General features: G+C 45.3%; 4 protein-coding genes across 47 annotated transcripts in view; all 4 read right to left on the bottom strand.

Annotated features, from left to right (window-relative positions):
- Positions 1–24,421: 24,421 nt before the first annotated feature.
- Positions 24,422–75,889, bottom strand: LOC106846673 (zinc finger protein 211-like). Of its 40 annotated transcripts, none has more exons than XM_070498701.1 (7): positions 75,671–75,889; positions 75,239–75,315; positions 34,818–34,890; positions 32,527–33,791; positions 31,911–32,235; positions 28,752–28,878; positions 24,422–27,569 (listed from the first exon to the last, which is right to left on the bottom strand). In XM_070498701.1, the coding sequence occupies exons 5-7, from the start codon at positions 32,004–32,006 to the stop codon at positions 26,278–26,280; spliced, it is 1,515 nt and encodes a 504-aa protein (XP_070354802.1). In that variant the 5' UTR covers positions 32,007–32,235; positions 32,527–33,791; positions 34,818–34,890; positions 75,239–75,315; positions 75,671–75,889; the 3' UTR covers positions 24,422–26,277. The 40 variants fall into 40 exon arrangements, with proteins under 40 accessions (XP_070354802.1, XP_070354817.1, XP_070354830.1 ...); XM_070498716.1 differs by having other exon boundaries at positions 31,688–32,228; XM_070498729.1 differs by having other exon boundaries at positions 28,752–28,873; positions 31,688–32,228.
- A 2,977-nt stretch (positions 75,890–78,866) lies between these two features.
- On the bottom strand, positions 78,867–104,562 carry LOC106825590 (zinc finger protein 211-like). 4 transcript variants are annotated; one of them, XR_011498459.1, is made up of 5 exons: positions 104,291–104,561; positions 101,112–101,238; positions 97,867–97,980; positions 86,620–86,880; positions 78,867–79,236 (listed from the first exon to the last, which is right to left on the bottom strand). XR_011498459.1 is itself a non-coding variant. In XM_070498737.1 (4 exons), coding segments are annotated over exons 1-4 (276 nt in total). In that variant the 5' UTR covers positions 104,324–104,562; the 3' UTR covers positions 78,867–79,234. The 4 variants fall into 4 exon arrangements, 3 of the variants coding, with proteins under 3 accessions (XP_070354838.1, XP_070354837.1, XP_044615762.1); XM_070498737.1 differs by lacking the exon at positions 86,620–86,880 and having other exon boundaries at positions 104,291–104,562; XM_070498736.1 differs by lacking the exons at positions 78,867–79,236; positions 86,620–86,880 and adding an exon at positions 81,997–84,525 and having other exon boundaries at positions 104,291–104,562.
- On the bottom strand, positions 92,945–97,856 carry LOC123281216 (zinc finger protein 850-like). Its single transcript, XM_044759826.2, has one exon. It carries the CDS (start codon positions 97,718–97,720, stop codon positions 95,483–95,485), a length of 2,238 nt encoding a protein of 745 aa, XP_044615761.1. The 5' UTR covers positions 97,721–97,856; the 3' UTR covers positions 92,945–95,482.
- Positions 104,563–119,682: 15,120 nt separating the features above from the next.
- LOC106825601 (zinc finger protein 850-like) overlaps positions 119,683–127,790 on the bottom strand; it is a 15,096-nt gene continuing 6,988 nt past the window's right edge. For both annotated transcript variants that reach the window (XM_044759823.2, XM_044759825.2), the window contains exon 3: positions 119,683–122,445. In XM_044759823.2, coding sequence (XP_044615758.2) covers positions 120,323–122,445 — 2,123 coding nt within the window. In that variant the 3' untranslated portion in view covers positions 119,683–120,322. The remainder of the gene's footprint in view (positions 122,446–127,790) is intronic.

Below are 127,790 nucleotides of genomic sequence, written 5' to 3'. Positions count from 1 at the left end.
TTCCTACATCTAATTGCACAGGCCATCTAGTTATTATCTGTAAAGAGGACAGCCGATGTTTACCAAAGGGTGTGGATCTAAGATTGAGGAGCACTAGTGGAAGAGCTTTTGGCCATGAGAGATTAAAGACTTGTGAAAGCTTTGCCAATTGAGTTTGGATTGTGCCACTAGTTAAAATGTTGCATTATTGGCCAAACATCATAAATAGATTTAATTATTTGTCCAGTGAAATGAGTCCCCCAGTTACTGTGTAACTCAGTAGTACTTCCTCAAACAGGAATTAACCTTTCCAATAATTTACCTAAAGCCATCATTCTTCTGCAAGAAAAGTCCTCAACCCAATGTGAGAACATAGACAAATCATTACTAGATACATTTATCCTCGCAATGGTGGCATTTGAACAAAGCCCAACTGCCATACATCAAAGGGTTCCTTAGGAAGGGGAAAGTGGCCTTGTGACCCATGAAATGGTTTCCCTAGATTATATTTTGGGCATATAGCACAACGAGTATAGTCTTTATGATCCATGTGGGAGAAAGTTTCCAAAAGTATTGTTTTCTCCATAAAATCACCTTTTCAGGTGCCCAATGGGTTAACTGATACATATGCTAGAGCAGTGGCAATTGTGCTCCAATAGGCACTATGTTTTTTGTTTTTGTTTGTTTTATTGGGACTAAACCACATCTGCATGGTGGTGTCAAAAATTCCCCCTTTTTGTTGCCATATTTGTTTTTCTTCTTCCATGGCAATTTCTTGAGCCTACAGAAGGAAATCTTTTACTGGGTTATTGGAGTTAATAGAAAGTAGCAGGCATTCTCAAGGCTGGACAGCATATCCAGCTTGATAATGTCCTTGCTCATCCTTTAAGTAAGACCCATCTGTAAACAAAATTACATAATAGAATGCAGTTGTGGTTTTTTCCTCTTGTGGTGCTGGAAGCAAGGTAGTAGGATTAAGACAGTGACTGATACTTACCCTAGCAATATAACCTAAGAAGGTTTATCACCATTTACATGACAATGCTTCCCATGCAATTTAGCATACCAAACAATCCTAATTAGTTTAGTATCTCCCTCTCTATAGAAAGAGAGAACAAATTTCTTTTAAAAGTCCCAGGTGCCCTCTGAAAATTCTCAAAGAATAAAAATTTATTTTCATGTCAAAAGAAAGACTTCATTTAGAACTTGAATTTTGGGGGAAGCTTGTCAAAAATATCAAAAAGTTTTAAAACACTTGGTTAAACAAGATTAAGTGTTTGCTGATCTTGTGTCACTGTGAAACAATGGTTGCTGTGAAATAATACTTGATTATCCATTTAACCAAAGTGACAAAAGAAGATGTTAAAGGCAAACATACACACAACTATGTGCCAGGGGGCTTTGGGGAGAAAAAGGAAAAACAAAATCTTTAGGAAAAAAAAAGACAGACATACAGAGTTAAACATTAAAAAATAACCCTTAATTCTCTAAATAGAGAGATTTCAGCCTTTTAGAATATAGGAAATTATTTTGAAAAAACACAGAATTTCTGTCTTTAGGTAGATTTACTCAAAGATAAAGAAAAATCTTTTATAATCTCATCATCAAGAGCAGACTAAAAGTCCAGGAAAAGTATCCTTTTGAGAGAAAGAACCAAGTTTTAATTTATGTTACCAGCTTAGTTTTGATATTGAAACTTATTCACTTAAATTAAATCCATTTTAATCTTAGCCAAGTTGACCATGCATAAAACTCTTTCCTCAGGGTTCCTCTTCCACAAACCTTCTAACTTTCTTTTCACATTCAGAATTTATCTCATTCCTTCTTTCTTGGCTAGTACTTTAGGACAAATTTATCTTTCTTAACAAAACAAAAACATCTGTATTCTCTAAATCTTCTTTACTGAAAATATGCATCTTACTTTCCTTAATTTTTAGTAGCTTTAATCACATATATTAGAATTTTAACTTTTAGAAACCTCTCAAGTGAAAACTAATAAGCAAGTATGAACTGTCTTTTACATTAGCATCCTGTGGCTTGGCAAGTTTATAAATACTTTTCATAATTTCTAGCAAGATGCTATTTCATAATACAATTTTTAAATAAAATAAAGACACATTTGCTAGTAGACCCAAAGATCTTTTGGTTTCTCTGTAATAAGAAGCCAAAAATAGATGAATTTATATTTAGTAATTAATGTCTAATATTTTATCTAACTTAGAAATGATCTAGATATTCAATGAATTCTCTATCATTTCATTTAACTGAGCAAAACTTCAAAGTTTTAAGTTACCAAGAGATTGTGGAAGTTATTTTATTTATTTTATTTTTTAATTTTTTTGTTGAGGAAGATTGGCCCTGAGCTAACATCTGTGCCCATCTTCCTCTATTTTGTATGTGGGACACTGCTATAGCATGGCTTGATAGGTGGTATGTAGGTCTGTGCCTGGGATCCAAACCTGTGAACCCTGGGCCACCAAAGCAGAGCACATGAACTTAACCACTATGCCACCAGGCTGGCTCCGATGGCATGCATATTTAAAATAACTTCCCCACGGGGCCAGCCTAGTGGCCATATTTCACACAGGCATCTTACCACTGGATGTCCTGGCCAACAAGTAGCCCATCTTCACATTCATCATCAACTACCAGGCCATTACCTAAAAACTGTCCCCTTTAGGGTAAAGAACTCTAGGGATCTCTTGCCTCACAGACACTCCAAACATAAATCAAAGGCCTTGCCATTCCACCTACTCCAGCAGTAATGATCACATTGACAACAACCTCCAGAAGGCCTTTCCAAGGCCATTCCAAGCCCTTGTCAGGATCCTGCTTATGCCCTCAGGAGTTACACACGCCACTGACAATAACAAAGGCACACGTTCATCACAAGCATCACATGAGACCAACAATCTCCCTGAAAAAGGGAGTCCTTCAGTGCGAGTCACCAGCACTGTGTAGACAGAGTCCTCAGGGCCCAAACTTGGTCAGGTCCATACCTTAAGTAGTGAGAGGAGGGAACGAGGCCGCCCTGAATGCTCAGACTACTCATGATTCCCTCCAGGGAATGGAAGAGCACACAGGTCTACATCACTGGGCATGTTGGACACTGAGTGGACCTGCCAGATGGTAGAGGTGAAATGGCTTCTGTCACAGAAAGTGGCAGTGATATAAGTCTGCTAAGGGCCCTGAGGTCGGAAAGTACAACACAGCTCCTTAAAGGTTCCCACATACTTGGAACTTTTGAGGACTCTCTCTACTATGGATATTTGGATGTATGAGGTTTAACTGAGGTAGAAGGCTCCCTCAGAAAGCTTATCCTCCAGTGTTCCTTTTCTCTTTCTTCTCCTCCCCAAACCCCCCAGTACACACGTGTATAATCTAGTTGTAGATCTTACTGATTGTGTTATGTGGGACGCCGCCTCAACATAGCCTGATGGGCAGTGCCATGTCCTCCCCCAGGATCTGAATCAGCAAAACCCTCGCTGCCGAAGCGGAGCACACGAACTTAACCACTTGGCCACGGGGCCGGGGCCTTCTCCAGTGTTCTTACCCTGAACAAGGAAACAGCACATCAACTGCACAACTAGGACCTTCCTCCAGGGTGAACTCTTTGGTACTGAATAAGGTCACATTTGTGGCTAAAGGACTTCCCACATTCCCTACACTCACAAAGCCTTTCTCCAGTGTGAACTCGCTGATGTTTTACGACACTGGAGTTGCAGGTAAAGAACTTCCACGTTCGGTACATGCATATGGCCTTTCTCCAGTGTGAATTCGCCGTTGCTAAACTCGTCTGTATTTGCAAGCGAAGGCTTCTCTATAGCAGACACTCTGATGTCGAGTAAGAGTGTGCTTGTGGCTGGCAGCTTTCCCACATTCACCCCGCGTTCCACTGTGACAGGCCTCCCTGACTCAAGGCTGCTGTGTGGCTTCCCACCAAAGGGACTGGCCTGGTGCTGCAGAAGACCTGAGGTGGCCGGGATGTCCTCCCCAACTTCCCCAGAGGTCAAAGGCTTCCCCGACATGTGGATTCTGTAGTTCTTCACAAACGCAGTCCTCTCACATCCTGTTTCAAGGGGTGCTCTGCCCTGCCCTGCTTTTGGTGCTGGTAAAAGTTAGTACATGTTCCACCCAAGCAGAGTTTCCACCCAGGGTATGTTGCTCGGTGCTAAGCCAGTTGCAGAAGGTCTTTCAAGACTAGCACAGGCCTCTCACCCAGGTGAGTCTTCCCAGCCAATGGACCTGCCTTGGAAGTCCTGCCTTTTGACTCTGCTTCTACAGAAGAGCTGCTCAGAAGCTGTCTCCTCATGCTCCGTTCCATGCCGACAACCTGAAAGCAGAGAAAAGCTGAGGAAATGTAGGCTGACGGTGGTGGGAGCGGGAAGCCCCATCACAAAGTTGTGTCAGATACAAGGAATGAGTCCACTGGATTGTTCTGAGAACAAGGGAGCTGGGGGCAAGCTGAGGAAGGGATTGCTTGGCCATACCAAGCCTCTGAAGATCAGAGAATAGGGGACACCTCACCAGACAAAGGACACAAGGATGGTACAGCATAAGGAAGAGAGTCAGAGTCTCCAACAAAAACCTAAAGGAAGATCTTGGAAGAACAGCCCATGGTCCACTTAAGTACAGCAGTGACCATGATGAGGCTAGCAATTCCTGGCACAGGCAGGTGTCAGGAAATGTCAGCTACAGGCAGGAAGTAGAATCTGGGGCACACAGGTGCCATGGATATGGACATGGTCATCTGGGCAGGCAGAGGGCAAGCAAGGGGAGACCCGTTATTCTGACTACAAGACTCCTGACTCTTGGATCCTTCCACACACATGGTGAGGCAGCAGGTGACAGGGCTGCTGGGGGAATGCACTGCTCAGGCCAGTGCACAGCTCAGTGCTGGCATCCGCAGTGCAAGTGCTAGGAAGGTGGGGGAGTTAGCAGAGTCCACGATCCAGCTGTGGAAAGGACAGAGCTGCCTCTAGGGGAAAGAGGACAGACAGCATCTTAGGACACTGGCAGGGATATGAGGGCCTTACACAGGGATGCTGTAAGCGCCAAGTTCTCCAGCACGGCATCACAGCACAGGAGCCTCCGAGCCTCATCAAGGAGCCCTCATTTCCCCTGGAGAAGATGGCCATGTTCTCAGAGGTCACACAGCCCTGCCATGATGGAGACAGATCACTGCATGATCAGCCCTTTACTAGGACTCCACGTTCATCCCTCCACACAGCCATCCCCTGCTCACTCTCCTACACATCTATACAGCAGACACCAGGCCCTGGGCCCAGTGGTCCCTGCTCTCTCCTCATGGTTCCATTGATCACTGTGTCAGCACACAGCAACAACAGGCACAGGGGCAGAGGGGGCAGATATGTGATATATAAGCTGAAGGCCTGGCAAGGAGGGCCACCTTCCTTTCAGGCAATTCCCCTGGGTTGATCCAGATTGTGTTTACAAGACACACCCAAATAACGGCTTAACCATCACCCCTCTGTCCTCAATGCCAGGACCCTGAGGATATCAGTTCTCACTCCCTCTCCACATACACATCACTCTCTCTCCCACACCTCCCTCACACAGCTGCATCGACAAAGCCACTTCCACCTCCCTGCCTCACACTGAGGCTTCTCCCTGGGCTCCTCACATGTTACTCAGCACAAGACATTCGAGAATCTGTAGCAAATTCAAACATGATCCAGTACTACCCAGACACCTGATGCTCCCACTCACCAAAGGCAGCTCTGAATCCTGCTGTGCAGGTCTCCTGCCTGCCTGGCTTCCTTGCTTCAGCCGCAGCTGCCCAGAACCACCACGGCTGCCTTCCACTTGTGCTGCACTCATGTCCCTCACCAGTCGCAGCCTTCCCCTCTCCTCCTAACCTTCATTCAAAGCCCAGCCTCAACAGCCCTCCACCTCAGGCCCACTGACTCTCCCCGATGACCAACTGTGCCTCTGAGCTAATCCGCCAGGCTGAATGCAACACCCCAGACACACTAAGGCCTCGACAAAATCCTGGAGAGCCCAGAGAGTGGTGACTAAACAGGAGTCCTGACCTCACTGTCATCTGGCCTCAGTGACCCGTGCCTCCACATCTGATCATCTGCACTCATCCTTCAGAAGCCTGCCAAATCACCCTCTCTCCCACTGTTCCCATGGTCACATCTCCTAATCTGTCTTGTGACACCACTCACCCAGAAGCCCAAGCAAGAGATCCAGTTCTCAGCCCCTACACTCCCCTTCCAGGGCTACTATTAGCATGACCAGGTTTCCCTTGATAAATGTGACCCAAGGCTCCACCCTAGTCCACAAACTGTCCTGCAGCTTTTGGAGAGGTCTCCATCCTGAACCCCTCCCCAGATTTCCAGACCTGTGTGTCCAGCTGCCCACTTCAGCCTCCACTAATTGTTCCCTGAAACACCTCAGACTCTTAACATGGCCAAAATCAAAACTCCTGGTATCCCCAGTGAAAATTACTCCTATTATCAACTGCCACATCTCAGTTGATGGCCCTTCCATTCTTCAGCTTCTAAACCCAAAAACCTTGCAGTCATCCCTGACTACCTTTCTCCCCTCATGCGCAAAATCAGAAAACCCAAGCTGATCTACTAAAAAAGAACAGATCCAGCCTCCAACCATTTCCAGCAGCTCAATGGCCACGGCATGGTCCACGCCATCAGCACTCACCGGGACTCCTGCAGCAGCCTCCTCCCTGTATTCCCGTCTCCTCCCTCATACACACACAGGCCTCTTGCTTTCCAGCTGCAGCACAGGGAGCTGGAGGAGAGCTGGGTCTGATCACCACCCTCCTCTGCTCCAAATCGCTCATTGCTTCATCACCTCCAGAATAGACACCTGACTCTCAGGGAGCCATTCCAGACCTGCCTCTTTGCTCTCACTTCCCTCAGGAATGAAGAGACATGCGCTTCCCTGAGCACTTCCAGCTTAGCCCCACCTCCAACCTTCGCACTTACTGGTACCTAGGTTTGGTGCAACCTTCCTCACCTCATTCTATTGATTGCCCACAACAGGAACCATTCCATGTAAACTGCGGCCTGCACTTACCACCCTGGGCTTGGGGTCTGCTCTGGGTCCCCATGCCTAAATGCTGGAAAATGGCCGGGAAAACTTCCAGGACACCACAGTCCCAGAAACCACATGGGTGAGGTCAGAACTTGAAAGGTTCGGGAACACCCTCCACTCACCTGCGCAGGGTCCGTAAGAGCTTCTGTAGTCATGTGACTCTGTGGGATGAGGGAGTTCTTGAGAGGCTGCAACCGTGGTCGGCCGCATCCTGCAGCCACTGCCCAGTCCTGGCGCCAGGCGACCTCGGAACGACTGCGTCCTTGGTCCTCAGCGCTCACTCTCATCCGCTGTGGGGCCTCCTCAAGGACTCAGCCACCTCCCACCTGTTCTCCTCTGAGCGCCATTTGAGAAACCACATCCCTGACTCAGCTCCATCGTCTCCCTCTACTGTTCACAATCCTCCATGACCCACAGCACCTTGAGAAGAAAAGTACAACCCTCCGCTGCCAGTCAGACGTGAGGCCCAACTCTCCGACCCCTGCAGACACAGCCCTCTCGGCTCCGGGGCTCTCGGACCGCCGCCCCTCCCCTGCCGGTCCAGGCGGGACCCCTCCTCACACCGTCCCCTCCGCCGGGCCCCGCTGCCCCTCAGCCCGGAACCCTCGCCCGCAGCCGAGCCCCCGCTGGCAGCCACAGGCCCCATTAATGCCGGGACCGCAAGCCAAAGAGTCGAAAGAAAGATTTCTTGGACTCTGAAGGTCTGGTAGTAGTGCTCCTTTATTTAGAGAACAGTATGGAATAGCATGGGGACAGGACCCATGGGCAGTAAAGAGCTGCTGCCCCAAGTTGAGGGTTAGAGCTAAATTTATAAGGCACGGGTACGTGACTTATTTTTACTGGAAAAAGAAAAGATGATGTAAAAAGTCATTAAATGATTTCAATGCAGATGGGTCTGGTTATTGTGCGGTCGTATAACTTTACATACAAATCTGGTCATATAGATCGGCATGTAGGTGAGGATGCCCTGGGCTTCTCTCCCTGGGGCAGCCCTAATTCATACCATAAAAATCCACCGGGTCATATAGATCATGTAGGCCAGATCACCTTGGGCTTCTCTACCTGGGGCAGCCTTAATCCACATCACCACGAGCGCCTCCCCGGGGCCTGGGCTGCAGGCCCGGGAGCAGCGCCCGCCCGAGGGCTGGAGCTCGGGCTGCGCTGTGGGCGGGGCGGGCCGGAGCCGAGCGCTCACCTGAGCCGGCTCCCTCCGCGCGGCCGCCGCCATCGGCCTCGGGGGCGGAGCGGGGCCGGGAGCGGCGAGAGACGAGGCGCCGGGCGGGGGGCCTCGGGAGGCGTCGCCGAGCCTCAGAACCGCCCTGCTCCCCGGCGACGGCGCCTCCGCCCGCGCCTGCTCGTCCGTCCCCTCAACCTCTACCGGCGCTTCCCAGCTTGCGCACTAACAGGCCTGAGAAGAGCCAAAACGACCGTCCTAGATGACGCCGGAAGTCCCGCCCCGACTGCAGGTGTTCGTGCAGAAATGACTGTTTTCTTAGCCTTCATTGGTCAGTGAGGCGGATTTCTTCGCGGTGATTTTTGGGTAATGTAGTTCCCGCAGATCCACAGTCCACGGAGAATGGCGTCCAATGTAACCGTGGGAAGAAAAGGATCAGCTGTCCTGCTATGTGCCCTGGGAAATGGCGTCCCAGATCCTAGGGCAGAGAAGGGACTTCGTTTCTTTCTTACTTTTTTTTTCGGGGGGGGGGGAAGACTAGCACTGAGCTAACTGCTACCAATCCTCCTCTTTTTGCTGAGGATGACTGGCCCTGAGCTAAGATCCATGCCCGTCTTCCTCTACTTTATATGTGGGACGCCTGCCACATCATGGCTTGCCAAGCGGTGCCATGTCCGCACTCGGCATCCGAGCCAGGGAACCTGGGCCGCCAAAGCAGAAGGTGCGCACTTAACTGCTGGGCCACCAGGCTGGTGAGGACTTCGTTTCTTAAAGGGCCCCTATTCAGATTTCTGGGGAGTAGCGTCAGTAACTGATCACCCAGGTGTTTGTAGACATTATTTCGGAGTCCTTGTAGCTCAGTATGGTCCCAGAAGCCTAAAATATTATCTCAGATGCTCGCAAAGGGTACAGATCCAAATGTACCTATCATTCCACAGTCATTTAGATACAAAGTGGGTCCGTGGAAGCAGAAATAAGTGAACATTGTCATCTTACAATTCGAATACTTAAACCCAGAAGCTTTAGAGACAGTTTTGTAGGTCTGTGTATGTTTGGCCAGGGACAAAGGAAAAATACTCCAGATGGGACCATGACAAGCCATCCTTTCAACATCTTCACCTGACATCTGCTCTTCATTTCATCACAATCTTAAATCAGCCACCAGATGGCTCCAAAAACTGCTCTTGCCATGACTTCCATGGTGAACATCTAATGTCCACTTTCTATTTACCATCTTACTGGACATTCTAGCAGCTGTAGGGGAGAAAAACTTCTCCTCTATGCTCTTAGGATCTCTGGCTGGGTCTAAGATTGAAACTGACGTAAGACAGATTAACAGGAGAGGAGCATACACATTTTATTAAATGTTTCCATGTACATGGGGGTATTCTCAAGAGAAAGAAGACCTGAAGAACTGACCAGAGCAAAAAGCTTTTATACGTTTTAGACAAAGAATCAATAAATTTGTGAAGAATGGACAAGACAATGGAGTTTGGGTAGAGGTAGTCCGTGGTAAAGAAGTGCTGAGGAAGATAGGGGCTAGTTTCACGAGGTTTGTTGGTCTGGTTGCTCAGCCCCCAGTTGTCCCACCACCCTCACCTGTCTCTGCTGATTAAGAATGTCTTCCTTCTGGTACAGGGAGGGTACCTTTGACATGGAAGTTTTATCTCCTGCTCTCAGGAAGAAAAAGGAAGGTCAGAGCATCCTTCTTGCAACTGCTCTGTCTTAAGTGCCTTCATTTCAAAATAATCAATGTGCCAAAGAGGCACCTTCATCTGGTGACTTGTTCTGGTTTCCTTCAGAGCAGCCAGGTAAGTGGGCTGCTCATCTTTGTTCTTTGGGACACTCTCATCTCTGGCTCCTGACAACCAGAAGCTTCTCCTTTCATTCCTACCTTTCCCGATGCTCCTCCACAGCACAGTTTGCCAGCTCAGGCTCCTCTGCCTGGGTGGTAAAATTTTGAAGTGCATCTGTAGGTTGACCATGGGTCCTACAGCATCTATTATCACTACCTTTTTTTTTTTTTAAGTAACCACTTGGTGATCTTGTCCATTTCTAAGGCATTAATTATGAACTCTATGCTTATAAACCCCAGATTTCATCTCCATCCAGAATGAGCTCTACAAACTACCTAGTTAGTTGTCTGACTTGGATGCCTTGTAGAAACAACATATTAAAAAGTGTCCAATCCTAGGGGCCAGCACTGTGGCTGAGTGGTTAAGTTCTCAGGCTCCGCTGCAGGCGACCCAGGGTTTTGTTGGGCACAGACATGGTACCGCTCATCGAGCCACGCTGAGGCGGCATCCCACATGCCACAACTAGAAGGACCCACAACTAAGAATATACAACTATGTACCTGAGGGCCTTGGGGAGAAAAAGGAAAAAAATAAAATCTTAAAAAAAAAAAAAAAAGGCACCAACAAGCCCTTTTGGCCCAGCAAAACTTGTTTAACAGATATTTCCATTTCTATCTCCATGTAAATTGTCTTCCTCCCCTCTGAAATCCCAAGCCACTACCCCCAACATCCTCCTTTGCCTTTAACTGAAGATAATATTTAATCTGGCAGCTCAGCCATTTTGTTGAGGTGCTCAGAATTCCTGGGTTTCTCTCATGTATCTGATGAGGATTTTAGGCTGGTTAATTTTAAAACTGCAGATGAGAGGCAGGCTCCGAGGACTGGAATTTGCTTGCCCTTGAGAGACATTTGCATTTGTGAAGGAAGGGAGATGACCTTGTCTCTAGAAACTCTTAATGGGGAAGGCAATAACTTGGGTTGGTTGCTGTCTGGCAATCTCATGTAACTGATTTAGGGTGGTGGTTTATGACCTTTACTTAATCCGATTTGATTCTTGTTTAAAAGTCATGGGATCACCCAATGACCAGACCCCACCTGCACTGATACCATTTTAACTTTTTTACATGTTCTTTCCTTTGTCTTGTAAAGAGATGGCTCACAAACCTATGCCTTAAAATTAGCCTTACTCTCCACTCATGTTTGCAGCAGCAGCAGCAGAGGCAGCAGCAGCAGCTCTTCCTGTCCGTGGGTCCTGTCCCCACGCAGCAGCTCTGACTGCCCATGGGTCCTGTCCCCATGCCAGCAGCAGCTCTGACTGCCCATGGGTCCTGTCCCCACGCAGCAGCTCTGACTGCCCATGGGCCCTGTCCCCATGCTGTTCCACACTATTCTCTAAATAAAAGAGCACTACTGCCAGATCTTGAGAGTCCAAGAAATCTTTCTTTCGATTCCTCGGCTCACCGACCCTGCATCATATCCACATTATTAAACTTGTTTGATTTTCCTCCTGTTATCCCGTCTCGTGAATTTAATTCATATCCCAGCCAGAAGGATCTCCAGGGTAGAGGATTTGTCTTCTCCCTTGCAAAGGACATCCATGTTGTTTCCAGTTCGGGACTGTGATGAACAGAGTTGCTGAGAACATTGATGTCCAGGATTTTGTGTGAACATAAGTGTTGTGAGGCCCCAGGAGTAGTGTCCTCCAGACCACCCTCAGGTTTGATGCCTCACTTCCTAGAAGAACTCACAGGACCCCAAAAAGCTGACTTCCTGGAGGTCAAACTAATACCACATGGTCCAAGGTCCCCATTATAAATCACATTGTTAGCCCAACCTCCCTGAGGCTGCAGCCAAACAAGGACACTCTTATCAGGCAGGACATTCCACAGGCTTAGTGGTTTCCTCCCACGAGCCCGGTAAGGTCAGGCCTTTCTTGGGAATGTGCAGGTTCTGAACATCCCAAACCTGCTGAGTCAGCCCTTTGCTGCACAATCCGTTTTCCTTTATCTGGGATAGACTCCCAGGGGCTGAGTTTCTGGGTGGTATGGTACTTACAAGTTTTTTGTTGTTTGTGTTTGGAAACTGCCACACTGTTTTCCAGTGCATCTATACCATTTTATGTCACCACCAGGGAGGCGTGAGTGACCTGATTTCTCCACAACCTCACCAGCATTTTGATACTGTTCCTGTAATTTGTTGAGGGCATTCTGATAAATGTGTCCCCAGATCTCACTCTGATCTTAATTTGCATTCCCAGGGAACGGCTCATGTCTTTTCACATGCTTATTTAGCATCCATGCGTATCTCCTTCTCTAGGGTGAAATGCTTGCTCTGTGTCCTTTGTCTATTTTTTTCCTTGGATTTTTTTAAAGATACTACTGTTGCATTTCGAGGGTTCTTTACACCTTCTGGTCGGGTGTGTGGTTTGCATGTATTTTCTTCCCTCGGCCTCTGTCCTTGGTTGTGTCATCCTCTTCAGATGGTGTTTCACAGAGCCTTGGTTTTTAATTTTGCTGCTTCTAATGTTTCCATTTCTTTTTACGGATCACGCTTCTGGTGTGAAGTCTTTAAAATCTCTTTGCCTGGCCCTAGATCCCCAATTTTTCTCTTATCATTTTTCCCCTTATAGTGTGTTCTAGTTTTACATTGTACGTGGAAGTGTGTGATCCATTTCGAGTTCAAGTCTGTATGAGATGTGAGGTGTAGGGGTTTAGGTCAAGCGTGTTTGTTTGTGACAAGAGATTTTCACATATGGGATATGTGAGGTATATGGGTATATGGGGTAACTAACACATATGCGGTATGTGGGGTAATTATTCCAGTTCAAAACTGATTCAGCTTGAACTAGAAAGCCTCACTCATGGCCTATCAAACATACATTGTACATCTGCTTATCCATTAAAGTAAGGAATCTCTCTTGAGACAAAGAACGCATACTTCCCCTCCTATGCCCTATGAGTAACAACACCCTATTGGTAATGCCCTATTGTTAACCCGGATTAGTCCCTTCCTGGCATCCTGGTCATGTTGACCTGCTGATTTGCAACTGAATACCTCTTTGAAAAATGTATCCTGGGTGTGTTTAACGTATCTTCTTTGTTCTAAAAAGATATAAGACTGTACTGAGGGGGCCGGCCCAGTGGTGCAGTGGTTAAGCTCACATGTTCTGCTTCTCAGCAGCCCGGGGTTCCCCGGTTCAGATCCCGGGTGCGGACATGGCACTGCTTCGCAAGCCATGCTGTGGTAGGCGTCCCACATATAAAGTAGAGGAAGATGGGCACAGATGTTAGCTCAGGGCCAGGCTTCCTCAGCAAAAAGAGGAGGACTGGCAGTAGTTAGCTCAGGGCTAATCTTCCTAAAAAAAAAGTTTACTGAAACTCATGCTTCTCTAGAACAGCCTTCTAAGGCCTTCCCGGATTATAATCCTCACTTTGGCTCATAATAAACTCATCCCAATTTTGATTTATAGGTTGGTTTTGGATTATTTGCATCATTTGCTCGCTTGCCTGCAGATGTTGGGTTGCTCTGCTCCTATTTGATGGAGAGGCCATGTTCCTGCCTGTGAATTGTTTTTGTGTGTTGGCCAAAATTCAGTTGGGTTTGGACATATTTGTTTGGGTCTCTGTTCAGTTCCATTAATCAACATGTCTATCCATCTACCAACATCACACCGTCTCTATCAGCTCTCTAAATAAGCATTAAATTAGGGGAGATTTTTTATTCTTGGTTTTCGAAATTGCTGTAGCAATTCTAGCTCCTTTGCCTGTCCGTATATCTTTCTTAAGATAAGTTTGTGCTTAGTGTTTTGTTTTGTTTTGTTTTGTTTTTTACACCAAAGGAAGTTCTACACCTTGTGTTTATATTTCATTAAACAGTTCACCATCAGCATTTCAACATTTACCTGATTTCAAACACACACACATCATAGTGTTGCATCATACAGATGTACTGGAACTTTATTCAGTGAATGGCTTTTAATTCCCCCGTCCCCCCATTCAATACTGCTGAAATCGATACTACGCGTGCATTTACACCAATGTTCCCTACAGCCGTTTGTTGTCTTTGGGCTTTGTCAGGGTATGCGCAGAGACAGACTTTGTTTAAACGTTTATGTGGTCAAGTTTATCAGTTTTATCCATGGCTTTTAGGCTTTGTTTTTATGCTTTAGAAAGACTTCCTCTGCTCGAAACGATAGAGTCATTCGCCGGAGACGGGACGTGCAGGCTGGAGGGGCGGCGACAGCGCACACCCCAGGCGGGGATGTGAAGCTGTGGGACGGGTCGCCCAGCACGGAAGTGGGTGTCCGGCGCCCGCACGCGGCCGGCTCCGGAACTGCGGACCCGGCCATGTGGGGAGGCCCATGGAGAGCACGACGGGCTCGGCCTCGGGCACTTGTTCGGTCCGGTCGTCGGAGGGGCCTCTGCAGAATTGTTTCCAAGTCCCAATCCGGAGACATGGAAGGACCGGACCCCACGCGCGGGCGGCCGGGGAGCCAGTACTCGGCCCGCTCCAGCTCCTGCGTGTCCTCGGTCGTCTCTGCCGCCACGCTCCCGAGGTCGGCCAGATGGCCCCGGGACTCCGGGTCAGACGGAGATGAGGTAGTGCTGGGAGACAGTGGCCGAGCCGTGTTTCCAGGAGGCTGCTGTGATCCATAGATACACCTCGTCCCAAGGTGCGGTCATTTTTTTTTTTTTTTTGCCGGAAATTGGCATTTTTTGTCTCCGAGTAAACCCCCAACACATTTTTATTTATTTTGTGAGGGAGATTGCCAATCTTCCTCTATTTTGTATGTGGGACGCTGCCACAGCATGGCTCGGTGAGCGGTGTGTACGTTGGCGCCCAGGATCCGAACCTGTGAACCCTGAGCCACCAAAGCAGAGCCTGCGTACTTTACCACCATGCCGCCAGGCCAGCCTCCCCAACACGTTTTGTAAATGACTGTAGCTAAGCAAATTAGCGTCCTAGATGCGTGCAAAACTCTGGGCTTGACCACGGCCTGACAACCGACTCTTGCTCCTGCTGCTGGAACCGCCCGCCCAGGCCTGTGCGCCGGCTCGCAGGAGTCCGGGGCTACCACGGTGCCGGCCGGGTCTCCGCTCAGCGCCCGAAGGCGGTGAGTGTCCTCTACCTTGTGAGTCCCTGCTGCAGGCGCCAGGGTGCGGGCGCGGCAACCCCACCCCGCAGGCTCCTTGCCAAGCTTCCTCCTCTTGGGGTTGTCAGCTGTTCTTGTCCGAGAAAAGGCCTGGAGCTCTCTTGTTGCTGTTCTTGCGGACTTTCTCTCTCTCTCTCTCTCTTTTTTAAAGATTTTATTTGTCCTTTTTCTCCCAAAGCCCCACGGTACAAAGTTGTGTATTTTTAGTTGTGGGTCCTTCTAGTTGTGGCACGTGGGATGCCGCCTCACCATGGCCTGATGAGCGGTGCCATCTCCGCGCCCAGGACTTGAACCAGTGAAACCCTGGGCCGTCGAAGCTGAGCGCGAGAACTTAACCACTCGGCCACGGGGCTGGCCCCATCTTGGGGATTCTCTTAATACCAGGGTAGCAATTGCGCTCTCCTCAGCTCAGGTAAAGCCCACCAGGTGAGGAGCGGACGTTCTGGGCGCGTGGGACGCTCTTCTCGCCCTGCCCGCGGCCTGCGCCTCTCCCGCCGGAGCGATGCGTGGAAGGCAGAGGAGCGGGCCCGGCCCGACCTCGCTCTCCCGCCCTCGGCCTCCCGGCGGCGGTGGGGCGGGATCCCCTGACGCAGCGGACACTCGCTCGCCTCCTTGTCTTCAGCGGCTCTGCCCGCTGCGCTGCGCGCCCCCTTGGCCCTCTGCGGGCTCCCTGGAGCGCTCCACTTCGTCCCCCGGTGCCCGAGGATGGGCGGCGGCGGCGTTCCGTCCCCAGCGGCCGGTTCAGCCAGCGCTGGGTGTCTGACGAGCGAAGGTTAAGTTGGGGAGGAGGCACACGCGTCATTTGCAGGTGGGTCCCCCGTGCCACTGTGGGTCGGGGGCGCTGACCGGCGGGCGCGCGGTGTCCGTGGCCGGGCCTCACGCGATCCAAGGGGGCCAAACCAGTGCACGCCGCTGCAGTCTTTGAGAGCTACGATTTTGCAGATATTTTCATGGTTCATTGTCAAGAAAGGGAACCTACAAAGTAACACGAAAGCTCTGTAAACGGGACGAGCTGTGCGAGGTAAGCGGGCGAGCTGCGGGCGGCGCAGGCTCCCGGCGGACAGCGAGCGCTCAGGTCGCGGTGCTGACGCCCCCGCAGAGCCCAAGCCCGGCTCTCCGACTGCCTCTGCTGCCCGACAGGGACCCTTGCTGGGGACCACGCAGCCCCGGCGAGAAAGCCTTTTCTAGCGAACCGTGGGGTCCCGAACCTCCCAGCCGCCCCTTTCATGCGAGTTGGAGTCGTTGATACGAGGCCCACCGGGTGTGGGCAAAGCATCCCTCCTTTGCGCTAGGGTCGCCCGGCCGGCCCGTCGTTGGGGCGGATCGCCCCTCTTTGCCCACCGCCTCCCCGCTCCGCTGGGCCAGCGTCTGGTGCGGGGCGCGAGTGCGCGGTTCTCCCGTCGCGGAGAGGAAGGCAACAGGTCCTGCCCGCCACCGCCGCGAACACCTGTCTGCCCGCTTCTATTCCGAGCCTTTGCCGGCGGGGCGACTCACTCAGCAGCGTTCCCCAGGACGTGACTCGTGTGTGTGTGTGTGTGTGCGTGTGTATGTGTGTGTGTGTGGGGGGGCTGATGGATGGACGGATGGGCCCCACTGTGGGGGTCGCGCGGGGGCGGCTTCAGCGAGGTCCAAGGGCACCAAAGCTGGCTGGCGTTCCAGCCGCCACGGGCCCACCGTCGTGTTTGTGGCGCTGGGATTCTACGCTCGTTTCTCCGTGGCCTGTGGTGTTCTAAAGATTTTTCTGGAACCCCTCCGTGCACACAAGTCCCTCACCCTTTGTACATGTCACCGCTGATCAGTTCCCGCCCAAACAACCGGCCGTGCTGCCCCGCCTGGCAACGAAATCAGCCTCACCCAGCGGGTGTCGCGCCCCCTCCCCCCGTCGTCACCCCCACCCGTCCCCGTCCCCGCAAGCCAAGTGCTCTCCAGCGAGCAGCGCGGGACTTGCGTGTGTGTGCTGGAGAGAGTTCTGGGGGTCGGATGTGACTGCAGTGGCGGTGGGGCTGAGCCCACGGTGTGCAGGGGCCACCGAGGCCATTGGGCGTCCTGGGTGCCGCGGGACGGCCCTTGTGCTGGAGAAGATCCCTCACAGCGAGCCCCCGTGGGGGTCCTGGCGACTAACTTGCGTCAGAGGTTTCCCGAGCCCTCGTAGCAGCCCACCTCGCAGAGGCTCCCCCTTGCCTCCTAGTGTCCTCAGGTCGGGCTGCAGACCCGGGTCACGACTGTTGCTGTCGCTTCCTGGGCCTGCTACAGGGCCCTTGATGTCCACCGCCGCCCAAAGGCGACGTTGTTTTGGGGGGCGATTAACTGTCCCTCGCTGCAACCCGCTTTGATGCGTGCACCTGAGCGTGCGTTGGGTTTTGGCCAGCCGTAGTGACAACCGTAGCTGCGCCACCCCCCAGGGAGCCCGGCCGTGGCCAGGCCCTCATGTGCACGAGCCAGCTAGCCTCGACGAAAGTGCCTGATACCTCCTACTCGCTCACAGGGTACCTCTTTGCCGGGTGGGCCGCCGGGTGGGTTCCGTGCTTAGGAGACGTGCCCACTGGCCCGCTCTTTGGCTCACCAAACTCCATACCTGGTGTGATCCTGCTAGTGGCATGTACTTGTCACATGGAGGTACACACGCCTAAGTGCACTCGGCTGGTACCCAGAAAGTGCAAAACACTCATTAAATCAGTATGGTTCCTCTGGTTACTCGCTCCTCTGCTACTCGAGTTAACTGATAATTCTAGAACAAACGTGTGTGACAGGCGCTGACCACCTTCACGTGGGGTGGGGGGGGGGGGATACATGCATTTACCAAATCAAAGCCAACCCCCGTCAGCCTTCCTCAGCTGCAGCTTTGATGACTAGGTAACCTCAGGCTGATCAAATGTCCCTCCCCGTGGTGCTGATGACTCAGTCAAATATCTGTCTTATCGACTCTCGATGGCAGTTACCATGCCTACCATGTGACCAGGGGTGATGGGGAATCAGGGTTCAATTCCTGGGAGGGAGCCTGAAAAACAGCTACTACATCCAAGGATGGCAGTGAGTACGCAAATTACCCACTCCCCACTTAGAGAGATGGACAAAAACCACCTGATTTTCTAGGCCCCTGGAACGAGCCCACTTTAAGGAGGATCCTTTGGAGAGAAAGTCTGGTGCTGGCAGCTGCAGTAGCTCAAGCTCCAGTGGCATATATTAAATCGAGACTTCAGAAGTAGGTCAGCACTTCTCGCCCCTTGCCTCTCAGCACCCCCTTGATGCTCTTAGCCGAGTGACCAGCTGGAGCCTGAGCCTTACTCTGAAAATATTAGTGTTCAAAGCAGGCCCTAGCCTCCTGGATAGCGGACCAGCGTTATTAGTCGGTTTAGGGGACTGAGGCCATGGTTACGAGGGATGGCCAAGGACAATGTATTGGGCTTATGGAGGTGAAATTCTTGGACCAGCACAAGATGGACCCAGAGCAAAAGCATTTGCCAAGAATGTTCTCATTAATGAGAACCAAAGTCAGAGGTGGAAAGATCAGATGCGTGGTAGTTCCGACTACAAACGGCCTGGACACAGACAGCCTTGAGAGGTTGACAGCTCTTTCTTGATTCTGTGGGTGGTGTAGGGCTGTTCTTAGTTGGTGGAGCGACTGTCCCGTTAATTCCGATAAACAAGGAGACTCTAGCGTGCTAACTAGTTACGTGACCCCCCAAGCAGTCTGCGTCCCTCAACTTCTTAGAGGGAAAAGTCTTCAGCCACCCGGGATTGAGCAATAACAAGCCTGTGATGCCCTGAGAGGTCGGGGCTGCGTGCGCGTGCACCACGCGGACTGGTTCGGCGCGCGCCTACCCAACGCCAGCAGATGTGAGGACCCGCTGAACCCCACTCGTGATGGGGATCCCGGCATGCGGTTATTCCCCAGTTATTCCCCATAACCGAGGAATTCCCAGTAAGTGAGGGGCATAAGTCCCTGACCTTTGTCCACACCGCTGGTCGCTACCACCGAATAGATGGTTTACAGAGACCCTCAGGTCGTTCGCCACGGCCCTGGTGGAGCGCTGAGCAGACGGTAGAACTTCGGAGGAGGTGAAAATGCTAAGGACGTTTCCGCAGGTGGCCTGGCCGGGAAGGGTCATCAGGGAGAATGGCGGCGGCGCCCATAGACGGCCGTTCCCGGGCGCTCACCGGCGGCGCGGGCGGTCTGGAGGCGTGAACCTGCCGTGGCCTCGGTGGTCGGGCGAGGAGGGGGTGGTGCAACGGGGGCTCCGTGCCTTCCCCTGCCTGTCACCCGCCACCCCGTTGGTCCCCCGTCTCTCGTCCAGGCCGCTGCGTCCCCGCCGCCCCTGAAGTCTCCCAACCTCCCGAGAGGCGGGTGGAGGCCGGGAGACCGCACTCCGGGGCCGTCGGCGCTTCTGGAGATGTACTGCCCCGCAGCGGCCCCCACGGAGTCGCCAGGTCAGGTCCCGGGTGGCCCTGGAGCGCCGGCTCCCGCGGTGCTCCCGCTGCGCGCCCTGGAAGGTTCCCCGGTAGTCGGCCGACCACCCGAATCCCGCCCCCACCACCCGGAGTCTCTCCTCGCCCTCCCCGCGTCGGCCCGTCAGGCTCTTTCCTCCGCCCCGCGTCCCGCGCGCGTGCGCCCCGCTTCCCGCCGTGGCCCGCGAGCTCCGCCGCGGGGGGCCGGGCCCGCGTGTGTGGAGGAGGCCGGGGGAGCTCGGACTCGACGGCCACCCGGCTGCGGGTGGCGTCGGATGGTGGCCGGTCTAGGCGGCGGCGGCGGTTCACCACGGGGGCCGTGTCATGGCCGGTGGTGCCGAGGTTTGCCGGCCGCGGACCGGGCTGGCGTCGAGGCTGCAGCCATGCCGCTCTCCTTGCCTGCCGCCGTGTCCAGTTACCTAGCGCGTCCCAGCGCAGGGATTTAAAGACCCTCGGGGGTCGCCCGTCTGTCTGGAGCAGGGGCGGTTGGGCCCGTGGGGAGTCGCGAGGCCTAGCCCTTCTCACCGGGCCCCCTGGCACCCCAGGCCGAGGCGCTGCACAATGGTCACCGCGGCCTAGGGAGGGGGCCACCTGGAGGTGCCAGACGTCCCGTCGTCAAACGTTCCTGGTTTGGTCTCTTCTTTTTCTGGCTGGCCCGAGCCCCCCCCCCCCCACCCCGCCCCGCCCGGGGACGTGCTGGAAGGGGACTCCCCCTCCGCAGGGACTCACCAATGAGACGCAAACGACTCCGCGGCGGATCCCTTGGCTCCGGAGGCGAGGAAGACGCAGTAGCTCCCGGCATTTGTGAGCTGCAGGACACACGCGGGGCACGCACCCTGAACGCACCTGCGGCCCGGGTTCCTTCTGAGCGTCGCCCCGGGGTGTGCCGCCTCCACGGGCGGCGCAGGGCCCCTCCTGCCGCCCGGCCCCTCCTGCCGCCCGCCCGCCGCGCGCCCCGCCAGCGGCCGTCCGGGAGGGTGGCTGGGTGCGGGGCCCTCCGTCCCCCAAAGTGCAGACCCCGTGCCTCTCCGCGTGCGGAGCCGCTCATCCACCCCGACGCCCGCTCCCATGGGAAGGTGGGGCGGCGCCGAGGTCGCGGCCCCCACGAGCGCCCTGGAGCCGCACACGGGCTGGGGCGCGTTCGGACTTCATCGCAGGCGGCGGCACCTGTGGCGGCGCGGGCTGGTCGGGGGGCGACCGCAGGCCCCACTGCACGCGCCTCTGCCCTCTCCTTGCACGCCCGCTGCCTGTGTGGCGCGGTGGAGGCTCCTCTTCACCCCACAGGACCCCCGCCTGCGCACAGGCTCCCGCGCCCGTCCGTCCCATGGTTCTCTCCTTTTTTTCTCACCTCCTGCCCCGGGTCGGGGGGAACCTTCGGTGAGGCCAAGACCGGCGTTGACACGGCCTCGCGCGCCGGGGTCCTCCCTGGCCCGAGTCTCTTCTTCCCCCTCCCGCCTTGTGGGCCCTCCCTGCTCGTGGACAGCAACCGCCGGTCCCCCGTCTTTTGAGACGCGACCCTCAGATCAGACGTGGGGACCTGAGGAATTTAGGCAAGAGTCAGCAGGGGAAGGGAGACTAACGAGAGCTCCCTCAGTAACGCGAGCGAACAAGGATAAGCCCCGCAGCATGCTGGCCACGGAGACCCGCTCCCCACGCGCTGTGGGTCGTCCTTCTGACGGAGCACAGCGCGGGCGGCCCCAGCAGGCAGTCGAGTTGTTGGGGAATGCAGCCCAAAGCGGGTGGTCAAAGTCAATCTAAGGTTAAATGGTGACTGGGAGTCACCAAGCACCTGAGGGAGAGTTGAAGTTTGAAAGTTTGTACAACGGTCCAAAGGGAGTGAATCCTGAAGAGGTGAACAGGTGAGGTCTGCGCTGTCTCCCCAGTGGATTCAACATGGCGTCGGGTCTGGGGCTCGGGCTCCTTCCTGACCCCAGCATTCCCCACGCCGCCTCCACACGGCCTCCCTCCTCCCTCCTCCCTGGAGTGGGGCTCTGTCAGGGGTGGGGGTGTTACAGCCTCCAGGCAGCAAGGCCCCGCCCCCCCCCCCAGACCTGCATTTCAGTCGTGGTCCTCTAGCTGGGCTCCATATCCTGTGCTTCCCTTTGACTGAAGGCACGAGGGCCCTGGCAAAACACATGACAAGTCATGCCCGTCTCTTCTTTGGCCTCTGAAATGGCTCCCAACTTTAAAGGCAAATGGAAAATCCTTGCAGCGGATTAGGGAGCCTTCCCTGACGCTGCCCCAGGGATAGCTGACGGTTGCTCACTTGCACTGACCGTGCGGCTTTCCCTGAAGCACTGAAAGTATATTTTGGCTTCAGAACACGTCACAGTGGCGTTTCCTCCACTTGGAACATCTTCCCCCAAATGCCCCCAAATCTCATGCCCTCGACCTTCATCAAATCAGGACTCTCGTGTCCTCTTACCAATGAGGCTTGTTCTTCCCAGCCTATGTAATGCTGCAGCCCATCCCAACCCCTGCAGTGCTGGGTACTCTGAGCCAGCCTTTTCCCTTTCGTCTTATATATCTTTTAATTTTTTCTTTCTTCTCCCCGTAAGGCCCCCAGCTATATTTTAGTTGTGGGTCCTTCTGGTTGTACTATGTGGGATGCCATCTCAGTGTGGCCTGATGAGTGGTGCCAGGTCCGTGCCCAGGATTCGAACCAACGAACCCCTGGGCCGCCAAAACACAGCGCGGGAACCTAACCACTCCGCCATGGGGCCCGACAGCTCCCTTTCATCTTTTCATTGACTGCCTCCCTCGACTTCTGAGATAGAGAGGGCTCTTTGTATTTTCATACATCTCACCACTTAGAATGTGTGGTACATAGCAGGGATGTTAATAGGTGTATTCAAAAGCAACAAATGTTCTACTGAAGACTCTTGGTTCATTTTCCCCCCTTGTGGCCAATTTCATGGTGGCTTTCTCTTATGCTTCCTTCCAAGCTTCCACTGTGAAAATACAAGTTTTGAAGATGGAACCCTCAGGGCTGACACAAATTCCAGACCCATGCGTGTGTCCAGATTAGTTCTTCCACTTCCGGATCTCACTACCTGAGGATGTTCCAACTGACACCAAGTGTTTTTTCAGTGATCATTGACATGTTTTCCCCTAGGTAATTCTGCCTAATCCTTATGGCTAACTTACAGTAATTAGTTTCTCCCAGGTCAATAGTAACTCCCTGGGCAGAACACATCATTGCCCTTACAGGGGAAATCACAAGACGATCTCATAGCTCCCCAAGTCTTTGTCTCAGGAGTAAGATGTCGCTTTCCATATGTGCGCTGTGACCACAACAGCCATTGTTTTGGCAGTAAGTCACATTTGGTAAGTAGAACTTCCTCTTAGATTCTTAGAGAAATAATATAAGCAGGAGGTATATTTCCCGAAGGTTCCTCAGAAGTCAAGGGCTGTCTGAATAGTGGTTCTCTGCCTTCTCTGCTACAGTCCAGTGTGGAATCCCGAGTACATAGGCTGAAGTTAAGTCTACACAACCCTGCTTGTAGGAGGGATGAGAGACTGCATGGCTCTCTTCACTGAGTGTAAACTTGGGTCCAGTGGCAACTGTTGGTAAAAATGAGGTGCTTTTGCTCTCATGGCGGCATGGTGTGTTTGTGTGTCTATAGTTTTCTGTGATCAGTGGAAGACTGTCTATCAATCTCCTTTTCTACTCATTCTTGGCAGATGTACTTTGTTGCCTCAGTAATTTTTCTGGCATATTTCTGGGATGAAGATAGACTATAAACAGAAGTCTAAGTCTTATCTGAAGTCTCTAAAAGAGAGCCAAAGGGGTTAGAACTGTAATAAACAGGACCCCCAGATGTAACTTCACTAAGCTGTACTTTGTTAAAAATTCAACTTTCCCAAGCTTTACTGCCAATTACAACTTCACTAATTTAAACAAATGAAATATTGTGACAGTTAGGAGTGTTCTAATTTTGATTAGTCCTAATTTGAATTTTCTGGGAGACCTTTCAGGTGCCTCAATTAAAAGCGGTAGTGGAAGTAGAAAACTTTCCATGTCCATACTTAGGTATTGTAAATGTAGAATTCTACTCTAAAGAAATCTGCTTTAGAGTATCCCAATCTGAGAACACTTACTGAATTCATTGTGTATTAACAATCGAATGAGTAGATGAATTTTACAAATTAAAGTGTGAGCCTGCATTATGCATGAGCCTACATTATGCATTTGGTGTTGCAATTTTTTAAGATTTTATTTTTCACTTTTTCTTCTTCTCCCCAAAGTCCCCCCAGTATATAGTTGTATATTTTAGTTGTGGGTCCTTCTAGTTGTGGCATGTGGGACACTGCCTCAGCATGGCCTGATGAGCGGTGCCAGGTCTGTGCCCAAGATCCGAACTGGTGAAACCCTGGGCTGCCAAAGCAGAGCACATGAACCCAACCACTCAGTCACAAGGCCAGCCCCTTAAAGTCTCATTCATAGTTTTGTATCGGAGAATTCATATTTAGGAGTATTTTTCTCGTGAGATGCTTTTTCTTCCCCTTATTTTCCAGCAAGGAAAAATAGCAGGAGCTTCCTCTTCTCCATATTTTTAAGTGTTTTCCATTAGTGTCTTATTTTTCACATACTCTGATGCATGTTATATATAATCCATATACTCCCTAAATTTTAAGTTCCTCTTTCTCCATACATGAAATTCCTAAACATACTATAAATTTAACCACTTTTCTAAATAAAATAATCCACTGATATGGGGGAAGGGAGATGAAACAAGAATAGCCATACAATGACGGAACATGGAAGAAAGGTTCATAGGCCTTCAGCACACATTCCTTTCCACTTGTGCAGACATATGAAACTTTATTATAGCCCCAAACTGGAAACAAGCCATTGTCTGTTAACAGAGAAATGGGTAAACAAAACATGTTACATCCATACAGGAAAATAGTACCCAGCAATAACAAATTATTCACATAAGCGACATTTATGAATTTCAAAATAATTATGCAGGAGGGAAATCAAAACTTAAGAAAGCATTTTATGATTCCAATCATATAAAATTCTATAAAATACAAATTTTCCGTGAAAGAACGTAAATCAACAGTTGCCATGAAGGCAGAGGGAGAGATTAAAAAAGGGCCCAGGTAACTCTGAGAGGTGCAGATATGTCCATTATCATGATTTGGATGGCCTCATGAGTGTACACTTACATCAAACTAATCACACTGTACAGTGTAAATATGTGCAGCTTATAGCACATCAGTTACACCTCAATAAAGCTTTATAAAAAACCATTCAAATTTAAGTCTAGATCTCCTACTTTTTCTCATAACCAGAGGTTTAGAAACTCTGCATTGACTCAACCTTTCTCTTCGTGCCTCGAGAAGGGGAGCCCTGCATCAGTGGCTGAAGATACTGGCAAAGATCATTTCTATCTGGGTCAGCAGGAAGAGCTGCTAGGTCACAAAAACCACATCCCTGGGCTATAGGATCTCCCTTCTGTCTACTCTCATTTTCTTGTCTATGCAATATCCTTGAGATGACCGGTTGAGAGGCTAGAATAAACAAAGCTTTGTTGCTCTGACAATGGCCTCATCTACAGGAAGGACACAGGTATAGAGTGTACTACACAGTCATCCCACGTAGCCACAGTCACGGGAACATCTTGTATCCGGATGCACCTTTAGAAGAGTTGCATCCTCTCTCTGCAGTCTCCTCCAGTGCATATTAATCAATCACATCCAGTGTTTCTGGACAAACTGGTTTCAGCCTGGCCCCTGTAGTCTTACAACCAGCGACATCAGAAAAACCAAACTTTAGACATGAAGGCACACAATTCCTTTGCAGTACCTGGGGGACAGCTTCCCCAATAGTGCTGGACATTATGTGACATCCCTGGGAACAAAGAACCAAATTCTACTTCTCATGGCAACACTAGAGGTTGTCATAACAAAAATACCCTTCTCCAGGTGACCTCTGGGCCCACAAAAATCCTGGCATCCATGACATAAATTAGGACCACAAAGCCCTGTAGTCTTTCCTAGGTGGCCTTTTGCAGCAATGCAAGTTGGACCAGAACTGGACTCTTTTTAACCCATAAGCCGCCAGCATTACCCAGACTGATATTGGCCAAAACTGGGTCAGGATCATGACCTAATTAGTCAAGAGAGGAGAGAATGAGGCCCCATAGAACACTTATAATGTTCTCCAGGGAATGGGAAAGAAAACAGAGACATTTGCCTTCCCTGAGCACATTGGGGTGAGTGATGCACACTGTGTGGAACTCCAAGTGGTAGAGGGGAGATGGTTTCTACCACAGAAACTGGCAGGGAACCGGCAGGGAAGAATATGCAATAAGGCTCCTAAAAGCTTCCCACAAACCTAGAACTACAGGGAATCTTCCCACTGTGGATGCTCAGATGTATGAGGTTCAACTTCAGGCAGACAACTCCTCACAAAGACTCTCTAGTTCTGTTACACTGAACAAAGAAATACCACGTTCCCTGCAGGTCAAAGGCCTTTCTCCCATGTAGACTTGCTGTGGCAAAAGGAGGTTTAGATCTTTAGATGAAGGCTTCCCCAAGTTTGCTGCACAGAAGGAAGTGTCGCTGGGTTGTGAAGTTTCACACTGAAATACAACAGGCCATTGGCTAAAGATTTTCCCACAGCTGTTGTATTCATGAGGTTATCTGGTGTGAAGTTTTCTGTGTTGAATGATGTGGGAGCTTTGGCTAAAGGATTTCCCACATTCCCCACACTCATAAGGCCTTTCTCCCGTGTGAACTCTCCAGTGCTGAATGAGGTTGGACTTTTGGCTAAAGGATTTTTCACACTCATCACACTTATACGGTCTGGCTCCAGTGTGAATTCTCCGGTGTTGATTTAGAGTGGACCTGTGGCTAAAGGATTTCCCACAGTCACCACATTCATAAGGCCTCTCTCCAGTGTGAATTCGCAGGTGCTGAACAAGTTTGCATTTGTAGCTGAAGGCTTTTCCACATTCGCTGCATTTATAAGGCCTTGCTCCACTGTGAATTTTCTGGTGTTGAATGAGGTTGGAGCTTTGGCTAAATGAATTCCCACACTCGCCACACTTATAAGGCCTGGCTCCAGTGTGCACTCTCTGGTGTTTAATGAGAGTAGAGCTGTAGCTAAAGGATTTCCTACATTCACCACATTCATAAGGCTTCACTCTAGTGTGAATCTGCAGGTGCTGAACAAGTCTGAACTTGTAGCTGAAGGCTTTTCCGCATTCACTGCATTTATAAGGCCTTGCTCCAGTGTGAATTCTGTAGTGTTGAATGAGGCTGTAGCTTTGGCTAAAGGATTTCCCACATTCGCTGCACTGGTGAGACTTTGCTCCTGCAACTCTCTGGCAATCACTGAGGATGGAGCTTTGGTTAAAGGGGTTGTCACAGTTGTAACTTTCTCTAGTGTGAATTTGCTGATGCTGAAAAAGTTTATATTCGTAGCTGACTGATTTCCCATCTTCACTATACTTGTAATGACCTTTTTCACTATGAAAGGCCTCCCCACACTTGAGACTGCCATGTGGCTTTGCCTCTTTGAGAGTGGCCTGATGCTGGAGAAGACTCAACATAGCTAGGAAGTCCTTCCCAACTTCCCCACAAGTACAGGGCTTCCCTGACACGTGGATTTTACAGCTCGTCATAAATGAGGCCTTGTCCATCTCCCGTCTGAATGGCTTCTCTTCAGTTTGCTTTTGGTGCTGGTGGACGTTTGGACTGAACCAGAATTGTTTTCCACATGCCTCACAGGTGTATGATTTCTGCCCAAGATGTGATCCTTGGTACTCAGCCAGGTACAAAATCTCTCCCCCAACCAGGACACATTTCTCACAGGGGTGAGTCTTCTGAATGGGTGGACCTAAATTTGGAGTCTTGCCCAGTGACATCTGTTCCACAGAAACACTCTGCATAGAGGGGGCCTCCTCATCCTCCATTCCATACCAACAACCTGAAAGCACAGAAATGCTGGTGAAGTGCATGCTGTCTGTGGTGGGAGGGGGCAGCTCCACCACAAATGTGTCAGAACACCAATGAACGAGCCCAGGGGAATGTTTTCTACGTAAGGATGGTGGGATCAGGTTGATGATGAAGGGGCTAGTCTGCAGTACTAGAACTCTAAAAAGTCACAAGAATGAGGGAGGCCTCAAAAGATGAAGGATGTAAGGATGGGGTGCAGCACAGGAAAAAGCAAGTCCAATTCACTCCTCTGCTAATGGCCTTCAACAGGGCCTTGGCTGCTGGTGACACACGAGTGCTGTGTGGAATTTTGTGGCCAGTGTCAGGAAAATCTTGGTGGAACTGACTAGACGGTGTTCAAACACTAAGTATACGTGTGACCTGACACTGGAGAACGCTGCAGAGGGAAAAGTAGAGAAAAGCTGATGTATAGAGGAAAAAAGGAAGGGGCAGCCAGGGACCAGAAGTCAGTCAAGAAGGAGCAAGGAGAGGTAGAAGTAAGGTGTGGTCACTGGCATTGGTGTCAACACACTGGTGGACACAGAACATGTTCCTGGTTTGATGTGAACACAGCCCAGATGTCAGGCCCTCCCACAGCTGCCAGTCACCAGGGTCAGGCCTCCTCTGAGCTTATCCTGTGAAGCACTCAGGACTCTTCTTCCTAAATCCCAGTTAGACAACCCAGAGGACCTGGATGACGTAAGTCCCGAGGCAATGACACAACAGGTGAGGGACTAGTACTGGCTCAGAGCAATTGTGCACGTGACAAACAACAGGAAACAAAACTAAATAAAAAACAGCCCACAGTCCCCAAAGATAGTGAACAGCTCACTAATGGCAACCGCTGGCCCAGAGAGGAGGAAGGGTCTGTTGGAAAGAGGGAGAAAATCCTGGGGAGAGGTACTAGGGAGAGGGCAAGTCAGGTGATCCATCAGGCTCCCTGAAAGACTCCTGACCCTGAATGCTTCCCTGCAAAGCTTCAAGGCAGCCTTTTGGGGGCTGCAGGTTTGAGAAGGCAGCAGTTGCTCAGCCAGCCCTGCTGACCCCAGCAACTAGCCAGGGAACTGGGAAAGGAGGCGGCACCATAGTCCAAATGTGAGAACAGCACAGCCCCTGGAGAAAAGCAAAACAACAGAGTCTAGCTCAGTGCACTGGAGGAGAGGGAGGGCCTTACCCAGTGAGGTCACAAGGGCAAAGTTCTCCAGCATCACATCGTGGTAGAGGCATCTCTGAGTCTCATCAAGGAGACCCCACTCCTCCCAGGAGAAGTATACAACCACGTCTTCAAAGGTCACACTGCCCTGCCATGAATGGGAGATATGAAACCACAAACAGCCCCTCTCCAAAGACCTACAATCCACCCCCCACGCATCTAACCCCATGTTCATCCTCCTCCCAAGCTCCCCAACTCAGAGGTGGTAGTGGGCCCTGGTGCCACTGATGTTACTCTCTCTTCATTGTCCCATTCATCACTGGGGCTAGCCCTCAGTAATAACAGGCAGGTGGCAGAGAGATACAATTTAGGTTCAGGGCCTGGCCTCCAGGGCCTGACCAGCCCCAAGCCAGGCAATCCTCCTAAGTACAATCAAATGTGGTCTCACCCTTCACTCTGGAGTCCCTAATATCAAGGCCCTGGGGCCCTCAGCTCCTGCTCCCTTTCCATGTGCACACCTTTCTTGCATCCGTGCACCCCCAATCACACCCCCACATTACTCATTGTATGGTACCAAGAGTACCTGGCAAAGTCAGACAGACAGTTCGACCCCAGACCTCTGTTGGATTCCACTTCCTGGGACAGCCTCAAATCCACTGTGAAGGCTGGCCTGCCTGTCTTGGATCTTACATACTCCTGGTCCTCCTCCCACTTTGTGCTGTACTTGAGGTCCCCTCACCAGTCACAGCTCTTTTCTTTTCACCTACCCTTATTCAAAGCCCAACCCTAGTTGCCCTACTCCTCAGCTGTAATCAATGGTTAGAGCAACCATAACAAAGTACCATACTGGGCAGCTTCAACAAAAATTTATTTTCTGACAGTTCCAGAAACTAAAGTACCATGATCAAAGCATGGACAGGATTAGTTTCTTTTGCATATTCTGTGTCTGTGTCCAAATTTCTTGTTCTTATAAGGACAACTGGATTAGACCCCATATGATAACCTCATTTTAACTTAATTACCTCTTTAAAGACCCTATCTCCAAATACAATTCTATTCCGAGGTCCTGGAAATTAGAACTTCAACACATAAATTTTAGGGGAACACAATTCAGCTTGTAATACCAGGCTTACTCACAGATGGCCATATTTGCACCTAAGATCATCTACTGGCCTCACTGCAACACCCCAGGCTCCATGAAAAGTCACCATAAAATTGTGCTGAGTCAAGAATGGTGAATGAGCAGCAGCCCCAGCCTCAGGGTCACCTTGCCTCAGCTACTCCTAGGCTTCTACATTCATCTCATGTCCATTCTTCCCTTGGAAGCCTCAGCCACGTGCCAGATTATCCTTTTCTCCTCTCCCCATGTTATGGCCACTTTTTTCCCTCACTTGTGTTTGAGAGGCCACTTCCTCCACCCAGGTGCCCAAGAAAGAGATCCAGACTTGGTACCCATCCTCTTCTTCCTGCCTGTTAACAAACGATCATGGCCTGAATTTCTCTTCCTAAATGTGACCCAAAGCTCCACTATGACCACATACTAGCCACCACCTGAATATGTCTAACGCTGTACATCTCCTCAAATAGCGAGACCTTTATATGCTTCTATCCATTTGAAGCCTCCATTCAGTTTTCCGAAACATGCCAGACTCTTAACTGGGTCCAAAACAAAACCCCTGACATCCTCAATAAAAATTACTCCCACTGCTGACTTCTTTAGCCAGTTAATGGAACTCCCATGCCTCCAGCTGCTAAGACAAAAACCTTGAGGGCGGGGAGGGGGTCATCCCTGACTCCTCCCCTTCTCTTCCTCACTCTCTACATTAAAAATCTGACTGATGCAACCTAAAATAATGAATCTACGATCCACCAACTTCTCCCACCTCCATGGCCACAGTTTACATCCACCTCACCTAGTCTATTGTGGTAGCCTCCTCCCTACCCTCCCAGTTTGTTTCCTCTGCAGCTGAATAGAACAGGTTAAGGGATAAGTAAGACCACCTCCATCTTATCATCCAAACTTCCCTTTGCTTCTACCACCTTCAAAAAAAAAAGCCCCAACTTCCTATGGAGACACTGCAGGTCTGCCTCCCTGCTCTCTGTTCCCATCAGAAAGAAAAAAGACCTACAAGATGGGAAAGGAGACTTACACTTCCTTGAATACTTCCAATTCAGCCTCACCTTCACCATTTTGCACATACTGGTACCAGTATCCATGACAACCTCGTTTTACTGACTACCAGAGTTGGGCCCACCTCTATATAAGCCCCAGGCTGCGTTGAACGTTCTTCCAGGGTCCTAGACATAAAGACTGAGAGAATGGCAGGTGAAGAATCCCAAAACATCACAAGCTCGGACGCTATACTGACATGTCAGGACCAGTGAAGATGTCAGGCATCCTCGCCCTATTTTGTGCAGGTTCCAAAGTGCTTCGACAGTCATGGGAGCCAGCGGGCAGAGGTCAGTAGAGGCAGGCAGCCACGGTGGGGCTCAGTGGGCTCTGGTCCCCACTGTACCTCTGCCCAACCCACCCTCGGAGGCAAGAGGCCTCGGGCTATCTAAACTTTGGCATTCAGTCCTCAGTGTTGGCTCTTACCAACTGTGTGACCCCTACAAGGACTTAATCTCACTACCATCATTCCCTCTCTAGTCTGTTTTCTCCGAGCAGCTCCTGGAGAACGTTTTAAACCCGAACACGCACCGTGTCTCTCTCTGTTCACAACCCTCCCAGCTCCCGGTCCAAGAGACACCCCTCCTCACACTGCTCCCTGCGGACACAACGCCGACCCGGGGTCCCGCCGCACCCTCCGCCCGGCCCCCGCCCGCAGCCACAGGCCCCACGAGCGCCTCCCCGGCCCGGCCCCGGGGCCTGGGCTGCAGGCCCGGGAGCAGCGTCCGCCCTCGGGCTGGAGCTCGGGCTGCGCTGCGGGCGGGGCGGGCCGGAGCCGAGCGCTCACCTGAGCCGGCTCCCTCCGCGCGGCCGCCGCCATCGGCCTCGGGGGCGGAGCGGGTGGAGAAGACCCGGGCGCCGCCCTGCCGAGACCTGAAGGCAGAGTCGCTGCAGCCCGGCGCTTCACACCCGCCTGTGCGCGGCAGAGACGACGACTCCTGTCGCACCTTCTCGCTCCTGTCACCTCGGTGCAGATACAAAGCCCCGGAGCCTCCGAGCGCGAAACACACCTGAGAGGAGCCAAAACGACCGCCACGAGGGGGACGCCGGAAGTCCCGCCCCGCTGTGATGGCACACACGGAAGCGCCCCTCTCCTGAGCCTTCATTGGCTCAACGCTGACGTCGCTCGGCGCAGGATCCTCTGGGCAATGTAGTCCTCACAGGTCCAAAGGCCTCGAAGAAGAGCGCCACATTGGAACCTCATGGAACGAAGGCGGAGCAGCACCGCAGGGGGCGCTGGGAAATGGTGTCCTGGCTCCGAGGGCGGAGGAAGGGCGTCGTTCCTTCTTAAAGGGGCCGTGTCCAGATTCCTGCGGACTTGCCTGCAACTGATCACTTAAGTATTTAGAGACATTATTTCAGACTCCATAAAGTTTAGCATGCTCCAGAGGCTAAAAATATTATTTCAGACGCCCCCAAAGATTACACATTCAAGTGGACATAACGTTCCGTAGAGTCACTCACACACTGTCCACTGCAGCTGAAAGCTAATAAACCTTAGCCGTACTGCCCTTCTTGTGCATATCATTCACTCCCGGAGCCTGAAGAGTTTGTGAGTTTCAGTATAGTGATCAGGGACAAGATAAAAAAGACCTCTGCAGAAAATTGGGAAGAATGCAACCTCACCTGCTATGCTTTCATTCTCTGAAGGGTCACAGCCCAGTGTTTTTTCCAACATCTGAAAGCACTTGCTTCTTGTTTTGTCCAGTTTCACAGTCATTTACAGGAGTATGAGTCAGACCCTGTTACAGATTCACAACCAGAACCTACACTTGAAGAAAATGAAAGCAATTCTAAAGGTTTCAAAAACTAATTCTTAATGCACAACTTTCTTTACACTTTGGCAAATTTTTGGATTCTTTACTACTTTCTGCCTAAGTTTTGGGTTCTTAACAGATATGGGTTAAAAACATTAAGCTCCAAACCAAATTCTCCCAAATTTTATATCAGCTGACTTACATTCATATAGACATTATATAGTCACGTAGACTGACACCAATTGTGTTCATTAGCCTACATGGCTTTTGAAGCTGAGCCTTTTTCTATTTTTATTATTTGTGTTGATGTAGAATTCACTAAAAGATAGCGTAAGGAGATACTGACACAAGGACTGAGAATAGAGAACAGAAAGACTGGAGCACTGTGAATGTGTGCTCATTCCTGTACCGAGGTAATTCTGACTTACTGAGTGGGTTTGATCTAAAGCAATGAATAAAACTACTCTCTATATATGTATACTTTATCTAAATATTTAGTGAGTTTAAGTAGATGAAGATATAGAATCTTTAAGGATGTTCTGAGGAATTTACTCCTGAATTGAGTTGCCAAAGATCATACCCACTCTCCATGAAAATTATTTTGTGATGGTGATTTGCTAATCTGAATGTATACAAATCATTTGGTATGAAAGATGCTATGAGTTGCTCGGCAAAACCATGTAAGTTGAGGTACCTGGAAAGGACAAGTCCTACCCATAAATGCATGCCTGCCTGCATGCTGCATGTGCACACAGACCACTGCATGATTATAAGCACAAAGAACATTTCCAAAATATGTGCATTCTTGAAAATATACAATAGGTATGCCAAGGATAACTTTTGGGATCTTGAATTAGAAAACATTTTATTTTATTTATTTATTTTTAAGATTGGCACCTGAGCTAACAACTGTTGCCAATCTTCTTCTTCTTCTTTTTTTTTTTTTCTGCTTTTATCTTCCCAAACCCCCCGTGCATAATTGTATATCTTAGTTGCAGGTCCTTCTAGTTGTGGGATGTGGGACGCCGCCTCAACGTGGCCTGATGAGTGGTGCCATGTCTGCGCCCAGGATCTGAACCCTGGGCTGCTGCAGCGGAGCGCGGGAACTTAACCACTCGGCCACAGAGCCGGCCCCTAGAAAACATTTTAAAGCTTATACTTTTCTTGTGGAAAAAATTAACAGGTTCAGTATTTCCAGGTAATGAAGCCCTATTCAAAGGACCATCTAGGGAAGCCACTGAGCGCTGACGTAAAGCCTGTAAAGAGTTAACACATTAGATACATGCTAGATGGGATGCTGCCTAAATTTACTCAGTTGAATTTTGTTTTTTAACAATATTTATATTAATTGAAGTCTACATGAATCTTCCCATCTTCCCAAGTCAGAATATCCCCAGTTCATCTCCTGTTCACTGAGACATTCTTTACCCACCTATATTTACAAGATAAACATTTTGAGTGTTAGCTTAAAATTCAAATCAGCATTGAATTTCTACTGTCAAACCCCCCAAACCTGAAAAAGCTGTACATTACATTTTCATGAAATTCTGTGAAATAACATTACACAATTTTGGAGCATCATCTTTGAATAATTATTCACACAATGGTTTCTTTGTATCCTACAACTACAGTCATGCACCACATATAAGATGGTGGTCCCCAAAAGATTAGTCCCATATAGACTAAGTGTGTACTAGGCTATACCACCTAGGTTTGTGTAAGTACACTCACGATGTGCACACAATGACGAAATCACCTAACGACACATTTCTCAGAATGTATCCCCGTCATTAAGCAACTCATGACTATACTGTGAGGGCAGGGTTATTAGAATTGTTACTCAATACTGAATGCAAAATTCCTGGCAGATTAACTGGCATAGTTTGAGATGACAAATTTATTAGACACATGATAGAATGTCCTGGAGGGAACGTAGAGCCCAGAGGCTACATTTGGGAAAAGATGTTTTCCTTGCCCAGCAGGCAAAGCAGAACTGAGAGACACAGCTGTCATTAATGAGCACAAAGGAATGAAATGCTGAGAAACATGAAGACACAAGTCAAGAAAGGTGTTCATCAGCCAGTGGCTTGGGTTCACAATCAGGGCTATCAGAAAGGACAAAACAGAAGTGAGTAAGTAAAAGGAGCCAAACATGCTCACCAGGATCAGGATGGTGCATGTGGCTCCGGAAGAAAGTCTATTGCTGAGAATGTATTGGACTCACTGCTTGTATCTGCAAAGAACAAAGACAGTGGAGCCGTTAGCCAGACCATGAGGCTCAAACACATTATATCTGTATCACAGATACTGACTATATTTTCTAAGTCTTTTAATCTGTCTGGAATATCCCAGGAAAATATGCATATATTTTCTCCCACACTTATGTTTCTGCTCCTCAACAAAACTGTCACTCTCATAGTAATATTGATATATACTAAAGAGTTTCAGGATCCAGCAGAGGAAATAGTGAAGCCAATGTATTCTGGGAATCAAATTTGAGTTTCATCCAGAGAGGTAGCGGGACAAAGCTTAATGGTCTGGAAACAGCTCAGGAGGCAAGTCAAGCTGAGGGCAAGCCTCATGCCCATTCTGTGTAAACAGAAGACAAGTTTACATCCAGGATCATTCAATCAAAAACTTGCCATTGGTAGATGATTTCTTTAGGGAAAGAACCAACTTGTTAGCAAAGACCAACTGACCCACCTCTGTGGGTCTCAACACATGCCCCATTTTGAATTACAAAGTTAAGTCATAAACTTATAAACAGAAGAGTGGAGAAAGTTCCAAGAATCTCAACCCTAGTCTGAGTAAGGAAGATAATATTCAAACTTAAGTTAGTAGAAACTACTTCATCAATTTAGAGTGTATGTTAGAGGCTGATTTTATTTGAATCAGAGGACTCCAACGACAAAGAAAGATTATTAGGTCATTATCATTAGACCAGAAAATTTCTTCACTCACATAAATGGTTTCAATTTAATAATAATTTTAAGAGCAAGTCTTTCATAATTACAAAGCTATTTTGTGTAGATTGTTTTGTAATAACAAAGATAAGAATCAACCTAAAATCTATCAATGGGAGATAGAATAAGCATTAGATAGTTGTGGACACAAGCAATAAATTTTCTCTACTGTTTAACTTTCAGGTCATAATCTTGCATTATAAAAAAGTATCAGAATATCATATGTAGATAGCTCTTTTTTCCTAAAAATAGGAAGAAAATTAATTTATTTGTGTGTTTATATATGTGTACGTGCTTATATTAAATACTTAAATTAAGTTTTTAAAACCTTATAAAAATGGTATCTATTAAGAGAGAGGGAAAAACGTGGAAGAGACAGGATTAAAGACAGATTCCTTTAAGTGTACATTTTGCTGTTTTTGTTTTGTTTTGTTTTTAAAGATTGGCACCGGGGCTAACATCTGTTGCCAATCTTTTTCTTTTCCTTCTTCTTCTTCTCCCCAAAGCCCCCCAGTACATAGTTGTATATTCTAGTTGTAGGTCCTTCTAGTTGTGCCGTGTGGGATGCCGCCTCAGCATGGCCTGATAAGTGGTGCCATGTCTACACCCAGGATGCAAACTGATGAAACCCTGGGCCGCTAATGTGGAGCGTGCGAACTTAAATACATGGCCACGGGGCCGGCCCATGAAACATTTTAAAATACAATTCACAAAAATGAAATAAAAACTCTTGGGGCAATTATCTCAGAGAAATGAAAGCTTATTTTCATATATGAATGTTCATAGCATCTTTATTCATTATAGTGAAATACTAGGAACAACCCAAATGTCCTTCAATGGATGAATAATTGAACAAATTCTGGTATATCCATACCATGGAGTGCTACTCAGCAGTAAAAAGGAAGGAACTACTGATACATGCAATACTCTGAACAGACCTTAAGCCCATTATGTTTAGTAAAGAAATACCAAAAAGCTACATACTGTAGTATGCCATTCCATTTATACACCTTCTTCAAAAATCACAATACTACAGAGATAGAGAATGGATTAGTGGTTTCCAGAGGACGGGGACAAGAGTGGGGTGTGGGGCTGGTGTGAATACACTTTAAACACAGCATGAGAGAACTCTTTGTGGTGACAGACCAGTTCTGTATCTTAACTGCAGTGGTGATAATGTGAATCTATATATGGCAAGAATTTGGGAGAATTACACCCACACACATTAAAAATGGTGAAAAGTGAATAAGGTCTGTAGTCCAATTAACAATGATGTACCAATGTCAATTTCTGGTTTTGATGTTATACTACAGTTACATAAAATGTCACCCACCATTTGGGGAAGCTGAGTGAAAGGAACATGGGACTTTCATACTATTTATGTAACTTCCTGTGAGCCTATAATTATTTCAAAGTAAAAAGCTAAAAATAAAATAAAAATATAATTGCGTATCAAATCTTAGGCCTTAGCCAAACAAAGAGAAATTATTTCTATCTAATTTTAAATTCAATAATTTCACTCTATTTCTACACTAATAAATAACTGAATGATGTAAAACGTTTCACTAACATTATTGAGAAAAATGGTTTAATTTTTAATTATATTTATATATCTAAGTCTATATATCTCTACAGCTGTCTATGCCTTTATCTGATACATCTTTGCATATCTGTCTATTTTCCCCAAACATCATTTTAACTTAAAGAAAATAAGGAGTCTTGAGGAATTGGCTGAACCCACGTCTAGGGCAGGAGGAACAGAAAATAAGCCCAGACACCTCACTGTACAAGAAAGCAAGGGAGTTATCAAAGGCCACTGGTATCATGTGAACAGGACATAAGAGCTAATGTGAACAATTCCCAATGGTTAAGTAGGAGATATTTTCTGCATCAAACTAATACTTACAATGGACAAAAATATAAAATTTTTAAAATTCTATGTTTACTATTACTAAAAGAAAAATATCCTCACATTTGGAAAATAGCAAAGGATCAAACCATCACACTGAGAAAGGATAAATAAAAGAATCAAAATATTTTTGTGTATCTTCTTTTACCTGAACTTTTCCTTCAGTAACTTTCTTCTTTGTAAAGAAAGTGTTCCACCTAATAAAAGAAAAGGGGGGGCTAGCCCTGTGGGCGAGTGGTTAAGTTCGTGTGCTCTGCTTCAGCAGCCCAGGGTTTCACCGGTTGGAATCCTGGGCTGGGTGAGGACACGGCATCGCTCATCAGACCGTGCTGAGGCGGCGTCCCACACGCCACAACTGGAAGGACTCACAACTAAAAATACACAACTATGTACTAGGGACCTTTGGGAGAAAAAGGAAAAAAAAAATCTTTAAAATAAATAAATAAATAAAAGAAAAAGAAAAGAAAAGGGAAGGTAGACCTGGACCATCACCTATACTGAGGGTACAGGCAGTAATTGTCAATGGCTGCCAAACCCCTTAGGTGACAGAGGGATTCAGGTATAGTCAATATATTGACTACACTGATCACAATCTCACAAAAAGAGAAAAATAAGATATCATGTGCTTTATAAAGTGATGCAAAAAGTAGACATAGCCACATATGAATAATTCTGAATCTGATCTGATCTCTAAAATAACTACCTTTTTGCGAGGATACAAGGCATAGGAGGGCATGATCAAAGACATCATGAGAAGGCACTAAGTCAAATCAGAACATCAGAAAATTCAATGTGGTGTACGTTCTCTTTCAAACAATCAAAATTAGTATATACAAGGGAGTTCTCCATAGAATATAATAAAAATCAAGATATATAAAATGTGGTAAGAAATGATTTCCTGTTTAAGATTTTTAAAAAAATTTTTCCTTCTCCCCAAAGCACCTCCAGTACATAGTTGTATATTTTAGTTGTAGGTCCTTTTAGTTGTGACACGTGGGACGCTGCCTCAGCACGGCCTGATGAGTGATGCCATGTCCATACCCAGGAGCCAAACCCGTGAAATCTGGGGCTGCTGAAGCAGAGTGCACAAACTTAACCACTTGGCCACAGGGCCAGCCGGATTTCCTGTTTCTTTAAACAGACCTGTCAAATTATTTAATAAACGCAGGAAAATTTGAATACTACATCTGTTTTGGTATTACATAATATGCAGGAACTATTGTTTATATTTACGTATGATCAAGATACTGCAATTAAGTTAAACAAAAAAGTCCTTGCCTGTTAGGGACACTCACTGAAGTATTTAGGAAGGCAGTGCTAGGACTTCTGGAGTTTGCCTTAACTGAAGCAGTTGCTGGGGGAGATGGAGTAGGGAGTTTAGATGAAATGGTTTAGGCTGTGTGATGGGGACTTGTGGTTTTTTATAATACCCTCCTCATTTTTCTAGATATTTAAAAAAAAAATCCTGTAATATTATTTACAAAAGACTTTATATTAAAAAACATGCTGAGTTTTGTTTTCTGTTTGCTGTAAGACTGTCCTTTTATTCTGTAATGTATCATATTTTCTTATTTTGTATCTTACAACCTCTCAAGTTCAGGTAAATATTACTATATTTCCAATCATTTTTCCTTAGCAAGGTTAAAAACATTAAATGCCTTCAATTTTAGGAGAGGTAGAGTGCAGTCAGCCATGCCAGGGGAGGTGTCAAGTGGGGAAGGGACAATCCAACTGTGTGGGTTGTTATTTCACAGCTCTCACCAAGGTGTCACTTCATTTCAGATCATCAAACTCAGGGTGTTATCTAAAATAACAATTTTTTAAACCAGAAAAACTAAAAAAAAAGAGGTTCAATTAAAAGACTATGCATGGGGCCAGCCCTGTGGCCTAGTGGTTAACTTTGGTGTGCTCCGATTTGGCGGCCCAGGTTCGGTTCCCAGGTGTGGACACACACCACTTGGTGGCAGCCATGCTGTGGTGGCAACCCACATACAAAGTAGAGGAAGCCTGGCACAGATGTTAGCCCAGGGGGAATCTTCCTCAGCAAAACAAACAAACCAACAACACTATGCAAACATATGTCTATTATTAGGAGAAGATTATGGATTCCCAATACTATGCCAATATTATCCCAATATCTGACACCATTCACGGATAAAGATGCAGTATATTTGGGGATACTACCTCATAGACAACTTGTATTTCTCCCAAAATTATAAGCTTTTAAAAAGTATTATCACGGCTAAATGTTAGAAGCACACACAAATTGTTTAGAAATGAGCCACAATGCCAGGTATCAGCATAAATGAGGTGTCCGAAAAAGATCAGGTGAAAATGACAGTGAGATGAGGACACTGAGGTCTAAGAACTGAGAGAAGGAAGCTAAGCAAAGGCTTAGCTCTGTTTATGGCCAATCTGAGGGTTCTCTTTTCTAAATATGATGTGTTTTTACTTTGGAAAACCTTACAGAATTGTAGTCTGAAAGAGAGAGAAGGAAAAGAAAGAACCACTTAGTTAAAAATGGTCAATCTTAGGAATAAACATGAAGAAGACAGAGAAACTTTTATTTGTTGCTTCAAAACCACACTAAGCGTCCAAAGCATGTCATATGTTATTTTCAGTGTACGAGACATATCAGGAAATGAAACTTAGAATCAGAAAACCTGGACAGTTGAGAAAGATGGACATTACACAATAATTAAAGTAAGTAAAATAAGCAATATATAATAAGAGAAAAGTGCCTTAAGAGAAAAAGGAGCCCAACTAGGGGGAAGGAGGTAGAAGGGATGCAATATTAAATATATTAATAAGGGGAGATCTCATTGACAATTGATTAGTTCAGGTAAATCTTGAAAAGAGGTGAAGAAATAATCCATGTGAATATTCTGGGCGTATGATACAAGTAAAAGAAACAGCTAGCGTGCTATCAGGTCCCACGCAAAGCTAGGTGCCCATGCACACGAAAACAGCTGAGTGAGGTGGAATATTTAAGAGAGGAGGTCACACAGGAACATGAGGCTCCACAGGGGTCCCATAAAGATGTTGAATTTTCTCTTAGAAAAATGGTAGCCATTACAGAATTTAACCAAAAGGTATACTAGAGTAGGTATACTCTAGTATACCTGTATGTATTCATGTATGTATTCATGTGTCATGCACGCATATTTAACTGACTTTTTCTGACTCATACACTGAAAGAGCCACAGAGTCTGGTAAGTTGAAAATAGTCTGCAGAAGCATAAGAGTGGGAGCAGGGAGACCAGTTAAACAACCACTGAAGGAATCCAGATGAGAGAGGATGATGGCTCCGACCAGTCTCAGAGCAGAAATGCTTATGGGAAGTGGTTAGATTCCTGATTAATTTTGAGAATAGAGCCAACTGGATTTCTTATCAGAGTGGATGTGTGTGTGAGGGAAAGAATGCAACAAAGATGATATCTAGACTTTTGGTGTGCCCCAGCAAGTGGAAGAATGAAGTTGGCATCGACCGAGATTGGGAAGGCTGTGGCCAGGAAAGGATTGGAAGGAAGCTCAGGAGAAATTTTTTTTTTTTTGAGGAAGATTAGCCCTGAGATAACATCTGCTGCCAATCCTCCTTTTTTTGCTGAGGAAGACTGGCCCTGAGCTAACACCCGTGCCCACCTTCCTCTACTTTGTATGTGGGACGCCTACCACAGCATGGCTTGCCAAGCAGTGCCATGTCCGCACCTGAGATCTGAACCAGCGAACCCCGGGCCACCGAGAAGCGGAACAAGTGCACTTAACCACTGCGCCACGGGGCCAGGCCCAGCTGTACCATTTTGCATTGCCAACAGCAAGTATATGAGAGTTCCCATTCCTCCACATCCACTTCAAGATAAGTTTAGATCACAGAAAGGTATCTCTACAAAATGTTGATGTGATTCCTGAAGAATTAAAACCTCGTGTGTGTTCACACGTGCATGAGTGCATGTGCCAAGTGTGTTAGTGCCACATTTGTATGTATTCATGTGTCATGCACGCATATTTTTGTGTCTATGCACGTGTTTGTATGTCTTTGTATGTGTTTCGTGTGGGTGGGTAGGGCAGGGAAACGGACAGACAGGAGGGGTGTTTCTGGGTACTCCTAAAGCTCATCGAATTGTGCATTATAAAAGATTTGGCTATTCCAACTCAACGTAGCGCATCTGCACAACTGCATCAGGGCCCCAGAATGTCTTCCAAGGTATTCACAAGGTTCTCTTAATAGCCTGGAGCTAAGTGGACACATCTGACCACTTTTCTGTGTGCTTTCATATCTGTTGTTTCATTTTATCTACCAGCAGTCAGCTGAGTGATGACTATGTTTGTTTTTACCCTTCTTTATCATAAGCAATAACCAGAGTTCTAAACCCAGCAAAACATGCTCATAATGCTAGAGTGTGGATGCCCACAAGATTTTGTGCCCAGTGTGCTTTCTAGTATACCTGGAGTTGCCTGACAGAACATAGGATACCCAGTTTAATTTGAATTTCAGATGAGTAATGAATAATTTTACAAGGTACACTGCATGGGACATATTTATACTAAAAAAACAAAAATTCAGTATTTATCTAAAACTCACATTTCACTAAGTGTCCTATATTTTTATTTCCTAAATCTGGCAACCCTAAGTGTGTCAGTAAATGCACTATTTCAATTGGGTATAATTTTAATATGTGAAAATGGCTGTATTAGTTTCTTATTGCTGCTCTAATAATTACCACAAACTCAGTGGCTTAAACAACACAAATGTGTTATATTACAACTCTGGAAGTCAGAAGTCTAAAACGGATCTCACTGGTGTGAGCAGGGCCACCTTCCCTTCTGGAGGCTGTAGGAAGAATCCATTTTCTCGCCTTGTCCAGTCCTAGAGGCCACCCACATACCTAGGCTCATGGCCCCTTTCCATTTCGAAGCCAGCAATGGCTAGTTGAGTCTTTCTCACCCTGCATCACTCTGACATCTTCCCTTTTCTGCCTATCATTTCCCCATATAAGAACCCTTATGATTAGGGGCCGGCCTGGTGGCACAGCAGTTAAGTTCACACATTCCACTTCTCAGCAACCCGGGGTTCGCTGGTTCAGATCCTGGGTGCGGACATGGCACTGCCTGGCAAAAGCCATGCTGTGGCAGGCATCCCACGTATAAAGTAGAGGAAGATGGGCATGGATGTTAGCTCAGGGCCAGTCTTCCTCAGCAAAAAGAGGAGGATTGGCAGTAGTTAGCTCAGGGCTAATCTTCCTTAGAAAAAAAAAGGACCCAGTTGAGGGGCTGGCCATGTGGCCTAGTGTTTCAGTTCCACGTGCTCTGCTTTGGCAGCCTGGGGTCAGTTACCAGGTGCAGACTTACACCACTCAGTGGCAGCCATGCTGTGGCAGTGACCCACATACAAAATAGAGAAGGTTGGCAATAGATGTTAGCTCAGGATGAACCTTCCTCAGCAGGAAAAAAAATAAGAAAGACCCAATTGACCCTCTGATGATCCTCACTGCCAGAGGCAGCTCCAAAGCCTGGTATGAGGCCTCCCTGCTTAACTCTGTTCCTTGCTACAACCTCCACAACCCAGAATCACCTGTGAATCTCAGACACCCACGGCCTCTTTCCATTTCTGTGCTGCATTTGCTGTGCCCTTTGCAGTCAGAACTTCCCTCTTTCAACTTACCCCTCATTCAAAGGCCAGTCTCCCTGACTGCCCACCCCAGTCCTACTGGTTCTCAGAGATGACCATATATGCCCCTCAGCTTATCCTCCAGATTGAATGAAATACCTCAGGCCCCACCAAAGTTGCCACAAAATCCATGTTAGTCCCTTGAAGTAGGATATGCACCAGCTTTAGCGACTGAGTTATTAATCTGCCAACTCCTATGTTTCTGCATCCATCTCATGTCCAGTCGTCTCCTGGTAACCTTCACCACCTATGAGACTACCCTCTCCTCAACACAGTCTCCTTTCATGGTCACTTACTTCCCTAACCTGAGTATGTGTAGCTCAATCCCTCTGACCAGATATGCAAGCAGGAGGGCTAGTCCTCTGCCACCACTTTCCCTTTCCCAGTCTGAAAATGCCTTTACCATCACAGCCTAGAGATTGCCCCTCCTAAATTTAACTCACGGCTCCCTCACCTGGACATTGTCAATAGCTACAATATTTTGGATGTCTCCATCCTGAACCCCTCCCCAGATTTCCAGACCTGGGTCTCCAGCTGTCCACTTGATGCCTTCACTCAGTGGTCTTGAAATATGTCAGACCTTAAAATGGCCATAACAAAGTTCCTGATATCCCCAGTGAAAACTACTCCTACTATCGACTTCTCCATCTCAGTTGACAGAACTTCCATCCCTCTAGTTGCTTACGTCAAAACCCTAGGGTCATCTCTGAATCCTCTGCTTCACTTCTTTACTGTTATAGACTGAATGTTTGTGTCCCCCCAACAAATTCATATGTTGAACTCTCTGCCCCAATCTGATGGTATTACGAGATGGGGCCTTTGGGGAGAAATTAGAATTAGATGAGGTCACAAAGGTAGAGCCACCATGAATGGGATTAGTATTCTATGAAAGTCACGAGAGAGCTTGCTTCTCTCTCTTCTCCATCACGTAAGGACACAGGGAGAAGATGACTGTCTACGAACCAGCAAGCAAGCCCTCACCAGTCACAGAACCTGACCATGCCAGACAGCCTGATCTTGAACTTGGAGCCTCTTGAACTGTGAGAAATAAATTTCTGCTGTTTATAAGTTACCCAGTTTATGGCATTTTGTTATAGAAACCTAAGCAAACCAAGACATTTTCCTTCCACTCCGTATTAGGAAATCTAGCTGACCCTTAATAAACGTATATCCAGAATCCAGCCACTTCTCCTAAGCCACCATTCCACTCCATGAACCCTCAATTGGACTACTGCAGTAGCCTCCACCCTGGTTTTCCTTCCTCTTCCCTCACAATCTGTTCTCCACTGCGCAGCCAGATGGAGCCTGTTAAGACCTGGGCAAGATCATTTCCCTCCTCTGATCCAAACCTACCATCACCTCCAAAATAGATACCCAACTTCTCAGGCAGACATTCCAGCCCTTAAACCTGTCCTCCTGCTCTGTGCTCCCACCTGAAGGAAAGGAGAGCTATGGTTTCCTTAACGCTTCCAGCTCAGCTTTACCTCTGAGTATTTTTACATCCTGGTACTGGGATAACCTTTCCACACCTGTTTATGTTAGGTTCTAGAAATGTAAATACTTCCATATAGTTCCTGGTATGGACTCAGGACCCTAGGCTTGGTGGGGTTTCTCCAGGGTCCCCACACCCAGGGTCTGGAGGAACGGCACCTGGAGTCCAGGACACCACAATACAGAGAACATGTGGGTGGGGGAAGCAGCCAGTGAGGGAATGGGCCACCCTACACATACCTGTGTAGGTTCCATGGGCTCTTCAGCAGCCAGGCTTTAAGAGGCAGACTGTAGATGAAAACTACCATGTCAGTTCAGTGGGTTCGGGCCCCTGTGAACCCATGCCTGGCCCTTGAGGCCGGTGAGCTGGGGCTGCATGTCTAATCTCTGTCAGCCTCGGCGTCTCATCTTCCTAGCTCTGTATCCCTGAGCAATATTCAACCTCCTACGTGCCTCGACGTCTTCACCCTCCCTCAGTCTGTTCTTCCAGTGAAGAGCCTTCGGGAAACTTTTAAAACCCTAATGTAGTTTGTGTCCCTCCTCAGGTTTTTGTTTCTGTTTTCTGCATTTTGTCCCCAAATCGCCCCAGTAGACAGTTGGATGTTCTAGTTGTGGGTCCCTCTAGTTGTGGCATGTGTGACGCCGCCTCAACATGGCCTGATGAGAGGCGCCACGTCCGCGTCCAGGATCCGAACCCGCGAAATCCCAGGCCGCTGAAGCGGAGCGCGCGAACTTAGCCACTCGGCAACGGGGCCAGGCCCCCTCCTTTGTTTAAACGTCTGCAGAGCTTCTAGAATCCTAAGAATGCAGGGAGAACCCTCAGCCTGCTATCCCAAGCGTGCTCTGCCTCAAACTCTGTTCCTCGCAGGCACGACGGCGCGCAGGTTTCCCGAATACGCCGAGCTCAGCCGCCCCCGCCGCCACTGCACCTGCCGGTGACCCGCTTGTGACGCTCTCCCACCCGCCCGCCGCCACACTTCCGAGAGCGACATGAGACAGGAGAAGCTGAGGCGGAATGTTCACTCACAGCCATTGTCAGAAAAAGGCCCCCACCTACGAGCGCCTCATCGTCCTAGACCCGGAGGCCTGGGCTGTAAGGACGTGAGCAGACACCGCCCATCGGGGCTTGGGGACGGCGAGGCCCGGGAGACGCGGCACGTACCTCAGCCGGCTCCATCGGCGTGGCCGCCGCCATCCGGGCCTGCGGGCGGAGCGGGGCCGGGAGCGGGCCGGCGGTTCTCATACCGACCCTGGTACGGATCATCTCGGGCGGCACCGCGGCCGAGCCTCAGACTCGCTTTTCTACAACGGGGACTACTCCTCTGAGTCCTTCTCAGTCTTGTCACCCAGGCCCCGACCCACCAATCAGAACTTCTGTCCGGATGAACACACCCGAACAGCCAAAATGACCGCCCGGAGGAAGACGCCGGAAGTCCCGCCCCGCGCTAGTATCACGCACGGAAACGCCTCTGTCCTGAGCCTTCATTGGTTCAGCGAGGCAGCAGTTAGACGCAGAGCATACAGGGTAATGTAGTTCCTACGGATTCAAACGCCGCGGGTAAAGCGTCTCCTACCGGGCCTCCAGCAGAAAATTTTAGGTGACTTTCCCGTGAGGGTCCCCGGGAAGTGGCATCTCTGGGTCCCAGGGCTTAGAAGGGTCTTCGTCCCTTCTTAAAGGGGCAGAACTCAGATTTCTGGGGAGTGTTGTGTGCTGCCTGTTTCTGTTCACCAAAGTGTTTGAGGATGTGTAATTTCAGGCCCCGTGAAGCTCAGCATGCTTCTAGAGGCTAAACAAATTATTCATATTCTCCTAGAGGCTACGGATCCAATGCACATATCATTTCATAGTCATCAGACACAAAATGTGTCCACTGGTAGCAGAAGCTAATAAACATTCCATGTTGCAATTCGAAACCATACACTATGAAGTGTTCGAGTTTTATCACTCTCTGTATGTTCGGTCAGAGACAAAAGAAAAAACACTCCAGACTGGGCCATGACAGGAAAGATAGTAGAGGGAGGTTGAGCTATCCTGAAGCAGGATCACAAAGGTGGATCTCTGTAGTTACCACAGAAAATATCTCCCCTGACTGTATAATAAATTATTGTGTCCAATTTAGTGAGCAACACATTTATCCATTTACTATCTCTTTTTGGATAGCTGACAGTCACTTCCTTCTGGGAATCTGACATCAGTCTCAAAAACAGGACAACAAAAGATACGCTATTTTGATATGGCACAGGGGCTGCAATGTTCACAGGTGGAGCCTGTCTGAAAAGGGTGCTCTGAACCCGATAATGCATGGGGTAACTTAAATCCAAGATCTCATCTCATTGCTGGAAAGTGGTTACCATTTCCCCTGTGATGACAAGGACTGCTCAGCATGAGGAATTGATATTATCTGAGAAAAACAGTTGTAAAATGCAAATTACAAAAGGTATTAATAATGACCATGTAGTGATTCAGAAGTGTCTTCAGGGATGGTAAAAATGTGAAGATCTTACAGCAGGGATGTCTGAGAAGATAGAATTAAACTGAGCATGGGACTAGAACCACCACTCTCAAGACTGTCTCCAAAATATGATTTTTTATTCTTAAAATCATTAAGCAATACCAGCGTTCAGGGAAAGTTAAAGGGGACATTAAGAGTGGGCAGATGGGAGGGCAAAAGGGGTGATCAGGCTCACATGTGTGGTGATGGACTCTAAGTAGTTTTTCGGTGGTGAACATGATGTAATCTACACAGAATTTGAAATATATTACGATGTACATCTGAAAGCTATATAATGTTATAATCCAATGTTACCGCAATAAAAAAAAAAAAGGGGGGGCCGGCCTGGTGGCGCAGCGATTAAGTTTTTACGTTCAGCTTCTCGGCGGCCTGGGGTTCGCCAGTTCGGATCCCAGGTGCAGACATGGCACCGCTTGGCAAAAGCCATGCTGTGGTAGGCGTCCCACATATAAAGTGGAGGAAGATGGGCATGGATGTTAGCTCAGGGCCAGTCTTCCTCAACAAAAAGAGGAAGATTGGCAGTGGTTGGCTCAGGGCTGATCTTCAAGGAAAAAAAAAAAATGTGGGCAGAAATGTAAAAACATACAGGGAAGCTGAGGTGTCGTCTTTATTCACTGTTCTAACAAATTATCAGTGAGTAAATATTTGGCTTCAAGACCTTACTGGAGATCCATGGGAGACACTGGGGCACAAAAGGGACCCCCGGAGGAAGACTCCTACCCTCCTGGGGTTATATTTAAGGAAAACACAGCAATCATAAAAGAAGAAATACTAAATCATATAGTAGGTTGGAATGTGGTAGGCACAATGCAAAGTACATAAGATGAATGTGCTTAGAAGCAGCATATGGTATGGATATTACATAGTGCAGTAAGGGAGGCCTCTTTGAGAGGGTCATTGACCAAAAACTTGAAGGAGATGTGGGATGACTATGTGGGTATTTCTGGCATAAGTTCTGACAGAACAAGCAGGTGGCTAGACAGTTTTGGTGGGTTGAGCCTTCACAGGGCTCCTCAGCAGTGGAAGGCCTAGGACTCCAGCTAAGTCAGCCATTAGCCTGACTTGCTCATTGCAGAGACACTCAGGGGAAGCGTGTGAAAACTTGCCTCTGCCTCCAGGAGTCTACAAATTTCCACTTTGGTGGACTAGGGGCTGGAACCATACAGCCTCATTTTTCATAGAATCCTCATTTTCAAGTTTGATTCCTGGTCCTTTACCATCAGCGTCACCTGGGGAATGGTTAGAAATGCTTTCTCATTTCAGAATGCAACCTAGTGACATTCTGTGGATCAAGCCCTAGAATCTGTATTTTAACAATCTTTCAGGTGATTCTGAAGCATGTTCAAAAACATTCCATCCTGTTGTGGTTTCCGTGGATCACGTCACTGTGTTTCTTGTAATAACGAGTCCCGTCTAAATCTGCAGGATTTTTGAACTGATATTAAAAAGGGAGGGGGTCAATATAGGTTATTTTTCCTAATACAAAACGCTATATACAATCATAAAGTAGAGTGTGAAAAGTCTATGATATTTCTACCTCTTGGAGAAAAATGTTTGCAGTACAACATTATCTTTTCAGAATTGTGTCTGCACATGTGTGCATCACTCAGTGTGTGTCTCTGTGTTCAAATATATTCCTTTATAAATTGTTTTTCTCAGTAAAAATAAAGTCAGACTTTGTATACCAATCTGTTTTGATTCTCTTGCTTAATATGACTTGGACAGCCTGAAGCTACTTTCTCCTTTTATATCTGATACTTCCTCATACTTCTTTCTCTTGAAACGTTATGGACCAAAAGCTGCCTCCTTTTAAAGACTGCTTTGCATTCTGTCCTCTGCAAGTACCGTGGCCAGCCAGCTGCTGAGGGCTCATGGCTACTCTTTGCCTCTTGGTCCCTGCGGGGCCCCTTCTCCAAGGCCAAAGAAAACTCCTCAGAGGCAACCACAGTCCTCCAGTGCTCGTCCAGCCCTTCTGAAGCTCCCCAAGGTCAGCAAAACCAGACCAAATTGTGATAGCATGAAAGCCGAGAGGCTGGCAATCATGTCCTGGGGTCGGATTCAGGTGTGGCTCCCAATGCAGAGTACATGAGGCCACATCCTGACCCAAGGGCAGATCGCCAAGACTTCATGGACTTGTCCACAAGAGAGGGGCCAGTACTGTTCAGGTGCCACAGGTAGAGTGTCAACTTCTGGAGTAGGAGGAAGTGGGACCTCAACTTCTGAGCCAGAGGTGAGGACATCACCTCTGGATGAGGAAGCTGGGATGCAGTGGCTGGTGGCACCTGTCTGCACCTGACCTCTGTTGCAAGAGTGAGGGTCTCCAGCTCTGGGGCTGGGGGTCCAAGGGAACCTGGCCTGAGGTTTAGCAACACCCTTGCCTGCGTAGGCCCCCCTGAGAAGATGTAACAGGGCACCCCTGAAAAGATGTAGCCACAGGATTTCCAGTTCTCTCTGCAGCCTGGGCTCTGATCTCTGTTGCCTCTGCTGTCCAGGTTAAGTTCAGCACGCTCCACTTCAGAAGCCTGGGTTTGGTTCCCGGGCATGGACCTACACTACTTGTCGTGAGTGGCCATGCTGTGGTGGTGACCCACATACAAAATAGAGGAAGACTGGCATAAATATTAGCTAAGGGTGAACCTTCCTCAAGCCAAAACAGGAAGTTTGGCAATGGATGTTAGCTCAAGTCGAATCTTCCTCAGCAAAAAAAGAGAAAAAAGTAAGTAAATATTTCTAAAAGCTAAATAAGCCTCTTACCAGTTTTCCAGCCCAGGAATCTCCTCCAGAACCCAAGAGACAGTTCTTTGAAATGCAATCATCAAGGAAGATAGTGCCCCTATCCTCCAGCTTTGGTGGTAGTAGGAGCCTAACTTCAGCAGGAGCCTAGGTCCAAGTCATAAGACTACTTCTTATCATAAAGGTATGAGAAATTTTTCTTTAGATAAAGGCACTCAGCAAATGCCAATGGCCCCTCCAATTATGAGAATTTATGATGAACCATATGAGAAATGGTGCTGTCAAGTCCTTGTACTTGAGGACTTGTTTTCATTTATTTTAAGAACATGTATGTAATGGGTTGTATCTTCCTGGCTATATAAAAGCCTGAGAGTTCTTATCGACTTCACAATCTCGTTACTGGATTGCCTGTGACACACGTGACATTCTGGTTTAACGCTATCAAAAATAAAATTGTTTTCTTTCTCTTCTACTTGTGTGGAGAGGTTTTCTGTGTTAACAGGACATTTTGTTTATAATTATGTTTCCCCAATAGTTTCTATCTCAGAACTCCAAAACACTGAAAATCCCCTACATGGCATTATCATGAAATCCAGAACTACATTAGTGAATAACACTAACATTTTAAAAAGTCATCTTTGAGTAATTATTATTTACATTTTTTATTACCATAAAATATACATAATGCAAAATTACCATTTTAACCCTACAGTTCAGTGGCAGTTAAGTACATTCACACTGCTGTGCAACCATCACAACTATCCATCTCCAGAATTCTTACATCATCCCAAACTGAAACGCTGTACCCATGAAACAATAACTCCCCATGCTCCCAGAACCTGGCAAGTACCAGACTACCTTCTGACTCCCAGTACCTAATGTAAGTGAAGTCAGAAATCACACAGTATTCATCTGGTTGTATTTGACTAGTTTCACTTAGCGTTGTCTTCAAGGTTCATCCATGTTAACGTATGTGCCAGTACTTCATTTTATAAGGCTGAATAATATTCTATTGTATATATATGCCACATTTTGTTTATCCATTCATCTCTCGATGGACATGTGTGGGTTTTCTATCTTTTGGCTACTATAAATAATGCCATGAACACTGGTGTACAAATGTGTGAGACCCTGCTTTCAATTACGTGTGTACATATTTAGAAGTGAAATTCCTGAATCATATGGTTAACTCAGTGTTTAATTTTTTGAGGAATCATCATGCATTTGAGTAATTATTTATACCATGTTCATTTTTTTGGCAGTCCAAAAACTGCTCCTATCAATTCTCTTGGCCTCAGAGACAGTTTGTTGGCTTAACAAAATAAACCTTTATTAGAATTGTTTTGATTATTCTCCCTTGAAGTTCATCCTATTTCAATTGTTAGAAAATGCACTTTTGTTCAGTTCCTGATATGCAGTTATGTAAGTCCTTGTTTCTCATTATTGAAGACTTATAATACTGTCCCATCTATGTTATTATTTATTTATTTTTAAAGATTTTATTTTTCTTTTTTCTCCCAAAGCCCCCCGGTACATAGTTGTGTATTGTTAGTTGTGGGTCCTTCTAGGTGTGGCATGTGGGATGCCATCTCAGCATGGCTTGGTGAGCGGTGCCATGTCTGCGCCCAGGATTCAAACTGGCGAAACCCTGGGCCGCCGAAGCGGAGCACGTGAACTTAACCACTCAGCCACAGGGCCGGCCCCTGTCCCATCCGTCTTAGAATCTGGATTTTCATGAGTCTAGATTGTAGTTTTGCTCTTTGTAGCTTGCCCCTTACTTCTAATGAATTGCTTCTTATTCTTTATAACTTGAGAAAATAATTGAATTAAAATGACTTTTATCAGAAAGTACTATGCGTTAGTGCTTTCTATATTCAAGAACTATTTATGGCAGCTGGCCCCATGGCCGAGTGGTTAAGTTCGCACGCTCTGATGCAGCGGCCCAGGGTTTCACTGGTTCAGACCCTGAGCATGGACATGGCACCACTCATCAGGCCATGTTGAGGCGGCGTCCCACATGCCACAACTAGAAGGACCCACAACTAAAATATACAACTATGTACTGGGGGGACTAGGGGAGAAAAAGCAGAAAAAAAAAAAACACCATATATGCAACTCCAACACTCTTTTTCCAGAATTGTGCCACTTCCTGGTATTTTTTATCAGTGATTTCTAACATGATTCATATTCTCTCTTGTTCCCTTTCCCTCTCCTTCTATCCCTTGTCTGCTATATCACTCTCTCTTGCTTTATCCTATGTGTTTGCTCTCTCTCTGATGAAGACCACACCTGGCCACAGGTAATTCATTAAATGTGTGCAGTGACCCTATACTAACCTTCCACAAAAAGGGAAGACAGGAGAATGATGAGCCATCTGGAGTGGCTTCCCAGACTAGGAATCTTCTTCACATAGATTTATTCCTGGCAAAATGAAGAGGAAATGTTACTGGCTGAATTCAAGACAAGAAGCTAGATGTCAGATATTTTCTCTCAGTTTTTCATATCATTTAATGATCTTCAAGGATGCAGTTGAATTTTTTTTAATTTTTTTTTAAAGATTTTATTTTTTTCCTTTTTCTCCTCAAAGCTCCCCAGTACATAGCTGTATATTCTTCGTTGTGTGTCTTTCTAGTTGTGGCATGTGAGATGCTGCCTCAGCATGGTTTGATGAGCAGTGCCATGTCCGCGCCCAGGATTCGAACCAACGAAACACTGGGCCACCTGCAGCGGAGTGTGCAAACTTAACCACTTGGCCACGGGGCCAGCCCTGAATTTTGATATAGTTATGAAACGTAATCTTTATAGTGCAATTACAGACTGTACTTCTGCCTTCTATCTGCTCTTCCATGTCTTCTGAAAATCTCATGTTGCCTCTTCACATTGCAGAGCCAGGGGCATTTTTAGCATGTAGATGATGGTAGATAACACAGTATGTAGGAAGCACCCAATTCAGGCAGAGAGATTCCAAATCTCATGACATCATCTGGAGCCTGATTAATGTAATGTGATGAGCAGAGCTCACATTAATTGGGGTGAGCAGGACATGCATAAGAAATCAGGATTGTGCCTCCACAGGAAAAAATTCTGTGACCTGCTGGAGAGGAAACATCTTCCCTCCCCTCTTAAATCAAGAAAATATGAATTTAAGAAAGAGACTAAATTATTTCAGATAGGAGTATTAAGTGATTTTATAAGTTTCAAAATTCAAATGTTTTACTAACTTTTTTTTTTTCCTAATTTAGGCATCTTTCTTCTAATATCATACTAAGTCTCTTGATTCACCGCTGCTCCTTTCATTCTTCCTACTCACAAATTTGTGCTCTACAGAATCTTTTAAATTACATTTTTGGTATGAGTGACTGGATTCCAGGGACAAGGAGACTGATGTTTGCTATCACTTAATTTAATTGTTTTACAAATGGTAGAGGTACAAGGTGGTCATTACGTTACAAGTTAAAGATCTGGTAGGAGACTTAATGTCTAAGAGAAGAAACACCGCTTCAAAAACAGAAAAGGAACCTAACACCTGAGGGACCATGGTATTCTGTCTGAGAGTTCAGCTAGTTTGAGACAAGACAGACATTGGCCTCATTCTATTGCTTCTTTCACTACAAATCCATAAGTTTGGCACAGACACCCCAGTTCGCATATGCAAGAACACAGATGTGTTGTGGAGAGCTGTCTCCCTACTTCTGAGAAATACACGAGCATATATTTGGCTTTCTCCATTCCCACTGCCCTTATGGTCCAGGGTTTCCATAATTCTCATCTAGAGCATAAGGACAGTCTCATATCAATCATTGCTGTCATCAAATGGACCTCAACCCACCAAATCTTATTGATTTACAATCTTCTTACGCGTTGCTGTATAACTGTTCATAGTCTTATTATCCTTTGTATTTCTGTGGTATCAATTGTAAAACCTCCACTTTTATTTACAATTTTTATTGGGGTACTCTCTTTTTTTTTTATTAAGTTAATGATAGGTTACAATCTTGTGAAATTTCAGTTGTACATTAATGTTTGTCATTCGTGTTGTAAGTACACCCCTTCACCCTTTGCGCCCACCCCTCACCCCACCTTTCCCCTGGTAACCACTAATCTGTTCTCTTTGTCCACATTTTTAAAGTCCTCATATGAGTGGAGTCACACAGAGATTATCCTTCTCTAACTGGCTTATTTCACTTAACATAATTCCCTCAAGGTCTATCCATGTTATTGCAAATGGAATGATTTTGTTCTGTTTTACAGCTGAGTAGTATTCCATTGTATATATATACCACATCTTCATTATCCATTCATCTGTTGATGGGCACTTAGGTTGCTTCCATGTCTTGGCTATTGTAAATAATGCTGCAATGAACATTGAGGTGCATAGGACTTTTGGGATTGCTGACTTCAAGCTCTTTGGATAGATACCCAGTAGTGGAATGGCTGGATCGTATGGAAGTTCTATTTTTAATTTTTTGAGGAATCTCCATACTGTTTTCCATAGTGGCTGCATCAGTTTGCATTCCCACCAGCAGTGTATGAGGGTTTCCTTTTCTCCACAACCTCTCCAACATTTGTTACTATTAGTTTTAGATATTTTTGTCATTCCCATGGGTGTAAGGTGATAGTGTAGTTTTGTGTAGTTTTGATTTGCATTTCCCTGATGATCAGCGATGATGAGCATCTTTTCATGTGCCTATTGGCCATCTGTATATCTTCTTTGGAGAAATGTCTGTTCATGTTTCCAGCCCATTTTTTGATCGAGTTGTTTGATTTTTTGTTGTTGAGTTGTGTGAGTTCTTTATGTATTATGGATATTAAGCCTTTGTCAGACATATGACTTGCAAATATTTTTTCCCAGTTAGTGGGTTGTTTTTTTGTTTCAATCCTGTTTTCCCTTGCCTTGAAGAAGCTCTTTAGTCTGATGAAGTCCCATTTGTTTATTCTTTCTATTGTTTCTCTTGTCTGAGAAGACATGGTGTCCAAAAAGATCCTTTTAATACTGATGTCAAAGAGTGTACTGCCTACGTTTTCTTCTAGAAGCCTTATGGTTTCAGGTCTCACCTTTAGGTCTTTGATCCATTTTGAGTTTATTTTGGTGAATGGTGAAAAAGAATGGTCGATTTTCATTCTTTCACATGTGGCTTTCCAGTTTGCCCAGCACCATTTGTTGAAAAGACTTTCTTTTCTCCATCGTATGCCCTCAGCTCCTTTGTCGAAGATAAGTTGTCCATAGATGTGTGGTTTTATTTCTGGCCTTTCAATTCTGTTCCATTGATCTTTGCACCTACTTTTGTACCAGTACCATGCTGTTTTGATTACTGTAGCTTTGTAGTATGTTTTGAAGTCAGGGATTGTGATGCCTCCCGTTTTGTTCTTTTTTCTCAGGATTGCTTTAGCAATTCGGGGTCTTTTGTTGCCCCATATGAATTTTAGGATTCTTTGTTCTAATTCTGTAAACAATGTCATTGGGATTCTGATTGGGACAGCATTGAATCTGTAGATTGCTTTAGGTAGAACAGACATTTTAACTATGTTTATTCTTCCAATCCATGTACATGGAATGTCTTTCCATCTCCTTATGTCCTCGTCCAATTCTCTCAGAAAGGCCTTGCAATTTTCAATATATAGGTCCTTCACTTCCTTAGTTAAATTTACCCTGAGGTATTTTATTCTTTTTGTCACGATTGTGAATGGTATTGTGTTCTTGAGTTCTTTTTCTGTTAGCTCATTATTAGAATATAGAAATGCTACTGACTTATGCAAATTGATTTTATACCCTGCAACTTTGCTGTAGTTGTTGATTACCTCTAAGAGTTTTCCCATGGATTCTTTGGGTTTTTCTATATATAAGATCAAGTCATCTGCAAACAGCGACAGTTTCACTTCTTCCCTCCATATTTGGATTCCTTTTATTCCTTTTTCTTGCCTGATTGCTCTGGCCAGGACCTCCAGTACTATGTTAAATAAGAGTGGTGATAGAGGGCATCCTTGTCTCGTTCCTGTTTTCAGGGGGATGGCGCTCAGTTTTTGCCCATTGAGTATGATGTTGGCTGTGGGTTTGTCATATATGGCCTTTATTATGTTAAGGTAGTTCCCTTCTATGCCCATTTTGTTCAGAGTTTTTATCATAAATGGCTGTTGGATCTTGTCAAATGCTTTCTCTGCATCTATTGAGATGATCATGTGGTTTTTATGAGGTTTGTTGATGTGATGTATCACACTGATTGATTTGCGGATGTTGAACCATCCCTGTGTCCCTGGTATGAATCCCACCTGATCATGATGTATGATCCTTCTGATGAATTGCTGAATTTAGCTTGCCAAAATTTTGTTGAGAATTTTTGCGTCTATGTTCATCAGTGATATTGGCCTGTCGTTCTCTTTTTTCGTGGTGTCCTTGTCAGGTTTTGGTATCAGTGTGATGTTGGCCTCGTAGAATGTGTTAGGAAGTGTTCTATCCTCCCTAGTTTTTTGGAATAGCTTGAAAAGGATAGGTATTAAATCCTCTCTGAAAGTTTGGTAGAATTCCCCAGGAAAGCCATCTGGTCCTGGGGTTTTATTCTGTGGGATGCTTTTGATGGCTGTTTCAATCTCTTTCCTTGTGATTGGTTGGATCAAATTGTCTGCTTCTTCTTGAGTGAGTTTTGGGAGATTGTAGGAGTCCAAGAATTTATCCATTTCCTCTAGGTTATCCATTTTGCTGGCATATAGTTTTTCGTAGTGTTCTCTTATAATCCGTTGTATTTCTGCGGAGTCTGTTGTTATTTCTCCTCTTTCATTTCTGATTTTGTTTATTTGAGCTTTCTCCCTTTCTTTCTTTGTAAGTCTGGCTAGGGGTTTGTCAATTTTATTTATCTTCTCAAAGAACCAGCTCTGTTTCATTGATCCTTTCTACCGCCTTTTTCATTTCAATAGTATTTATTTCTGCTCTGATTTTTATTATTTCTCTCCTTCGGCTGACTTTGGGCTTTGTTCTTCTTTCTCTAGTTCAGTTAGGTGTAGTTTAAGATTGCTGATTTGGGATTTTTCTTGTTTGTTAAGCTGTGTCTGTATTGCGATGAATTTTCTTCTTAATACAGCTTTTGCTGTATCCCATATGAGTTGGTATGGCATGTTATCATTTTCATTAGTTTCCAGGTATTTTTTGATTTCTTCTTTAATTTCTTCAATGATCCACTGCTTGTTCAGTAGTGTATTGTTTAGTCTCCACATCTTTGTGCCTTTCTCAGCTTTTTTCTTGTAATTAATTCCTAGCCTTATAGCATTATGATCAGAGAAGATCCTTGTTATTATTTCAATTTTTTTAAATTTGTAGAGGCTTGCCTTGTTTCCCAACAGATGGTCTATCCTTGAGAATGTTCCATGTGCACTTGAGCAGAATGTGTATTCTGCTGTTTTAGGATGAAGTGATCTATATATGTCTGTTAAGTCCAATTGTTTGTTTTTCGTTTAGCTCCACTATTTCCTTGTTGATTTTCTGTCTGGATGATCTGTCCGTTGATGTGAGTGGGGTGTTGAGGTCCCCTACTATTATTGTGTTGTTTTTAACATCTTCCTTTAGGTCTGTTAATAGTTGCTTTATGAACCTTGGTGCTCCTATGTTGGGTGCATAGATATTTATAAGCGTTATTTCTTCTTGATGAAGTGTCCCTTTGGTCATTATATATTGTCCCTCTGTGTCTCTTTACACGTCTTATTTTGAAATCCGCTTTGTCTGATGTAAGAATTGCAACACCTGCTTTTTTCTGCTTGCTATTAGCTTGAAGTATTGTCCTCCACCCCTTCACTGTGAGCTTGTGCTTGTCCTTGGGGCTGAGGTGTGTTTCCTGGAGGCAACAAATTGTTGGATCCTGTTCTTTAATCCATTTTGCCACTCTGTCTTTTTATTGGAGAGTTCAATCAGTTTACATTGACAGTGATTATTGATGCATGTGGACTTCATGCTGTCAATCTGTCGCTCGTTATCTGGATTTCCTGAGTTTCTTTTCCTGTGTGCTTTAGCCTATCCATTTAATGCCGCAATTTCTTATGCTGGGTTTCTTAGACTGTTGCTTATTTATGTTTTGTGGCTCTCTTCTACTTTTTTAGTTTAGTGGCTACCCTGAAGTTTGTATTTAGAATCTCGTGTATAATATAGTCTATTCTCTGGTGGTCTCTTACTTACTTGGCCTAGACTGATTTAGTCCCTTTGCTCTTCCCCTCCTAAATTATTATTTTCATTTCTATTCCAACTCGTGTTATGAGTTTGTAGTTAGAGTGATAAGATCACTTTGCTTTTTTAGTTTCCTTCCCTTTATCCTAATGCTATAGTTGAATATTTGCTATCCTATTCGCGTTCTATCTATCTGTCTCCCTACTCTGTGGTTTGTGACCCCTTTCTCCCTTTTTTCTTTTTTCAGGTATGACAGCCTTCTTGAGGATTTCTTGTAGTGGGGGACTTTTGGTTACAAATTCCCTTAACTTTTGTTTGTCTGGAAAAGATTTAATTTCTCCCTCATAGCTGAAGGATATTCTTGCTGGATAGAGTATTCTTGGCTGAAGATTTTTATCTTTTGAAGTTTTGAATATGTCACTCCATTCTCTCCTAGCTTGTAAGGTTTCTGTAGAGAAATCCACTGAAAGTCTGATAGGAGTTCCTTTGTAGGTTATTTTCTTCTGTCTTGCTGCCCTGAGTATTCTTTCTTTGTCCTTCATTTTTGCCATTTGTGCTACTATATGCCTTGCAGTAGGTCTTTTCGCATTGACAAATCTACGAGATCTGAAAGCTTCCTCTACACACATTTCTCCCTCAATCCCTAGATTTGGGAAGTTCTCTTCTATAATTTCGTTAAGCACACTTTCTGCTGCATTTTCCTTTTCCACGTTCTTGGGAATTCCTATGATCCTTAAATTCTTTCTCCTCATTGAATCTGCTATCTCTTAGAGGTTTTCCTCATTTTTTTAAATTCTTAGCTCTCTTTCTTCCTCTGTCTGGAGCCATTCAGCCTGTCTATCTTCGATTATGCTAATTTTCTCCTCTATGGTCTCTACACAGGCATTCAGGGAATCCGTATTCTGTTTTATCTGGTCCATCGTGTTTTTCATCTCTAGTAATTGTTTGATTTTCTTTATAATTTCAATCTCTTTTGTGAAGTAACTCCAGAACTCGTTGGCTTGTTTCCCTTTCTCTCTACCTCACTGAGTTTTTTGATTACAGCTGCTCTGAACTCATTTTCACTTAGTTTACCTATTTCCAAGTCTTCAGGACTTAATTCTGTGTTTTTATTGTTTTTCTTCTGGTCTGGAGCTTTTATAAATTGCTGGATTCTAGCAGAGTGGTTTCTTCTCCTAATGGTATAGTTTGGTTGCAGTTACAGCCTGTCGCCACTAGATGGGAGTCGAGAGCCGCATGTTCTGAGCTCTCCTCCTTTGGGCAAGAGGGCAGCGCCCAGCGCGGTTTGCAGGGGTGGGGACAGGCGGTTTCTCTCGCGCACCCATCTGGATTCAGATCAGCTCTGTTCTCTGGACTCCCAGGGCCCTGGGTTTATGGGGTCCCTGCACATGGAAGCTTTCCCCTGCACTGGCAGCGGGAGTCCTGGAGGATGCCCAAGTCGCACGGCCCCTCCCCTGCTCCTTCCCTCACCCCCACAGTGATCCTGGTCTCTAGGGGAGGGACCAAAGTTCTCTCCTACCCCGTTCCAGTTCCTCCGAGGCCAGCAGCAGGGTCTTCATCCTCCGTCTTTTTGCTACCATAGGTCTCTAACATCCTGGCATTAGGTTTATTAGCTGAAATTCAGTTTTTTTCCATGCCTTTGTTGTAGTTTGGAGGAGGGAGAGTCTCAAGTCAGCTCACCCCGCCATTTTGCTCCACTCCCTTCTCCTGGGTCCTCTGTTTTTTACCTTGGTTAGTCTAGGTAACTAACCAATTTTGTTTATGTCAATTTTGTTTTTCTTTTAAAAAAAACACAACTCTTAGTTTCATTTATCATTTCTATTGTTTTTCTAGTCTCTATTTCATTTATTTCTGTTCTAATAGTTACCACATTTTCTTTAGCTTACTTGGGGCTTAGATTATTCCTCTTTTTCAAGTTTCCTTAAGTGTAAATTAAGGTTGTTTGAGATCTTTTTTCTTAACGTAGATGTTTCTATCTATAAACTTTCCTTAGAACTGCTTTTGCTGGATCCCATAAATTTTAGTATGCTGTTTCCATTTTCATTTGTTTGAAGATAATTTTTGATCTCCCTTTTTATTTCTTTTTTAAGATTGGCCCTCAGCTAAGATCTGCTGCCATTCTTTTTTTTGCCTTCTCTCCAAAGCCCCCTAGTACATAGTTGTATATTCTAGCTGCAGGTGCTTTGGCTCTGCTATGTGGGAAGCCACCTCAGCATGACTTGATGACCACTGGTGGTCTGCACCCAGGATCCAAACCAGTGAAACCCTGGGCCACCGAAGCAGAGCGCATAAACTTAACCACTCAGCCCTGGGGCCAGCCCCAACCCTCTTCACTTCTTCTTTGACGCATTGGTTGTTCAAGAATGTATTGTTTAATTTCAATTTATTTGTGAATTGTCCCATTTCCCGCCTCCTGTTTATTTCTAGTTTAATATCATAGTTGGAAAAGATACTAGATATTATTTCAATCTTATTGAATTTGTGGCACAACACATGATTGATCTATCTTTCTTTGCTGCTTGACTATCTTATTTGTCAAGATTCATTTTTTAAAAAATGGGCAAAAGAAGACATTTTACCAAAGAAGACATACATGTGGCAAATAAACAAATGAAAACATGCTCGATGTCATGAAACATCAGGGAAATGCAACTAAAAGCACAGTGAGATACTGCCATACATTAATTAAGGATCACAACTTTAAAAGACTAACCCTATGTACTACTGACAAGGATATGGAAGAATTGGAAGACTCATACACTGCTAGTAGAGGGAACAACCATCTTGGATCAGTTTCACATTTCTTTCTTTTTTTTTTTTTAATGTTATGATAGATTACAACCTTGTGAGATTTCAGTTGTACATTATTGTTAGTCATGTTGTGGGTACACCACTTCCCCCTTTGTGCCCTCCCCCCAACCCCCCTTTTCCCTGGTAACCACCAATCAGATCTCCTTGTCAATAAATTAACTTCCACCTATGAGTGGAGTCATATGGAGTTCGTCTTTCTCTGAGTGGCTTATTTCACTTAACATAATACCCTCGAGGTCCATCCACGTTGCTGCAAATGGGCCAATTTTGTCTTTTTTTATGGCTGAGTAGTATTCCATTGTGTATATATACCACATCTTCTTTATCCAATCATCAGTTTCTGGGCATGTAGGCTGGTTCCACGTCTTGGCTATTGTAAATAATGCTGCGATGAACATAGGGGTGCAAGGGACTCTTGGGATTTCTGATTTCAGGTTCTTAGGATAGATACCCAGCCATGGGATGGCTGGGTCATAGGGTATTTCTATTTTTAACTTTTTGAGAAATCTCCATACTGTTTTCCATAGTGGCTGTACCAGTTTGCATTCCCACCAACAGTGTATGAGGGTTCCTTTTTCTCCACAACCTCTCCAACATTTGCTGCTCTTGGTTTTGGATGTTTTTGCCAATCTAACAGGTGTAAGGTGATATCTTAGTGTAGTTTTGATTTGCATTTCTCTGATGATTAGCGAGGATGAACATCTTTTCATGTGTCTATTGGCCATATTCAAATCTTCTTTTGAAAAATGTCTGTTCATGTCCTCTGCCCATTTTTTTATCGGGTTGTTTGTTTTTTTGTTGTTAAGCCGTGTGAGTTCTTTGTATATTATGGAGATTAACCCTTTGTCGGATAAGTGGCTTGTAAATATTTTTTCCCAATTAGTGAGCTGTTTTTTTGTTTCAATCCTGTTTTCCCTTGCCTTACAGAAGCTCTTTAGTCTGATGAAGTCCCATTTGTTTATTCTTTCTATTGTTTCCCTCAACTGAGGAGTTATAGTGTCCGAAAAGATTCTTTTGAAACTGATGTCAAAGAGTGTACTGCCTATATTCTCTTCCAGAAGACTTATTGTTTCAGGCCTAATCTTTAGGTCTTTGATCCATTTTGAGTTTCTTTTTGTGAATGGTGAAAAAGAATGGTCAATTTTCACTCTTTCACATATGGCTGTCCAGTTTTCCCAGCACCATTTGTTGAAAAGACTTTCTTTTCTCCATTGTAGGCCCTCTGTTACTTTGTCGAAGATTAGCTGTCCATACATGAGTGGTTTTATCTCTGGGCTTTCAATTCTGTTCCATTGATCTGTGGACCTGTTTTTGTACCAGTACCATGCTGTTTTGATCACTGTAGCTTTGTAGTATGTTTTGAAATCGGGGATTGTAACTCCGCCGGCTTTGTTTTTCTTGCTCAGGATTGCGTTAGCAATTCGGGGTCTTTTGTTGCCCCATATGAATTTTAGGATTCTTTGTTCAATTTCTGTGAAGAATGTTCCTGGGATTCTGATTGGGACAGCATTGAATCTGTAGATTGCTTTAGGTAGTATGGACATTTTAACTATGTTTATTCTTCCAATCCATGTGCAAGGAATGTCTTTCCATCTCTTTATGTCATCGTCAATTTCTTTCAAGAAAGTCTTGTAGTTTTCATTGTATAGATCCTTCACTTCCTTGGTTAAGTTTATCCCAAGGCATTTTATTCTTTTCGTTGCGATTGTGAATGGGATTGAGTTCTTGAGTTCTTTTTCGTTTAGTTCATTGTTAGTGTATAGAAATGCTACTGATTTATGTATGTTGATTTTATACCCTGCTACTTTGCTGTAGTTGTTGATTATTTCTAATAGTTTTTCTATGGATTCTTTGGGATTTTCTATATATAAGATCATGTCGTCTGCAAACAGCGAGAGTTTTACTTCTTCACTACCTATTTTGATTCCTTTTATTTCTTTTTCCTGCCGAATTGCTTTGGCCAACACCTCCAGTACTATGTTGAATAGGAGTGGTGAAAGTGGGCACCCTTGTCTTGTTCCTGTCCTCAGAGGGATGGCTTTCAGTTTTTGTCCATTGAGTATGATGTTGGCTGTGGGTCTGTCATATATGGCCTTTATTATGTTTAGGTACTTTCCTTTTATACCCATTTTATTGAGGGTTTTTATCATAAATGGGTGTTGGATCTTGTCGAATGCTTTCTCTGCATCTATTGAGATGATCATGTGGTTTTTGTTTTTCATTTTGTTGATGTAGTGTATCACGTTGATTGACTTGCGGATGTTGAACCATCCCTGTGTCCCTGGTATAAATCCCACTTGATCATGGTGTATAATCTTTTTGATGTATTGCTGTATTCGGTTTGCCAGAATTTTGTTGAGGATTTTTGCATCTATGTTCATCAGTGATATCGGCCTGTAGTTCTCCTTCTTTGTGTTGTCCTTGTCAGGTTTGGGGATCAGAGTGATGTTGGCTTCATAGAATGTGTTAGGGAGTTCTCCATCTTTCTCAATTTTCTGGAATAGTTTGAGAATAGGTATTAAGTCTTCTTTGAATGTTTGGTAGAATTCTCCAGAGAAGCCGTCTGGTCCTGGACTCTTATTTTGGGGGAGGTTTTTGATTACGGTTTCTATTTCCTTACTTGTGATTGGCCTATTCAGATTCTCCATTTCTTCCTGATTCAGTTTGGGGAGGTTGTAGGAGTCCATGAATTTGTCCATTTCCTCCAGGTTGTTCAATTTGTTGGCATATAGTTTTGCATAGTATTCTCTTATGATCCCTTGTATTTCATTGGTATCTGTTGTGATTTCTCCTCTCTCATTCCTAATTTTATTTATTTGCGATTTCTCTCTTCTTTTCTTGGTGAGTCTGGCTAAAGGTTTGTCGATTTTGTTAATTTTTTCGAAGAACCAACTCTTTGTTTCATTGATCCTTTCTACTGTCTTTTTTGTTTCAATATCGTTTATTTCTGCTCTTATTTTTATTATTTCCCTCCTTCTACTGACTCTGGGCTTTGTTTGTTCTTCTTTTTCTAGTTCTGTTAGGTGTCGTTTGAGGTTGCTTATGTGAGCTTTTTCTTGTTTAGTGAGGTGAGCCTGTATTGCGATGAATTTCCCTCTTAGGACTGCTTTTGCTGCATCCCAGATGATTTGGTATGTCGTGTTCTCATTTTCATTTGTCTCCAGATAATATTTGATTTCTTCTTTAATTTCTTCAATGATCCAGTTTGTTCAGAAGCGTGTTGTTTAGTCTCCACATTTTTGCACCTTTCTCTGCTTTTTTCTTGTAGTTGATTTCTTGTTTCATAGCATTATGATCAGAAAAGATGCTCGATATTATTTCCACTCTCTTGTATTTATTGATGTTTGCTTTGTTTCCCAAAATATGGTCAATCCTTGAGAATGTTCCATGTGCACTTGAGAAGAATGTGTACCCTGCTGTTTTTGGATGAAGTGTTCTATATATATCTGTTAAGTCCATCTGGTCTAATTTTTCATTTAATTCTATTATTTCCTTGTTGATTTTCTGTCTGGATGTTCTGTCCATTGGTGTTAATGGTGTGTTGAGGTCCCCTACTATTATTGTATTGTTGTCGATGTCTTCTTTTAGTTCTATTAAGAGTTGCTTTACAAATTTTGGTGCTCCTGTGTTGGGTGCGTATATATTTATAAGTGTTATGTCTTCTTGGTGAAGAGTCCCTTTTATCATTATATACTGTCCCTCTTTATCTTTCTTTATCTGTTTTGCTGTGAAGTCTACCTTGTCTGATATTAGTATAGCGACACCTGCTTTCTTTTGTTCATTATTAGCTTGGAGTATTGTTCTCCATCCCTTCACTCTGAGTCTGTGTTTGTCTTTGGGAATGAGATGTGTTTCCTGGAGGCAGCATGTTGTTGGGTCTTGTTCTTTGATCCATCCTGCCACTCTGTGTCTTTTGATTGGGGAGTTCAATCCATTTACATTTAGAGTGATTATTGAGATGTGGGGGCCTACCACTACCATTTTACGTCTTGTTTTCCGGTTTTCTTCAATTTCCTTTGTTTCTCGTCCTATGGTTTAATCTGTTCTGATGAAGAGCTGCTACTCTCTGTTGTTGTCCTTCTACTTATCTCCTCTGCTCTTGGTTTTGTAGCCCCTTTCCTTTTTCTGATTTTTCAGGAATGAGGGTTTTCCTGAGGATTTCCTGAAGAGGAGGTTTTGTGGCAATGAACTCCTTTAATTTTTGTTTATCTGGGAAAGTTTTTATTTCTCCATCATATTTGAAGGATATTTTCGCTGGGTAGAGAATTCTCGGCTGTAGGTTTTTGTCCTTCAGATTTTTGAATATATCATTCCACTGTCTTCTAGCCTGTAAAGTGTCTGCTGAGAAATCTGCTGATAGCCTGATGGGGGTTCCTTTGTAGCTTAGTTTCTTTTGCCTGGCTGTCCTTAGTATTTTCTCCTTGTCGTTGACTTTTGCTAGCTTCACTACTATATGCCGTGGGGTTGGTCTTCTTGCATTGATAAAGTTTGGAGATCTGTTGGCTTCTGTCACCTGAAGATCCATCTCTCTCACCAGATTTGGGAAGTTCTCAGCCATTATTTCTTTGAATAGGCTTTCTGCCCCTTTCTCCTTCTCTTCTCCCTCTGGTATACCTATAATCCTTATGTTGCATCTCCTAATTGTGTCTGATAATTCTCGGAGAGTTTCATTTCTTTTTAGTCTCACTTCTCTCTCCTCCTCTGCCTCCCCACCTTCCAAATTGCTAATTCTTTTCTCCATATTATCGGCCCTACTGTTCAGTGCATCTAGATTTTTCTTAATCTCCTCTATTGTGTTCTTCATTTCCAGTATTTCTGTTTGGTTCTTCTTTATCATATCAAACTCTTTTGTGACATAGTTCCTGAACTCATTGAGTTGTCTATCTGAATTCTCTCTTAATTCATTGAGTATTTTAATGATGGCTGTTTTGAAGTCATCGTCATTTAGGTTATATATCTCATTTTCTTCGGGATTGTTTTCTGTGTATTTGTTATTTTCTTTCTGTTCTGGAGATTTAATGTATTTTTTCATATTGCTTGATGTTGTAGATTTGTGCCTCCGCATAGAGATAGAGTTTAGTTGCTCCTTCCACTTGTTTCTGCTGGTGTGGTGGGGGAGCAGCTGTTTATACTGCACCAACCAGGAACCCTATCCTCAGTTGCTAACTGGGCCTGGGCCCCTCTTCGTAGCCACAGTGGTCCTTTGGATTCCCTCTTCTGCCGTGGGGGCCATCACGGGGAGCATCAGGCTGCTGGTGCCTACTGTTGCAGCCCACCTAGACGTGCTCCCTCCTTGGGGTCTGCAATGGTGTTATGGGCTTTTCCAGCGGCCAGGGGTAGGATCACTTATATTTGCCGCTCTGTCACTGTCGGCACCCACAAAATCTCAGTTGTCCACTATGGGTCGCAGCAGAGCTATTGGCATCTTCTACAGTCTGTGGTTAGCTCACCTAGCTATGCTACTTTTGTCCCGGGGTTTTCCAGCCTTGTGGCTGCCAGATGGGTGCTCTCTACTAGTGCTGTGCAGAGGCTTTCCCTGAGGCTGCTGTGAGCCTGTAGGGTTTCCCCCTAGGCTACAGAGCTGGGTCGCTGGAACTCCACCCAGCCCCAGTTCTGTTCCCCAGGAACTCGGGGAGCCCTTGGTCCTGTCTGTGGGATAGGCGGAGATCCTGATTTCAGTGGTAGCTGGTCAGCTGCTGCCCTGCCTGATATTCTCCTCTCCGGGACCCTCCCGGTGTTGTGGATGCTAGGCGTGGCCCCTCCGCTAATGGCAGACAGAGAGGTTGCCTGCTGCCCGGGCAGAACTCTGGAGCTTCCCCTCCGGGGCACAGAGCCGGCCTCTGGAGCTTCACCCAGCCCCAGTCCTGAGATCTCCGGCAATCCCTTTCCTCACCGTGCAGGCAGTGGCAGGCGGGGGGCCGCCGTACCCTCTGTGATTCTCTCTGGGACCCTCCGGGCGCCATGAACACTAGGCGGGATCTCCCCGCCAATGGCGGGGCGAGACTCTCCCCGTGGGCTCAGGTGTGTAACTCTAGTTTCCCTCTGCGTTTAGGAGTAATTGAGGGGGGTTTAGGTAGGGTTCTGGTCACCTGTTTCCAACATCGCTCCTCTGGTGTGTGCTCGCTCCTGCCCTAGGTGTGTGTTGATCTTCTGGGGGCGTCCGTTGGAAGAAAGCAGCTTGCAGGTACTAGGCTGTTCGGTCGGGGTCGGAGAGTTTTCACCTATCTCCACATCCTCCCGGAGGGAAGTCCGTCCGCCTTCCGATGTATAGTTGCGTGGGTCTCTCAGACGTCCTGAGATGCTATTTGGATATCCTTTGTTAAGCAATGAGTGTCCAAATAATTGTAGACTCGAAGGGGGAGATACAAAGAGGACTACTCACAGCGCCATCTTGGATCCTCCTCTCAGTTTCACATTTCTTAAAAAGCTATATACTCGCTTGCCCCATGACTCCAGCATTGTATCCAGGAGTATTAACACAAGAAATGAAACACAGACACATAAAGAATTGTATTAAAATGTCTGTAGCAGTTTTATTTGCAACCATCAAAACCGGAAACAATATCCATAAACAGATGGATGAATATACAAATATTGGTATTTCATAGAAAATCATACTTCTCAGCAATTTAAAAAGAAGGCACTATTCATATAAAGCATCGATGAATCTCAAAATAAACATGCTGAATGAGGGCACCCAGCAAAAAAAGGGGTAAACACTTTATGATTTAAATCATATAAAATTCTAGACAATGCAAACTAATCTATTGTAAAGGAAAGTAAATCAATAGTTACCTGGAAGGCAGGGAGAGAGAGACATCATTAAAGGCACAATATAAATATGGGAGTGATGGACAGGTTTCATCACCATGATTGTGATGATGGTTTCATGAGTTATATGAATTTCAACTTATCAAACTGTACAGTTTAAATATGTGCAGTTTATTGAATGTCATTTATACCTTATCAAAGCTTGAAAAGTAGGGTTCAAAATAAAAATCTGGACTTCCTACTGTTTTTGGAAAATCCCATAAATTGATTCCACCATCTATCTCCTCATGCCCCAGGAGGGGGTGCCTTGCCTCAGTGGTAGCAAATACTGGTGAGCAACAAAAGCCATTTTTCACCTGATTCAACAGGAAAGCAGGCTGGGTCACAAAAGCAACATCACTGACTAAGAGACCTCCCTTCTCTCTACCCTGATTTTCCTGCCTGCACAGCAATGGCCTTGAAACAGACAGACCAGAAAAACTACAGGACCCACAAAACCCTTAGATTATTTCCTCTCACAATAACCTCAACTACATAAGACTCACAGTTCAGAAGATTTGAAAATTTCCCTAGCTGCTCATCCTTCACAGCCATACTAACAGGAAGATTGGGCATGGCCCTTTAAAAGAAGCACATTCCAACCAGTTTATTGTAGTCTCCCCACTTCCTATTAATCCACGTTTCCATAACAATTATGATTCCCGGGGGCCGGCCCGTGGCCAAGTGGTTCTCATGCTCCGCAGCAGCCACCCAGGGTTTTGCCAGTTTGGATCCTGGGCACGGACATGGCACTGCTCATCAAGCCATGCTGAGGAGGTGTCCCACGTACCACAACTAAAATATATATACAACTATGTACCGGGGGGCTTTGGGGAGAAAAAGGAAAAATAAAATCTTTAAAAAAAACCAAGACAAAAACAATTATGATTCCCTCTATAAGTGTACCCTAAGGAATTCTAGACATCAAGGAATGTGGCTCTGCTGCAGGACCGGGGAACAGATTTCCCTCATCAGTGCTGAGCACAATGCAACATCCCCTGTGAACAGAACAATTTCGTCTTGTTCTCAAAAGCACCAGAGGTTGTCACAACTGTCCCCTCCTCAAGCTGACCTCTGAAGCTACAAAATATGACATCCAAGCTACCAATAAGGACCACAAAGCCCTGCAGTGTTTCCTGCCAGGTCTTGAACAGCAATGCAAACGAGGCCAAAATGAGACAGCTCTATTCTGCCATGTTATTGTCCCATCTGAGACAAAGTTTGGGATCCCAACAAAAGCTGGTGACACCTTCATGTTAACAGGACTCAGCTCATTTCAAACCACCACATACAGTAATAGAACTCCCAAGACCAAAGGCGGCTTAAAGCATAAGTTCTTTATTGTTGCACAAACCAGAGCAACAGGAGGATGGAAAACAGGAGGCCATGACTGGAGGCTGGAAAATTCCATTACAAGAACCATGTGAAACCAACATCCCTGAAAAGGGAAGTCCATATTTTCAAATCACCAGCAGAGTCCTCTGGCCCAAAACTAGGTCAGGTCCATGGCCTAACTCCTCAGAGAGAAAAAAATGAGAAAGGACTACGTGCTCAGGATTCTCACTTATCCTTCTGCAAATGGGAGAACGTCAAGTTTTACTTCCCTGAACATGATGTGGTGGGTGAAAGATGCACACTGTGGGCACCTTCCAAGTGGTAGAAGTAAAATGGCTTCTGTAACAGAACTGGGAGTGACATAAAACTGGCAAAGGCCTTGGGCAGGTTAAAAAGTACAATGCAGTAGACCTGGAATTCAGCAGATGTTCGGATGAGATTAAATTCAGTAGATGGCACCCTCATAAGGAATCTCTTCCGGTGTTATAATGAATACAGAAATAGCACATTCTATGCACATCTACATTAAGTCCCTGAAGTTCCTATGTGAACTTTCTGGTATTCAATGAATTAAGGCCTTCACCTGAAGACTTTCTCACATTCAGCACACTCATAAGGCCCTTATCCAGTGCGAACTCTTTGGTGTTGTAAGAGGGTGGAGCCGTAGGTAAAGAATTTCCCACATTCGCTGCACTCATTAGGCCTTTCTCCAGTGTGAACTCTCCATGCGTAATGAGGTTGGAACTTTGGCTAAAGGCTTTCCCACACTCCACACATTCATAAGGCCTTTCTCCAGGGTGGACTCTCTGATACTGAAGAAGCATAGAGCTTTGTCTAAAACATTTCCCACATTCACTGTACTCAGAAGACCTTGGCTTACTGTGAATTTTCTGGTGATTAAAGAGACTGGAGCTGTACGTAAAGAATTTCCCTCATTCCCCACAGTCATAAGACCTTTCTCCAATGTGAACTCTCAAATGGTGAGTGAGGCTGTACCTTTTGCTAAAGGATGTCCCACATTCACTGTACATGTAACATCTTTCTCTAGTGAGGTCTGTCTGGTAATGAAAGTGTTTTTGTGCTTGAGAGCTTTCATGTATCCTCCCTAGTTATAATCAATTTTTACACCAGGAAAGCCCACTACACACTAAGTTCTGCTGTTTAACTTCTCCTTGGTGTGAGTGACCCGTTGTTAGAAAAATCTCAATCTGGCTGGGAAGTCTTTCCTAACCTCCTTGCAGGTAAAGGGCATCCCTGACACACAGAATTTGTAGCTCTTCACAAATGAGGCTCTGCTTCTGAAGTGTTTCTCTCCAATGTGCTGCTTTTGGTGCTTGGAAGGTTTGCAGTGAAACAGAACTGTTTCCCACATGCCCCATAGGTGTATAGTCTTTGCCTGTATGTGTTTCCTGGTGCTTAGCCAAGTGCAAAATGTTTCTCAAGACTGGGCTACACACCTCACAGGGATAAGCCTCCTGGGCGCACACAGCTGCTTTGAGAGCCCTGACCTGTGACACTCCTACAGAAAGCTCTGCTCAGAAGCGGCCTTCTCATTCTCTGCTCCACACTAACAATCTGAAAGGGATAAAATACTGAAGGAATCTATGTTGACTTTGGTTGGAGGGGGCCGCCCGTACACAAGAGTGTGTAGGACAAACTCAGGACAAGTCCATGGGACTGTTTGCAGGACCACAGAGTTAGTTCAGGTTGATGATGAGGCTGCTTTGCTGTACTTGGGAATAAAGAGCACAGAATGGGGAAGGTTTCACAAGGTGAAAGACACAACTATGGTGTGTGACATCTGGAGGAAAGAAGGGTCTACAACCTGTTTCTTTGCAAATATCTTCCAGCAGGCTCTTGTTTGCTGGTGATACACGAGCACTACGTAGAAGGGTATGTCCAGGACCAAGAAAATCTGACTGCAATAGAGTACCTTGTGTTCAAGGACTATTTAAAGATATGTGCACACCTCATGACATACTACATAGAGGTCAATGTTGGAGAGCACTGCACATGGAGCACTGAGAAAAACGGGTGAGACATGGAGTCTAGAGAGGTGAGGATTAGTCCTGCGTAGGATATAAGAGCAGAAGTGACAAGTAGAGTTGACAGGCAAAATGTCAAGACTGGGGAACAGCAGAAATCGGGTGTGGCCACCGGCACTGGTACCAAAATACTAATCAAGTAGAATAGGGTGCTGCTATACTTTGAACACAGCCCTGAAATCATGCCCTCCCCTGGGTATCCCTCCTCAAGACCTCCTCAGGATCCTCCTGAATCCATCTTTCTGCAGCTGGATTAACAACCATTTGTGAACCACTGAAGGCTCTCCAAACTACTCCCAAGATGAGCAAATACCTGGCACCTGTATGATGCAATTACTAAGGGAAAGACATTACAAAAAGAGAAGCCAGTAATGGGCAAGAACAACTCAGCACATGAGAGCCCACAGGAAAGAAAACTATTACAGAAAACTTCCCAAGACAGTCTTGTAAGAAAAGACCACAGTCCACATAAGTTGTAACCATGCCACTGATGGTAATTCCTGACATTGGCAGGCCTGAGGAAATGTCAGCTTGGGGAAGGAAGCAGACCTGGGGCACACAGGTGCTTTGGATCTGGACAAAGTCACCAGACCATGGAGAGGACAAGCAAAGTAGGATCAACTAGAGCGACTTCTAGATGCCCGACCCTGAATCATTCCTTGTGAGGCTGCAGGGAAGCAGGTGTTGGGGCTGCTTAATGAAAGAGAGGGCAGCACACATACCTTAGCCCTTCAGCCACAGCACCTACTTAGGGAACTGGGGAAGGAAGTAGTGTTCATGCTCTTGATGTGGAAGAACAGACAAGTCCCTGGGGAAAAAAATGGAAGCGCAGAGAATATCTCAAGGGACAGGGGTGGATGAGAGGCCCTTACCCAGGGAAGTTATAAGTTCAAAGTTCTCCAGCATCACATCACGGTATAGGTGTCTCTGAACCTCATCAAGGAAACCTCACTCCTCCCAGGAGTACATGGCCACAAGGTGACAGTGCCCCCTGTCATGACAATGACAGATGAAACCACAAACAGCTCTTCTCATGAGTACCCACAAGCCATCTCATACACATCTATCCCACGCCCAACTCAGGGGACAAACCAGGCCCTGGTACAACTTGCACTGTTGTTTCCTCATGGGCTCATTGATCATGAAGGCCAATCATCAGCAACAAGAGGTAGGTGGATAAATAGATGTCAAAGCTGTGACGCCAGCAGAGAGGTATTCGCCTGCTCCTGCAAAGCTATTCCCCTGATATGATCAAAGTCATGTAAGACTTAATACCAGAGCCCTGGGCCATCAAACATACTCCCTCTGCAAGTGCACATCATTCTTTAGACTGTACATCCCTCACATCCCTGGACAGCACAGCCACATAGCGACTGCCACCATGCCTCACTGCCCCACAAAACAGGCATCTCTCTGGCCTCCTCATATGTTACTTTTGTTTTAATCACCTCTTCTTTAACCCACTGGTAAGGGGGGAATTCCTGTCCTAGGGTTATGGGGATGGCCAAACATAAGACACCCAACCTCAGACAGAGGCAATGGACAGCAGTTTATTAATCACATATATTCACAGCCTGAGAGAGGCGGACACCACACCCCATATAGGGCCACATGAATGTTGTACATTGGAAAAGAGTGAAAAACCAGAGGCTCTGAGCTGCAAGTTTTGGAGGATCAAGAGGTGGGGTACAGGGGCCAGCCCCATGGCAGAGTAGTTAAGTTTGCGTACTCTGCTTCAGTGGCCCAGAGTTCCACCAGTTCAGATCCTGGGCACAGACCTAGCACCGTTCATCAAGCCATGCTGAAGTGGCATCCTGCATAGCACAACTAGAAGGACCTACAGCTAGAATATATAACTATGTACCAGGGGGCTTTGGGGATAAAAAAAAAAAAGAGGGGGGGTACAACCTGGTTCCCATGGGATGACACAAATGTCTTGTCTGAATAACTCCAGGGGCTAGTAGAGAACCAAAACTTGCTTCAAAGGGATAAGCAGGAACTGATCTAGTCTCCTCGATAAACAGGGAATGTTTGGCTAGGAGACCTTACCCAGGATTACAGAGTGGGGAGAGGAACTTGCACTCAGGCCATTCGAGGCCCTCTGGATTTCACCAGGGGTCAAGGCAGCACATAATAACGGGCTTTAATTTTAGGCCTTAAAATACAACTTTGCTGGGCCTGCCCGGTGGTGTAGAGGTTAAGTTCACATGCTCTGCTTCCGCAGCCTGGGGTTTGCTGGTTTGGATCCCAGGCGCAGACCTACACACTGCTCATCAAGCCATGCTGCAGCAGGTGTCCCACATATAAAAAGGAGGAAGATGGGCACAAATGTTAGCTCAGGGCCAATCTTCCTCAAAAAAAAACAAAACAAAAAACAAAAAAAAACCAACTTTGCAGAAAGCATCCAGAGTTGCTTGGCAACTTCAAATAGGATCCAATACCAGCCCAGAACTCCCCTGACTCCCATTAGGGGTGGAAACACCTAATTCTTCTAGGAAAGCATCCCTGCCTGTCTCTGTTCCTTGCCTGAGACTTAGCCACACAGAACCACTGGATCTCAGATACCCATGATCCTATTCCATTTCTGTACGGCACTTGCTGTCCCCTTAGCAATGACAACGTTCTCTGTTCACCTAACCCTCATTCAAAGCCCAGCCCCATTTATTGTCCACCTCAGGTCTAGTGATTCTCACAGATGACCATATTTGTTCCTGACCATGCCCACCAAGCTGAATGAAACACCCCAAGCCCCACCAAAGACTTCAGAAAATCTTGGTGAGTCCATAGAGTGATGAATAAGCAACAACTCTGGCCTGAGTGTCATCTTGTCTCAATTATTCCTATGCCTCTGCATCCATCTCATGTCCACTCTTCTCTTGGAAGCCTTGGCCACCTGCCAGACTATCCTGTCTGATACATTCTACCTTCATAGCCACTCACCTCCCTCATCTGCATTTAAGAAGCTCAATACCATCACTCAGGTACCCAACCAAGAGATCCAGTGTTGACCCCTACCCTCTATGTCCTGGCCCCCGAATAGATTTACAACTGTAATACAAATATTATTCCTCCTAAATGTAACCACAGGTCACTTACTCAGATCCACACAGTCGCCATCACACTGAATGTCTCCAACTTGAATCCCTCCTTTGATTTCCCAACTCTACATCCAGCTACCAATATGATGCCTCCACACAGTGGAAATATCTCTTAAATACCTCAGATACAACATGGTCAAAGCTCCTATTACTCCCAGTGAATATTACTTCTACTACCAATTTTCTCATCTTACTTGGCGCTTCCATTCCTATTGCTGCTAAAATCAAATATCCTGGGGTTATCCCTCATTTCTGTTTCACTCCCTCGCATTAGTAAATCTCGTGGCCCTTTTTAAAAATATGCATCCAGAATCCAACCACATCTCCTAAATCATGGCTCTGGTCCATTAACCCTCACCTAGACTATGGCAGTAGCCTCCACCCTGGTCTTCCTTGTTCTTCCCTCACTCCCACGGTCTGTTCTCCACTTTATGGTCAGAGAGACCCTGGTAAGATCTTAGACCTTGGTAACATGACCTCCCTCCTCTGATCCAAACCTCCTATCACCTCCAGAACAGACACTCAATTTCTCAGGCAATTATTCCTGTCCTGACTCCTGTCTCCTGTTCTTTGTTCATACCAGAAAAGGAGATCTGTGGTTTCCTCAACACTCTCAGCTGGGTTTTAACTCTAAGTGTTTGCATATCTTGTTACCAGCTCCTGGACTGACCTTCCACACTTGTTTACACTGGTTGCCAATAATGGGAACGCTTTCATATAACTCCTAGCATAGACTTAATAGGATCTTGGGCTTGGAGTTTCTCTAGGGTGCCCAGACCCAAGGACCAGGAAAATGGCACCTAAGAGTCCTAAGAAACAAAATCCAGAGAACATCTGAGTGGTGGTCAGGGCCAGGAAGGGACGAGGACACCCTCTACATACCTGTGTTGGTTCCATAAGTGCTTCTGCAGCGTTGGGACTTTGTGGGAAGAGGCAGGCCTTAGAAAAACGCGACCGTGTGTGTGCGATGGGCTGTGCCTTCCCTGGCCTTGGAGCCAGGTGACCTCAGGCTAGCCGTCTAACCTAACCTCGGCCTCAAGGCTCAGGGTCGACTCTTACCAGCAGTGTGAGGGTGAACAGATTCTAGTGCCTCCATGTCTTCATCACTCTCCTCGACTGTTTTTCCTTTGAGCAGCCTTAGGAAACATTTAAAACGCTAATGTGAATCATGCTCCTTTGTTCAAAACTCTCCATGGCTTCGCTGGTCCTCAGAATAAAGACACAACTTGCTATTCTAGGCTTAACCCCACCTCGCACTCTGTCCCCTGCAGGCAGAGGGCAGACCCCAGCTTCCCACCTCCGCCCGGCCCCGCCGCCCCCTCCGCCCGGGACCCTCGCCCGCAGCCCGGCCCCCGCCCGCAGCCACAGGCCCCACGAGCGCCTCCCCGGCCCGGCCCCGGGGCCTGGGCTGCAGGCCCGGGAGCAGCGCCCGCCCTCGGGCTGGAGCTCGGGTTGCGCTGCGGGCGGGGCGGGCCGGAGCCGAGCGCTCACCTGAGCCGGCTCCCTCCGCGCGGCCGCCGCCATCGGCCTCGGGGGCGGAGCGGGGCCGGGAGCAGCGGGAGACGAGGCGCCGGAGGCGGCGCTCCCTGACCGCGGCCTGGCGTCTCCTCGGTCCCAGGACCTCAGCTCCCAACCGGCTATGGGGAAACTGAGGTAAACCCACCAGAGTTCGGCCAAAACGGCGACCACGGCGAAGATGCCGGAAGTCCCGCCCCGACGCGATGATGGGTACGCACGAAAATCCCTTATCCTAATCCTTCATTCACTCCTCCCTGCGGCCTCCTGGCGCAAGATCTTCTGGGTAATGTAGTTCCTAGAACTCTAGCGGGGCAGCGAAGAGCGTTCACCATGACCGACCAGGCTATTGGCTGCGCGGCAGTAGTAGGGAAGCAGGAAAATAGTGCTTCTACCTCAAGGGAGGGATGGGTTTGCTCGTTGTTAAAGGCAGAAGAGAGACATTATTTCAGATTCCGTGAAACTCAACCTACTCCCAGAGGATAAAAATATTATTCGAGATGCTCCCAGATCTACTCGTGTAAATGGCCATATCATTCCATAGTCATTAAGACATGAGTCCACACATAGCTGGAAACGTTATGTTACTGCTCTTCAAAAGCATGTAGCCTGAAGCGTTATTCACTGTTGTGCGCTTCGTTATGTTTTGTCAGGAAGAAGAGAAAAGACTCCATAGGGGACCATGAGGGGAAGGAAGAAGAGGGATGTTACCCTACCCTGAACGAAGCAGGTGGACAAGCAGGAGCCCTGCCTCTGGTTCCTAGAGACAACTGCTCCCTTGTCTGTATCATCAGCGATTGTGTCCTAACCACTGAGGAAAACTTTTTTTTTTTTTTTTGAGGAAGATTAGCCCTGAGCTAACATCTGCTGCCAATCCTCCTCTTTTTACTGAGGAAGACTGGCCATGAGCTAACACCCATGCCCATCTTCCTCTACTTTATATGTGGGACGCCTACCACAGCATGGCTTGCCAAGTGGTGCCATGTCCGCACCCGGGATCTGGGCCAGTGAACCCGAGCGACCGAAGCAGAACGTGTGCACTTAACCACTGTGCCACCGGGCTGGCCCCTGAGGAAAACTTTTTATCCATATATATTTCTTACTCCATATCCGAAGATATGCTCCGTTTCTTTTAGCAATCTGACATCTCAAGCTGAGAGCAACTTAACTAATGTTATCTTTTTTCTAATAGACTTTATTTTTTTAGAGCAATTTTTGCAAAATTGTGCAGCAGGTAGAGAGTTTTCCCCTATACCTCTGGTCTCCACACATGCATAGCCTCCCCCATTACTAATCTCTCCCACCAGAGTGGTACATTTGTCACAATTTATGAACCTTCATTGACATATGGTTATCACCCAAAGTCCATGGTTTACATAACAGTTCACTCTTGGTGTTATACATTCTATGGGTTTGGACAAATGTATAATGACTCGTATCCACTATTATAATATCATACAAAGAAGTTTCACTGACCTAAAAATTCTCTGTGCTTCACCTATTCATCCCTCCCTGTAGTTTAAGGGCCTGACCACAAGCTTTTTATTGCCAAGGCATCCATTTCAAAGACTGCCATCTGAAATAAACATATTTCCATATGCTAGCTACATAGCTACAGCTACTAGTAAAACAACTAGATAAGAAACCAGGCCGCCCCACCCATGAAGTTTTCCTTTTATAAAGCCTTGGGTAACCTAGGTAACTGGCCATTTAAGTAACCCTGTTTTTCCCTCCTTGAGTCCTAATTCCCACTCGTATGCTTTAAATTTTCCAGTAAAGAGCGAACCTGTGAAACCTTAGTCAGCCCACCCTCAATCCTAATAAACGCAGAGCCCCAGATCCATGCTTCCTCCCTCTCTCTCTACGAGTGATCTTGTAACCAGGGGCCCATTTATAGCCAGTTCAAACAGACCTCATTTCTTATCAACAAAGTGATTAAGGATTGTCTTTCAGAAAATCTGCAAAGTCACGTAGCCAGAGCAGGTGCAGAAGAAATATTGACCCCAAATGACTGCAGAACCAAAGATCCTCCTTCCCACAGACCCCAAGGAACAGGACAGGACTAGAATTTGAAAGTCAGACTCTCATCAGAAGTGAGGGGTCCCTCATTCAGGAAGATCTGGTGTTAAAATTCCTTCCCCACCTAATAAAAAACATTCAGAACCCTATCATAAAAGTTTAGAACCTCATCATACATGTTTAGAACCCTGTCATAAATGTTTAAAACCTTACCATAAATGTTTCAAGCCTGCCAATCAAGGCCTGTCTTGCCAGCATTTCCAAGTGCCAGCCTGTTCTCCATAATCTCTTAAATTTCGCCCCAAATCCTGAATCAGGATTCATGCCCCCTGTCTCCCTGCAGGTCAATCTCACAGAGTAAAGCTGATTTCTCCCCCAAAAGTTGATGCTGTATTTAATTGGTTTTTTTTTTTTTTTTAACATACATCAGGCAACAAAACCCCAATTGTGTGCAGTAGCAACCTCCCTGTGTGGCTCTTGGGTGTACTGTGTATACCCCAGAAACTGTGAATAAGTCTTGTTTTTTCAAAGTTCATTGATGGTTTTGCTGAGATGTGTCCTACAATCATAATAAGAACCACAAGGACCAGTCCAGCCACAATGTTGGCTCTGGGGAAATGTCTGTGAGGGCTGCTACAAGTCATATTGCCCAGGTGAGTGCCTCAGGCATTTCTAGGTGATTGCATCACTATGGATAAGCTGAGACCAACACAAAACCCTCCCTCCTTCCCTTACCCCAACCATTGGTATTTTGTAAAGGGTAAATGCCTGCACCTTTCCCAGTCTAAGCATGGGTACAAAGAGAGCTGAACTCTGAGATAGACAGCGCATCTGAATCCCATGATCTTCTCTCATTGCTGGGAAGTGATTATCATTTTCTAATAATTGCAGGCACAGTTCTGCATGGGGAATTGAGATTATCTCCAAAAAGTTTTGAAATGCAAATTTCAGAAAATTGGTAATAAAGTTTATGCAGTTATTCGAAGAGTCAGAAATAGCTCTGGGGAGATGTCAGGGAACTTTGAAGAAAGTTAAGATCTTAGAGAATTTTTACCAGGGCATTACTTCTTGAAAACATTAAGCAACACTAGCTTGAAGGGAGAGTTGAAGTGGACATTTATAGTAGCCAGATTAACAAAAATGAACAACAGGCTGATGTGTCATGTTTATTCACAGCTCTAACAAACGTTCATTGAGCAACTACTCAGTTTTAGGCACTATGAGTGGTGGATAGGAGACATTATGACACAAGAGAGACAATGACCCCTGTCCTCATGCAGCTTACATTTTTCAAAAGACACATGCAGGTAGAGGCTGGCCCAGTGGTGTAGTAGTTAAGTTTGTGCACTCTGCTTCAGCGGCCCATGGCTCACCAGTTCGGATCCCAGGCACGGACCTACACACCACTTATTAAGCCATACTGTGGTAGGCATCCCATATATGAAGTAGAGGAGGATGGGCATGGATGTTAGCTCAGGGCCAATCTTCCTCAGCACAAAGAGGAGGGCTGGTGGCTAATCTTCCTGAGGAAAAAAAAGAAAAGAAAAGACACATGCAGGTATTATGAAAGAAAATTACAGGGACCAGCCCCGTGGCCGAGTGGTTAAGTTCACGTGGTCTGCTTCGGTGGCCCCGGGTTTTGCCAGTTCGGATCCTGGGCGCGGACATAGCACTGCTCATCAGGCCAGGGTGAGGCAGCATCCCACATGCCACAACTAGAAGGACCCACAACTAAAATATACAACTATATACTGGGGAGATCTGGGGAGTAATAAAAAAAAAGCAGAAAAAAAAAAGATTGGCAACAGTTGTTAGCTCAGGTGTCAATCTTTAAAAAAAAATAGGGACCAGCCTGGTGGGGCAGCGGTTAAGTGTGCACGTTCCGCTTCAGTGGCCAGGGGTTCACCGGTTTGGATCCCAGGTGTGGACATGGCACCATGTGGCAAGCCATGCTATGGGAGGTGTCCCACTTATAAAGTTAGAGGAAGATGGGCACAGATGTTAGCTCAGGGCCAGTCTTCCTCAGCAAAAAGAGGAGGGTTGGCGGCAGATGTTAGCTCAGGGCTAATCTTCCTCAAAAAAAGAAAAAGAAAATTACAAAATTATATAGTAAGTTATGTCAATTTACAAAAACAAAAACCAGTTTAAGAGGCGAAGTGTCTATTTGGCATCAAAGAATTGCAATTCAGGAAGCACAGATTCAGGAAGAAACTCAAGTAGTGTCCCAGTTACAGAAGGGATTACAGCTTTCATGGGAGAAAGAGAGGATGAGGTGAGTTGTATTAAAGAGTTCATTGGTACTAAATGAGTTAAGGCTAGGTTTGTACTTCATAGATTGGCTTGAGATTCAGTCATCAGGCAAAAGGCTAGACTTGTACTTCATTAATTGATTGAGATTCAGTCATCAGCAAAGTCCAATACTGTCAGTTCTTCCAAACAGTATATTCTTGTCCTGACTGACTTCTTGGAAGGTTGGTGGCGGTTTGGTCCATTTTAGAAGATAGAGAAAACAAGATATGCAAGGCAATTCCTCTGAAATGGTTGCTCCGGCTCTATTTTAATATGGCTCCATTCATGTCATGCTTCACAGTTAGAATGTGGTGGAAATAATAAAAACAAGAATACAAGGTGTTATGTCCTGAGAAGAATAGTATGGAATATAATACTATACAGCAGAGAAAGCTGGTTAGGGGAGGGTGCTCCTTAATAAGACGGCCACTAAGAAAATACTTGGAGGTGAGGGATGAGTCATGTGGGTATTTTCAAATAAGTTCAGGGCAGAAGACGAAGGTGACTAGCTGGCTTTGGTGGGTGGAACCCTCACAGCATTCAACTGCAGTGGGGGGGTTCTGGGACTCGAGCCCTGTTAGCCATTCATCTCCTTTGCTCACTGCAGAGACACTCAGGGGATGTGGGTAAGAAAACTTGGGTCTACCCCTTGGAGCCTACGATTCTCCACCTTAGTGGACTTGGGCCTGGAACCAGGCAGCCAGGACTTTATACAACTCTGGTTTTCATAGTTTGGTCCTTGGACCTTCACTGTCAGTGTCACCTGGGGACTCATGGGAAATGCATCTTCTCAGTTTTGAATGCAGCCCAATTGAACCAGGCACTCTGGGAGTCAGGCCCTAGAATCTGTGTCTTAATAAGCTCCAGGTGATTTTGATGCACATGAAGACCATTCCAACCTTCTCTTGTGATTCCTGTGTATGAGGTGCCCGTGTTTCTTGTAATTAACTGGAACCACTTGTAAACCTGCAAGATTTTTGCACTGAGCTTGCATAAACGCATCAGTGTACACTTGTTTTCTAAAACTTTAAAAAGTATTACAAATGTCAAACTTTCAATGTTTTATTAAAGAGGTACTATACTATATACATTTATAAAATAGAACTTGAGTAGCTCTGATCATTTAGCTCCTGGAGAAAAACCAAGTTTGTAGTGTAGGATTATCCTTTCAGAACTGTGTCTGCACATGTGTGCATCACTCCTTGTATATGTCTGTGTATTCAAATATATTCCTATACATGTTATTTTTCTTAGTAAAAATCAAGGCATGCATTGTATACTGATCCATAGGTTGATTTTCTTACTTAATGTATGTTGGACAATCAACAGCTACTTCCTCATTTCATACCTGATCCCTCCTCATCTCCACACTTTGTGGACCTAAAGCTGCCTCTTTGTGAAGACTGCTTTCCATTTTGTTGTCTGCATGCTGCAAGCTGGCCCACGCAATGAGGGAGCTGGACCAAGCCTACCCACAGGGCCCCTCCTTCCAGGCCACAGAAACTCCTAAAGTCTTTCAGAGTTTCTCCTTGTTGCTCAGGCCGCTCTCAAGTGTTGTCAGGGCTGAGACCCAGGACCAGGGAGTGTCTCATGAAGGCCAGGAGGCTGGTGATGCTGAACTAGGCCTGGGGAACCAGAACTGTCCCATCTTGCTTGTAGGGTAAGGTTGCTTGTGGTGCCCAACACAGTGTTCAGGAGGGCCACATCCTGCCAGCTGCACCTTGCCTTGCAGATCTGTCCCTGAGATTGTCCCAACATGTGAGACTGGCACTGCTCGGGTGCTAAAGTGGGCCTCTGGGGCCACCAGTGAAGATGCTGCCTTTGGAAGGGAAAGCTGGGATTCAGTGGCTGGAGGTGCCTGTCTGCACCTGACCTCTGATGTGAGAGGGAGGGTCTCCATCTCTGTGGTAGGGGCATTGAAAAAGCCTGGCCTAAAGCTTTAGCTTCCCCCCCACCCCCACCCCCTAGTCAAAGGAAGGCCCCCAAGAGGACTCAGCTGCAGGATTTTCTGTTGCCTGCCCAGCCCTAATCTCTGAGTCCGTTGCCTCCACCCTCTGCTCTCTGGGTTCCACTTCCCTGTGCAGGTTTCGAAAGTGCCCTAGCAGGAGAATGGCAGGATGCAACCTCACCTCCTGTGCATCTGACTCCCGTTACTTGGCTTCTTTTTGGACTTTGCAAATTGGAGATAAGTTTTGGTTTCCAACAAAAGTAGAAGCAAAAAGGAAGCTCCAAACTAAATCTCCCCAATTTTTAAAGAAACTAATTTATAGTTTTGTAGCATTTTTAGAATTATACAAATTGTGTCCCCTGATTGTATCTCTTTAGATGTTGAGCCTCATTATTTATTTGGTGAAGAAAACACATTAAATGGCAACTGTGTTAGCCTGCTGGAACTCCCATAATAAAATACCATAGACTGGTTAGCTTAAACAACAGAAGTTTACTTTCTCACAGTTCTGGATGCTGGAAGTCTGAGATGAAGGTGTCAGCAGGTTTGGTTTCTCCTGAGGCCTCTCTCCTTGGCTTGCATATGGCTATCTTCTTTCCGTGTCCTCACACAGCCTTTTCTCCTTGCGGGTGTACTCCTGGTGTCTACTCCTATTCTTATAAGGAAACCAGTCCTAATGGAGCAGGGCCTCACCTTTATGACCTCATTTAACCTTAATTACCTCTATAAATGTTCTATCTACAAATACAGCCACTTGGGGGTTAGGGTTTCAAAATATAAGTATTATGTTAATAAGTGTTATTGGTAATGAAAGGCAGATGAGTTACTAAAGCTGAGTAATGAAGAGGAAAAGAGCATTTATTTGAAAGTAGCTTCCAGGTGCCAGTGGCTCATAACTTCTAAAAGAGACTTTTTTTTTTTTCTAAAAGAGACTTTTATAAAAACAGAATTTCCAAAAGCTGCCCACTAAATACTGTAAATGCATTACTTTTAAGAACTATTTAAAACAACAAAAAAAGCTTTAAATTAAAACAAATGCTAAAAGGTGCTAAAATATAGAGTTTAATAAAATAAATTTATTTCAGTTGAATACTTAGCACTTTTTATCATTAGCAATGCTGATTATTTATCCCAACTGATGAAACTCTCAGGCCCCGTCACCTCCGTGATGAATAGTTCTGATCATTCTATTGGTTGAAGTGTCCTCAGATACCCGGCAGAGAAAGCCTTCACCTAGCTTCTCCGCTTCTTTTCTCACCATTCTCCCCATCACAAACTGTATGACAAAGGCATTGACCTTCCTTCAGTTCTTTGAATTCCACATGTGCCTTTCCAATTCAGAGGATTCCCCGGTCTTTTTTTCTTCAACTGAAACATCTTTTTGCCACTCTACTTTGTAATTTGAAATAAATCTTTTAGGTGTCAGTATAAATTTCCAGTCACAAGTAAGTTTCCCCTTCAAACTCCTAAACCCTGAACCTTCCTATACATAGTATCACAAAATTCTCTGAATCTCTAGTAAACAACATTATACAATTTACAAAATGATGTTTGAATAATTATGAGTAGCCTTCATGTTTTTATATGTTATAAACAATACAAAATGCAGTTATGATCATCCTTATTCAATTTTGAATCAAAATGTCCTGGATGATTAAACAGCACAAAATGTGAGCCTACAAATACATAAAGTTGATTAAATAAGTGGTGAGATGTTCTAGAGGGAACTTATAGCCCAGAGACTACACTTGGAAACTTTACTTTCCTTGCCCAGCAGGCAAAGCAGAACTGAGAGGCATGGATGTCACTGGCAAAGAGCACGAAGGGATGAATGTCGGGGAGCCTGAATACACCAGTGCAGACGTGTTCATCAGACCATGGCCTAGGTTCACACTCAGGGTTATCCAAAAAGACAAAACTGAAGAAAGAAAAGTAAAAGGAGACAAACATGTTCACCAGGATGAGAATGGTGATGTGGCTTTTGTCTCACCAGGATGAGAATGGTGCCTTGGTCTCACGGGAAGGTCTAGGGAAAAGGCTGTTGCTACGAATGTGTTGGACTCACTGCTAATGTCTGTGCAGAACAAGTCTATCTTCTCCTGCCCTCAGACGTGGGAGCTCCTGGATCTTGGTCCTTTGGACACTGGGATTTACACCAGCAGACCCTTGGTTCTCAAGCCTTCAGACTTGGACTGAATTAGACAGTCAGTTTCCCTGGCCCTCCAGCTTGCAGACAGCTGATTGGAGGACTTCTCAATCTCCCTACCTATGTGAGCCAATTCTTATAATTAAAAAAATTTCTTTTTATACTTGAGCTAACATCTGTGCCAATCTTCCTCTACTTTGTATGTGGGACACCGCCACAGCGCGGGCTGACAAGTGGTACAGGTCTGTGCCTGGGATCCAAACCCACAAATCCGGGCCCCTGAAGCGGAGTGTGTGAACTTAACCACTAAGCTACCGGCTCAGCCTGGCCAATTCGTATAATAAATGTCTTCTTATATATATCCTATTGGCTCTGTTTCTTTGGAGAACCCTAATACAGATCATATAAATTCCGCATGTAGATCAGTCCCTGTAAGCACAAAAGAAATGATACTCAATTCCCAGCAATGAGATAAAATCACAGATTTACAATATTCCCAATATTTCAGGATCCAGAGCACCACTGACATATATGCTTCACTTTGAACACTGCAGCCATTGTCCTATACCGAAACAGAATTGTTTCCTTGTTCCCCTTTTGAGATTGATGTTATCAAAGACAAATACAGCCAGACATTAATTAAAGAGATAAAAACATATTTTATTCAGTAACTACTGACAGTAGAGCAAAGAGTTGAACTCAATTCTGATTTGTGCAGAGGTGATTGGGCCTTTCAAAAGAATGAGGGAGCAGGGAGAACAGGGGTTCAGCAGAGTCACAAAACTGAAAAATTACAAAGGGTTTGTCAAGGTAAATGCGATTAGTGTGGCCGTGTCTGCTGGCCAGTAGTTGTGAAAGTTAGGATTCTATCCTTCCACAGAGACTGGGAGATAGAGGCCTTATCCTTCCTGACGACTACATTTCAAAGGAACAGCTCTCAAGTCCTTGAGAAAGACACTTTTGAAGTGCAAGAGATACATATTTACAATTTGAAGTCCTTCATAGTAAAGGCTCAAAGAAAAAAGAGGTCAATCATCAGGTTTAGCTAGAACAAATAGTAACTTCTCCTGGTAGCCTTGAGCTTTCTCAGTCTGGCATTTTAACGGAGGCTGAGGTCAAAGTGGGGGCTGGAGGTATGCTAGAGACTAGGGCTTATGCTGCTAGAAGGCATCCTAGAGTGTGGGCAAGTCTCTTAGTGCAGGAGTTTGGACAGAATTCTTAACGTGCTGAGTTCAGTTCTCAATGTCACATTTCTAAATGGATTAAAATGCTGCTCCTTGAATTGGACACAAATTGACTATACAGACAGAAGGGATGTTTCATGTGGGAACCACAAACAAATATCCATGTTTGTACCCTGGCTTCACGGTGGCCCAATCTCTCCTCTATCTTCCCTGTAATGACACTATCTGGAGTAGTTTTTTCCCTCCTCTCCTTGACCGAATATATACAGATTGATAAAACTGATTCGAGGTTTTCAGCGTGCATGCATTTGAACCGCAGTATAATATTTACTAGGCGCTTCCAGTGGACGCATATTGTATCTGAATGACGGTATGGAATATGTGCATTTGGATTTGTGGGCGTTGGGAGCATTTCAAATAATATTTTTACTCTTGGGAGCATGCTGAGCTTCACGGTGTCTGATATCTGTCTACAAACAAGCGGGTGATCAGTTACCACGACACTCCCAAGACACCTGAATACAAGCCCTTTAAGAACTGGAGCAGCGCCTTCACAACCCTTGGCCCAAAGTCACCGATTCCCGGCGCCCCTCCAGGCGGAACTCAGCCATTTCTCCAGGAGTCCGGTAGGCAGCGCCCTTACCAGCAGCCTGGGATCTGTGGGAACCACATTACCCAGAAATCTAGGCGTCGAGAGACGGTGTCGTTGAGCCAATGAAGCCTCAAAAGAGAGGCATCTTCGTGCGCGTCGCAAAATGAGAGGGCAGAGATCCCAGCGTCCTGCGGACGGTCATTTTGGCTTCTCTCCCGACCAGAGACGACCAGGCTGAGTGCTGTTTCCACACCAAGGTGCTGGGACCGAGGCGGCGCCAGAGGAAGCGCTGTCCCCGCTTCTCAGAGCGGGTCTGAGGCTCGGCAACACCGCCCGGGGCCCGCGTCAGGGCCAGAGAAAGCCCACACATCCACCTCTGTGCCCTGAGCTAGTCTCTGCTGTTCCCCTTTTCCCCAGGAGCAGCTGTGTCCTCCACCCATCAGGACCAAGGTGTCTGCTTCCTTCTCCAGTTACCTGCGTAGGTGCTGTGGTTGGTACAACTGAGGTGTGTGCACTGGCCTTGAGCAGGCCCAACACCTGCTTCTCTACAGTCCTGCCGGGAAGGATTCAGGTTCAGACATCTTGCAGTCAGCCAAATGAATCCAACCTTGCTTACCCTCTCCCTGGCCAGGTCACTTTGTCCAGAAATAGGGCACTTGTGTGCCCCAGGTTCTACTTTCTTCCTCTAGTTGACATTTCCTAGTACCTCCCCATGCCAGGATTTGCCATCACTGACATAGTACTTACTGGGACCATGGGCTCCTCTTGCAAGACCTTCCTTCCAAGTTCTCTTTGTAATAGTCTTCTTTCATGTGGGCTATCATGTCCTGAGCTGTTCTTGGCCAGTGCTAGCTGATCATCTGTCCTCTCTTTCCCTTAATGATTATCCAGGTACCATGTAGTTGCTCATCTTAGGGGTGTGGAGGGCCCTTGGTGGTTCACAAGACGGATATGAGTTTAGCCACAGCAAGATGGGGTCAGGGGGAGCCTGGCCCTGAGGAGAGGCACCTAGAGGCAGACATGACGTCAGGACCGTGTAGAAATCATACCAGAAGCCTATTCTGTTTCACGAGTGTTTTGGTGCCATCACCAAGCCCACACCCCATTTTTGCCTTTCCTTCTGCATTCTTGACACTCTGCTGACTTGTCAATTCTACTACTAGTCATTTCTACTCTTACTTCCAGCCCGGGGCTAATCCTCATGTCTTTGGATTCTGGGTCTCACCCTTCTTTCTCACTGTTCCATCTGCAGTGCTTTCCAGCATTAATCTCTACATGTTGTGTCATGAGGTGTGCACATATTCTTAAACAGTCCTTGAATACCAGCTTCTAAGTGGCAGTCAAATGTGCTGGTACCTAGATATGCCCTTCAACACAGTGCTCACATGGGAACAGCAGACAAAATCTTGCAGAATGTTGTTTGCAGAGGAATGAATAGTAAACAAACCTCTCCTCCCTGTGTCACACCTCATGGTTGATGGTTGTATCTTTCACCTTAGGAAGCCTCCCTAATCTTTATGGGGCTGTACTACTATGCAGCCCAACACTCACTCTGAACCAACTCCCTGCTCCTGGAAACAACCCATGGACTCATTCCTGGGTTTGTCACACACACATTTGTGTACATGTCACCCCCTCCCACCAATGCCCACATGCACATCAGCATTTCCCTGCTTTCAGGTTGTCTGCATAGAGTGGAGGATGAGGACTTGTCTTTTGAACAGAGTGTTTCTGTACAAGGAGTGTTGCATGTGACTCCTAAGACTGCTCCATCTCCCCAGAAGGCCCTGTGAGATGTGTGGCCTAGTTCTGAGAAACATTTTGTGCTTGGATGACCACCAGAGAACACATCATGGGCAGAAACTATACACATGTTGGGCGTGTGAGAAACGATTCTATTTCACTGTAAATCTTCATCAGCACCAGAAACAGCACATTAGAAACACTTCAGAATTAGGGTGTGGAGAGCCTTGTTTTTCCATGTAGCCTGCAAATTCCATGTATCACAGAAACCCTTTGCCTACCAGGAGGTTACAAAAGCTATCTTGACCAGCTTGGGGTTTCTCCACCAACAAGCCCCTAACACAAGAGAGAAGTCAAACTGTGGAGCTGAGTGTGGCACAGCCTTTCAGTGTAAAAACTCTTTCCACCTGGGGAGATTGCAAAAAACTCTCAGCCACACATACTTGTTCAGCACCAGACTTCACTAGAGAAAGATGTGACATGCAGTGAAGTGGGAAATCTTTCAGCAAAAGTGGTAACCTCACTGTCCCTTGGAGAGTTCACACTGGAGAAAAACCTTCTGAGTGTGGGGAATGTGGAAATCCTTTAGTCAAAGTGTTGACCTCTTCCAACACCAGAAAGTTCACTGGAGTAAAACCTCACAAATGTGATGAATGTGGAAATTTATTTAGCAGAAAGTCCAACCTCATTACATATTGGAGAGTTTGTACTGGAGAAAGGCCATGAGTGTAGTAAACGTGGGAGTTCCTTTAGCTACATTATCTGGCCTCATTTCACACCAGAGAATTCACATTGGAGATAAGCCTTATGAGTGTGGGGAATGTGGGAAATCCTTTCACCACAGATCTGACCTCATTAAACACCAGATAGTTCACACTGGAGAAAGCCCTTATGAGTGCAGTGAGTGTGGGAAATTCTTTGCCTGCAGCTAGTCTCTTCCAAAACCAGAGTTCACAATTATCAAGACCTCACAAGTGTGATGACTGTGGCAAATTATATAGCAGTAAACAAAGCCTCATTAAACACTGGCGAGTTCACACACTGGAGAAGGATCAATCCTCCAGCCTGATAAAACACTGGAGAGTTCATACTGGACAAAGGCCATACAAATACAAAAAATGTAGGAAATTCTTTTGCATAAGATTTGTGTTCCTTCAACATCAGAGAATTCACACTGGGGAAAGACCTTATGAGTGCACTGAGTGTGGGAAATTTTTTGCCTACAGCTCCAGTCTCTTCCATCACCAGTGTGTTCACACTCGAGTAAGACCTCACAAGTGTGATATATGTGGCAAATTATACAGCACCAAGAACAGCCTCATAAGACATTACAGAGTTCACACTGGAGAAAGTCCTTATGTGTGCAGTGAATGTGGACAATCATTTAGTCAATCTTCCAACCTAATTGAACACCAGAGAATGCCTACTGGAGAAAGGCAATTGCAGTGAGTGTGGGAAACTTGCAGATTTTTTACTCCTAGAACATCACAGAGTTCACACTGGAAAAAGGCCTTATGAATGCAGTGAATGTAGGAAGTCCTTTGCCTACAAACTACAGTTTCCTAAGACATCAGAATGTTCACACGGGGTGAAGGCCTTCACCCAAGACAACACAGTGTGTAGACTGAATTATCTCACCCCTCCCCCCACCCCACCATTCTTATTTGAAGCCCTAATGCCCAATTTGACTATATTTGAAGATAAGGCCCAAAAAGAGGTAATTAACATTAAATGAGGCCTGATGTGACAGGACTAGTGTCCTTATGAGAAAAGGAAGCGACATCAGAGAGCTTGCTCTCTCTATACATGTATGCATAGAGGAATCTGATCTGCAAGCCAGAAGACCAAGATCAAGATGCCATCAAGGTTTTCTCCTGAGGCAGCTCTCCTTCGCTTGAGGATGGACACCTTCTGGCTGTGTCTTCACATGGCCTTTTCTCTGTGTGCCTGCTTCCCTGGTGTCTTTTCCTTTAATTATAAAAACAGTAGTTACACTGTATTAAAACCTCACCCTTATGGTCTCATTTAACTTTAATTATCTCTTTAAATGCACTAACTCCAAGTACTGTCACAGTGGGGTTAAGGCTTCATATGTGAATTTCGAGGGAACACTGAGCAGTATATAATAATTGTTTTTGAGTACTGAAGGATGTATCCTCAATGTTTTGTGCTATTCATAATGTAACAGCCATAGACATTATACACTTTTTAGGATAATCTGCTTTCTTAACACAGTGTTCATCAATTTCTAAAGCCTACACATTCAGTGAAACAAGCCAGCCCTGGTTTGTAGTGATTGTCAGCTTCCCTGGTGTACACGCTCCCTCCATGGCCAATTTCAAGCTTCCAAGATGACATCAGTGAAAGTGGAGTTGGGAGGAGGAGATGTGCAGTAGCACAACATTGCATTCTGTTCCAACAGACGGATTCAGCAGTCATAAATAACCTCAAGAACATGCGCAATAGCAAAGCATGGTGAAATAATTGGGAAGACACAAATGTTGAAAATCGCCTTTGCTTTTTTAACAGCTTTACTCAAGTACAGTTGCTTCTCATTATTCACAGTAGCTATGTTTTCTAAAGCCACTCTTATTCATGGTAGTTATGATTTCTAAAGCAGTGGTTTTGTATGCACTAATTCAGTGTTTGTAGTACTGAATTTGTGCACACAAAACCATTGCTCCTAGAGGAGATACATGTTTAGTTTCCTGAGAGCCTCTGGTTATAACATTTTTGTCAAGTGATCAATACATAACATCGTTTCATGTATATGTCTATTTAAACACACCTTATTTGCTGCATTGATTAACACAGGACTTGCAGCCGAAGCACTGTAACTCATGCCCGAACAAAGCTTATCTAACACACCCATGTTCTTTCTAAGGCACATCACAGCCTTGTGCTTAGGAACACCAGACAGCGTGTAAGCACTACACTTGAGGGCCTCAGAACGAGACCCAAATGTGCTGGGCACTGGGGTGAGGGTTCGTGTTTAGAAAGACAATGTTTCTACCCAAAGATCCCTGATTCAGACATAGTGAGACTGGGTCTAGAACACGGTGAGAGCTAGAGAGAGGAGGCAAGGTGAGCTCCATTGTTCTTCTCGACTAGCCAAGCCTGTATTGAGGGCAGAATCAAGGAAGCTGTGGATCCCCGCATGAAGAGGGGAGTCCTTACCCAGTGAGACCAGGAGCCCACAGGTCTCCAGTATCACCTACACATACAGAATGCCTGAGCTCTGTGCTGGGCCCAAAGGGAAGGAGCACGTGGCCTTTGATCATAACATAATCGTGGCTGAAAGAAAAGCCTCCCATGGGTGAAGCCACTGGAGAAACACCATCACTGGCGTTCCCTTGAGAATTTGGGGGCAGAAGTAAACACTCCGGGACATCAGAAGAATGAGGGGAAATGATCATGACAATAATTGCAACAATGAAAACAGTAGCAGCAGCTGAGCCTTGGTCCTCACCATGTGTCCGCCCTCAGCTGAGTGCTTCACATGCTGAGGTAGAGGGATTAAACTACCCAGCTCTGGACATAAGACTCAGGGGTATGAATCCAGCCTCTTGAATCTGACACTTGTCATCTGTGTGAACCTGGAGAACCCACTTCATTTCTCTGATACTAGTTTTCCACAGCAATACGATAATAATTCCCCCTTCCCCAGTCTGTTATAAGAATTTGTTGGAGGAGGTCATCAAGAAGACACAAAACCCAGGTGACCTGCAAGTGGTTTCCAGGCAACTGAAGTCTCCTCACCCCCTCCCATCTTTGGAATGTGCATTCTGCTTGCCTTCCCCACTCCCAGAAGCTGATCCAAGGACACAGCCTCGAGATAGAAATGTGTTGTTGAATCCATCTGTACAATATATGTGACTGAATCCAGTTAGGCCCTCTATATACACTTTTAATATTTCGCAGGTAGATGTGGAAAACTACTTGTCTTGTGGCCACCCAAGACAAGCATTGTAAGTTCCCTTGCTCACTAAAACTGCCACCTACCAATGTGGAGTGGTCTGCCTGTTTCTTCAGTCTCGCCCTGTCCTCCATGTACTGGGGCTGATTTCAGATTACACCCAAGAAGCTCCCAAGGTTGTTGTGAACTAACAGAAATTAGAGAAAATGCTCAAAAAGCAAACACTGGAAATGTGGTGCTGGTAAATGATCACTGTTTTTACTTTTATTGACCCTCACAGAGGCCAAGGTAAATGCCATCACCACCTGTATGTCACAGTCAGTGACCTGCCCTCCAGGAGCTCTAGTGAAATCACCTAGAGTCCCTGGTGGGGAACCCACGCTGAAACCTCAGTACCCTGTAGCCCCCTCCTGCCTGCTGGTGGCAGAGGGGTGCCTTTCCCTCGGATTGTCACTGCATGCAGGTGTAGGTCACAGGTGCAGCTGCTGTGCAATGAAGAATGGGTGCCTGAGCTCTTCACCTCTTCCAATGGTCCAGGGGCAGGGTCATCCCTAATCCTCATTTTATACAGGAAGAAACTGAGGCCTAAAGGAGAGTCACTGTGAGCTCTAGTGGTGGTCAGGAACCTGAGATTCAAACTCCAGCCACTTGGGGAGTCTGATCACCACCTCCTTTTTCCCTGCCCACTGGGCTTTCCCTCCCCATCAGGCCATCCTGATGCCAACTTGTCCCCAATCTGCTGCAACCCACCAATTACAGGAAAATGAGAAAACGCTACAAGGCAAGACATTACTGTATTACAGAACGTCTGGACTTAAGAAACAGAGGAACGATGTTAATAATGCAGATTAATCTTAAAAGTATATGGTATACGTGTCCATTACATTGTTCATAGCACCAAAAATTTAAAAAAAATTAAGATATATTCTTTCAGTATTGAAAACAATTAACCCACTAAGCAAAGAAGTCACTCATGTATTCAAGAATGAGTGAAATTCCAATATACATCTTTCTTGCTTCATTATCCTGTTTGTGAAAGAAAAGGAAAATAGCCAAAGTTTACAAAAGAATAGAAAAGTTACGAGCAGATATTTTACCAAAGACATACAGATAGCGAATAAACATCTGAAAAACTGCTCATCAGGAATCCTTAGGGAAATGCAATTAAAACAAAGTGAGACAGCACTACAAAACCAATTAAAAGCGCTAAATTAAAAATAAGCCAAGCCACGTATTTGCTACAATGTGGAGAAATGGAACTCTCATACCCTGCTGGTAAGAATGAAAAAAGGTACAATCATTTTAGATCACAATTTGTTAGTTTCTTCAAAAGTTAACACCTATATTCTGAGTGTCAAACATTACACCCTAAGTTATTGACAAAAGACAAACGAAACATATATCCATATAAAGTAATGTTCACGCTTGTACAGGCTTTATTTACAACAGTCAAAACACTGGTAACAATCTAAATGTCCATTAAGAGATGAATGGATAAACTAATAGTTGTATATCCAAAGATAGCAAAAAAAAGACAAAGAAAGTTGAGCTACTTATATTATTGATGAATCTCAAAGTAATTATGCAACATAAAAGAAATTAGAAAAAAAAATGTAAAGATTTAATGATTCCAATGACACACATTCCAGAAAATGCAAAGGTACCTATAGTAAGCGAAAGTAAATCAATGGTTATTTGGAGGGCAGTGAAGGACAGGGAAAGAGACTGAAGGATATGAGGCAAATACACAGTGACAGATATGGTCATTACCATGACTGTGATGATGTTATCACAGGTTCATATGTATGTCAAAACTTATTAAATACTATACATTAAGTACGTGCAATTTATTACATGTAAACTATACCTTAATAAAACTTTTAAAATGGTTCAAGATAAAAAATTCTTTATTGCCTGTTCTTTTTGGAAAACAGGCTTGGCAATCCTATATTCACTCCATCATCTTTCTTCTCATGTTCTCTGGGAGTCACTCTTGCCTCAGTGGCAGCAAATACTGGCTAGTAACAAAGGATATTTCCATTGGAGTCCACAAGAATGCCGGCTAGGTCACATCTCTGGACTACAATTCTCTTTCTTTTCCTGCCTGTGCAGCAATGGCCTTGAGGTGAACATCACTCAGAGACTACAGGAATCTCCAAGATCTTTTGATTATTTTCTCTGATAATGACTGCAGCTACACAAGATAAACAAACCTGGAGGTCCTGAGATTTGTGTACAAACTGAGCCTGCACAGTCACTGTCACAGAAACATTTCTGGATGCACTTTTAGAGGAGGCACATTCCATCTAGTTGGCTGCAGTCTCCTCAAATCCCTACTAATCCAGTGTAATTTCAGTAGCACTTATGGTTTCCCCTGACCCCAGTGGTCTTACAACCACTGACTGCCACCCATGGAATTGGGGACATCAGGGGACATGGTTCTTTGCAGGACCTGGGGAAGAAAGTCAACAATGCTGAAATCCCCAGTGAATAGTGGAAAACATTCATGCTGCTCCAAGAAGAACGTGAGATTGTCACATCTGATTCTTCCTCAGGATGATCTGAATCTCCTAAAACTCATAGCATCCAGGCTTCCAATGATGACCACAAAGCCCTGTAATGGTTCCTGGTTTGTTGGCAGCAATGCAAATTTTGCCCAAACTGGCGAGTTCTTTTTTGCCATTATACTACATACTCTTGAGGCACAGAAAGTTTGAGACCACTATAAAAATTGTGCACCCTTCACACTTTTGGAGCCCAAACCTGTTTATAAAATACCCCACACAGTAAACAGAACACCCTAAATGAAAAAGGACTTAATGAGCAAGGCATTCATATTATACAAACCAAAGCAACGTGCAGCACACTTTGGCTTAGCGACTTGGAAGCTGGAAAAATTCATCAATGTGAGAACAACACATTTCTGAAAACAGTTGTCCTCTGCAAGTTGCCAGCCAAACTCATTTGATATTGTCTAGATCAACACTGGCTCAGGTCCTTGCCCAAACTAGTTAGAAAGAACAGAATACAGACCCCTAAGGGCTCAGGCTACTCCTGATTTACTTCAATACACGAGAGAACAGAGGTCAGCTTCCCTGAGCACAGTGGGGTGGTGACTGATGCACACTGAGTGGACCTGCCAGGTGGTAGAGATGAAATGGCTTCAACAATAGAAAATGGCAGTGACATAAATCTTGAAAGAGCCCTGAGCAAGTTATAAAGTGCAACATAGCTACACATGCTTCCCACATAACTGAAACTATGTGGAATCACCCCACTGTGGACAAGTGGATGTAAGAGATCGAATCCAGACAGATGGCTCCTCAAGGTTTCTTCTAGTATGATTACATTGAACAAAGAAATTGCACATTCCCTTGTACATCTAAGGCCTTTTTCCAACGCGAACAGTATGATGTCTAATGACGTAAATCCTTTGGACGAAGGAATTCTCACATTCCCTGGACTCATAAGGCCTTTCTCTTGTGAATTCTCTGAAGACATTGGAGGGTGGAACTAGAGGTAAAAGATTTCCCACAATGACTACACTCATAAGGCTTTTCTCCAGTGTGAATTCTCTGGTATTGATTCAACTGGGAACTATCCCTAAAGGATTTCCCAATTCACTGCATTCAAAAGGCTTTTCTCCTGTGTGAAAATTCTGATGACAATAGAGGGCAGAGCTAGAGGTAAGACTTCTCACATTTACTGCACTCACAAGGCCTTCTGTAAGTTTGTGATGATAATGCAGGGCGGAGCTAGAGATAGAGGATTTTGCACATTCACTGCACTAATAAAGTTTTTCTCCTTTGTGAGTTCACCAGTGTACAACAAGGGCAATTCTTTGGGTAAAGGATCTCCTACATTCACTGCACTCAAAAAACCTTGATGCAATGTGAACTATTAATATTGAAGGAACACAGAGCTTTAGCTAAAGAGTTTCCCACAGTGGCATCACTCATAAGACTTTGGTCCAGTGTGAAGTCTCTGATGTTGACGGAGTGCAGAGCTTTGGGTAAAAGATTTCCCACATTCACTGCACTCATAAGGCCTTTCTCCAGTGTGAATTCTCTGATGTTGACGGAGCGCAGAGATTTGCCTAAAGGATTTCCCACATTCACCACACTCATAAGGCCTTTCTCCTGTGTGAACTCTCTGATGCTGAATGAGTGCTGAGCTCTTGGGAAAAGATTTCCCACATTCACTACACTCATAAGGCCTTGACCCGGTGTGAACACTCTGATGATAACGAAGGCCAGAGCTAGACGAAAAAGATTTCCCACATACACTACATGTATAAGGCTTTTCTCCAGTGTGAACTCTCCAGTGTTCAATAAGGTAAGAATTTCCTCTAAAAGATTTCCCACATTCAGTGCATACATATGGCCTTTTGCTTGTGTGAACTCTTTGATGATCACGGAGGGTAGAACTAGAGGTAAAAGATTTCCCACATTCACTGCACTCAAAAGGCCTTTCTCCAGTGTGAACTTCCTGATGATAACGGAGAGTCCTCCTAGTGGTGAAAGATTTCCCACATTCACTGCACTCATAAGGCCTTTCTCCTGTGTGAACTCGCTGGTGTATAAGAAGGTGATATCTTTGGATAAAGGATTTCCCACATTCATTGCACTCATAAGGTCTTTCTCCTGTGTGAACTCTCTGGTGATTACTGAGGTTGGAACCAGATGAAAAAGATTTCCCACATTCACTGCACTCATAAGGCCTCTCTCCTGTGTGAACTCTCTGGTGTATAACAAGGTGGTATCTTTGGATAAACGATTTCCCACATTCACCACACTCATAAGGCCTTTCTCCTGTGTGAACTCTCTGGTGATTACTAAGGTTGGAACCAGATGAAAAAGATTTTCCACATTCGCTGCACTGATAAGGCCTTTCTCCAGTGTGAACTATCTGATGATAATGGAGTTTGGAGCTAGAGATGAAACATTCACCACATTCACTACACTGATAAGGTCTTTCTCCAGTGTGAACTCTCTGATGATAATGGAGTTGGGAGCTAGAGATAAAACACTTTCCACATTCACTGCACTCATAAGGTCTTTTCCCAGCATGAACTCTCTGATGATAACGGAGGCCAGGGCGAGAGGTAAAACACTTCCCACATTCACTACACTCATAAGGCCTTGATCCATTGTGAACTCTCTGATGATAACGGAGGCCAGGGCGAGAGATAAAAGATTTCCCACATTCATTACACATATAAGACCTTTTTACACTATGTATTCTCTGGTGTTGAGTGAGGTAAGATGGGTGGCTAAAAGATTTCCAACATTCACTGCACTCATAAGGCCTTTTTCCTGTATGTACTCTCCGATGTAGAATGAGTATTGAAGTATTGCTAAAAGATTTCCCACATTTACTGCACTGAAAAGGCCTCTGTCCTGTATGTACTCTCCGGTGGAGAAAGAGTACTGAGCTATTGGTAAAAGATTTCCCACATTCACTGCATTCATAAGGCCATTTTCCAGTGTGAACTCTCCAGTGTACAATAAGGTAAAATTTTCTTCTAAAAGATTTCCTACACTGTGTGCACTGATAACGCCTTTCTCCAGTGTGAACTGTTTGTTGTCGAATAAGGGTGGATCTATGGCTAAAAGACTGTGCACATTCACTGCACAAGTAATAATTTTCTCCAGTGTGAGTTCTCCAGGGATAAATAAGGAGAGATTTTTGGTTAAAGGATCGTCCACATTTGCTGCACTTGCACTGCCTTGCTCCAGGATGAATTTTTTGATGCTGACTGAAGGTTGAGCTTTGCCTAAAAGACTTGCCACATTCTCCACACACATGAAGCCTTCTTCCAGTGTGGACTCTCCGGTGAACAACAAATGAGGATTTGTACCTAAATATTTTCCCACATTCACGGCACATGTAACAGTGTCTTCTAGTATGGACACCCTGGTCCTGAACAAGTGTGTTTTTGGGGCTGAAGGGTTTCTTGCATTCTTCCCAGGTGTCATGACTTTTTCTGCTTTGTAAAGTATCCCCGCACTGGGTGATTTTGTTTGGCTTCTCCATGGTGTGAGTGGCCTGTTCCTGGAGATATCCAGAGCTGTCCAGGAAGTCCTTCTCAACTTCCTCATGGATAAAGGTCTTCCCTGACATAGGGAATCTGCAGCTCTTCATAAGGGAAGCCCTGTCCACACTGCTTCTAAAGGGTATATCTCCCATGTGCTGCTTCTGGTGTTTTTGGAGATTTGCACTGAAATAAAATAGTTTTGTACACACCCCACACCCAAACACTTTCTGGCTGTGTTGTGTTCCTTGGCGCTCAGCCAAGTGGAAAATATCTCTAAAGACCAGACTACATGACTCACAGGGGTGGATCTTCTGGGAAGTCGAAGATGTCTTGGGAGTGCTGGCCTGTAACACACGTACAGGAATGCTGTGTTCAAAGGGGGACTCCACATCTTCTGCTCCACTCCAGTAACCTGAACGCAAAGAAACCCTGGTGAACTACATGTTAACTTTAGAGGGAGGGCGAAACCCCATCACAAATGTGCATCTGTCACGTCTATGAAGGGGTCTATGGAATGCTTTTCTGGACAAAGGAGTTGGAATCCAACTGGGGAAGTGGCTACTGGACATTACTGGGCCCCTAAGGCAAAAGAATGGTGGAGAACTCAACAGGGATGGACACAAGGATAGGGTGTGACAGAAAGACAGGCATATTTTAAAACTTGTTCATCTCTCAAAGGATTCCTGCAGGACCTTTACTGCTGGTGACGTGAGGTTGTACAGAAGCACGTGTCCAAACCTAGGAAAAAATAATTACAAGACAGCAGCTGCTGTTCAAGGCCAATGTAAGGGTGCATGCACACTTCATGGCACATGTGGATCAATGCTGTAGAGCAATAGAGGAAGAGCTATGAGAGAAATGGGTGAGATATCAAGTCTGGAGATATGGAGATTCTCCCCAGGCTGGAAGCAAGAGTAGAAAGAACAAGTAGAAGAACTGACTAGAAGACAACGTATCAACCACAAGGAAGGAAAAGTAGAAAGGGGGTGTGACACTGCAATGACAACAAAACATTGGTTACATGGGAAACATTCCTGGGATGATCTGAACACAGATCTGGGGACATCACACTCTCCCCAGCCTCAGCAGGTCCAGATACCTGTGAGTTCAACTTGTGGCCTTGCTATTGAGAATCCCTACAATCTTTGTTACCCCTGACCCCTGCTGACAAAGCTCCACGGTGATTACATGGCTAGTCCCTCCCCAGAGCCAAAACCGCCACATTCCACCCAGCTGGTGACCTCGCAAGCAAACCAAAATAAAGGTCTTTCCCCACCAAAACCAGTCCATAAAGTTTCGAAATGGTGACTGATCCATCAAATGTGGAGAAATCACCAAGAGTCCATAAGGAACATGAAAAACCCAGGAAACATGACATCACCAATGGAGCACAGTAAGTTTTCAGCAAGTGAACCCAAAGAAACACAGATCCACAAACTGCTAGACAAAGAATTCAAAGCAATTGTTTTAAGGAAGCTTAGCCAGATCTAAGAAAACACAGATGGACAACTCACTGAAATCAGGAAAATATACATGAACAAATCAAGGAGTTTGGATATAGAGAGAAAAAAATTAAACAGAAATTCTGAAGCTGAAGAATACAATGAATGAAATGAAAAATGCAATAGGGAACATCAACAACCAACCTAAACAAGCAGGTGAAAAGTGTGTGACTGAGAATCAGGTCATTTCAAGTCATCCAGTCAGAGAAAAAACACTGTGTATGTAAATTATGGGATACCATCAAAGGAAATAATATTCGTATTATGGGAATGCCACAAGCACAAGTGAGGGAGAAAGGGGCAGAAAGCTTATTTAAATAAATAATGGCTGAAAACTTCCCAAATCAGGAGAGGGAGGTGGACATCCAGGTACATGATACTCATAAATGCCCTCAGAGATTCAATCCAAAGAGATCTCCACTGAGGCACATTATAATAAAACTTTCAAAAATCAAAGACAATTTTGAAAGCAGCAAGAGAAAGAAACTCATACACGTGAACCCCCATGAGGCTGTAAGTGGATTTCTCAATAGAAACTGGGATGACCAGGACAGAGTGAAATGAGAAATTCAAAATACTGAAGGAAAAAAACTTTAAGGAAGAATGCTCTATCCACCAAAGCTGTCCTTCAAAATGAAGGAGAGGGTTGGACTCTTGGCTGAGTGGTTAAATTTGTGCGCTCTGCTTCAGTGGCCCAGGGTTTTGCCAGTTCAGATGCTGGGAGCGGACATGGCACCGATCATCAAGCCATGCTGAGGCAGCATCCCACATGCCACAACTAGAAGGACCCACAACTAAAAATATACAACTATGTACCGGGGGGCTTTGGGGCAAAAAAGGAAAAATAAAATCTTTAAAAATGGTATGGCCAGTATGAAAAAGAGTATGGAAGATCCTCAAAAAAATTCAAGAGAACTACCATACGATTTCGTAATCGCATTTGTTGATACACATCCGAAAGGAAATGAAATCAGAATGTGGGAGAGATAATCTGCCCTCTCATTTTTGCTGCAGCATTATTCACAATACACAAGATATGGAAACATATCAGCGTCCATAAACGAATGAAGGGATAAAAAAAAGTGTGATGTACACACACCTGGAATATTGTTCAGCCTTAAAAGTGAAAGAAATCCTGCCATATGACACTATGGATGAATCTGGAAGGCATTATGCTAAGTGAAATAAGCCAGTCAGAGAAAGACAAATCACTTATATGGGGAATCTAAACAAACACACAAGCAAAAACGTTCAACTCATAGAGCATAGAATGCTAGGGGCTGAGGAGAGGTTAAAATGGGGAGTTGTTGGTAAAAAGGTACAAACTTTCAGCTATAAGATGAATAACTACTGAGGATCTAATGTATAACATGGTGACTACAGTTTAAAATACTGTATTTTACACTTGAAGTTTGCTGGAAGAGTTTATCTTAAGTGTTCTCACCTTAAAGAGAATACGAGGTGATGGGGTGTTCATTAACTTGATTACATAATTATTTCATAATGTATAATGAAATCATCACATTGTACACATTAAATGTGTAATATTTAATAGAACAAAGCTGGAACAAAAGGAAAGAGATCTAAACACTACAAACCGTGCAAGACAGTCTTGAAAAATAGGCCACGATCCAGGTAAGTAGCAAACATATGACAAGGCCTGCAATTCCACACAGAGGCAGGCACAAGGAAATGTCAGCTAAAAGAAGCCATCAAAGCCTGGGATACAGAAGTGTCATGGATCCAAACATATTCACCTGGCCAGGGAGAAGGCAAGCAAGGTGCCATCCACCAGCCTCATGGCAAGACTACTGACCTGGAATCCTTCCCTGTGAGACTCAGTACAGAGGGTACTGGGGCTGCAGGGAAGAGAAGAGGGCGGTGCACACACCCAGCCCTAGCAACACAGCACCACCCAGAAAGCTGAGGAAGAAAGCAGTGCCCACTGTCAACATGTGAGAAGAACAAAGCAATCCCCAGGGAAAGGGGGGTGAGGTGGGATAGAGCTTAGTCCAGGTCACGGGAAGGGAGAGGGCCTTACCTAGTGAGGATATGAGTGCAAAGTTCTCCAGCATCACATCGAGGTATAAGTGCCTCTGAGCTTCATCAAGGAGCCTCCACTCCTCCCAGGAGAAGTACACGGCAACATCTCCAAAGGTCATACTGTCCTGTCAAGATGGGGACAGAGGAAACCATGAACTTTCTCCCTCTTAGAACCCACAGGCCCTCACCTCACACATCTACTCCACACTCCTCCCTCCAGAGCTCCCCACCTCAGAGGAGAGACCAGGCCCTGCTGCCACTGACACCCGCTCTCTCCTCAGGTTCCCATTCATGACTGTGCCCAGCCCTCAGCAATAACAGGCAGGGGGACAGAGATGCCGCCCAAGCTCTGGGCCGGTGGGCAGGGCCCCATGCCTCCTGTCAAACAATTTTCCTGCATCTCCCAAGAAACACCTCAGTGTGGGCTCATGCTTCACCCCTAAAGAGCCACCACTAGGGCCTTGGGGCTCTCAGCTCACAACGTCTAAGTAAACGCAAATCATTCTGCAGACACCACCTCTCTCACATCTTCAGTCCCCACAGCTCTGCCACCTCTCTGCCCTACAATACAGGCATCTATCTCCCTGCACTCACCCATGGACGCGACACATGGCACCCAGAGAGCGCTTCACAAACTCAAACACAATCCAGCACCTTCCCAGTCCTCTGATGGATCCCACAGCCAGGGAAAGCCCCAGATACTGCTTTGAAGGCCTCCCCACCTGCCTCTGATCCTTGCTTCAAGATCAGCCATCAAGAACCACATGTGAATTTCAGATACCCATGACACTCCTCCACTTCTGTGATGCACTTTCTGTCCCCTCAGCAGCCACAATCCGCCTCTCTCCTCACTCAATCTTGCTTAAAACCCCAGTCCTTACAGTCTCCCTACCAGGCATAGTGACTCTCACAAATGACTACATTCAACCCAGATCTTACCCACCAGCAAGACTCGAACACCCCAGACCCCAACAGGGCTCAACACACAATTCTGGAGAATGTGAACAGTAGTGAATTTGCAGGAGCCCCAGCCTCACTGTGAACTTGTCTCATTTTCTCTTCTGCCTCTGAAGTCATCTCCCACCCACTCATCCCATGGAAGCCTTGGCCACTTGCCAGATCATGCTCTCTCCCACACCTTTCCATGGCCACGGCCCTCCCTCACCTGTGTTTCTCATACTCAGGAACCTCAACCAGATGCTAAGCAAGAAAATCGTTCCTCAGCATGGGGTCTTTCTGACTCACCAGCAGCATTATCACTCTATCCCGAATTCCACTTCATAAATGTGATCCACAGCTCACCAGAGTCCTCACAAGAGCCACAATAGCCATTTGAGAGTCTCCATCCTGAACCCCTCCCCAGATTTCCAGACCTGGGTCTCCCGATGCCCACTTGACACCTCCACTCACTGTTCTCTGAAACATCTCAGACTCTTAACACGGCCTGAATAAAACCTCTGATATTCCCAAGGAAAATAAACCTACTGACAACTTCCACATCCCACTTGATGGAGCTCCCATCCCTTCAGGAGCTACAACCCCAAACCCAGGAGTCATCCCTAACTTCTCCCTCAACTTTGTTACTGTTACCATTGTCAAGTTGATTCAGACTCCCAGCAACACCTGCAAAGCAGAGCAGAACACTGCCCAGTCTTTTTTAAGTCACCTTCTCTTTTTCCTGTGCAGTATCAGACAATACTCCGCTGCTATTCATGGGGTTTTCATGGCCAAGTTTCTCAGAAACATGTGGCCAGGTCCTTCTTCCTATTGTGTCACAATCTGGAAGCTCTGCTGCAACCTGTCCACCTTGGATGACTGTTGGTATTTGACATACTGGTGGCCTAGCTTTCAGCATCACACCGACAAGCAGCTGCCACAGCATGACATATGACAGAAACACAGTGTGGCTCCCCGACAGGGAAATAAACAGAGGCTGCAGCAGTGAGATGCCAAATCTTAATGGCTGGACGACCAGGGCTGGCCCTCCCTCAACTACAACATTCAGAAATCAACTTGGCCTTTTTTCAAAAATGGACCTAGAATCCAAACTTTTCTCTCACCTGCATCGCCACAACCCTGGTCCATCCATACTGGGATTACAGCAGTAGCCTCTTCCTGGGCTCTCTGCCTCCTCCATTAACCCAGTCTGTGCTCTTCTCTGCACCAGACGGAGCCTCCTAAGACCTGGGTAAGACCACCTACCTCCTCTTATCCAGACCTCTCACTGTATCCATGATAGACACCCAAGTTCTCAAGCAACCACATTACGGCTTCATTACTGAACCGCCCACCCCCACCTCTTTGTTCTTCACAGAAAGAATGGAGACCTGCTGTCCCGTCTCTTGCTCAGTCACACCTCGAAGCATTTGTACCCACTGATACCTGTCCCTGGGATAACATTCTACACCTGTTTATCCTGGTGGCCAGAAATCGGAACACTTCTATGGCCCTCGGCCTGCACTCAGGACACAGGGCTTGGGGGTATCTTCAGGGTCCCCGCACCCGAGAGCTGTGAATGCAGCAAGTGAAGAGTCTCAAGACGCCACAATCACGGACTCCACACGGCTGGTGTTAGTACCACCGAGGGGCTGGGACACCCTCTCCTTCCCTGTGCAGGTTCCCTAAGTGCTTTTTCCTGTCCCAGAACCTGTGGGGAGAGGCAGGCCACCACGGCCGGACCCCGCCCCGCCCTGCGACCCGGTGACCCCGGTTCACTCACTGACCTCCGGACCTCACTCCTCAGAGCTGCCTCGGACCAGCTCTGCGCCCTCGGACCAGGACTCCGCTCCCTGCGCCTCCCCGGCCTCCTCACCCCTTCCCGTCCGTTCTCTCCGAGCAGTTCCTGGAGAACTTTTTAAACCCCAACACGCACCGCGTCCCTCTCCGTTCACAGCCCTCCCGGTTCCGGGGCCCTCGGACTGAAGGAGCAGCCCCTCCCCTGCCGGTCCAGGCTGGAACCCCCCCTCACATTGTTCCCTCGGATACAACGCAGCCCCGGGTCCCCTCTGCCCGGCCCCGCGGCCCCCTCGGCCCGGCCGCCGCCCGCAGCCACAGGCCCCACGAGCGCCTCCCCGGCCCGGCCCCGGGGCCTGGGCTGCAGGCCCGGGAGCAGCGCCAGCCCGAGGGCTGGAGCTCGGGCTGCGCTGCGGGCGGGGCGGCCCGGAGCCGAGCGCTCACCTGAGCCGGCTCCCTCCGCGCGGCCGCCGCCATCGGCCTCGGGGGCGGAGCGGGGCCGGGAGCGGCGGGAGACGAGGCGCCGGGCGCGGCGCTCCCTGGCGCGGGGCCCCGGGCGGCGTCGCCGAGCCTTAGACCCGCTCTGTGCAGCCGGAAGAGCGCCTTCTGTGGCAGCTTTTCTATCTCGTCACCTGAGTCTCTGACCCAGCGCCCAGGAACCAGACCTTACCCATGGCAGACAAAATGGCCGCCACAAGGGTGACGCCGGAAGTCCCGCCTCACTGGGTTCAAGTCGCACGAAAATGTTTCTATCGTGGCCTTTCATTGGCTCACCTCTGCTCCTGTTTCCGGGTAATGTAGTTCCGGGCGTTCTAAAGGCGGCAGAGGAGGGTTTTTCTCTGTTAGAACCAACCAGAACATTGGGCACGTGGAATCCTGTGGCGTAGGTGGGAAATGATGCCCCGACCTAGAGGGGTGGGCTTTGCTCCTTGTTAAAGGCAGAGAAGAGACGTAATTTCAGACTCGGTGAAGCTCAGGCTGCTCCCATGATATAAAACTAGTATTTGAGATGCTCCCAAGTCTACTGATCTAAATGGCCATGTCATTCCATAGAGTCAGTTTGACATAAAATGAGTCCACGTGTAGCTGGGCCCTTTATGTTATTGCTCTTCAAATGCACATAGCCTGAGGCAATGATCTGTTTTGTGAGTTCTGTTAAGATTGGCTAGGAACAAGAGAAGAGACTGTACAGGGCCATGACTGGGCAGAAAGAAGAGAGATATTCTGAATTAGGTGGAGAACCAGGAGTTCGACTTCTGGTTCCCATAGAAAACCTCTCTCTCGCTTGTAGAATCAGTGATTGTGTCCTACTCCTTGAAGAATATTTTTGTCTGTATGATATTTCTGACTCCATATCCTAAGATATGCTCAATTCCTTTTAGTGAAGAGAGATCTATCTCAAACAGAGAGCTCCTTAACTAAGGCTGTTTGGGTAGGGGTCATTGGTTGCAACTTTCATAGTCAGAGTACATGTGCCAAGGGATTACCCAAATACCGAGATAAACAGGGCATCTTAAGCCTATGATCTCATGTCCTTGCTGCTGATTATCGTTTCCCAGTGCTTCCAGGTACAGTTCTTCATAGGGAATTGAGATTATCTCAGGAAAACAGTTGTGAAATGCAAGTTTCAGAAAGTTACTAGTGTTTACGTAGTTATTCAACTATAGTGGCAGCAATAACACTGGGGAAATATCAGAGGATGTTGAAGAAAATTAACAGTTTTGAGAATTTTTGGTAGGGGTTTTATTCTTGAAAACATTAAGCAATACGAGTTTGGAGAAAGAATTGAAATGGACATCAAGAGCAGCCAAATTAGTAAAAATGAACAAGAATTTGAGGTGTCAGTGTTTATGCACGGCTCTAACAAGTGTTCATTGAGCAAATACTCAGAATCAGACACTGTTGTTGTAGGTGCGTGAGAGACCTCATAAAGACCCCTGCACTCATGCAGCTTACATTCTTTTACGTACACAGGTGAAAGCTGAAAGAAAAATTACGCAATTATAGAGTAGGTTATTGTGATAGAAAAAAGTCCGAAGACTCACTTAAGTATCATCTAAGTCAAATATCAGTGAGACTCAAGGTACAATTCAACCTGAAGCAAAATTCCTCTCCAGCTACGAACCTGAGAACCCACAGGTTAGGTGTTTCCAGTATACAATGGTGACATAGGCATGGGATACATATTTCCATTCCAAAAGGGGAAAATGGGAAACAAAGAAGGAGTGAGGGGTCCCAAGCAGGTCCAAAACCTCCCAAGACAAACATCATGAGATCTTGTGGCTCAGAATAATCCTCTTTGGCTGGATGCTTGGCCTTCCAGAGCCACTGGGGCAAAGGTCCTGTCCCTGTTGTTGTGCTGGATGAGATTCCTGCCCTCAGGCATCTGCCTGGTGGGAATCCCATTCTCAGGGCTCTGGTTGGTTCCACCCCCTTCCAAGACATTGGGGTTGTGGTGGAGGTGGAAGAAGTGAATGGGTTTTGTATCACTTTTTAAAATAGGGCTGCCTGGATTTTCTGATTGTGATGGTGAGAGAAAGATAGGAGTGAGGGATGACTCCCAGATTTTTGTGGTTAGTGTTACCCACTACAAACATAGGTTCTCTACCTGCCACACAAGTGGGGCCAAATAGAAACTGGAACGCTAGGCTTACGGCAAGGAAAGCGTTTTTATTTCGGATGATCTCAGCCAGGAGATGAAAGTGAGCCCTTAAATTTGTCTTGTCTTGTCTCGTCTCCCCGAAAGATGGGAGGCAAGGGGTTTTATAGGTTCAAGGAATGTCTGTTTGTGGTGGGGTGGGGAGAGTCTGTGGCCTTGCTGTTCAGAGCTTTCCCACCAGGCTGCCTTCTGCCTTGAGACTCTGCTTACAGGGAGGATGATAAGGGAATTTGCAGGAGGGTGACCTTGGCTGTTTGTCTCCATGGCATACAGTGGATTCTGGAGCCAGGAAGCCAGGGAGTAAGCAGGGAATGAGTACTTTGATTTTAACCCCATATATGCTGGGTTTAATGTAGGGGAACCAATATCAGTGCTGGTATCATTAGCACCTGGAAGTGTCGACAGAGGCTCCATCAACTGAATGGGTGTTCCATAATGGGAGTAATTTTCAATGGGGGTATCAGCAGTTTTATTTTTGGCCAAGTTAAGAGTATGAGATATTTCAGAGCACAAGGGAGTGGACTTATTTAGCAGGCAACTGCACACACAGGTCTGCAACTATGGGAAGGGCTTCTAGATAGACACATCTAGAAAAGGTGGTGATCGGTATGTGCACCAGGGGGAGCTTCTAGTGACGTTTGTAGGAGAAATCCTAGACGTGATGGTAATGCTAATAGCAAATCAGGAAGGGGAGGGTAGGTGCCACAAGTGCATGTCTAGACTGGATACCTGGGTGGGGGTGGGGACATCACAAGCACAGGTGTGGCACAGAGGATGATCTGGCAGGGGACCACAGCTTCTGAGGAATGACTGAACGTGAACGGGTGTGGAGGCACAGGTGTAACTGAGGTAAGATGACGCTGAGGCCTGCTGTTTATCCCCTGCTCTGCAGAGTCACCAGGATTTTGTTGTGACTGGGCTGTTTCACTCAGGCCAGATTAGCTTAGGGACACAGTGGCACTCTAGTAGAGCAACTGGGCCTGAGGCAGAGGGCCAGTGGGGCTGGGCTTCAAATGAGTTAGGTGGACAGAGCAAGGCTGTGACTGGTTTTCGGGCAGCAAGTGCCACACAAATGGAAGAGAGCTGTGTGTATCTGAGATTGGAGGTGGTTCACAGTGCCTGAGGATGAAGCAAGGAAGAGTCAGGAAAGAGGCCTTCATAGCAGGAGTCAAGGCTGCAGTGGGGACCATCAGAGTCTGGGGTAGTACCAGCTCCTGTCTGCATTTGCCAAGCACTCTCGGGATGCCTGGTGCTCAGTATGATACAGGTTCAACACAAGGTTGACATGAGGGAAGCCATATTGTAGAAAAAAAAAACCATATTATAACTTTGAATGACTTCTGATTAACTAACCCTGACTCACCAGCCCCTTTGACTCTGTGCTTTAGTTTGCCTAGATGAGTAAGGGTCTGTCTCCAGGGGATTTGTAGGCTCTGTAGGTTTTATGGCCCCTCCCAGCTGCAATAAGATGATAACTTTGTTCTTTTCAGTTCCTTGACTCCTGGCCAGAGAATCTATGCTGATAGCCATTATCATCAATGATGACTGAAAGATCAGGGTATAGGGTATTGCTCCTGTCTCTGATGCATATCCAGTAAAACAAACTATCAGGAACTAAGACCAGATGTCTGCCCGCACCCAGAGACCAGTCCCCTCTATAACTGGCCTGTAGACTTTGTTCTGTCAGATGGTTCTTTTGGACATTAGTCATCTTCCCTCTTGCTAGCAAGCTGTAATAAAAAAAACCCTTTCTCTCCTACCACCTTGTCTCTTGACTATTGGGATGTCTTGCTGCGGGCAGATTACCCCACCTTGGGCAGTAACAAATGTGTGGTGAGCCAAGAAGATGCATATGTGCTTGTGGAGAGGGGGATGAATTGATGGCCTCAGGTCCCTGGCACTAACCACATATGGGTAAAGGGTGAGCCTATATTTGGTTGTGTCTGGGAGGCAGAATCTGGGGAACCCAGGGGAATTGCGTGGTAAGAGGGGGTGGGGCCCCACATGCCAGGCCCAGAGACAAGATATTATTTATTTGCCCACTTTCTTAGTCTTGCTGTGCACTGAGACCGTGATCAATGTGACCATGAGTTGAGAGAGGGCACCAAGGCCTCTTACCTTTTCTGAGGTGGGGAGATTGGGAATAGGGTGTCCAGGGGAGGGATGTCGGGGGATCAACATACAGTTTAGAGAAAAGCTAATCATAGAATGAACCTCTCCGTTAGGAGAGTATGACCTTTGGAGGATGTGGCCATTAACTTCTCCCAGGAGTGGGCGCTCCTGGATGAGACTCAGAGGCTCGTGCACCACAATGTGATGCTGGAGAACTGTGCACTGACTGTATCCATGGGTAAGAACTTCACATCCCTCCAAGCATCCTGAATGGGTCTCTGTCTTCTCCCTCCCTCCCCAAAGTCATCTCTGTCATTGCACAGCATTGAGCTGTGTGCACTTCCCCCAGCCTCTCTCCCCAACAGCAGTCCTAACACCTGCTGCTTCAAAGAGGGAAGGGAAGTGTCAGGGAATAGGGAACCTGGCAGTCAGCCTAATGGAGCTCACCTGGCTTGCTTTCTCCTTAGCACAGAGACAGGGTGATACCTCCATGTTTCAGGTTCTGTCCCCTTCCTCTGGGTGACATTTCCTAGGAGCCGTCTCTGCTATGAACTGCACATGTCGTCACGGATCACTGTTTACACGTACCAGGTACTGTTCTTGTAAGAACCTCTTTTGAGGATTTCGTAGTATTATATTGTTTTCCCCATTTCCTGTTGTGTGCTGAGTTGCTCTGAGCCACAAACCAGTCCTTTCATCAGCTGGCTGCTTCTTTGTTCCTCCAGGTTTATGACAGGAATGTCTTTCTCAATAAGCTGGAAGCCATCTCTTTAAACTGAAAACATCCTGAAAGCCTTTTTGTGAAACACAGACTTCGTGAGAGAGAGCTCTCCAATCTCCCAGTTCCGGTGAAGGGAAGGAGCCAACCCTCAGTGCTCCCCTTTCTCCAATTTGGAAAACAACCTCCTGTCACAAGGATATGTTTGCCTTTCCTCTGAATGAAGCCAAAAAGCTTCCAGAGAGTCACAACTACTGGGTAAAGTTAGGCACTCTGTGTGACAAATGGTGCTGTCAAGTCCTCTTACTTAAAAACTTGTTATTGTTTATCTTGAACATACATATGTAATGGGTTCTATCTGCTTGTCTATACAGAAAAGTGAGATTATTTTTCTGTCTGCAGTTTCTTAGCAGATTGCCTGTAATGCACATCAAACTCTGGTTTCATGCTTAATTAATAATAAACCTGTTTTGTCTCTACTACTACTGTAAAGAGGATTTCTGGATTGGGAAAATATTTTGTTCTTATTTCCCCGAAAGTCAACATCACCCACCTGTCTGTTGAGACCAAATCTCCTCACCCATTTCATCAATATCTAGTGCACAGGATTATGGGGGAGGGTGCTCAGTTAAGGGTGCTCAGATTCAAGAAGCCAATTCTAGAATGTGACAAATTCTAATGAACAAATCACTCAGCAACTTCAATAGATAAGTAAAAAGAATAAAAAAGGTAAGTGGAACTATACATTAAGAGATTTATGAGACACAGCTTCCAAAAGCTGTCAGGATACACTTAGGATCCTGATTGAAATTCATCTGACTTAAGAAACAAACATATTTCTGAGACAATTTGGAAAATGGAGAATTGATAACATACTTAACATATTTTAAAATATTTTTGTTTTGTGTAATAGTTATTGGGTTATGAAGACCTTCCATTTCAAACATGCATTCTGAAGAGGTTATGCATTAAATGATACGATGTTTGGAATTATAAGTAATATATTCCCCTCTTGTACATGGGGAGAGATAAATAAGAATGGCCATGAAATGATAGATAATGATAAAAGATTGGGGAAGCGGGGGCTGGCCCAGTGGCGTAGTGGTTAAGTTCGGACGCTCTGCTTCAGCGGCCCGGGGTTCACCAGTTGGGATCCCAGGGGCGGATCTACACCCCACTTATCAAGCCATGCTGTGGCAGGCAGATGGGCACAGATGTTAGCTCAGGGCCAGTCTTTCTCAGCAAAAAGAGGAGGATTGGCAGTGGATGTTAGCTCAGGGTTAATCTTTCTAAAAAAAAAATATATATATATATTGGGGAAGAGTTCATGTGTCTTCCTAACACTCTTTTCCATTTTTGTATATACTGAAAGTAGTCATAACAAAATATAGAATACGTCATTGCATCTGTATTTTTATATGTTGCGAAGGATGCATTTAAAAAGGCAGGAGGACACTTTTGGAGTCAGGGTGTAAGCATGCATCAAACATAAAAATGTACATTTCAGTCTGTGCAGTTTCATATGAGTAAGTTACGCTGCCATTAAAATGTTTAATAAGCAAACAAAACTTCTCACTTTCTAACCATTTCACTACATTTTATTATCTTCTATGTTTTTCTAGAGGTTATTGACAGCTACTGTACCAGTAGGCCAGCAATGGAAGATCATGGTGTACCACTGGGAACTCTTCCCAACTCCATGTGCAATGACATCATGTGGGCAGTTTTAAATGGGCCATGGTGGGAGCGTTTACACCAGGAAAATTACACTACAAATCATAGCTTGATACATGGTATTGTTGAATATCTAGAATTAAGAAGGTGATGGAGAATCTTTTCTTCAAGCAGATTAACCTTTACAGCGTATACTGTGCATGGCCACTGCCTTGTGAACAGCACAAAAGACACTCAGGAAATGTTCCCAAATTCAAAACCAGTCATTCCTTACAGCAAAGAAGTCACATCATTGAAGAATGAATGACGTTCTGATTCAGTCTTTGTTGTTTCACTACCTTCTCTCTTAGAGAAAAAGGAAACAGCCAAAAGTCATTTTAAAAACAAGAAGATATGAAAAGACATTTACAAAAGAAGACATACAAATGGCAAATAAACAAGTGACAAAATGTTCAACATCAGGAAACATCAGGGAAATGTAACTAAAACCACAGTGTGATATGGTTACACATTGATTAAAAAGCTCAAATTTTTTTTTTTTTTGAGGAAGATTAGCCCTGAGCTAACTACTGCCAGTCCTCCTCTTTTTGCTGAGGAAGCCCGGCCCTGAGCTAACATCCATGCCCATCTCCCTCTACTTTACATGTGGGATGCCTGCCACAGCATGGCTTGACAAGCGGTGCGTAGGTCTGCATCAGAGATCCAAACCGGCAAACTGCAGGCCGCTGAAATGGAACCTGCGAACTTATCTGCTACCCACTGGGCTGGCTCCTATCTCCCGTTTCTTTTCTCCAAGTTCACCCTTTTAGACTGCGGATGTCTATCTTTTTTTCTTTAAAGATTGGCACCTGAGCTAACAACTGTTGCCAATCTTCTTTTTTATTTTCTGCTTTTTCTCCCCAAGTCCCCCCAGTACATAGTTGTATATTTTAGTTGTGGGTCCATCTAGTTGTGGTGTGTGGGACGCCACCTCAGCGTGACTGATGAGTGGTGCCATGCTCCGGATCTGAATCAGTGAAATCCTGGGCCGCCGAAGCGGAGCACGCGAACTTAACCACTCTGCCCTGGGGCCGGCCCGGTGGATGTCTATCTTATACCCATCCCAGCAGTGTATTTCCAAAGCACCTAACTTCTCTGCTTTCACAGGGTTACACCTGAAAAGGACTTCTGCCTCAGGATGAGTCCTAGAGTCTCACCCATATCTGATTTATATATTTAGGTGAGACTGTGGACTTGGAATGGATGTTGGAATGGTTTATGATTCTTGGTGCTGTGGTGATTGGGTGAATGTGTTTTGCATGCAAGAAGCATACAACTTTTGGGTAGCCAGAGAGCAGAATGTCATGGACTGAATTGTGTCTCTCCCAAAATTCTTATGTTGACAGCCTAATCACTAACACGAGTGTATCTGGCAAGAGGGTTATTAAGGAGGTATTAATGTAAATGAGATGATAAGGGTAAGACATTAATCTGATAAGACTGGTGCCCTTAGAAGAAGAGGAAGAGACACCAGAGGGCTCTCTCCCTCCATGTGCACGCACAGAGGAAAAGCCATGTGAGGTCACACTGACAAGGTGGCCATCTACAAGCCTGGGAAAGAGCCTCACTAAAAACTAACTCTGACATGTTCATCTTAGACCTCTAGCTTCCAGAAGTGTGAGAAAATAAATTTTTGTTGTGTAAGCCACGCAGCCTGTGGTATTCTGTTATGACAGTGTGATATTGTGATAAGAAATGCGTATTTGGTCTTCGTCCCTGTTCCTGGCACAGAGCTCCTAAAACCCTAGGAATTTCCTAAGTGATGAGAGCTATAAAGGTGAAAGGAGTTCCTTTGGTTATTCCTAACTAGCCTCTTTAAGCCACACCTGACTTTATGTTAATGAGATGACTTTTGGACCACCCCTAAAGATGGGGGCTGGTTGCCAGGGAAACCAGCCATATGACTGGGGGGTTGGAACTTTGAGTCCCAACCATGACCTCTAGGGAGGAGCAAGGGTCTGGAAATGAACTTAATCTCCAATGGCCCTTGGTTAAATCAATTATGCCTACATAATGAAGCCTTCATAAAAACCCAGAGGGAGAGGGTTTGGAAAGTGTCCATGTTAGTGAGCATGTGGAGGTACCAGGAGACTGGCACACTCAGAGAGAGCATGGAAGGTCCATGACCCTGCCCACATACCTTGCCCTATGCATCTCTCCCATCTGGCTATTACTAAGTTGTACCCTTTTATAAGAAACCATTTTATAAGAAACTAGTAATCTAGTAAGGAAACTTTTCCTCAGTTCTGGGAGCCATTCTTGAAAATTGTTGACCGGAGTTAGTCATCAGCACCTCCAATTTATAGCCAGTTGGTCAGAAGCACGGTTGATAACCTGGACTTGTGAGTGGCATCTGAAGTGGGGACCATCTTGTGGGACTGAGTCCTTAACCTGTGGGGTCTGTGCTAACTCCAGGTAGGTAATTGTCAGAATTCAATTGAACTGCTGGACACCCAGCTGGCATCCATGGAGAGCTGGAGAATTGGTTGGTGTCAGAACCCCACACTTGTGGAGTTAGAAGTGAAGTACTGAGAATTGGTGTGAGTACAGAGAAGGAAAAACAGTTTATTTTCCTTTTGAGGAAGTCTGTGTTAGTCTTCCTGGGCTGCCACAACAAAATACCACAGATTGGGTGGCTTAAACAACAGAAACTTATCTCCTTGCAGTTCTGGGATCCAAAAGTCCAAGATCAAGGTGCCAGCCTTGGTTAATTTCTTCCAAGGCCTCTCTCCTTGGCTTGCAGATGGCCAGCTTCTTGCTGTGTCCTCACATGGCCCTTTCTTTGTGCGTGTGTCTCCCTGGTATCTTCTATTTCTTATAAACACAGCGGTAATATTGTAATAAGGCCACACCCTTATGACTTCATTTCACCTTAATTATGTCTTTAGGCCCTGTCTCCAATTATAGTCACACTGGGGGTTAAGGCTTTCACATTTGAATTTGCGGGGGACACAAGTCAGTCCATAACAATTGTTCTTGAGTAGTAAAGAAGATATCCTCGAAGTTTTGTGGTAGTCATAACGTAACTGCCATAGACACTTAGACTTCTTAGTATAATCTGCTTTCTTAACACAGTGTTCATCACTTTCTAAAGTCTAGGCATTCAATAAAACAAGCCAGCCTGGTTTGTAGTGATTGTCAGTTTCCCTGGTGTACACACTCCCTCCATGGCCAATTTCAAGCTTCCAAGATGACATCAGTGAAAGTGGAGTTGGGAAGAGATGTGCAGTAGCACAACACTGCATTCTGTTCCCACATACGGATTCAGCAGTCATAAATAACCTCAAGAACATACGCAATAGTAAAGCATGGTGAAATAACTGGCAAGACACAAATGTTGAGAATCACCTTTGCTTTTCTAACAGCTTTATTGAAATACAATTGATTTTAATTCTTCACGGTAGTTATATTCTCCGAAGCCACTCTTATTCATGGTAGTTATGTTCTCTACATACAGGTTGAGCTTCCTGAGAGCCTCTGGTCACAACATTTTCATCAACTCGTCAATTCTTAACACTGTTTCATGCTTTTTTCTGTTTAAAGGCACCTTATTTGTCATGTATTGTTGATTTATTAACATTGAATTCATGGGCAACAGCACCGTAACTCATGCCTGAACAAAGCTTATCTAACACGCATGTGTTCTTTCTAAGGCACATTGCAGCCTTGTGCTTAGGAACACTAGACAGAAACTGGGGGCCATTTTAAACAGTGGAATCACCAAGAAAAAGCACAAATGTGGCAAGAAATAGACCACAAAAGGACACATGTTTATAGCATTAGCACTAAAAGGAGAAGGCTGAGCATTGCCTCGTAGATCTTGTAGTTTCCTTGTAGGGAACATGCACAATGCATGACTCAAATTTTTCACAGCTCTGCACAAGTTCACAAATGCGTGTAAAATTGTTGTTAGCATAGATCTAGGGATTACAAATAAATTTTAGCAAATAGGTGAATTTCCAAAAAAAGTAGGAATTTCCAAACAGAATTCACGAAAAAAGGAGGATCCATAATAAGTTCTGTGTATTCAAAGTTTATAATTTGTGTTTTGATACATGCTTAAGCCCCTGAGACCAAAAGTTCCCTCCCACCCTTTTTCATCCACCCCCTTTACGTATAAATTTATTGCTACTAAGACACATCCTACATTCTGTAATGGATATTTTCAAATACAGACATGCATGGAAAGGACTGTGTTATGAAGTCCCATGAACCCCTTTCCCAATTTTCCATCACTGTTTATCATGTCATAATAATTCTTTCTTTATCAACTCTTAAGCACAGTACTGGGCTGTTTTCCTGATAATCCTGACATCTGGTCTTTTAACATATAATCTCTTCAGAGGCATTTCCAAAGTCTAAGGGCTCTTTCACAACTCTAACAATGTAGTCAAATAAAAATACATAAACTAAACTAATATACGTTATTAGTGCCCAATTATCTCTAATCTCTCAAAAACGTGTTTTTCTTTAAAGCTGGTTCATTGCAATCAGATTGTGAATATATTCCTATGATTTATATCTCAGAAATCTATTTTTACCTACAGATATCATTTTTCTCAGTTAATTCTTTTTATTTAATTCTTTTTATTTCTTGAAGTTGCTGAGTCGTTTGTCTATTAAACCTGGTCAGACTAGATTTGTGTTTTCTACATTATCTCTGTTGCTGTTTAAGTTGCTCATGGTTCTCCCATATTTCCTATAAACTAGACAGTAATGAGATGGGAGACGGATGTGTGGCCCAAGGTAAGTGAGAGATGGTGACACACCTGCAAACACACACAGTGTGACTGTGTTTTCCTAGCATACCATGGCATAGCCTGCAAACACACACATTTCAGCCTCTGTAGGTCCCAAGTGTGTGACAATAATCTTGGTTACACTGCAGCACATTCTAGAGACACACACAAATCTTAGCGACCATGTGTAACCCATAAGTGGTATTAACAAACCTCAGTCTAACATGGGGCTGCCCCTCTACACTGAGGACACTGTGTGACAGGTGTGGGATGCTGACACCCTCAACACAGCCTGGACCCACATACACATCACACACATATACCACACTGACCACAAAACACATGTGTGACACACACGAGACACACAATCTGCACATGCAAAACACCAGGGAACTGTGGTTCCAGATGGAATGCTGACACACCACAGGAGGTGTGGCAATAGGAAAACACATATACTGCACAGAGACTTGTGAGACAGGCACGTGATAGGGACACCCCAAACCTGGTGTGTACAACAGACACACATACAATCACACGGTGTCCGTGGATTGAGTGACACGAGAGGCACAGCCTGGCTTAGAGAGAATCACCCTCACCTTCATCCCTGCCGTTTTGACGATGCCCTGAAAGGAGTGAGAACATGGAGCCAGGTGCACATCTTGGCCCAACCTGGAGACTCATACATATTTGATGCATGAATGTCAGTGCGCGAGGATACTTGGTGGGATATAATCAGTCTGAGCACAGGGGGCAGATACCTTTACTCAGAACGCCTCAAAACAGTGGTCTCAGGGGGCAGGAGTGTGTGGTGGGATGAGGCGGGCTTTACAAGAGCAATCAGCTCACTTCTAGCTATCTTCAGGAATGGGTGGACTCTGGCCCTCTCTTTCCCTCACACCTCTTTCAACCCCTCTGTCCATCAGGCCACTCCTCTCCCTAAGTTCCCCACTGCCCCCAGCACTCTCTAGCTTCTAGCCCCCTCTTTCCTAGGGACAAGGAGAGAACCATGGGGCTCGCAGAACCACTGACCCTGTGCAGTTCTCATGGCCCGTGATGCACCAGGGAGCTGCAGAGCCTGGAGACATTAGTGTGAATTTCAACTGTGCCCCTTCTGGGGACTGTGACCTTGACCAAGTCCCTCCCTGCTGTTGGCCTCCATTTCCTCGTGTCCAAAATTGGAAAATTCACAATTCCTCCCTGTGATGGGGGACATGGAGAGGGCACATGTGTGATGCACATCCCTTAATTCCACCAGCTGGCCTTCTCAGTGAGAAGACATGCTCGTTCTGGGGCGCCTCCACAAATATTCCCAAGAATACAGAGGTGCACCATGAGCGTGTACAGAAATTCTCAGTATGTCCAGTGCTGTGTCCCTCATGGCCCAGGTCCCTGGCCCGACACACAATCTAAAGATTCTGCAGATGCCCATGGCCCTACCTGGAGGGCGCTGCTGCACAGGCAAGAAAACAGGGCTCGAGAGGAGAGAGGGCTCGTGGTTCACAGACAGGTCTTGCGTGACCCACTTCTAGTTGCTGGTGGCTCAGAGGAAAATAGCCTTTATTAAGCTACAATTTTTTCTGCCATGGAGGCAGAGCTCCTCCTCCTAAAGAGAGAGGTGGTAAAAATATAGCATTTTCAAATCTCCTGGGGTGTCAAGAGAGGTACAAAATGCAAAATTACATGTGGAACTAATTCTGCACAGCTTAGTGAGGTATAATTTATATGTAATAAAGGGCACATATTTGTTTGACATATTTGTGTCAAATGTATGTAAATATATATACATATAAGAATAGGATGTTCTCTTCCCACCCAAGCCACACAAACACCCACACATACCTGGAGAAACCATCATCATGAACAAGATAATGAACACAACTCTCTCCCAACATTACCTTCTGCCCCTAGGGAATCCCTCTCTCTCTGCCTTCCATGGTCTTCCTTCCCTAGGCAACCATTTATTGACTTTATTTCTATATAAATTAATTTTACTTTTCTAGAATTTTAAATAAATCAAATCTGTATTCCTTTCTTGTGGTTTCTATCCTACTGCATAATTAGTTTAAGCTTTATTGTTGTGTATGACTAGTTTATTGTTTTATTTCAGAATAATCTATTGTATGGGTAGAATACAATGTTATCCTTTCATCTGTCTTTTTAAAATTTATGTTGTTTCAAGGTTTTGGCAATTACAGATAAAGCTACCACAAACATTTATATCAAGCCTTTATATGAAAATGTTTCATTTTTTTGAGTTAATATCTAGGAGTATAATGCCTAGGTCAGTATGCCACCTGATGCTGTTTCTGTGTGCTCTCTAAATCCTCTCCTGGATCATTGCAGGGGCATGGCCCAGGCTGTAGGAAACAAGGGACGATGGTGCAGCCCTCAAGGGCATTTTTACTGAGGTTGTGTTGTTTAGGAAGGTACTTGACGAGCACCCATGAGAAAGGTCTTCCCAGAAGTGCTGCATGACTCACCGTCTGAGAACAGCTCCTTACCCATGACCCTGCTACTGTGCTGTGGGGACACTTGGCCCAACCAGGCTGGGTCAGTCAGGTTCCCTCCTGTGGAATCTGGAATAAGGAGCTCAGACTGAGGCCAAAACGTGCTGGGCACTGGGATGAGGGTTTGTGTTTAGAAAGATGGTGTTTCTACCCAAAGATTCCCAGTAGAGACATAGGGAGACTGGAAAGGAGGACATGGGTCCAGAACATGGTGAGAGCTACAGGGAGGAGGAAAGGTGAGTTCACTGCTCTTCTCGACCACCCAGGCCTGGATTGAGAGGGCAGAATCAAGGAGGCTGTGGATCCCTGCATGGAGAGGGGAGCCCTTACCCAGTGAGACCAGGAGCCCACAGGTCTACAGCATCACCTGCACATACAGAATGCCTGAGCTCTGTGCTGGGCCCAAAGGGGAGGAGGATGCAGCCTCTGGACTTCACACAATTGTGGCTGAGAGAAAAGCCTCCCATGGGTGAAGCCATAGAAAGAATCGCTGGTGTTCCCTTGAGAACTTGGCAGCAGATGGTAAGTGCTCTGGGACATCACAGGAATGGGGAGAAATAATCATGACAATAATTCCAACAATGAAAATAGCAGCAGCAGCAGCTGTGCCTCCCTGGTCCTCACCGTGTGTCTGCCCTGGGCTGAGAGCTTCACGTGCTGAGGTAAAGGGATTAAACTATGCAGCTCTGGAGATAAGACTTAGAGGTATGAATCCAGCCTCTTGAATCTGACACGTGTCCATTGCATGAACTTGGAGAACCCACTTCATTTCTCTGACCCTGGATTTTCCCCAGTAATACGAATAGTTCCCACTTCCCCATGTTGTTGTGAGAATCAGAGAACATGGTGAGAAAGGAGGTAAGAGCTTGGTGTGTTTTGCTCCTTTTATTGATCCTCACAGAGACCAAGGTCAATGCTGTCATCACCCGCACGTCACAGTCAGTGAACTGAGCCTCCAGGAGCTCTAGTGAGTCACTCAGACATTCCCTGGTGGGGAACCCACACCAAGACATCAGTACCCTGCAGCCCCCTCCTGCCTGCAGGGACAAAGGGGTGCCTTTCCCCAGGATCATCACCACATGCAGGTGGAAAACCACACGTGCAGCTGCTGCGCAGTGAATGGATACTTTGGCTCTTCACCTCCTTTGACAACCCAGGGGCAGGGTCACTCCTAATACCCATTTATATAGGAGGAAACTTTGGCCTAGAGGAGGAAGCCATTGTCTTGAGCTCCAGTGATAGATGGGGATCTGAGATTCAAACTGGTACCTTAGGGTGTCTGATCTTTCCCTCCCCATGGGGCTTTGAATATCCAATCCATCCTGATGCCGCTTGGTCCCCCATCTGCTCCAACCCACCAATGATGGATGAGAAAAATGAGCAAACACTACAAAGCAAGACTTTATTGTATTATTGAATGTCTGGACTTAAGAAACAGATGAAGAATATGTTAACAATGCAAATTAATATTAAGAATATGTATATGTATCCATTACATTGTGCATAGCACAAGACTTTTGAAAAAATTAGGATAAGTTTTCTTAATACTGAAAACAATTATTTCATTAAAAAAGAAAGTCACTTATGTATTTGAGAGTGAAATTCCAACATACATATTTGTTGCTTCAGTATTCTATTTGTCAAAGAAAAGGAAAATAACTGAAGTTCATAAAAGAACAGGCAAAAGATATCAGCAGACATTTTACCAAAGACATACAAACAGCAAATAAACATCTGAAAAACTGCTCATCAGGAATACTTAGGGCAATACAACTGAAACAACAGTGAAATAGCATGACAAAATTATCAAAAGGGCTAAACTGAAAATGATTAACCACATTTGGTACAGCATAAGTACTTCCTACATTGTGAATTTTCCTGTGTTTAATGAGACTGGAGTTTTAGGAAAGCATTTTCCACCTTCACTGCCCTCATAAGGCTCAATGCAGTGTGAACCATTGATGTGGAAGGAACACAGTCCTTTAGCCGAAGAATTTCCCACGTTTGCCTCCTACCCCCCCATCACTCCTAAGGCCTTGATCCAGTGTGAAGTCTCTCATGTTGTCGGAGTGCAGAGCGTTGGGTAAAAGATTTCTCACATTCACTGCACTCAAAAGGCCTTTCTCCAGCGTGAACTCTCTGGTGTTGAATGAGTGTCGAGCTAGAGGCAAAATATTCCCCACATTCACTACACTCATAACTCCTTTGCTCAGTGTGGACTCTCCGGTGTTTACTGATTTGGGAAATATACCTAAATGATTTCCCACAATCAGTGCACTCATAAGGCCTTTCTCCAGTGTGAACTCTCCAGTGTTGATTGTAATGTGAACTCCTCGAAAAAGATTTCCCACATTCACTGCACTCATAAGGCCTTTCTCCTGTGTGAACTCTCTGGTGATCAGTGAATTGTGAACTATACCTAAATGATTTCCCACATTCAGTGCACTCATAAGGCCTTTCTCCAGTGTGAATTCTCCGGTGTTTAGCAAGTGCTGAGCTATTGGTATAAGATTTCCCACATTCATTGCACTCAAAAGGCCTTTCTCCAGTGTGAACTCTCTGGTGTTTTTTGAGTTCTGAGCGATCCCTATAAAATTTCCCACATTCAGTGCACTCATAATCCCTTTCTCCAGTGTGAACTCTCTGGTGTTCACTGAAATGTGAACTACGCCAGAATGACTTCCCACATTCACTGCACTTATAAGGCTTTTCTCCTGTGTGAATTCTCCGGTGTCGAGTAAGTGTGGAGCTACTGGTATACAATTTCCCACAGTCAATACATTCATAAGACCTTAACCCGGTGTGGATACTCTGATGACAACGAAGACTCGAGGTAGACGAGAAAGATTTCCCACATTCACTACATCTATAAGGCTTTTCTCCAGTGTGAAATCTCAAATGTTGAATGAGATGAGAATTTACTCTAAATGATTTCCCACATTCACTGCACTCATAGGGCCTTTCTCCAGTGTGAACTCTCCAATGATCACGAAGGGTGCCCCTAACACTGAAGGCTTTCCCACATTCACTGCACTCATAAGGCCTCTCTCCCGTGTGAACTCTCTGGTGTTTAACAAGGTTAGATCTTTGGATAAAAGATTTCCCACATTCAGTACACTTATGAGGCCTCTCTCCAGTGTGAATTCTCTGGTGTATAACAAGTTTGGATCTTTGGATAAAGGATTTTCCACATTCACTGCACTCATAAGGCCTTTCTCCTGTGTGAACTTTCTCATGATAAAGGAGGGTTGTCCTAGTGGTGAAAGATTTCCCACATTCACTACACTCATATGGCTTCTCTCCTGTGTGAACTCGCTGGTGTATAACAAGTTTGGATCTTTGGAGAAAGGATCTCCTGCACTCACTGCACTCATAAGGCTTTTCTCCTGTGTGAACTCTCTGATGATTACTGAGTTTGGAACCAGATGAAAAAGATTTCCCACATTCACTGCACTGAAAAGGCCTTTCTCCTGTATGTATTCTCCGGTGGAGAATGAGTACTGAGTTTGTGGTAAAAGATTTCCCACATTCACTGCACTCATAAGGCCTTTCTCCAGTGTGAACTCTCCAGTGTACAATAAGGTAAAATTTTCGTCTAAAAGATTTCCCACACTGAGTGCATTCATAACGCCTTTTTCCAGTGTGAACTGTTCGTTGTTGAATAAGGGTGGGACTACAGCTAAAAGATTGTGCACACTCATTGCACAAGTAACAATTTTCTCCGGTATGACTTCTCCAGGGATAAATGAAGACAGATTTTTGGTTAAAGGATTGTCCACATTTGCTGCACTTGCACTGCCTTGCCCCAGAATGAATTCTTTGATGCTGATTGAGGGTTGAGGTTTGTCTAAATGATTTGCCACATTCTCCACACACATGAAGCCTTTCTACAGCATGGACTCTCTGGTGTACAACAAGTGAGGATTTGTACCTGAATGTTTTCCCACATTCACAACACACAAAACACTGTCTTCCACTGTGGACATCCTGGTCCTGAATGAGTATGTGCTTGGGGTTGAAGGGTTTCTTGCATTCCCCCCGGGTGAAATGACTTTTTCTCAGACCTGCCTTGGGAGTCCTGGCCTGTGACACACCTACAGAAACACTGTGTTCAAAGGGAGCCTCCGCATCCTCTGCTCCACTCCAGCAACCTGAATGCAAAGAAACCCTGGTGAAGTACATGTTGACTTTAGAGGAAGAGTGATACCCCATCACAAATGTGCTTCTGTCACATCTAGGAATAAGTCTATGGAATGCTTTTCCAGAGAAGGGAGTTGGATTCCATTGGGGTTGGGGAAGGGACTACAGGGCATTACTGGGTCCCTAAGGCAAAAGAATGGTGGAGACCTCACAAGGCAAGGATGGGACACAAAGAGAGGCATATTCTAAAACTTGCTCCTCTGGTAAAAGACTCTTGCAGGACCTTTACTGCTGGTGATTTGAGTCTGTGTAGAAGCATGAGCCCAAACTCTGGAAAAAACTATTGCAATAGAGTAGCTGTTGTTCAAGGCCAAGGAAAGATATATGCACACCTCACAGCATATGTGCACCAATATTCCAGAGCAACACAGGGAGAGCTATGACAAAAATGGGTGATGTATGAAGTCTAGAGAGGTAGAGATTTTCCCTGGGCTGAAAGTCAGAGTAGAAACGACAAGTAGTAGAACTGACTAGAAGACAAAGTATCAATCATAGGGAAGGAAAAGTAGAAATGGGGTGTGGCACTGCAATGACAACAAAACACTAGTTAAATGGGAAATGTTCTGGTATGATCTGAAAACAGTCCTGATGTCACACCTTCTGCAGCTTCACCAGGCCTAGGTACCTGTTAGTTTACCTTGCAGCCTTGGCTATTCAGAATCCCTACAATGTTTGTTACCTGTGACCTCAGCTGACAAAGCTTCAGGGTGATTACATGGCTGGGGGACCCAAACTGCTACTGCTACGAGCCATGCAGCTTGGTGACCTTGCAACCAACCCAAGGTGAAGGTCTTTCTCCACCAAAACCAGCCCCTAAAGGTTGGAAGAAGTGACTGATCCATCAAATGTGGAGATATCACAAAAGGCCATAAAGAACATGAAAAATCAAGGAAACATGACATCATCAATGGAGCACAGTAAGTTTCCAGCATGCAAACCTAAAGAAACTAAGATCTACAAACCGCTGGACAAAGAATTCAAAATAATTGTTTTAAGGAAGCTCACCCAGATTCAAGAGAACAGAGATAGACAACACAGTGAAATCAGGAAAATATACGGACAAATGAAGAAGTTCAGAGGTAGAAATACTAAAAATAAGGAATTAAATTCTGGAGTGAGGATTACAATGAATGAAATGAAAAATGCAATAGAAAGCATTCACAGCCAACTTGATCAAGGAGGTGAAAAACGTGTGACCTCAAATCAGGTCATTTCAAGTCATCCAGTTGGAGGAGAAAAAAGACTGAAGAAAGATTATGTAAATTATACCACATTTTATATCTATATAAAATGCAGAGGGGGTGGGATACCATCAAGGGAAACAATATACACATTATGGAAGTGCCCCAAGAACAAGTGAGAGAGAAAGCGGCAGAAAGCTTATTTAAAGAAATAATGGCTGAAAACTTCCAAATCAGGAGTGGGATGTGGACAATTAGGTACGTGATGCTTAGAGGTCCCCATATAGATTCAATCCAAACAGATCCCTAGAGAGATGCATTACAAAAAAACTTTCAAAAATCAAAGACAAAGAGAATTTCAAAAGCAGCAAGAGAAAAGAAACTCATCACATTCATGGGAACCCCCATAAGGCTGTAAGTAGACTTCTCAGCAGAAACAGGCTAGACGAGGAGGCAGTGAAATGATAAATTTGAAACGCTGAAGGAAATGAACTGCCAAACAAGAACGCTTTATCTGCCAAAGCTGTCCTTCAAAAATGAAGGAGAGAGAAAGGCTTTCCTAGACAGACAAAAGCTGAGGGAGTTCATCACTACTCAACCAGCCTTACCAGAAACGCTAAGGTGAGTTTTTCAAGGTGAAATGAAAAGACACTAATTAGAGTAACATAAAAACATATGAAAATATAAAGCACACTGGTAAAGGCAAGTATACAAATTCAGAATGCTCCAATACTGTCAATATGGTGATGTGTAAATCACCAAACTTTAGTATAAAGGATAAAAGATAAGAGTATTAAAAACAACCCTAGCCACAATAATTCCTTAATGGTTACACAATATGAAAAGATATAACCTGTGACATCAAAAAGATAAAATGCGGGGGGGGGGGGGGGTGGGATACTAAAAGGGTACTTTTTATGTGATCGACATTAAGCTGTCATCAGCTTAAAACAGACTGTTGTAAGATGTTTTCTGTAAACCTCATGGTAACCACAAAGAAAAAACCTACAACAGATAAAGAGAAAGGAATCAGAGCACAGCACTATGGAAAATCATCAAATCACAAAGGAAGAGAGGAACAAAGGAAAAAAGAGACTACAAAAGAGCCAGAAAACAATTAACAAGATGGCAATCGAGAAGTCCTTACAAAATTCTCCAATCAAAAGACACACAGTGGCTGAACGGATAAACAAAACAAGACCCAGTTACATGCTGTCTACAAGAGACACACTCTAGTTCTAAGGAATCAAATAAGCTGAAAGTGAAGGAATCAAAAGTTATTCCATGCAAATGGAAATCAAAAGACAGTAGCTTATACTTGTAAGTAGCTATACTTATACCAGACAAAATAGATTTAAGTCAAAACCTGTGCCAGGAGACAAAGAAAGTCATTATATTACAATAAAGGAGTCGATTCATCTAGAGGATGTGACAATTATAAGTATATATGCACCCAGCAGAGTACTGGAATATTTTAAGCAAGTACCAACATATTGGAAGGTAGAAAAGACAACAACGAAACACTAAGGGCAGACTTCAATACCCATCTTTCAAGAATGGGGGCCAGCCCCGTGGCTGAGTGGTGAAGTTCGTGCGCTCCACTTTGGAGGCCCAGGGTTTCGCCAGTTCAGATCCTAGGCACGGACATGGCACCACTCATCAGGTCATGCTGAGGTAGTGTCGCATCTAGCACAAGCAGAGACACTCATGACTAGAATATACAACTATGTACTGGGGGGCTTTGGGGAGAAGAAGGAAAAAAAAAGGAATGGGTAGATCATCCAGATAGAAAATCAATAAGGAAATATTTGACTTGAACTACACTTTAGACCAAATAGACTTAACAAACAAATACAGAACATTCCATCCAACTACAGAAGAATACACATTCTTCAAGTGGACACAGAATACTCTCTAGGACAGATATGTTAGGTGATAAAACAAGTCTGAACAAATTTGATAAGACTAAAATCATATCAAGAGTCTTACCTGAGTACAAAGGTGTGAAACTAGGAATCAGTAACTGGATGAAAGCTGGAAAGTTCACAAATATGTGGATATTAAATAACACACTCCTGAATGATCAATGGGTTAAAGAAAAAAATCAAAAGGCTGATAAAATTATTTTGAGATGAATGAAAATGGAACTATAACATGCCAAAACTTATGAAAAGCAGTTCTAAAAGTAAAGTTAATGGTAATGAATGCGTACATTAAGGAGACATAAAAATCTCAAACTACCTAACTTTACATCACAAGGAACTATATAAAAAGAACAACAAACTAAGCCCAAATTTAGAAGGAAGGCAAAGAACAAAGATCAGAAATAAATGAAATACAGACTAGAAAAACAATAGAAAAGATCCACAAAGCTAAGAGTTGGTTTCTGAAAACAAACAAATCCATAAACCTTTAGCTAGACTAACTTAGGAAAGAGAGAAGATACAAATAAAATCAGAATTGAAACAGGAGACACTGAAACTGATACTGTAGAAACACCAGATCTTAAAAGTCTACCATGAACTAGATTAACCAGAAGAAATGGATAAATTCGTACAAATATATAATCTATTAAGACTGAATGACAAAGAAATAGAAAATCTGAATAGACCAATAATGAGTAAGGAAATTGAATCATTAATCAAAAATCTCCCAACAAAGAAAAGCCCAGGACTAGACAGATTCACTAGTCAATTCTACCAAAGATTTAAAGGAGAGTTAACGCCAATTCTTCCTCAACTCTTCTAAAACACTGAAGAAGAAAAATGTCCAAACTCAATTTAGAACGTCAGCATTATACCCTGATACCAAAGCAAGATAAGGAAACTACAAGGGAATTAAATTACAGACCGATATCCTTGATGAACATAGAAGGAAAAACTCTCAACAAACTACTAGCAAACCAAATTCAACAGGATATTAAAAGAATCTTACACTATGATCAAGTGGGATTTATCCTTGGGATGCAAATAAGGCTCATCATATATAAATCAATAAACAGGACACACCATATTAACAGAATGAAGGATAAAAATCATATGATCATTGAATAGATGCAGAAAAAGCACTTAAGAAAATTGAGCATACTTGCATGTTAAAAACCCTCAAGAAATTAAGTGCAGAAGGAATGTACCGCAATATAATAAAGGCTATATATGATATGCCCACACAAACACCACACTCAATGGATAAAAGCTAAAAGCTTTCCCTCTAAAATCAGGAACAAGACAAAGATGCCCACCTTCCTCACTTCTACTCAAGATAGTTCTGGAAGGCCTAGCCAGAGCACTTAGGTAAGAAAAAGAAAACAAAAGGCATCAAAATCACAAGAAAGGAAGTAAAACTAGGTTGCAGAAGACATGGTCTTATGGATAGAAAACCTTAAAGACTCCACCAAAATACTCCTACAACTAATAAACGAATTCAGGAAAGTTGCACAACACAAAATCAACATACAAAAATCAGTGTGTTCTACACACTCACAGAGAAATATCTGAATAAGAAATGAGGAAACCGATCCATGGACATCATCAAAAACAATTAAAAACATACAAATAAATTTAACCAAGGAGGTGAAAGAACTGGACTCTGAAAGCTGTAAGACACTGATGAAAGAAACTGAAGACACAAATAAATGGAAAAATATACTATGTTCTTGGATTGGAAGAATTAATATTGTTAAAATGCCTATACTCCCCCATGCAACGTACAGAATGCAATTTCTATCCAAATTACATTGGAATTTTTCACAGAAAAAGAAAAGGAATGTGAAAATGCATATGGAACCACAAATGATCTCAAAGGGCCAAAGCCATCTTGAGCAAGCAGAGCAAAGCTGAAGCTATCACACTTCCTGATTTCAAACTACATTAGGGAGCTACAGTAATCAAAACAGCGAGGTACTGGCATAAAAGCACACACAGAAGAATGGAACAGAACAAAGAGCCCAGAAAAAATCCCAGCCATATACGGTGAACGAATCTTTGACACAGGCGCCAAGACCACACAATGGGAAAGGATGGTCTCTTCAATAAATGGTGTTGAGTAAACTGGAAAATTACATGCTTCTTCCACCACTAACAACAATGAACTCGAAATGGATTAAAGAGCTAAAG

Source organism: Equus asinus, chromosome 26 (genome assembly GCF_041296235.1).
Source record: "Equus asinus isolate D_3611 breed Donkey chromosome 26, EquAss-T2T_v2, whole genome shotgun sequence".
NCBI lineage: Eukaryota > Metazoa > Chordata > Mammalia > Perissodactyla > Equidae > Equus > Equus asinus.
The sequence above is the reverse complement of the archived record's forward strand: the minus strand, read 5'-3'. Positions and strand labels throughout refer to the sequence as shown.

What these genes read in the sequence shown, in the direction of transcription:
- LOC106846673 (XM_070498696.1), bottom strand. Translation starts at nt 32,006, where the DNA reads ATGAAGGCTCAGGAGAGGGGCGCTTCCGTGTGTGCCATCACAGCGGGG. An exon ending in GTCGTTTTGGCTCCTCTCAG is followed by an intron (nt 28,879 to 31,910) that starts GTGTGTTTCGCG and finishes CATTCATGGCAG; the next exon opens with GGCAGTGTGACCTTTGAAGA. An exon ending in TGCCCTTGTGACCTCACTGG is followed by an intron (nt 27,570 to 28,751) that starts GTAAGGCCCTCC and finishes CTGTGCTTTCAG; the next exon opens with GTTGTTGGTATGGAATGGAG.
- LOC123281216 (XM_044759826.2), bottom strand. Translation starts at nt 97,720, where the DNA reads ATGGGAGATATACCCTTTAGAAGCAGTGTGGACAGGGCTTCCCTTATG.
- LOC106825590 (XM_044759827.2), bottom strand. Translation starts at nt 104,323, where the DNA reads ATGGCGGCGGCCGCGCGGAGGGAGCCGGCTCAG. An exon ending in CGCGGAGGGAGCCGGCTCAG is followed by an intron (nt 101,239 to 104,290) that starts GTGAGCGCTCGG and finishes CCATCTTGACAG; the next exon opens with GACAGTATGACCTTTGGAGA. An exon ending in TTCCCAGAAGATCCACCCCT is followed by an intron (nt 86,881 to 97,866) that starts GTGAGTCATGTA and finishes GTCTGCCTCTAG; the next exon opens with GTGCCTCTCCTCAGGGCCAG.